A 144,179-nucleotide genomic window follows, 5' to 3' on the forward strand; every position below is an offset into this window, starting at 1 on the left:
ATTAGCAGATCTACAGGCAACAGATATCAGGATTTTTCCAGGTCCATCAGGATGGAGACAAATCCATGCGCCTATCACCCATTCAGTTATTCTGACCATAAGATACATTAGATGTCACCCCTATTTTTGATAACCAGCCAAGGTAAAGCAGACAGCTGATCGCTTATATTATCAGGCTGGGAAGTTTCCTGGTTTCCAGATTTGGTATATCACATTAGATGCGCCAATTCTGGCGCTTTGCCTGGTTTTTCCCGATTGCCCTGGTGCGGTGGCAATCGGGGTAATGGTTTATTGGGTTAATGGTTAAAGGGGAAAAGTAAAAGGGGAATGAAGTTTTTATATATATTGTTCGTGACACCACCCTTGGTATGCGACTATATGGAGCCAACGCTGCGGTGCAGATCCTCTGGAGCTGATGGTGACGCAGCAGAGTTGGTTCAGCTCTCCACAGGCAGAGCTTAGCTCCAGGGCAGGATGTAGTGATACTATAGGGTAGATGTGGTTGGTGCAGTGTAATGCAGGGCTGGTGATGGCGCAGCAATAATTCTAGGCCACAGTGGGGTGCAGTCTTCAAGATTTACTCACAGTTGTTCAGACTCCAGGTTACCAGCGCCAGGGTAACCTCCCACGTTGTCCTGCGTTCACCAAGGAAGGGGTTCAGCAATCTCTCAGGTTTTTCAGTAATACTTAACGGGACCTCGCTCTATGTGCCTTCCTCGGTCGTCTTCCTGCGCTGGCTCTCACCCTCCTGCCCTTCGTCTCACAATCAGTGTCCCAAGCCAGTAGCAGTAGACGTGCAGTCCCCTGAATCCTAAGCGGCCACCTTTTCGGTGATATAATTGTGGTAGTGGGCAGCTGCACCCTGAAAGTACAGTAGCCTCCAGTTCCTAGCTGAGCCTGGTTGTTCTCCACTAGTTAGGGGCCGGTCCCCTTTGCGGCCTGATCCCTCCATGTCCGTGTAGATTCGGGTGCACGGGTGGTTCTGCACTCGCCATGTCCCTGGGATCCCCTCTGTTCCTGGAGCCTTCCCTCTGCTCCCGTCCTCTCTCAGCCTGTCCTCCTGGGCCTCTCAGTCTAGGCCCGCTCCTCTCTCTTCCTGAGCAGAGCTCCTACAGAGCTCCTGCTCCCACTCTTTTTCCTCTCAGACTGAACTGTCTCCTTCAAGATCGTTCCCTTTTTATACTCCTACTGAAGGTGCTCCCTTGTCTGCTTCCTCCACCCACACCCAGTACATGGTTCCCCGCCTCTCGGTTCCCCCGCTTCCAACCAGGGACAGGACTCAGCATTAAGCCAGTGCATCTTGCCCCGCCTGCTGGTCTGGAATGGTGTAGTGTTGGATGCAGGTGGGTGGGTCCCAGGTAGTACCCCATCCTTACCTGAGAGTGGGATACCACACCTCTGCATGAGATGCAGTACCTCTGTGACGACTGAACCCGCAGGGGCGCCACAGCAGCGTGACTCTTCGACTGATGAGCGGTGTAGTTACTGATGTCATCTCTGTTCAGAGCCACCGGGTCTCACTGGTTATCAAAAATAGGGGGGACCTCATGTAATTTTTTTCATTTACTTATTTAATAGCTTAAATAAGGCTAAAAAACACAATCTAGTGCCACATGAAAGGCTCTAAAGGGTGCAAGTTTATTGCATTTTATTATATGTAGGGGGCTAGTGGCATTAAATATATACAGGACATTTATCCTATCTATTCTACATACAGTACAAACCAAAAGTTTGGACACACCTTCTCATTTAAAGATTTTTCTGTATTTTTTTGACTATGGAAATTGTACATTCACACTAAAGGCATCAAAACTATGAATTAACACATGTGGAATTATATGCTTAACAAAAAAGTGTGAAACAACTGAAAATATGTCTTATATTCTAGGTTCTTCAAAGTAGCCACCTTTTGCTTTGATGACTGCTTTGCACACTCTTGGCATTCTCTTGATGAGCTTCAAGAGGTAGTCACCGGAAATGGTTTTCACCTCACAGGTGTGCCCGGTCAGGTTTAATAAGTGGGATGTCTTGCCTTATAAATGGGGCTGGGACCATCAGTTGTGTTGTGCAGTAGTCAGCTGATAGTCCTACTGAATAGACTGTTAGAATTTGTATTATGGCAAGAAAAAAGCAGCTAAGTAAAGAAAAACGAGTGGCCATCATTACTTTAAGAAATGAAGGTCAGTCAGTGCGAAAAATTGGGAAAACTTTGAAAGTGTCCCCAAGTGCAGTTGCAAAAACCATCAAGCGCTACAAAGAAACTGGCTCACATGAGGACCGCCCCAGTAAAGGAAGACCAAGAGTCACCTTTGCTTCTGAGGATAAGTTTATCCGAGTCACCAACCTCAGAAATCGCAGGTTAACAGCAGCTCAGATCAGAGACCAGGTCAATGCCACACAAAGTTCTAGCAGCAGACACATCTCTACAACAACTGTTAAGAGGAGACTTGTGCAGCAGGCCTTCATGGTAAAATAGCTGCTAGGAAACCACTGCTAAGGACAGGCAACAAGCAGAAGAGACTTGTTTGGGCTAAAGAACACAAGGAATGGACATTAGACCAGTGGAAATCTGTGCTTTGGTCTGATGAGTCCAAATTTGAGATCTTTGGTTCCAACCACCGTGTCTTTGTGCGACGCAGAAAAGGTGAACGGATGGACTCTACATGCCTGGTTCCCACCGTGAAGCATGCAGGAGGAGGTGTGATGGTGTGGGGGTGCTTTGCTGGTGACACTGTTGGGGATTTATTCAAAATTGAAGGCATACTGAACCAGCATGGCTACCACAGCATATTGTAGTGGCATGCTATTCCATCCGGTTTGCGTTTAGTTGGACCATCATTTATTTTTCAACAGGACAATGACCCCAAACACACCTCCAGGCTGTGTAAGGGCTATTTGACCAAGAAGGAGAGTGATGGGGTGCTGCGTCAGATGACCTGGCCTTCACAGTCACCAGACCTGAACCCAATCGAGATGGTTTGGGGTGAGCTGGACCGCAGAGTGAAGGCAAAAGGGCCAACAAGTGCTAAGCATCTCTGGAAACTCCTTCAAGATTGTTGGAAGACCATTTCCGGAGACTACCTCTTGAAGCTCATCAAGAGAATGCCAAGACTGTGCAAAGCAGTCATCAAAGCAAAAGGTGGCTACTTTGAAGAACCTATAATACAAGACATATTTTCAGTTGTTTCACACTTTTTTGTTAAGTATATAATTCCAATGTGTTAACTCATAGTTTTGATGCCTTCAGTGTGAATGTACAATTTCTATAGTCAAGAAAATACAGAAAAATCTTTAAATGAGGTGTGTCCAAACTTTTGGTCTGTACTGTATCTATTCTACATATATATACATTCTATCTATTGTATTCTGACAGTTCGGGATGTGAATTGACTGTACTTGGGTGATGAAATGTCGTGCTTCCTTAGAGATGTGTGCATAAAATTCAGGCAGCATCCATTGATTTGCATGGGCAAGTGAGATCCAATTTTCTCATCCAATCGCAGCATGCTGCGATTTTTTTCCTCAGTCCGATTCCAGCTGAGAAAAAGATTGCAGATGAGCAAGGACTCATTTACTAACATTAGTCAGACTGCAATACGATGTTTTCTCGCATTGCACTCGTCCGATTTATGCACTTGTTTGAGCTAGCCTAACAGTTGTCATAGACTTTTTACTAGGTCATGGAGTCAGATCAAAACATGGACCTAGAACAGGTTCTGGGTCAACAACTACAGGTGCTTCTCACTAAATTAGAATATCATCAAAAAGTTAATTTATTTCAGTTCTTCAATACAAAAAGTGAAACTCATATATTATATAGAGTCATTAAAAACAGAGTTATCTATTACAAGTGTTTATTTCTGTGTTGATGATTATGGCTTACAGCCAATGAAAACACAAAAGTCTTTATCTCAGTAAATTAGAATAATTAACAAAAAACATCTGCAAAGGCTTCCTAAGCGTTTAAAAAGGTCCCTTAGTCTGTTTCAGTAGGCTCCACAATCATGGGGAAGACTGCTGACTTGACAGATGCTAAGAAGGCAGTCACTGAAACACTCCTCAAGGAGGGTAAGCCACAAAAGGTCATTGCTAAAGAATCTGGCTGTTCACAGAGTGCTCTATCCAAGCATACTAATGGAAAGTTGAGTGGAAGGAAAAAGTGTAGTAGAAAAAGGTGCACAAGCAACCGGGATAACCGCAGCCTTGAAAGAATTGTTAAGAAAAGGCCATTCAAAAATTTGGGGGAGATTCACAAGGAGTGGACTGCTGCTGGAGTCATTGCTTCAAGAGCACCACACACAGACGTATCCAGGACATGGGCTACAAGTGTCGCATTCCTTGTGCCAAGCCACTCATGACCAATAGACAACGCCAAATGTGTCTTACCTGGGCCAAGGAGAAAAAGACCTGGACTGTTGCTCAGTGGTCCAAGGTGTTGTTTTCAGATGAAAGTACATTTTTTATTTCATTTGGAAATCAAGGTCCCAGGGTCTGGAGGAAGAGTGGAGAGGCACACAATCCAAGCTGCTTGAGGTCTAGTGTGAAGTTTCCACAATCAGTGATGGTTTGGGGAGCCATGTCATCTGCTGGTGTAAGTCCACTGTGTTTTATCAAGACCAAAGTAAGCGCAGCTGTCAACCAGGAAATTTTAGAGCACTTCATGGTTCCCTCTGCCGACAAGCTTTTTGGAGATGGAAATTTCATTCTCCAGCCGGACTTGGCACCTGTCCACACTGCCAAAAGTACCAATACCTAGTCTAAAAACAACAGTATCACTGTGCTTGATTGGCCAGCAAACTCACCTGACCTTAACCCCATAGGGTATTGTCAAGAGGAAGATGAGAGACACCAGACCCAACAATGCAGACGAGCTGAAGGCTGCTATCAAAGCAACCTGGGCTTCCATAACACCTCAGCAGTGCCACTGGCTGATCGCCTCCATGCCACGCCACATTGATGCAGTAATTAATGCAAAAGGAACCCCGACCAAGTATTGAGTGCATTTACTGAACATACATTTTAGTAGGCCAACCTTTTAGGATTTTAAAAACATTTTTCAAGCTGGTGTTACCCGCGGCTGTTAACCAGTTAAATGCCGCTGTCAATCTCTGACAGCGGCATTTAACAGCGCCGGAAGCGCGTCACTTACCCCGTCCATCGGTGACCCCGTCACATGTTCGCGGGTGATCGCGGGATGGGTGGGCATGGCAACCCGGGGTCTGCAGCAGACCCCAATGGTTGTCATGTAAAGATTACTATGAGCGCCACCTAGTGGTCGGCACTCATAGTACATGAGCATTTCTGCTACATAGAGGTGCTTTGCTCATCGCATCTATGTAGCAGAGGCGATCAGACAGTTGCTGCTTCTAGTCTCCTAAGGAGACAATAGAAGCAAGCAAAAAGTGTAAAAAAAATGTTTTTAAAAATATTAAACGGGCGATCAAAACATCGGATCTACTCCAAAATGGTATCAATAAAAACGTTAGCCTGGCGGGCAAAAAATAAGCCCTCATCCGGCCCCAGATCCCGAAAAATGGAGACGCTACGGGTCTCGGAAAATGGCACCATTTTTTTTTTTTAGTAAACTTTGGATTTTTTTTTCACCACTTAAATAAAAAAGAACCTGTACATGTTTGGTATCTACGAACTCGTAATGACCTGGAGAATAATAATGGCAGGTCAGTTTTAGCATCCAGTGAACGTGGAAAGAAAAAAAAAAAAAAAACAACTGTGGAATTGCATTTTTGTTTGCAATTTCACCACACTTGGAATTTGTTTCCCGTTTTCCCGTACACGATATGGTAAAACTAGTAATGGCGTTGAAAAGTACAACTCGTCCTGCAAAAAATAAGCCCTCACATGGCCATATTGACCAAAAAATAAAAACGCTATGGCTCTGGGAACAAGGGGAGCAAAAAACGAAAATGCAAAAACGGATAATCCCAAGGTCGTTAAGGGGTTAAAAAAACACTAATGAAGATTCGGGTCCTAAATTTTCAACTTATCCTTATAGTGACATGTCTGATAAGTTATGGTCTTCAGTTTACCCAAACCACATTATATCACAGAACATGCAGGGGAAAACACGTGACATAGGGTCTGTTTCATCAAAGCTTTTACGGCAGAAAAGTTGAAAAGCTTTGAAAAGTCAGATTACTGATTTACGCAAACATGAAAGTAAGTGTGCGCTGAAAACCAAGTCAAATACCCTATATCAAAAAATGCCACACTTGAGTAGAGGATTAAAAAATTGTATAATTTATTAAATAAGTTAAAATACACATCATTTATTTAATCATAGTATATGTACACAGAATCCAAGGAAATAGTGAGCACAATAAGCGGGTATTGATGAGATGGGGGTATATATTGATAATATTAGGTTACTATGGCAAACAAGTATTCAATATAAAAGATTACTAAATACAAAATTGAGTACGAAAATTATAGGCCATGTGTATAATTGATAAATGACCATGATCAATATGCGATATATATAAAGATAAAAGTGCAAGTGCAAAACATTTTATTGTATAAGTGAGGAGTAAGAATAAAAGATATACATGTCAAATCCATTGTAACATCAATAAGGTAGGTAAATAGGAAGTAGTGCGCGTTTCGCACTAATGAGAAAGAAGTCAACGCGAGTCGGGGCGTGGGTCCTGGTGATCTGTTTGGGGTAACTATTTATTTAATTATACTTAGCTATAATTTTTGTACTCAATTTTGTATTTACTTCATATACGTACTGTATATATTGTATTTTTCGGATTATGAGACGTACTTTTTTCCTTACAAATTTGGGGGGAAAATGGGGGTGCATTTTATAATCCGAATTGAGCGGTGGAGCTTACCGGCTGCGGTGGAGCGTGGTCCCAGGGTCGCTGCTGCCGGAAGCTTCTGGTGCATGAAGATGTCGGGAGATGGCTGCGGGCCTCATGCTGGTAGGATGACATGTTCGGTGGTGCGGGGGCTCTGCCGACATTTTGTGAAAGCCGGAGCTCCACACCTTCTGTTATGGTAAATATTTATACTTTGCTCTATTATTTAAGACAATTCATATATCTTTGATAATTTTGTATTTTAATATTGGCTTATGTTGAATCTTATGTAGAGATGTCTTTCTGTTACCCTTTCCTCTGCTTTTTTTAAAGTTCAGTTACCGTATTTGTCGGACCATAAGACGCACCTAGGCTTTAGAGGAGGAAAATAGAAAAACAAATTTAAGCAATTTTAAAATGTGGTCATAATGCCCTGTTAAGGGGGAGGGGGCCTGCTGCTGGCACTGTTATAGAGATAATGTCCCCCAATTATTTTACTATCCCCTATCCTGGTATATATTGCCCCCTCATCCTGTTATATGTGGTCCTCATCCCAATCCTGATATGCATGGGACCCCTCATCCCCATCCTGGTATACATGGCACCCCAATCCCCCATCCTAGTATGCATGGCACCCCTGATCTCCATCCTGGTATGCATGGCACCCATCATCTCCATCCTGGTATGCATGACACCCCAACCCCCCATCCTGCTATGCATTGCACCCCAATCCCCCATCCTGGTATGCATAGCACCCCATGATCCCCATCCTGGTATGCAAGGCACCCCTCATTCTGGTGTGCATGACACCCCTCATCCTGGTATGCATGGCACCATTCATCCTAGTATGCATGGCACCCCTCGTCCCTCATCCAAGTATGTATGGCACCCCTCATCCTGGTATGAATGGCCCCCCTCATCCCTCTTCCTGGTATGTATGGTACCCTTCATCCCTCATGCTGGAAAGTATGGCATTCCTCATCCCTCTTCCTGGTCTGTATGGCACCCTCATCCCTCATCCTGGTATGCATGGCACCCCTCATCCTGGTATGCATGGCCCCCCTCATCCCTCCTCCTGGTGTGTATGGCACCCTTCATCCCTCATCCTGGTATGTATGTCATTCTTCATCCCTCTTCCTGGTATGCCTGGTACCCCTCCATCCTGGTATGCTTGGCACCCCCTCATCCCCATCACACTGCACACACAAAAAAAAAACAATTATATTCACCTCCTCTCTGCTCCAGCGCTGCACCCCGCTCTGCTGCCGACATTGCTCTCACTGTGTGTTGCTGTGATGCTGTGCTGGAATAGTCACTGCTCCCCGCACCGGGACTGTATGCATGGGGAGTGGTGACCATTCACTCTCCTTAATAACGCACACACTATACCCTGCTGCGGGTACACTATGCCCGTTACTAAAGAAAATAAATATTCACTGCTCCCCATGCCCATGGGCGTCCACTAGCACAAATATGCAGCCAACGCCCCACAGGCCTCACATTTTGCGAATGCTTGCGCTCGAAATTTTGCCTTTTAGGCTCGTGGAGATGAAAGCTTTCCGCAACCTGATGGCGGCGGCCGTCCCTTGGTACTCAGTCCCCAGCCGCCATTATTTCTCCCGGTGGGCCGTCCCCACATTACACGAGCACGCGTCCCACAATATTAGCCGTGCCCTCAACAACACAGTTACTGGGAAAGTCCGCCTAACCACAGACACGTGGACAAGTACTTGTGGGCAGTGACGGTACATCTCGCTGATGGCACACTGGGTTAATATAGTGGAAGCCGGGACCCAGTTGGACCTTGAGACGGAACACATCCTCCTGATGCCAAGGATTGCAGGCCCTGGGTCAATCAGGGTTGCCCCCACATTCTACAGATCCTGCACCACCTCCCCCTCTTAAGCTTCCTTCTCCAAAATGACCACATCAGTTGCAAGCTGGAAGCACTGCAGCACTGCCTCGGCCAAGCGCAACAGGCTGTGCTGAAGCTAATATGCTTAGGTGACAAACAGCACAATGCTGAAGAGTTGTGGACAGCTCTGAAAGAGCAAGCAGATCTGTGGCTGAAACCGCTTACCCTACAGCCAGGCATGGTCGTGTGTGACAATGGCCGGAACCTGGTGGCGGCTCTGAGGCGAGGCAAGCTCACACACGTACCATGCTTGGCCCATGTGCTTAACCTTGTGGCTCAGCGGTTTCTCAAAACCTATTCGGATCTGCCGGATCTGCTTGTCAAAGTACGCCACCTGTGTGCCCATTTTAGAAAGTCACCTACAGCTTCCGCCACCCTTGCCGTGCTTCAGCAGCATTTTCAGCTTCCAGCTCACTGGTGTGCGATGTCCCCACGCGTTGGAACTCTACATTGCAGATGTTGGGAAGGATTTGTGAGCAGAAGAGGGCAGTTGTTGACTACCAGCATCAACAAGGCCATCGGTATTCAGGTCAGACTCCACACATAAAACCTCAGGAGTGGACATGGATGTCAGACATCTGTACCATCCTCCAAAACTTTGAGGGCTCCACCAAGATGGTGAGCAGCGATGACGCCATAATTAGCATCACCATCCCGCTTCTCTGTCTTCTGAAGCGCTCTCTGCTCACAATTAAAGAGGATGCATTGCAGGCGGAGCAAGGAACCATACAGGGTGATTCCACACAGCCCAGCCTCATCTCATTCCAATGTGGATTGGGTGACAAAGAGGAAGAGGAGGAGGAAGAACAGGAGCTAGTTTCTGCGCTATAGACGGTACTACCTGCACAACAGTCATAGCGTCTGTTCAGCGTGGATGGCCTGAGGACAGGGAGGAAGAGGATGAGGAGGAGAGCATGGTCAGACGTCCTCTTGGTGAAGACACGAAAGTCTTGCCTGTTAGCAGTCTTGCACACATGGCTGAGTTTATGGCAGCCGTTGCATTCACTTCATAGGCAAACAGTATGGGAGACCCACTTCCTAATAATGGGAACATTATTTTTAGGAGGCCCTCCGACCTCTACGTCTCTTGCAAGGGACATTGGAGTTCCTCCAAATTTTGGGCAGCCATTGCATTCACTCCATAGGCAAACAGTATGGGAGACACACTCCTTTTTGTCGTACTCATTACTGTAGCTCAGTGCTATGTGTCTTTAAATTGTTAGTAGGGTTTTTCCTAAATTTTGTCAGCCTTTGGACTCACTCCATACCCTATAACTCTATAGCAGACCCTCTCCTTTCTAATGGGAAAATGTTGTTACTGTGGCCCAGCTCTATGTGTGTTTAAATTGTTAGTGGGGGTTTTCCTAAATTTTGGCAGCCGTTGGACTCACAGCATACCCTATAACTGTATAGCAGACCCTCTCCGTTCTAATGGGAATATGTCGTACTCGTTACTGTGGCCCAGCTTTATGTGTCTTTAAATTGTTAGTGGGATTTTTCCCAAATTTTGGTAGCCCTTGCAGTCACAGCATGGGCATTACCACTATAGGAGACCCACTTCTTTATAATGGGAACATTTTTTTGTACTAAGACCCTCCTCTATGTCTCTTCAAAGGGGTATTGGGGTGCGTCCAAATTTTTGGCAGCCCTTGCAGTCACTGCATACGCAATAACAGTATAGGAGACCCACTCTTTAATAATGGGAACAACAAAGCATAGCCAACTGCTGGACCTTTCAGAATAGTAAGGCTGTAAAAATAGTGTTTGTGACTTTCACAATCCCTCCTTCATAAATGAAACAGGATGTGTGTGATGATGTTTCACACACCACATGGCCAGATAAGGTTGTAAAATGTTAAAATGACATTTCCCAGTGAATGCATTTGTCACAGTTGAAAGCAATACAAAAGTGCAAAAACGCATCAAAAACGCTACGTGTGATCATAGCCCAAGGTGTGGAGGAGAATTTTTGTTTTTGGTTATTTATTTTGCCTTATATACAAGTCATTACTCTGGAAAGGATGTCCTTTAACATATTGCCCAGGAAAATCCATTTTGGTCTCATTTTTGTATGTTTTATTGTGAGTCCGTAAAAGTGGCGTAATACCTCTGACAACATTGTTGACAGCAGTGACCTGGGAGTCAGAAATGCTTCCAGGGGTCTTCCCCATGCTGTTCCCATTTCATTTGAGCACTGTTCCCATCAATTTGGACAATATTTAGGCCCTTTGCAGATCGCCGGGGGAAGCTGCCGGAAAAATACTCAAGTTTCCCATAGACTTACATTGGGCTCATTACTCGGACCGAGCACTCGAGCATTCCAATTTGCTCGACCCGAGCAACGAGTACCCGAGGATTTTAGTGCTCGCTCATCACTAATTATAACCAAGGGGAAAAACATCTGCATCTCCTTCTGTGCTTTGTGTATGAGTCAAACTGTCAGTAAAGAGGATTATGTTTTTACGGACTGGTGTGGTTTCCCATAATGGCAACGTGTCCACTGACACACGCTGAGTTCGGATCCCCCCCCCCTCATTTTTCTGTAGCGAGCCAAGGCGTGGCAAATAAGTCCATCACCCATGGCCACTGCCCTGGGCCCCGTTACACCATTACAGCAAGAAGAGTAGAACTAACCCTTTTCCTTGTTAATAAACATTGGCTTTCAGTGACACCAGTTGGCTTTCATCCAGTGCTTAAGAAAGAAGAGAACAAAAATATTTTTTCAACCTCTAGATCCCATTCAGAATAACCTCACAAACAGCATTGGATGTTGGATTTTTTTTGGAATGAAAAATGCAGGTACAGATAACACAACCTTTAAGGCACACTCTGTGAGAGGAGCTGCTTCCTCCAAAGGTTCCCACTTGCAACTATCAGAGCATCAAGATGGTCTTCAATGTAGATCTTTGTTAATTTATTTTGGCATCCCTTCAAAACAGCTCGCCTTTATGACAGATGTCACCGGGTGTGTGCTACTCTACTGATCAACTGGTGCTTGGTGGCAGTCTCCCCAAAGAACTGTGTAAGGAAAGAAGGATAGTATATGAATTAAATTAAGATATAATGTCACAGGGATACCACGACAGAGAGGGGCCAGAAGATCACGGTCTGGTTACATGAACTCCGGCACTGATTAGAACGTCTTCACCATCCTATTAAGCAGTGCATGTGTTTACTTACTCTGTCATTGCAAGGGTTAATCAGTTCTGTTGATCTCCTGGAGCTCTCCATCCTGAATTGTCTCAGCTGTTCTGTGTTGGCCACCCCCCTCTGGTATATATGCTTGCCACTGGCACTTGAGAATTGTCAGTGATAGCTCACAATTCCTGGTTTGGTGTTGAAGGAGAAGTTCAGTGTTTGGAGTGGGCGGTTGCAGAGTTGTTCAGTAGATTTCTGTGTGGTGTTTGTTTGCAAGTTTATCCTCATCCTCTCCCATTTGGTTTCTCCTTCCTATTTCTCCTGTTTCTCACTCTGTTGTTTTGTGAGTGTCTACCCCTGTCAGTCTGGTTAGTGTATTCCTATACACTCCCTGGGTGGGGAAGGCAACAGATAAAATAGGAGCATAACATGGTACGTGATCACCGCATCTCCACCTTTAAGGTTAATCCGGGGAACAAGGATAGCCTTGGGCACCCCCTAGTTCGAGGGATCAGGTAGGTGCCCACAGTCCCTACATGACATATAAAACCTTTATTAATTAGATTAAAATGAACTAGCATAAAAGACTACAGTACCATGTATCTTTCACAATTTGAATACGAATATACAGTTATGAATTGAAAAATTAATAAATAATCCCACAGCAGTGATCTAATGGAGTCCCAATGTGTAGTGGCAGGAAATTATTAGTTTATACCTGCCTAAATAGGGTTACAGCCAAACTCCCTTAAATATTATTGGCCACTAATTAGTTATTTCAGGGGTTAGCAAGCCAACTGGTTGAAACAATTGAAGAGTATAAATTATAATTCATTTATAGATTGACAAATGTTACTTGACTGTGGTTAAGTGCATATAGAATTAAATTCTATATGCACTTAACCAGGCTCATGGCTGTACTAGCACAAAAGAGTGCTTCTACTCAATACTGAGCAAAGGGTCTGAATACTTATGACCATGTGATATTTCAGTTTTTCTTTTTTAATAAATTTGCAAAAATTTCTACATTTCAGCTTTTTTCAGTCAAGATGGGGTGCAGAGTGTACATTAATGAGAAAAAAATGAATTTTTTAGAATTTACCAAATGGCTGCAATAAAACAAAGAGTGAAAAATTTAAAGGGGTCTGAGTACTTTCCATACCCACTGTATGTCCGCTTTTTCTAAGGGTCCCCAAAGAAAATGGTTCAATTTGCAGGAGTCTATAACCTGTAAATGGTGTTTGTTCTTGGGAAAATAACAGCCGCCTAGCAACAGCAACTTTCTCAACCTGTGTCTTCACTTCTCTGTGAAGAAGATGCTTTGGAATGGTATAGATACTTAAATAGAGCTAAGAAGAATTAGGTGCTACATCATTTATCTAATATGCAAAGAAATTGCAGGAGGATTCGTTATATCTCAACCATCTTGTGTTTTGTGTCACTAACATCAATTTTGTCAATGGGGAGAAGGATTAGTCATCACGTCTTCCTTGGAAAAATTCTGAGGATGCCATGAGAACTCTTGCAAGACTTTTTTTGCAGCGATCACGTGAACATTTATTGCTTTTCAGCGATAGGGAGTCTGATGCCATCAGCTGTTGCTAGGTGGATGTTCTTTCTCTTGGAACACATACCATTTGCAAGTCATAGAATCATGTAAACTAAACTTTATAGTAATGTGATTGCTTTACTGACATACTTAGAATCTGATGCTATATGTGTTTATCTGATGTATGTGACCAGTGTATGTCCTGAGCTTGTGACGCGCCCCCTGGGACATATTCCTTTTTGAGGGGAATACCCGGCACCGGATCAGATGGGGGGTTGTAGTCTCCGAGCGGCTGTGACCCGGTCCCGTGCCCAGGGCGTCAAGCTAAGTGTTATGTGGCAGTCCTTACTGATGTTATAAGAGTTCTTTTGTGTCGACTACGCCACCCGTTGTAATGCGGTCACTGTGGCCGCCGCTGCAGCAGGGTCCGCTGAGGCTGATGGTGGATGTGCAGCTTGGTGGGATAACCCCCAACGGGAGGGGTATAGCCTCAGAGGGGACAGGCGCAGAGGATGGGGGTTGTGGTGGTGCGGTGCAGCCGGCAATGAAGACAGACTCGGGTTGTGCAGTTAAGGGAGTTTACTTACTGCGGATGTTTCGGTCACTCCAGCTGTTAGTGACCACCCGAGCCGTGCTGCGTCCACCAGGTCCTGGATCCGGCCAACCCCCAAACAAGTCCGGAGCGTGGCCCTGAGCTCTCCCTCTGTCCTTTCTTCAGCCGTCCCCACCAGTGATCCACCTAGGTCCAGCTCCCTCGGGCCTTCTGTTGGGCAACCCTTGGCCTTAGGTTCCCTGACCCTCCATGTGGTATGCCTTCAGGGTGGATGTAGTGGGTGGCCGTGGCAGATGCTGCCCACAGCCTCCGGTCTCTGGCTAGGGATGTTTTTGCCCCCACCAGCTTGGGTTCCGGTACCCTTGTGCTGACTCCTCACCCGGTGCTCTAATTTGGGTTCTTGGGTCCCTTCAGTCTTCCCCCTCTGGGTCTTTCTCTTTCTTTCTCCTCTCTCTCTCTCCAGGGCTGCTGTTTTCTTCTCTCTCCTCTCCAACTGACTTGTTCTCAGCGTCTGACCCTGATCTAAGTTGGTGCCCTCCTTATATATCCCTCTATGTGTGAGCTCAGGTGACCAGCACCCAATGAGCTCCTATCACTACCCAGACTGCTCCCCCTATCTGCCCCTACACTACATGGGATGTACCACCCCCCTCCCACTCCAGCCAGGAACAGGCTCGGTTGTACCTGCACATTTCTAAGTGGGAGTACCGTCGGCCTGCTCCTCTGGAATGGGATGTATGTAGTGCATGCAGTCTATCTGAGCTCAGTTCCACACTCCTTCCTTACCCGGGAGTGGAATATCACACCTCTGGGTTGAGGTGCAATACCCCTGTAGCAGCCGAATCCTCAGGGTGCTACATTCCCCCCTGGTAAATCACAGCACGTCCTCGGGCTGCAAGACATAAAACACCAAAAACATACATATTTTTATAAACATAAACATATAAAACATCATATATATATAAAACTTTTTCATATAAACATTCTCGTCGTCTCTGGCCTCAGGTTCCTCCTCCGGACACTGTGCAACGTGTGTCCGGGAAAAGTGCGACAGTCTTTCTAGAAAAATGGTTTCTCCTATAAAACCGGTAGGGGGCGCTTTAGAAAGCGCAACTATGTACAGGGAAATTTGGCCGTTCTCAGTCCCCGGCCAAGTAAAGGGAAAGGGATGGCTGCTCACAGTCCTCAGCCTGGTTTGGGTAGGGGACACACGGGTTAAACTGTTCACTGGTCCCAACGGGGACTAAACTTTAAAGCAGCCACGGTTACTTGGGTACCCCGACAGGTAACTATATACAGTCCTTTGTACTATCTCAGTCATAGTACCTTCTAGCCTTGAACCCGTTCGGGTCTTCTGGCTCCTCCTCCCTACACCGCAACTCCTCCTCTGTCAGGCGATGCACGTGGAGGGCGTAAGGTCCCTTGGCACACTTGTGCCGGGTGAACGTTACCTCGTCACCGACGTAGAGGTCACGGCCTTTGTGACCCTCTGGCAGGTGGGACTCGACGTCCCGTCGGGTAACGAAGACGTCACCCATGGTGTTCCGGTCCTTTATGAAGCCCCACCCATGCTGCGCATTAAACTTTATTACCGTCCCGATGGTACGGGGACGATTTGCTGCACAGGGGTCCCTTCTGGTCCGACTCTTTTGCTCCGCGCTGCGGGTCTGGGCCCATTGCTCTCTGACCCGCCTCTCCTCCCGTTCTCTCTTAAACTCTGCCAGCTGTTGATGGCAACACTCTGTGCGTTCAGCTGCAGCTGCCCGAGTCTCTCCGGTGAACCCCATCAAATCTTCTCCCGTGGGGTCCCACACGAATTGGGCTTCTTCTAGTGGAGGCGAGACCCGAGTCACGGGCTTTGGAGCCGGAATCAGGGGCTCACACAGGGGACCTAACTTCTTTTGTCGCTCCAGTTCCAAGAATTCTTCGGGCCAGATGAAAGGCCGCCCGTCCGGCCACGCTAGCTGGCTGAAGGGGTCCTCTCCCAGATATGGCACCCTAGGTATTGCGGGCGCGGGCGCGGTGGTGGTGGCGCCCGGGTTGCCCAGGCCTTGCGGCCAGGCCTGGGGCACCTGGAAGGTGAAGGGCACCGTTAGGACGGCGGCGCCCTGGGCTACCTGGCCTTGCGGCCAGGCCGGAGGCTCCGCGGAGGTAGGGGGCGCTGTTGGTGGTGCGGCGCCCGGAGGTACTAGGCCTTGCGACCAGGCTGGTGGTACTTCCTGCTTTGTCACGCTCCGGGTCGGGGCGCGTGACGTCACAGGGATCGCTGCGGCGGCTTCCGGTCGGGGCCTAGTCCATGGCGGTGACCTGGCGGCTACGGGCACAGCAGGGGGACTTTCGGGCTCTGCGACGGGGAGCTGGGGCAGGTGAGCGGTGTCACGGCTTGGGGTATAGGCGTCCCCTTTACCTGCCTCCATGCGTTCGGCTCCCTCCTCGGCGCCGTCTCCGGCCTTGGGTCCTCCTGCGCCATCCTCAGAGGCGGTCTGCTTCCTCTTCCAGGGTAGCGTGCTCCGCTGACTGGTCTCTGCGTGCTGAGCCATCTCCCGGCTCCACTCCGCCAGTATCTCCCGCTGTACCCGGGCCATCCTCCGTGCGAGGCCCTCCAGGGCAGTTTGTGCACACTCCCGGTCTCGGGGGAGCTGCGCTAGGATCTCCGCTAGACCTAGCGGGGTTGTGGACTCTAGCAGGCTCCTGACCATCGGGTCGGTGCTGCTCTGCTCGGCTTCCGGCAGGCTCCTGGCCAGCGGGCCGGTGCTGCTCTGCCCTCCTTCCTCGGTCTCTAGCAGACTCCTGGCCAGCGGGCCGGTGCTGTTCTGCTCTCTTTCCATCTCCGGGTGAGCTTTTCTGCTGCTCCTTTCCAGGCTTCCTGCCTCCGGGTGCTCTCGCTCTGGACACCTTGCCTCCGGGTGCGCTCGCTCTAGACTGCTCCAAGCGACACCCATCTTTTCTCTTCTCTTTCGTCTCCTCCCACTTCGAGGGCGGTCCCGGGGCAACTCGGTGACTGTCAGCTCCAGGGGTAGTTCTTTCACGCTGACAGACACCTCCAGCATCACAGTCTCTGTTGGTGGGGGCGGTTTCCACTTTTGGCGCCATTTTCTGTCCTGGCCCACGATGGGAGGTGGCCTCTTGCCCTCCTTTGGCACGCCCATAATGGCGTCCGCTGCTCTTCCAAGGCGGGAAATCTGCGGTTTTGGCGGGAAGCGTCGCCCAGTGGCGGGAAACTCTGCAGATGGCGGGAACAAGTTGGAAATGGCGGACAATCGGCGGGAAACGACTGGTGATGGAGTCCGATGGCGTGGACCCTCCGGAACCGGCGGGAGACTTCTTTCTGAGGTAAACTTGCACTTTTCTTCAGGCACGCAGTACCCGGGTGTTGCGGGCACGTAATCCTGCCGACTACGCCAAAGTTGACGCGCCCCCTGGGACATATTCCTTTTTGAGGGGAATACCCGGCACCGGATCAGATGGGGGGTTGTAGTCTCCGAGCGGCTGTGACCCGGTCCCGTGCCCAGGGCGTCAAGCTAAGTGTTATGTGGCAGTCCTTACTGATGTTATAAGAGTTCTTTTGTGTCGACTACGCCACCCGTTGTAATGCGGTCACTGTGGCCGCCGCTGCAGCAGGGTCCGCTGAGGCTGATGGTGGATGTGCAGCTTGGTGGGATAACCCCCAACGGGAGGGGTATAGCCTCAGAGGGGACAGGCGCAGAGGATGGGGGTTGTGGTGGTGCGGTGCAGCCGGCAATGAAGACAGACTCGGGTTGTGCAGTTAAGGGAGTTTACTTACTGCGGATGTTTCGGTCACTCCAGCTGTTAGTGACCACCCGAGCCGTGCTGCGTCCACCAGGTCCTGGATCCGGCCAACCCCCAAACAAGTCCGGAGCGTGGCCCTGAGCTCTCCCTCTGTCCTTTCTTCAGCCGTCCCCACCAGTGATCCACCTAGGTCCAGCTCCCTCGGGCCTTCTGTTGGGCAACCCTTGGCCTTAGGTTCCCTGACCCTCCATGTGGTATGCCTTCAGGGTGGATGTAGTGGGTGGCCGTGGCAGATGCTGCCCACAGCCTCCGGTCTCTGGCTAGGGATGTTTTTGCCCCCACCAGCTTGGGTTCCGGTACCCTTGTGCTGACTCCTCACCCGGTGCTCTAATTTGGGTTCTTGGGTCCCTTCAGTCTTCCCCCTCTGGGTCTTTCTCTTTCTTTCTCCTCTCTCTCTCTCCAGGGCTGCTGTTTTCTTCTCTCTCCTCTCCAACTGACTTGTTCTCAGCGTCTGACCCTGATCTAAGTTGGTGCCCTCCTTATATATCCCTCTATGTGTGAGCTCAGGTGACCAGCACCCAATGAGCTCCTATCACTACCCAGACTGCTCCCCCTATCTGCCCCTACACTACATGGGATGTACCACCCCCCTCCCACTCCAGCCAGGAACAGGCTCGGTTGTACCTGCACATTTCTAAGTGGGAGTACCGTCGGCCTGCTCCTCTGGAATGGGATGTATGTAGTGCATGCAGTCTATCTGAGCTCAGTTCCACACTCCTTCCTTACCCGGGAGTGGAATATCACACCTCTGGGTTGAGGTGCAATACCCCTGTAGCAGCCGAATCCTCAGGGTGCTACACTTGCATGATTTGTGCAGTGTGCTTGTGTAATGTGCTTGACGTCAATGCACTGCTTGTCTGATCTGTGCTTTATTCTTTTATGACGTGTCTTAGATGTGTGCTTTGATTGTGTGTCGTATGCGCTCTTTATGTCATGTGTCATGACATGAGCGATCGACTTTGGTAACATGAGCGATGTTCTTGTGTGATGTGAGAGCTGTGCTTGTGTAAGGGGGAAGACCGGGGTGTAAGTGCTTTCAGAGCAAGGGATCCGGAACTGCCGGGGCCGTACCTCCTGTTGCAGGGGGGAGACAGACTGCTAGCACAGGAGTCATGTGACTGGGAAGTTGGGGGTATGTCCAGAGCCAGAGCTGGGAAGTCAGGTGACCGAGGGACTCCTGGTGTGACTGGAGACAGGAAGAGACGAGGACGTTTTGCGTGGGAAAGCGGAGCTGAGTCCTGCGCAGGAGAACAGTGTGAGAAGGTCCAGGCTCCTGGCTCGAGTACTGAGAGCAGGAGTCGGGTGCAGTGGACCGGAGGAGTCAAGCCCGACTATAGAGACAAGGGACGCAGGGTCCGTGGAGCCGAGGCACGTGAGGTGCCGTGTTATGGACTAGGGGCTCAGCGGGTAAAACCGGAGACTGCCCGCTGCCGCCAGAAGACGGAGCATTGTTTGGGCGGGGAAGCCTGAAGAAATCATCACCTGCATCCGCTGGCGATTGCCTTGTGAGGAGCCAGAGTCAGCTAAGTGTACAAACTAACGTTTACAACCGGTTCGGCTCTGCTACATCTTGTCAGACTGTGTACTGTTAATTATAGACTTTCACCTGCTATTTTCCTTGTTTTCACCCATATTTTCCTTGTTGCTCCCTGCGTGGAGATTGACCTTGTTCTTATAAACCCCCCTGTTTATTAACCCCGTATTGGCTGCTCTGTGTTTCTGTGTCGCTGCATCTAAAGTACCCGGTTACACTTGTGTGACGCGTGCACTGTGTTTATGTTTTGTGTGCTTTGTGTGATGCATATTATGTGCTTTTGTGACATGAGAGCTGTCCTTGTGTGACATTTGTACTTGTGTGACATGTACGATGTGCTTGTGTGACGTCTGCCCTGTTCCTGTGTGACGTATGCGCTAGTGTGCGACCTGTGCTCTGTTTGTGTCATAAGAGCCCTTTGGTCTCAGTGTCTGCCCCTAAGACCATGTATCTTTCATGTTATGCTTGCATATTTTTTTCACTTGATTAGAGTTCAGTAATAATAATAATGACATTATATACTGAGGGGTATAGCCTGCAAAAAAATGGTTATAACAGATGTAAAACCCATATCAAATATAAAGCTATGGCATCTATATTTACCCCTGCTTGTAGTGCAGTTGTATGATTAAGCCTGTGTTCTCCGATAAATGGAAATAAGTGGAGATGTATGTGTTATAGTTATTTGTTGTATACAGTATTTCCGTAGGTTCCCTTATGGATTGTTGTAGGTAGAAAATAATAAACAGCCTACTGTAGGATTCTCTGTCATGTATAGTCTATATCAGTTTATCACTATGATAACTATGTATAATCTTTATATAAGTTATCTTTTTCACCAAAAGCCTGTCTACTTAAAGAAGTTATCATGGACTTTTGTTTTATTTTTCTCCTATGGGGCAAAGAGCTTACCAGCAGGTACAGTGGGGAAAATAAGTATTTGATACTCTGACAATTTTTTTAAGTTTTCCCACCTACAAATGGAGAGGTCTGTAATTTTTATCGTAGGTACACTTCAACTGTGAGAGGCAGAATCTAAAAAGAAAAACAGAAAATCTCATCATATGATTTTTAAATAATTAAATTGCATTTTATTGCATGAAATAAGTATTTGATCACCTACCAACCAGCAAGAATTCTGGCTCTCACATTCCTGTTAGTTTTTCTTTAAGAAGCCCTCCTACTATGCACTCATTACCTGTATTAATTGCACCTGTTTGAATTTGTTACCTGTATAAAAGACACCTGTCCACACAATCAATCACACTCCAACCTCTCCTCCATGGCCAAGACCAAAGGTCTAAGGACAAAATTGTAGACCTGCACAAGGCTAGGATGGGATACAGGACAATAGGCAAGCAACTTGGTGAGAAGGCAACAAATGTTGGCGCAATTATTAAAAATGGAGGAAACACAAGATGACTGTAAATCTTCCTCGGTCTGGGGCTCCATGCAGGATCTCGACTTGTGGGGTAAGGATGATTCTGATGATTAAAATCCTGCAAGGCACGCAAGGTTCCCCTGCTCAAGCCAGCACATGTCCAGGCCCGTTTGAAGTTCGCCAAAAACCATCTGGATGATCCAGAGGAGACATGGGAGAAGGTCATGTGGTCCGATGAGACAAAAATAGAACTTTTTGGTATCTACTCTATTCGCTGTGTTTGGAGGAAGAAGTAGGATGAGTACAACCCTAAGATCCCCGTCCCAACCGTGAAGAATGGTGGGTGAAACATCATACTTTGGAAGGGTGGATGGGGTCATGTATCGCGAGATGTTGGCTAACAACCTCATTCCTTAAGTAAGAGCATTGAAGATGGGCCATAGCTAGGGCTTTCAGCATGACAATGACCAGAAACACACAGCAAGGGCAACTAAGGAATGGCTCCATAAAAAGAATTTCAAGCCAGTCTCCAAACCTGAACCCAATAGAAAATCTTTGGACGGAGCTGAAACTCAATGTTGCCCAGCGACATCACTGAAACCTGAAAGATCTGGAGAAGATGTATATGGAGAAGTGGGCCAAAATCCCTGCTGCAGTGTGTGCAAACTTGTTCAAGAACTACAGGAAACGTCTGACCTCTGTAATTGCAAACAAAGGTTTCTGTACCAAATATTAAAGTTCTGTTTTTCTATTGTATCAAATACTTATTTCATGCAATAAAATGCAAATTAATTATGTAAAAATTATGCAATGTGATTTTCTGGATTTTATTTTTAGATTCTGTCTCTCACAGTTGAGGTGTACCTACGATAAAAATTACAGACCTCTCTATTCTTTGCAGGTGGGAAAACTTGCAAAATCGGTAGTGTATCAAATAGTTATCTTCCCCACTGTACATTAGAAAAAATAAACCAATATATTTTGAAAGGTTTTCCAGACGTTAATGACTCGCCCCCAGAGCCGTGGGGTACTCGGCAGCCGGTGGGGGATATCACGGTGGCTAGCCCGGTCCATGGCCCAGGGCGGTCACCAAAAAGGGGAATATTTATAGGGGATTTGGAAAGTGTTCGTGACGCCACCTGTGGAGTGCGGCTAAAGGGAGCCGCCGCTGCGGAGCAGTCCTCTGGAGCTGGTGTTACGGCAGCAGGGGTGGCATGGCTCTCTACAGGTAGAGCTAGCTCCAGGGCAGTGTAGATAGAGTGAGTTGCTCTGGGCGTTGTAGTGCAGGGAGGGAAAGATGGCGCAGATGAAAGAATGGACGGAGGCAGTACCGTGCAGTCATCCGAGTTTTTACTCACAGTTCTTATGACAGTTCCACTGGTGCACTGTACAGGTGTCAGCCTCCCAGGTCGAACTGCGTTCACCAGACAGGGGTTCAGCAATTTCTCAGGCAGATTAGGAGCACCTGACAGAACCCCACTTGCTTGTGTTCCTAGCTAGACCCTCTTCACCCTGGGTCTTTCTCCCTCCTGCCCTGCACTGCCCACTCTCAATCCCGCTCGGGTGCTCTGAAGTCCCTCCTGTCTCACTGGAGTTCACGGACCTGCTTGACCCTCACAGAGATCAGAATGAGGCTTCGGCAACTGACTATATAAGCCAGAAGCCTCCGGTTTTCCCAGCCGAGACTTGGAGTAACACGGCTGGACCAGGGGCCGGTCCCCTTCTTGCGGCCTATGATCCCTCTGTCTTCTGACAGCTTCGGTGGCGTACGGGTGCTGTCCTGCACTCTCCGTACCCCCTAGGATCCCTTCTTTAGATCGGAGCCTACTCCTCTGCTCCCCACCTGGGCCTCTAGGACTGGGCCCTGCTTGTGGAGCAGAGCTCCTAAAGAGACTCTGATCCCAGACTGTTCTCCACTGACTAGCCTTCTGTTCTACTGAACTGCCAGCCTAAGATGGCTTCCCTTTTTATACCTCACTCTATAGTGCTCCCCTAAACTGCTTCCTCCACCCACATCCACTACTGGTTCCCCCTACCTCTGGGTTCCCCCCACTCCAGCCAGGGACAGGGCTCAGCAGGAAAACACATTGCATCTTGCCCTTCCAGCTGGCCTGGAGCAGTGTAGTGTTGAATGTGGGTGTTGGGGTTCCGGGCAGCACTCCCTCCTTACCTGAGAGAAGGAGACACCACACCTCTGGGTGAGGTGCAGTACCTCTGTGGCGACTGAACCCTCAGGGGCGCCACATTAACATTACCGTATATATGATATATTAAAATGCCAATTTAGCATTCAAATTTCTCAACATAATTATATTATAATTGCTGACTCACTAGGCTCAGCGCAGTCAGACGGCCGTATAAATCGGACTGAGACCGGACCGCAATGCAAGGACTGGCCGGCGGCTCTCCCGACTGGAGTGTGACAGCTTCATGTATTTCTATGCAGCTGTCACGCTCGTGTCAGGAGAGCCACCAGCCAGTCCAAACATTGTGGTCCAATCTCTGTCTGATTTCTATGGCGGTCTGACTGCACTGGGGGATGGGCATTTTAAATGGCTGGGATATTTAGATTCAGGAAGAGGGTAGTACACTGAACTCTGTGACCTGAGGAAACTGAAATCTAGTTACAGTTCTGGATACATCTACCCTACTGTCTATTAGAATAGACTGTAGTGAGCATGCCCAATCAGTAAAGAAAGACAGAAACAAAAAAAGTAAGGCTTGCAAAATATTTTATTAGAAATGATAAGAAATGTTAAAGAAGAAACCTATGAGCTGTCTGCACAGCCTGTAAAATGTCCTAGTCCCAAATGAAGAGAAGCACATACGCCATTCAATTCATATAGTACAGACTATGTCTACCCCATCAGGTCAAATGCTGCAAGAGCAGAAACTCTACATCAAATCAATGGAGGAAAAAAAGACAAACTATATATAGATGGAATACCAAAAATCAGGATATATACAAAAATCATCTTCATAACATAGCAGTAGTGATATAAAGCACAAAATACTATTGCTTAGGACAGTGAAACACTGTGTTTAGTGCGTGGTGATTCATTGGGAGAAGGCATGCACTGAGCAGTGTATATATACTGTATGTGTGTGTATATATAAATATATATATATATACATATACATACATAGTGTGTATATACTGTATATATACACACAGGCATATATACAGTATGTATATATATATATAATATCTATAAATAACCTTGAAGGAGGTATCAACTTTCTCATTTTTCTCACCTCCCGGGGCCTATTAATAATGGGTTATTCAATAGTAGACAACCCCTTTAATCAAATCAAGCATATAAAAAGTTCACAAAAGGTTGTACAAAATTAGAATGGTTTAGCTTTACCAGAAGCAACGCCCCCTTTGTCGAAGGATTGTGTCTTCTATTGCAGCCCGACCCCATTAAAATGAATGTAGCAGGTGCTGTCCTACTACACACAGTTAATATACAAGAGTAACGCTGTTCATAAATAAAAGACAAAATGCTTTTTCTAATCTTTTACAACCCCTTGAATAAAAAGGGGTTTTGCATTTTCAGGAAATGTATGTCCCCAGGCGCAGTTTGTATTAAAAATACAAACTGTACTTTACTCCCCGTTCTGGGGTTCAGAGCTGCCTCTCTGCTGCTGCTTCCAGTGTTTGTTTTTGTCTGGAGTGTTAATATCACATTGACAGCACTGCAGCCAATCAATGAGGTCAGCAGTTTGTGCTGTCTACATGGACAGAGCCACTGAAGTCAGTGATTGGCTGCAGTGCTGTTGACATTTTCACCATCACAGACAATAACAGACACCATAAGCTGCAGTTGAGACTCAGTGTGGGACCTGGGTAGAATGAATAAAGCACGGTTAGTTTGTCGTTACAAATAACTATGCCTGGGGCCACAACTTTCCTGAGTTATCCCCTTTAATACAGTAATTTGGGTCCCCCAAAAATGTAAAAGTCGTTAACTATAGGAACCACACTTCTTATATATAGTGGATCCACGAATGAGGTAGGCATGGGCTGAATCTGCCCCTTATTTGCCATATATAAAATTTGCTCTTGGGTACCAAATTTCTACGAAAGCTATAAGATGAACTGTGAAAGAAAATGAGAAACCCCTTTAACATTTGCTTTGGATTACTTATTGATCAGCCTTACCCGTCTCCCAATGAAACTTCTAAGGAGTGTGGCGACATTAATATCATGACATGTATTACTTTATAACAAGGAAGAGGAGCATGTTCCAGGAGACCTGGAGATATTGCACTAGGCATCCAATGTACCAAGGCTCCGTCTGCTGACAGCACTGGGTTGTGGGGAGTATCACTGCATCCAGTAACTGTCCCGCTCTAGTTTACCACCATGATATCCCTAAAACTTCACAACACTCTCTATTATACCAGGCTGGGACATGTTATGTATTTCATATTGCTTCAATCAACAGAGGGCGCTACATATTGTACAGTTTCAGCTGCTCCTTCATTTCTCCTTCTGACATCGTTCCAAAGGTTTCTTCGTTGCTTTCCATCATCTTAAAGATGGCACCCAGTTGTTCCCTCTGTATCCTGGCAATGAAAACACATGATGTATCTCAAGTTAGGCAGACTACCCATGGGACAAGGTTCTCACCTGCTGAACCTGCAGAGCTTGCAATCTAACTTTGGCTGAGTGGAATTTTATCACACCTTGTTATAAAAAGGGAAGGCCAATACGGAGTCATGTGAACTGCGGAGTTAATATACTGTATAGTATGTAGAACTTTTGAGAACCCTTTACACTGTAAAGGGGTTGACAACGATTTTTGGCTTTTCAAATTTTGCTACTGATGAAAACACATTAGTCTCAGGCTGTTGAGATAAGTTCTTCGCAATGTGAATTACCTGCTGTTTTACCAACTATAAAAATGGTAATTTCCCCATACAAGTTCTAGTCTCATGCAAGCAATTGGGGACATGGCAAGACTTGTAATAGGGACTTAAAGAGGACCTTTTATTGAATTTTTGAGTGTCTCGTTTATTTTTTGCTACTGATCCTGGAATAGTTTTTATTTTTTTTCTGTGTCCATCCAGTCCAAAGTTAAGACCTTGGTAATAAAAATGTAAATTTTCCCTTCAACCAACTGGGCGTGTAACACAAAGCTTCTCAGTGAGCGTTTGCTTTATCTCCTCTGATGGAGGCCAATCAATACACGTCCACGCCCATGCCCACAGATAAGTGCTGTAGTATACGCCCTGTTGGTTGAAGGGAAATTTTGCACCACTATTATCAATTTGCATAACCTTGGACCGGAGGGCCACAGAAGAAAGATCAGAGCTGTCTTAGAATCAGTGGAGCAGCACAACTTAGAAGAGGCTTAATTGAAAAAATGTGAAAGGTCCTCTTTAAATGGGTGACTGGAGTAAAGGTGGAATTATGGAATTACAACCAAGCTCATACAAGTTGTAAACACCTCATTACTCCATTCAGTAATAACGGTGGGTTACAACAGCCAGAAGACAGTAGACAATGTAATACATGTGTGGCTATCAAAAATCCTTTGACAGATGTTTTTAAAACTTGATTTTCCAATATGATTTTATGGCATTTGACACATATATGTCAACTCATCCCTCTTCCCAGACACCCAAGATGAATATTTTGGATTCACTTCATGTCAGAATCATTGGCGTAAAGCTCCAGCCAAGGTGTCTCTTGAACATCAATGACCTATTGTTCATGGGCAGTTTTAAATCAAGAAAGCGTGAAGGTCCCATAAGCAACATTCAGTGCAGTCATGCAGCATTGTAGACGTATAGAGCAGTGTAAATGATTGGCGGTACAGGGGGTGCCGAGGACATGTGGAAACACAAGGCCTTGTCGTAGATTGTTATGTTCTTTAGAGGGTACTAAACTTTACAAAGCCCAGCTAGCCCATCCAATTGTATGTGGGCATCAACGACGGGGGCTGGCACTGCAATCTGTTCACTAGTATGCCTTTTAGACATTACGCTAAATATATATGTCAACATAAGGCATTGCTTGCATAGTTTTAAGACAGATATTGCACTTAAAGTTACTTTTAAAGCAGGGATACAATCTAATCCCCTTAAAATGAGTTATGGATGCCAGGTAGTCTTGCAAATTCCCTTAAGCCTTTGTAAATCTTTTCTATATAGCGCTAGGAAATATTGCTAGAAGAAAATAAAATGTCACTATTCACAATAAACATGTCCCTGTAGAAGACCATGCATCGTGTTTAGGGATCCCATCTTTCTCTAAACTACATAGGATCAGTTATAAAGGTATTTATTTTCCATTTTCCCCCATATTGGTTGCTGTTTTTGGATTGCTGACATAATAGTGTTGGATTGGACAGATCTGATCTTTTCGGTAAATCTCTTTAGCTGGACTGTAAGGGTAACTTCTTATCATCTTCGGCTCTGTAGGAAAACAAAAACAAAATGGAATGACTAGATATATGTGACAATCTTTTTAAAAGCAGGGCAGTCTTCCAAATGATTAAACATAAGGCCTCATGCACATGACAGAGCCATGTACACGGAGGTTGCATAGAGGCACATAGAGTCCCTGTAGCTCTATACTTAGTAGTAGTTGGCAGTCACTGTGCTGCCATATGGTGCCACAGTACTGTGACATGCTATGGCGATATTCTCATCTATAAGATATTTTTTCCTCTGAAGGAAGATAGCTTTGCATGCCATTAAAAGCTAAATGCCACCACATGAACAGAGGTACTGCTCTGTAGGGTCCTATAAACTAACATGGGTGCCATGATGTATTTATTATCTTGTCTTCCTATACTATAATCATGCAGAGACCTGTACTACAATACCAGGGAAATCATTCCCGTTGGAACAGGAAAATTCATCCTTAAAGGGGTTTTCCCACAAACAAAAGTTAATTTTAATCAATAGATCTGGGAATGATAAGAAGTTCCACAGCTGTATGAGTTTAAAACAAATGTTCCTGTGCTGAGATAATCTTATATATGTGCCCCTCCTGTGTACTGTGTAATGGCTGTGTCTGACAGTACAGGGACATGATCTGATCATACCACAGCTCCTGGGTTAGTGGGGTTCAAAAGAGTATGAAGAAAAAAGAAGCCAGCTCACCTATACTTCTCGGCATTTCTGGAGCACGGAATCTCAAGGGACCGCTTGCAAACAAGGATTAGAAAAATATTCCAGCTTCCATTGTGGATAAAAAAAGTTTTTATCTAAGTAATGGCAATTCCATATAAAAATATTTAGCCATAGCAACGCGTTTCGAGACTTCCCCCTCATTAGCTAATTTAGTTATGTCTTATTGGGCACAAAAAATTTTAGACTCTGTTGACAATCCGTTTTCAAATAGTATTGAATGGTATGCCAGATTCATAGACGATCAACTTTTCATATGGAAAGGAAATAAATCTGATATTCCATTATTTGTAGAATATTTAAACAGTGATGCATTGAATCTGTCGTTCACCTTTTCTTTTCATTCAAGGTGTATTTCTTTTTTGGATTTACAATTGGATGGGACTGAACATGGAATTTCAACATCCACATATTTCATCCCCATGTCAGGTAACACATTTCTCCACGCTAGAAGTGGACATCCGTTACACACTATTATGGCCATACCGGTAGGAGAAATGGTCAGAATAAAACTGTAGTAATTCTAATAATTTAAATAAAGAATTATCCCATTGTAAAAACAGAGGGGCTATCCGGATATTAACCAGAGCAAGTAAAATTGCAGAGAACAAAAGCAGATCTGATCGATTACAAGATTGGTATATTCAGGATAACAACCAGGGTAACCAACAAGTAACACTATCCCTCCAGTATAGACCTCAATTTAACAGCATAAAAAATATAGTACTAAAATTTTTACCTATGTTATATGAGGATTCTACATAAGCGCAAGTTCTCTCCCCAGGTATTAGGGTAGTGGCTAAAAGAGCACAGAATTTGGGAAATATTCTTTCCCCTTCCTCAACACACGCTCTCCAAGAAAGACATATGTGGTTGCAGTGCCAAGTGTGGCCAAAACAGGTGCAATCTTTGTCAATATGTAAAAGTTACAAAAAAAATTTTCAATGTGGATAAATCCCAGACATTTCATATAAATCAATTTATTAACTGCAACTGTGATCATGTGGTATATAAAATCTATTGCACCTTATGTGACAAAATGTATGTGGGATGCACAATCAGAAAACTGAAAAAAAGAATTTCTGAACATGTTTCTGATATAACCAATGTCTCTATGAATAATCATAATATGTCTCATGCTTCCAGGCACTTTATACAACATCACAATAGAAATGTATCCTCATTCCAAGTTATGGGCATTGAGAAGGTCACTCCAAATCCTAGAGGAGGAGACTTAAGGAAATGTCTGCTAAACCGGGAGGCATACTGGATAGTGAATCTTGACACTTGTAATCCCAATGGCCTCAATTTGCGGCGTGAACTGATGTATCATTACTGATATTTAAATTGCTTTTTGTATGGGTTCTCATATATGTGTATGTTTCCATATAATTGTTTTTAGAATTCACAGCAGAAATCCTTTTGTACGTTCTATATTAGAGGTCTTCTTCAGCACTCCGATTGGTAGCTAATCATGTGACTTTTATCTCTTGTTGGATTGGTGTATTTTTTGTATTTAATCATGTCTGTTCATTAGTCATATAGCTTTGACAAAGGACGCACCCTGCGTTCGAAACGCGTTGCTATGGCTAAATATTTTTTTATGGAATTGCCATTACTTAAATAAAAACTTTTTTTATCCACAATGGAAGCTGGAATATTTTTCTAATCCTTGCACAAAAGAGTATACAGACATTACAGCAAGGGATCACAAATGATTCTTTCTTTGAAGTAAAACATTGTTAAAAAAACAGGCAGAGAAATGTTTTACCTGACAGAAAGAATCAGCTGTGATCCCGTGCTGTAATGTCTGTATACTCTTTTGCTTCCTCCCCTGCCCAGGAGCTGTGGTATGATCAGACCATGTTCTGTACGGTCAGACACAGCCATTACACAGTACACAGCAGGGGAACATTTATAAGATTATCTCAGCACAGGGACATTTTATTTAAACACATCCAATTGTGGAAGTTATTATTATTCCAAGATCTATTGATTAATACGAACTTTCGTTCCTGGGAAAACCCTTTAAATAGTACAGATTTCTGATAGAGATTATTTTAATTTTCATTGGTTGTTGGTCGACATTTATAACCAGCTTTAGTTGTGTATTTGATTATAGGATCTTCATACATGTGAAGCTACATGTGAAGCTCCCTTAAACTTCAATTGATTGTTGCCGCTTTAATATCCTATGATCGCTGCTTGCAGGCAAATCTCTAATGTGTCATAATAGCCTACATCTATGTCCATTGCTTATAGTTTGAGGACTTTATAAAATGTGGGTATAATATCAACTAAGGTTGTAGTAATATCAGACATGGAGGACAAAGAGCAAATTGGCACTTTGGAAGTGATAAATGTATGGTGCTTCAATATGATGGTGGGCACTGTGAGAACTACTTATTACTAGAACTTAGGAGACTATAAGGAGGCTGTCATCATAGAGATTAGGCTACATTCGCACATCAGTATGTCCATTTTCTCAAACAGCACCTAGATTCACCCCGTATTTCCAGTCTGCGAGACTCAGACAATGTTCTATTCTCATCAGATTTTGCGGACCAGACTCAGCCATTAAAGTCTACAGGGGTCTGAGAGACAGAGATGATCGTAGGTAGACAAACTTTGTACTTCAAGGTTCCTTTCCAGTTTCATCCACTTTTGGCTGCGTTCACACATTCAGTATTTGGTGAGTTTTTTACCTCCGTATCTGTAAGCCGAAACCAGGAGGGGGTGATAAATCCAGAAGTGGTGACGTGTTTCTATTATACTTTTCCTCTGATTGTTCCACTCCTGATTTTGGCTGACAAATACTGAATTAAAATACTGACCAAATACTGAACTTGTGAACATGGCTTTTAACTGATCCAATGTTAAGATTCAATGAATAAAAAAGTTCAGGCAGTCTACCTGCTTCATTAAAAAAAAACGGATGGAAAGTTGATGGAATTAGGATGCAACTAGGGTGACACCTGAGAAAAAAAATGGTCCATTTCTCTTGTATGGTGACACATAGATTTGTGAATCTCACCTTTAGGCCACATTCACACATTCAGTATTTGACTTATTATTAAGAATTCTCTCTGTTCTCAAAAATAAAGATGGTCGGTCTTATAGGGTGCATTGCTTACAAGCTCTTTCATATAAAGCTTGTAAGTACTGCTCTGAAGCTGATCTGATCACTGGATCTGGCCAGATTTAGTGGCTCTGAGCTCCTGCGATGCTGCAGATGCAAAGATGTCTCTGCTAGCAGCATTTGAGAGCACACAACGTATGACAATGCCACTTGTCCAAACTATCAGTCATGTTGAAGTGCATCACCTCCTGCAGGTAGCCGGTAGGCAGGAGAGCGGTGCAGTCTTGCTGAAGAGAATTATGTGACTGATCTTACAAAGGTAAGGCATATCACTAGGATAAACAGTTGTAATCAAACTTATTCAACCCACATTGCAAATTAGATTTATTAGCAAAATGTACAAACTTTCTGTTGAAATAAACTAATCAAACAAGAACAATCAAAATGAATAAACACAACTAATATAACAAGTGGTTTCAGTAAATTCAACACAAAATGCCACTGTTACAGTCTCAGATTTATTCAACCCCTTCATAACCGGAGTCTTTAGTGCTCAGTGGAGAACCTTTGTCAGTTATCAGTTATCTGCTGCAAACATGATGCATAGTCTGGCTGTAATCCTGAGCCATCCGAAACCATTCCTCACGGGCAATGGCCTCCAATTCACTCATGTTCTTGGGTTTTGCATGCTCCAACCACTTATTTTGAATCCCAACCAACCATCCCAAAGATTTTTTATGGGATTCAAGTAACGCATTTGTGATGGCTCCTCCAAAATCTTCATTGTCCTGTTGGAAGGTCTAATGATCGGCAAGTTTCAGCTTCCTCGCAGAAGGTATCACACTTTCTCCTAGAATTTTTTGATACTTGAGTGGATCCATTTTACTCTACACACTACAAGTTTCCAGAGGAAGCAGAGCAGCCCCAGAGAATCACCAAATCACCACCATGATTCCCTGTACGTAGAGTGTTCTTTTCAATGAACACTTCATTGTTCTTTCTCCATATATACCACTGAACCATTGGCCCAAAAAGTTCCAGTTTTGTTTAATTTCTCTACAGACAGAATCCCCAAACTTCAGTGACTTATTAATATGGTTTTGATTATATTGGAGCTGACTTTTTTGTGTTTTTGGGTCAGTAGAGGTTACGTCTTGGAGTTAAGGCATGTAGACCTATAGTGTTTAGTCTGAGCTTTACTATGCAAACTGAAACCTCACTGTTTGATGCCACCAAATCTTGCTGCAGTGCTTTGCAGTCACTTGAGGGTTTTTGACTATCTGCCTCCTCAGGAATCTTATGGCAGTCGGTTATACCTTCCTCTATTTTCTATGTTCTGGTAGTGTAGATGGTGTGCCTTTAAATTTTATCTCTAGAAATATTCATTGCCTTAGATATCTTATTGTATACTTTTTTTGTTTTTGCAAGAAACTGATCACTAATATTCTTAAGTTGTTAAGAGAACTGAAGGCCAATTAACATGAGAATGGGGTTAAAGCTTCCATAACCAACAATCGAATGTGTTTGGAGGCCTCCTGACTGTCCCCAATAGATGATGTTGAGGGACAGAAAGATCCAGCACCAATTTCGAATTGCCAATCTTTTTGTTTTCTATAAAATAAACAGCTGCCAGAGATGTCTGACATTGCCTTTCGAGAACACAGCAGCGGTCAGCTCGGTTATCACTCATGTATGGGCGAATCGGGTGAGATAGCTGCCTAAAGTGTATGGGTGAGATAGCTGCCTAAAGTGTATGGGTGGCTTAAGAATCCTCAGGATCACTGCCAGAAGCTGGTATCTAGCTATGCATCACATTTGCAACAGGTCATAACAGCCAAAGGTGCTCTACTAAGTACTAAAGACTCTTGTCATCAAGGAGGTGAATGTCACAGCGGTAACTCAAATTCCTCCTCAGCGTCGCCCTACTCACCACTGTCACCACGTGGCTTCTCCTCATGTCAGGCCGGCTCACTGAGTTTTGCCTCTTGTAGCATTACTGCATCCGAGTCTGCTTCCATTTGGCTTTAAGGGGGCATGGCCGGTCCCTGCACGAATTTAACCCTGCTGTGTACTGCTGAGATTTGGTTCCCCAGCCTATCCCGTGCAAGTAGGCTCTATAGTAGGCAGTTCCTCCCGCCACTCTTGGTCCGAACATTGGTTCCTAGTCAGTTTGGTCTGTTAGTTTCCTGCTCATGCATACGTGTATTTTGTTTCTCCTGTTATTAATCCTGTTCGTATAACAGTCCTGTCTGACCTCTCTGCTCCTGGCCTTGGCTACGTATCCTGAACTTGTGCTGCCTGCCCTGACCTTGGACTATCTGACCTCGTCTTTGTCTTCGCCCTCCTCTACCTCGTACTGGTGCCTCTGACCCACCGGTCAGCTGTTGCAGTCCAGGGACAACCCTGGAGTGGTACCTGGTGTCTACCAGCAGCCCAGCCTGTTATCACTACCAAAGGATCTAGTGAAGACCTGGTAGACACCTAGTCACGCTCCTCCATGGTAAGCCCGGCCAATGGCGCAGTGGGTCCACATCCACCAGCGTTACACAGTCACTGTCTACCACCATTACAGTGAATAATTCTAAGCCTGCTGTAGTAATTAAAAGTGGCATTTTGTTTTGAATTTGGAGAAACCACTTGTTAAGTTAGTTGTATTGAGCTATTAACATTGGGTTTTTTAAGGTTTATTGCAAACAGCAGAAAGTTTGTAAAATTTGCTAATAAACCTAATTTGCAATGACTGTCAAATAATTTTGATTGCAACTGTACTAACATTTAATGATTGCTTAAGTCTGACTTCTGGCGCCATAACTGATACTGAGAATAAAGGATCTCAGCCTCAGTGTTGCTTCCCCTTCACACTATTTTGAAGCTCAGCAGCACTCCCAGCCAGATTGTAGTAGGTGGCTGAAAGTGTTCCCACGCAATAAAAAATGTTTAAGGGGATGCCACTATGAAGCAGCATGATGGGCACTTCATTCTCAAGATTGGTGAAAGTTCCAGACCTCCAGTTATTATGAAATAGTGACATATCCTAGTGATATCACCTACCTCTTTAGGGTTCGACCAATAATGGTTTATATGATGTCATAAGTACCTAATGTGAGAGTTTGCACTAGTTAAAAAATCTGTACAACTCAATAAATCCCTATTAAAGGGAATCTGTCGGTAGGAAGGACCCTCCTAAGCTGTCTATATGGGCATGTAGGTCATAGGAAGCTGAATAAAATGATACCTTGATAATTGCGATGTGATATCTTATTCCAGAGAAATCTACGTTTTTCTTAATATGTAAATGAGCTGTTAAGAACTATGGACTGGACACTGATCTCCTGGAAAATCTGCCTCTTGAGCTTATTATAACTGAAAGGAGGCGTTACCAGTGTGAGACATGTATAGCAGGAGAGCAGACTGTCAGTCTTTACATGACTCACACTGTTTATGCCCACTCTGCAATAAGACATGGGATCACAGATATGAAAGTATCATTTTATTCAAGTGCCCATATAGATGGCTTAGGAGGGTTGATCCTATAGACAGATGCCCTTAAAGTGTAATTGTTTCTATTACTGCTCAGACTTTCAATGCTAGAGCTGTTGTGTGAGATCTAGATCTTTAGGTTAAGCTGGATTTGCTTATAAAGTTACTTATTTTCATATATACTGTTGATTTATGAAATGAAAAAATGTAAATGATGGTTACTTGCTATTTAGCCATCATCTGCCTCTAATAGCCACGGATGGAACAGAGCTCTGCCCAATGCGGTTAACCTGTTAAATGCCACTGTCAACTTCTGACACTGGCATTTACAGCACGTGGCACGGGTACACACCGTTCCATGCTCCCTTTGAGGTCCCACCTCCGCGACACTTAATCGTAGGATGCCGCTAAAGTGATATTGCAGTATATAGTGTAGGTGATTAGACGAACAAAGGTTCAACACCCTAAGGGAACTAAAAAAAAAAGTTTTGAATAATATAAAAAAAATAAAAATATGAATCACACCAGCTTTTTCCCCATTAAAAATAAAGATAATAAAAAAATAAAAATATTTAGTATCGCCGCAAGTCTGATCTATCAAAATATGAAATGAATTAACCTTATGGTAAAAACCGTAAATAAAAAAAATTGAAAAAACAGAATATCTGCAAAAAAAATGCAACAATATGCGATCAAAACATTATACCTACTCATAAGTGGTATCTATAAAAACACAAGCTCAAGGCACAAAAAATAATCCCAACATAGCTCCATTGAGAAAAATAAAAACATCTTGGATAATAGCAAAACAACCAACATTTTTGTTTCGCCATTTTAATAAAAAAAATAAATGCAAATTACATCACTGTAATTGTACCGACTTGGAGAATCATATTACCAGATGACTTTTACTGAACAATGGATGCCTTAAAAACAAAACCTAAAAACAATTGTTGAATTGCCTTTTTGTTTTTTTATTTCACCACACTTAGACATTTTTTTTCAGTTATCCTGTACATCGCATGGTAAAATGTTCTTCAAAAGTACAACTTGTTCCACAAAAAAACAAGCGTTCATATGGCTATGTAGCTGTAAAAATAAAAAAGTAATGGCTCATAAAGACAAAAAAAAAAAAAAATGAAAGCGCAAAAATAAAAAATTGCCCAGTCCTCAAGGAGATGATAAGCATATGGTGGTCCCACAACATTGGGCACCTGCTCTTTATTAACCTCCTATTTGATATTTGTATCCATAAAATGCAGCTCCATACTGGGAGCAAAGAGAGTAATGCTTCATGTTCTGTATTTGATTCTTGCTGGATTGTTTTTTAAGGACAAATCATGGGAAGGTCTATCTTTAGGCTCCAGAGATGTAAGAAGCGTTTAGATGCATCTTTTGTGCCCCTCGCAAAAGTCTTGAGACAGAAGTGAATAGGATAAGCAGCTGTTATACAACTTTTCCCAGTCTTTCTTAATGGACAGGCACTCAAACAGGGAAAATAGTGCCAAAGTTACATCATCCAATTTGATTCCAGCAACTGGTGTTGAGTGCCTGAAGTCCTCGTAAAGCTCAATACTTGCAACAATTGCACTAGAAAAACTTTTCTTATTCACTGCTATTAGCAACAAAATGCAAATGTATCATGCAATTCCAAGTTGTGCGACCAGCCTCCCTGAATTAACTCTTAAGCGCCTAGAAGACCCATACATTACACAGCTAGCCCAAATTTTTTCAATGGCAACTGTTTAAAGAGGTTGTCCCCTACCTGGTCACCCCCTTTTTAAATAAAGTAAGTCGTGGACAACCCCTTAAATGCTTTATTTTCTCAGTGGTGGCGCTGCAGGAGAAGTGAACCAGAGAGGAAGAAGATATTATATGTGTCCGTTATTTTATACATTATATGAATACTTTATGGTTATTGAAAGACTATTTAAATATGACCCATGAGTATAATGGAGACCACTTGTAGCAATAAAGCTCTTCAGACTATGGGTAGCACTAGAGAGACAGTGTTCTTAATCGTGGAGGAATAACACAGGTCTGTGACTAAAAAGCTGTTTGATTAGTTACATATAATTTCCATGTATTTTGGTATTTTGATAACGAAAAAAATCCTAAACGTCAGGACTTGCCACAAACCTGTAGGTTCTTCTGCAAACTCTGGTGTGAATCATCGACAGGCAGCTTATTTTATTTCCCCATTAACATCAATAGGAACTGTATGATTGGTGGCAGTCAGGTGGTTAGTGACATAATGAAAGGTCCTTATGCTTTCAAGAAACTTGCATTGGAATTTCATTAATCAGCCGTGTTTCCCCAAATTAGCATTATGGCTTTCCTGAAGTGTAGTAATTCACCTGACCTTTTCTGTTTCATTTGTGGTGAATATACAGTGTTGAATCAACAGCTGAATATTACAGACTTTGTGAAAAAAGTATACTTTGCATACTTCATACTAAAACTTAGAGATGAAGATAAAGTTTGTGCTCCTCATAAAGTGTGCAAACGGTGTGTTGAGGACCTCTGAAATTGGTTCAAAGGTAAGAAAAAAAAGCTTTCCATTATGGGATTCCTATGGTATGGCGAGGGCAAAAAACCATAGTGACGACTGTTACTTTTGTTCATCCAATGTGAAAGGGTATAATTCCAAATGGAAGCATTCCATTTCATACTTCAATCTTCACTCAGCAATTCGTCCCATCCCCCATGGCACAGATATACCAGTACCCAAGGCCTCTGCTACCTTGGAAGAGATACCTAGCTCTGAGGGTGGAATCATACTTGAACCAGATGACGAATCAAGTTGTGACTTTGAAGATGATACAAAACCACATTTTTTTTCATAGGAGGAGATAAAGGATTTAGTAAGAGACTTGAATCTTTCCAAAGATGCCGCTGAGTTACTCGGATAAAGGCTCAAAAGCAGGAATTTATTGTTACCAGGAGTGTCTTTTTCATGGTTCAGACATTGTGAAAAGGAGTTCGTTCCTTACTTTGCCCAGAAAGACAAGTTGGTTGATTGCATCGATATCGAAGGTGTGATGGGTCAATTCAAAATCCAATATGATTCAGCGCAATTGCATCTTTTTATAGATTCTTCAAAAAGAAGTCTCAAAGCAATTTTACTCTACAACGGCGGTTTTTATGCTTCCATCCCTGTAGGTCATTCCGTACACTTGAAGGAAACCTACGTGAACTTGGAATTTTGGTTCTTCGTAAACTTAAATATGAAGAACACGGTTGGCAAGTGTGTGGGGATTTGAAGGTCTTGTGCATTCTGCTCGGGCAACAAGCTGGGTATACCAAATACCCTTGTTTTCTGTGTCTGTGGGACAGTCGAGACCGACAAAATCAGTGGACCAAGATGAGTTGGCAGCAGAGGGTGCTCACAGTTGGTGAAAAAAATGTCCTCCGAGAAACTTTGGTTCCTCCCTATCAAGTTCTTCTACCAGCTCTCCACATAAAATTGGGCTTGATGAAGCAATTCGGAAAATTACTTCCAAGAGATGGGGAATGCTTCAAATACTTGGTCACCAAGTTTCCAAACCTTTCCGAGGCAAAATTGAAGTAAGGTGTGTTCGTCGGACCAGACATTAGAAGGCTTATAGCTGATAATGAGTTTGTCAATACCATGACGGATCCTCAAAAAGAAGGGTGGATTGCATTTAAAGAGGTCGTAGAGAAATTTTTAGGCAATAAAAAAGATCCTGACTACAAAAAGATCATCGGACGAATGCTGAAAGCCTTTCAAGCTTTAGGTTGCCTGATGACTTTGAAAGTGCATTTCCTCCATTCCCACCTTGACTACTTTCCTGCAAATTTGGGAGCTGTGAGTGAAGAGCAAGGTGAGCGATTCCACCAGGACATTAAAGAGATGTAAAGAAGATACCAGGGAAAATGGAGCATTACAATGATGGCAGACCAGGGCCGGCTCCAGGTTTTTGTGGGCCCTGGGCGAAAGAGTCACAGTCATGATGCACAGATACCGCAGAGAAATATATATATATATATATATATATATATATATATATATATATATAGTACAATGCCGAAGATTACACTTCTTACATTACATGACCGATATCTATTGTAAATTCCACAATAGATCAGAAAATGGCGAATCGCTCCATACAGAATACTGGCCCCCATAAAATGCTCCATACAGGATACTGGCCCCCATATAACGCTCCATACAGGATACTGGCCCCCATATAATGCTCCATACAGGATACTGGCCCCCATATAACGCTCCATACAGAATATTGACCCACATATAACGCTCCATGCAGGTTGTGCCCCCACATAATACCTCATGCAGGCTGTTCCCTCCACATAATGCCCCATGCAGGCTGTTCCCCCCCATATAATGCCCCATGCAGGATTTAACCCCCCCTTATAATGCCCCATGCATTATGTCACCCCCCTTACAATGCCCCATGCAGGATGTCACCCCCCCTTATAATGCCCCATGCAGGATGTCACCTCCCTTATAATGCCCCATGCATTATGCCACCCCCCCTTTATAATGCCCCATGCAGGATGTCACCCCCTTATAATGCCCCATGCATTATGCCAACCCCCCTTATAATGTCCCATGCAGGATGTCACCCCCCCTCTTATAATGCCCCATGCAGGATGTCACTCCCCCCCATATAATGCCCCATGCAGGATGTCACTTCCCCCCTTTTAATGCCCCATGCAGGATGTCAACCCCCCTTTTAATGCCACATGCAGGATGTCAACTCCCCCCCCCTTTTAATGCCCTATGCAGGCTGTCACACACCCACATTAATGCCCCATGCAGGATATCACACACCCCCCCTTATAATGCCCCATGCAGGATGTCACTTGTTCCCCCCCCATATAATGCCCCATGCCTCCATACATTAAAAAAAAATCATCAAATACTCACCTCACTTCTCACCTGCTGCCGCTGCTCTGGACTCCTCAGCCGCGTCGGCGTCTTCCCGCTCTGCACTGCCTGTGACTGCTCAGGAGAGAATGCGGTGTAAAGACATCACCGCGTCCTCTCACCTGAGAAGTCACAGTGCAGGAGCCGCGGAAGAGACCGGAGCTGTTGCGGAGGCACGGGGAGAAGTAAGTATTGTTTCGTCGGCTGCTGGGGCCCTGAGCAAGCGGGGAGGAGCGGACGCTGACACCACTCTCCTGCACTCACGGGTCTCATAGCACGGCGGAGTGCCCGACGGTAAGTGGGCCCCCCTACTGTTAGAACCTTGCTCTTAGGTTTTTTCTATTGCTGGTCACATGACCTTGTTGGCCTATTTAGTCCTGCTCCGCCCTTCTGGCTTTGCTGGACTTCATTGTATTACTACTCTTTAGCTAGCCTGTGCTCAGTATCTAACTCTGTTAGTTTGCTTGGTCTTCGGACCTCTGTGTTCTATATATTTTGTTTGTTCGTCTGTCTGCTACTATTTCTGTTAGGAGGTGTCCATTTTGCTCCCAGTCCCTAGTACTTGTAGGGATTCCTTCCCCACATCTATAGGTCTCCGTACAGACTAGCTGAGGACTTTAGCAGGTCTGATCGCAGGATCAGGTTCCCTGTTACATCGTAGGGATCTAGCTGAGTTCTATCGTAGGGACAGATCTCCTCTCTTTCCTTAGCTCTGGTAGCAGAACATAACACCTACCTGCTCAGGGCCCTGGCACTTGCGCCGGGTGCTGACGCCGGCCCTGGGTAGATACAATGTTTTGATCACCTCTTATTGCATTTATTGCAATGTTGCCGTGGCCAACAAAATGTAATTCTGGCGTTACAATTTTTTCTCATTACGCAGTCCTCCGATTAATTTATTTAATATTTCGATAGATCAGACTTTTATGAACTTAGCAATACCAGATATGTGTATGTTTTTAAATAGTTTTATTTTAAATGGGGCAAAAGGAGGGTGATTTGAACTTATGTTTTTTTTATTTTTTTCATATTTTTAATTTTTTTCACTTTTTATTGTATTTGTTAGCCTCTTACGGGATTTGAAACTGCGATAATCCGATCGCTAGTGCTATACATAACAATACATCAGCACTGCTATATATAGTGAAAATCACAGTGTCCAATGAACACCAGCTAAACGCTGGCTTTCACAGGAGTATTGTAATGACAGGTACAGGGCTCTTCAGCAGACCCCCAGCTGTCATGACAACCAATCAGTGCCCCACGATCACATCACGGACACGCTGATGAGTGTGTGGAATGACATGCTCCCCTTCCGGCGAGTGTTAAATGCCGCTGTCAGATTAACAGCAGCATTTAACAGGTTTTAAATAAATCCTCTGCCAGAAAAGATGCAGGCTTGGCGTGCAAACCTGCATGAAAGTAAGGGAGCCGGCATATGACGTACCAGTACGTCATAAATCGGAAAGGGGCTAAATATTCCACTGTTTATTGTATATTCTGGACAAACCCTTGAGCACAATGGACAAGTTCGACAGTCAATATTGGATGCCCATGGTCCACGTGGTTTCACTTGGCACTTCATTAAAAAGAGTCAGGATTCAGTAGTGCAAATCTCTACAAGGACTCAGTAATACTTCCTGCAGTCCATCAGACAAGAATTAGACATTCCTCTCCCAAAACTCGAGTAATTGGTCTCCTCACTTCCCAGATGGTTACAGACTATTGTAAAAAGAGGAGTGGATGCTACACAACAGTAGACATGGTCTGTCCCAACTTTTTTGAGATCTTTTGCTACCTTCAATTTCTAAGTTAATTTCTTAGTTAATTTTTCAAATGAAATGTCTAACTTTCACCTTCTGATCTGTATTCTGTGTTCTGTTGTGAATAAGATATGGCTAGAAGAGATTTCCAAATCATTGTACTCTTGTTTTCTCTACATTTTACACAACGTCCCAACTTTTTTGGAATTGGGGTTGTATAATGAACATGTATGTTTGGCTTAGGCTATTTAGTAACAGCGGTTATAAGCACAAGCTGATAATGCCTTCATGATTTCTGTTCTGTAACATCAAGTGATCATCGGATCTCGGCAAAGAATCAGGCTACTGAACAAAGATTTACACATAAGGATACACATAAGAGCAAAGCTAGCCAAAACTACTGGTTTCAGTGGGGTTGGCCAACTATCTTAAGTGTATTGAGGTGTGCAGAATTTCTACTGTTGGAAGATATTGGGGGGGGAGGGAAGGATCAGACATGTTGGATTTGATCAAGCCTAATCCTTCATCTTCAAGGGAATAAGAAGAATTAAAGATATCTAAGCTTGATCAGTCAAACCAGGTAGGAAGGAAGGAATGACAATCGGTCAAAGATGTTGAAGATGTATGGCCATCTTAAAGGGACATTCCGGTGTAAGTTATCACCTGTCCATTATCATTTATAGGTAAAAACTGTGACATCACCATTGGTCCAACTATTAGGACTCCCAATGATTGACACAATGTGGGACTTAAGCAAAGCCACCAAAAGGAGTAGTTGAACGCTCCATTTAAGCCTGTTGTGTTGAAGATGTAAACAGCAGAATGCTGCACTTTGCTAGACATATCTCTCATAAAAATCTAAATTTAGGATCAATTATGTCCTCACATATAGGCATAACTGGAAGCACTTACACCCTTATGTAAAATCTGCATCAAGGCCTGACCCCCCAAACTACCATGTCCACTTCTTACATACATCTTCATATTGGCAGATGGGCCGATGGCTCATGGTTTATTTGCCTCTGCAGGTCCCGTACCTACACCACTCGTCTGGGACAAGACTTTCCCAAAAGCCAACTATGTCACCTTTGTGTATTGAATAGGATCACACCACCAAGCAATAGTGTGATAGGTGATGTGTCAGGATTGCTGTCTTCTCCATGCAATGCATTAGTTTACACTGTGCATATTGTGATCAATGGCCTGATGGTGATTTATCCTCTGCTATAATAGTGTACATAACAATCAGTATAAAAGCAAAATTAATTATAACAATTAAAAATAGGTAAATCACTATTATACCTCGTTCATTAAGATGGGTTGTATGGGTATTGAGTAGGGCACTGAAGTGGTAAAGGTTCTCTTTAATTTCCTCACAAATGTTTGTGTAGTGATACATAGTAAACACTTGGGGGCGATAAAGCATCACTTATTAATCCTGCTGTTGGCGTTTAGCAGTGTAATAAGACGTATTGGCGCTAAATACTACAGTATGTTGTATGGTGGCCAAAACTGGTCGGCAGCACCTGGGGTTGGTAGACTTTACAACATACATGGCTATTTGTCCATGTAACATTCACTATTCACTAAAAAAGGAATATATTCTGCAGATGGTATCTACGTGGAAATTAACATAATTCAAAGTGACTGATTCCCATAATAAGATTATAAAGGGAATTGCCAGAAGCGTACAATGCCAAGGGTAGATTAAGAAAACTTCATTGCAAGTGTTTAGCTGTAGAAAATGAGAACCTTTAGCATTTCCAATACTAGAGGTATAGTAGTGATGGGCATAAATGGAGGGTGGGGGATACAGGGTTATGTAACAGACACGTTAATGAGTTTTATTGGAGGCTAATTACTAACACATGGGTTGTAACGTCTTACCACATGTAACAGTGCGTGGGCACTGTACGTGTTACAGGGATGTGAGATCAGAGGTCAACTCAATCCTGAAAGGCAAATGCATGATGCTTACCACAACGCTGCGCATCTCATCGGGTGCACATATCACACAAATATTAATGGACATGACAATTATAGAATATCATTGTTACAGCCATAGTATATATTGTGGAGGGGAGCCCAATAGCAAAAGTCACAGTGGGAACCCCTTTTGTTGCCAACCCATATTCTAGGAAAGAAGAGCTTAGTGCATAACGACTTCACCCTTTGGTCCGTTTATCATCTTATATGTTATGTTATCTAGCCATTAGATGACTGTGTACATTCACATATCCTACTGAATAGGAGATGGGACCAACTTAATTTAGGGTCTATCCCTCCACGCGCCCTGCAGCAGCTATATAAAACCCCATTTAGGTTGTAGTCAACCTGAAGAGAAAATTGTAAATTGGTAGCCCAAATACTTTTCCAGTCACATAATATATGCATTTACGTACTACCGTCAGGCACACTGTATCATAGGGATCATGCACATCGCATTGCCGTTATCATGAGTCTGCAATAATCTGTAATATGGTATGAATACCATATAGGTTTTCTGTAATATGGCACATAAAGGAGCATATTATGACCCATGTGTGGCTTTGTAAAGAGGTACAGTATAGACCCGTATCATTCAATGGCTATCATTTTACAGTTCCACACACAATGGACTAGTATTACAGCCAGGTGAATGGGCCATATTTTGGTAAGCCTGGGGGTATGTTCACACTGGGTTTTTGGAATTCTTGAGCATAAACTCTCCAAAACCTCCTCAAAAACTCAGAACTCTTCAAAAACTTGGAGTTTCCACTTAGTTTATTCTCCAAAAACTCAGCAAAAAGACTCAGTGTGCAAATAACCTTTAGGCTGTGTGCCCACGATGCGTTTTTTAAGCGTTTCCGCAGCGGCAAAAACGCTGCAGAAACGCTTAAAAAACGCTTGGTAGAAGGCCTGCCATGTTCCCCAATGATAATCCGCATGTGCTGTGCACATGCTGCGGAAATTTCCGCTGCGGATTACCATTGCGGAAAAAAAAGCAGCACTACCAATTATTTTGCGGAAGTGCTGCATTTTCGCCGCCATTGACTTGCATTGAAATGCATGGATTACGCATAACTGCATCTGTAGATGAGCATTCCATGCATTCTAATGTGCGGATGGTACCCGGGTATGGAGGACAGGAGACTCTCCTCTGGACCCGGGTACCATAGTACCTGTGAAAAAAAGAATAAAATAAAAAATAAATGTTATATTTACCTTCTGACGGCCCCCGCTGCGCTCGTCCTCCCTTGCCGGCAGATCGCGGTGGACTGAAGGACCTGCGCTGACGTCATAGTCATGTGACGGCAGGTCCTTCAGTGCAGTGTACCACGATCTGCCGGCAGCCAGGACGGAGTGAAGCAAGACTCCGGGGGCCATCGGAAGGTAAGTGTAGATTTTTTTTTTTTTTTTAACCATTCTTTACGGTCACACTATATAAATCCATGCCGTTTGCATGGATTTACAGTACAGACCAAAAGTTTTTTCTGCATTTTCATGACTATGAAAGTTGAACATTCACACTGAAGGCTTCAAAACTATGAATTAACACATGTGGAATTATATAGTTAACAAAAAAAGTGAAACAACTGGAAATATGTCTTATATTCTAGGTTCTTCAAAGTAGCCACCTTTTGCTTTGATGACTGCTTTGCACATTCTTGGCATTCTCTTGATGAGCTTCAAGAGATAGTCACCGGAAATGGTTTTCACTTCACAGGTGTGCCCTGTCAGGTTTCATAAGTGGGATTTCTTGTCTTATAAAAGGGGTTGGGACCATCAGTTGTGTTGTGCAGAAGTCAGGTGGATACACAGCTGATAGTCCTACTGAATAGACTGTTAGAATTTATATTATGGCAAGAAAAAAGCAGCTGAGTAAAGAAAAACGAGTGGCCATCATTACTTTAAGAAATGAAGGTCAGCCAGGAAAGGAAGACCAAGAGTCACCTCTGCTTCTGAGGATAAGTTTATACGAGTCACCAGCCTCAGAAATCGCAGGTTAACAGCAGCTCAGATTAGAGACCAGGTCAATGCCACACAGAGTTCAAGCAGCAGACACATCTCTTCAACAACTGTTAAGAGGAGACTTTGTGCAGCAGGCCTTCATGGTAAAATAGCTGCTAGGAAACCACTGCTAAGGACAGACAACAAGCAGAAGAGACTTGTTTGGGCTAAACAACACAAGGAATGGACATTAGAGCAGTGGAAATCTGTGCTTTGGTCTGATGAGTCCAAATTTGAGATCTTTGGTTCCAACCACCGTGTCTTTGTGCGACACAGAAAAGGTGAACGGATGGACTCTACATGCCTGGTTCCCACCGTGAAGCATGGAGGGGGAGGTGTGATGGTGTGGGGGTGCTTTGCTGGTGACACTGTTGGGGATTTATTCAAAATTGAAGGCATACTGAACCAGCATGGCTACCACAGCATCTTGCAGTGGCATGCTATTCCATCCGGTTTGCGTTTAGTTGGACCATCATTTATTTTTCAACAGGACAATGACCCCAAACACACCTCCAGGCTATGTAAGGGCTATTTGACCAAGAAGGAGAGTGATGGGGTGCTACGCCAGATGACCTGGGCTCCACAGTCACCAGACCTGAACCCAATCGAGATGGTTTGGGGTGAGCTGGACCGCAGAGTGAAGGCAAAAGGGCCAACAAGTGCTAAGAATCTCTGGGAACTCCTTCAAGATTGTTGGAAGACCATTTCTGGTGACTACCTCTTGAAGCTCATCAAGAGAATGCCAAGAGTGTGCAAAGCAGTCATCAAAGCAAAAAGGTAACTACTTTGAAGAACCTAGAATATAAGACATGTTTTCAGTTGTTTCACACTTTTTTGTTAAGTATATAATTGCACATATGTTAATCCATAGTTTTGATGCCTTCAGTGTGAATGTACAATTTTCATAGTCACGAAAATACAGAAAAATCTTTAAATGAGAAGGTGTGTCCAAACTTTTGGTCTGTACTGTATATAGTGTGACCAAGTTGACAAGCACTTTCCAAGTGATGCTAAAATCGCTTGGAAAGTGCTTGTCAACCCGCATGTGGAAATGTATGTGAAGAACGCTTCACATCCGCATGTCCCTGGCAGGAAAAAGGATATACAATCCGCATGCGTTTTTTTCTGCCAGGGAGATGCAGAAACGCTCAGGAAAAATCCGGAGAATTTCTGCATCGTGGGCACATAGCCTTAAAAGGGTTCTCCAAGAATTAGATAAAATGGCATCACTGGTATACTGCAAACTGCAGACGTAGAGCTCCCAAGACCTGTGTTGCAACTGATGAGCTGTATCACACATATCTTAGTTGATGGCCAGCCTGGGAGCATGGCTGCAATATGTGAAGAAATGTATCTCTTCCTCGCTAAGCACACAGGGGGTTATCTCCAGATTCATCCTCCTCAATGTCTATTTTTTTTCCAACTGGATGCAGTCAGTCTCCGTGCACTGCTATAGAGCTATCAGACTGACGGAGAAGGAGGATGAAGCTGGAGATCTCCTTGGTGGGTTAAAACATGTTTCTTCACTACTGTGATACTACAGCTCTTGTCAATTGAGACGCACATCTCGAGAGCTGTATGTCTTTAGTCTGAAGCCCTTACTGACATGTGACTAGGACGGTCTGCGGTTGGAATTATGTCACGAACTCCATTTTATCTCATTCTTGGAGAACCCCTTTAATGTACTACTTGTACCACTCAACATAGACATGTACTGTATTATTTACTGACGTGTATTATTCAATTCAGGGATATATATGTAAATGAATAGCTGCAAATCCATCAGTGTTCAAGTTGATTGCAAGCTCTTGTGCAGGGTTGCCAGTATAACAGAATACTTTCCTTGTCCTCAGCTAGGCCATATATCAAAGAGAAGGGTCTACAAAAACCAACAAAATGCTGTATGTCTCTGACTCAACCATGAATCTGAGCCAAGTTTAGTGCATGACATGCAAGGGGTTCTGGGAATGAATGGACTTACCTCTGCTCCTCCTCTAACTCCTCCTTTGTTAGCATGCTCTCATAATCACTACCTCGCAGTTTTCCTGGGTGATATTTAAAGGAGAATGCCTCGTCATCTGAAAATAGAAAGACAAAAAAGGGAGTGACATGGAACTTCCCAAAAATATTCCAGTCATTTCATATCAGATGACAGGAACAAAGAACAAGTGGTTGCCCAAAGTGGTATTATAATACTGTAACACACTAAATAAAACCTTATGTCAAGAAGATCATTTGCTACAATTGGAATCTAGGGGTAATATTTCTCCTTGTGGAGAGTGACTTGTTAAGTACGTCAGGTGAGAAGACTTTTAATGCCGCAATGCCCCTCTGGGAAAAATGCAAATTGTCTCTTCAGAGAGGAAGAGGACTAGAACTCTAAGTCATGTGACAAGGCTCCTTAAAGGGTCACTATTGACTTTTATGATTGCTACTTCCTGTAGGTGGCACTAGAGTTCTAGTCCTCTTCCTTTCTGAAGAGACAATCTACAATTGGACAAAACTCATGTGCCAAACTGGGCCAAGCTAGGTCTGAATCACTGATGGTCAAGTCAACACATACCAGAACATCAGGTGAAAGGATGGAAGTATCATTGAAAACGTAGGTCCTACAGAGTATTACGTTATCCTATATAGAAAAATACTGGGCTATAGACCACTGGGGGATGGGCACTGGTAAAGCATTTGTACTGGGGTCAACGACTTCTTTATGGGTCACTCAAAACCAATATTCCATGTTTTATATCACTCATATTCCTTCACAATCCTTTTCTTTTTTGAAGTCTAAGTTAATGCTCAGTGGTTTTACATTAGTCTTTGATTTCACATCTCTGGGGATATAACACATGATATTCCACCCAGTTCTGCCCTGTGATTACTGAAATACCATTACAAACCTCCAAATCTATCAACTGTCTAATAATACCCAATTTAGAATCACTAGAAGGAGATCAGTGCCATATGGCATCCAAGCTCATGGGTTCTCCAATAGCTGAAATATGCACACTACTCAGAAAGAAGGGGCTAACTAGTGCTGCAGTTTTTTTGGAAAGTCACTTCATGGATAACGGTATTGGGACACCTACACATTACACCTACAGGGACTTTTATGACATGCCATTATAAACCCATTGGCAATAATAAGGAGTTGGATTTCTCTTTGCAGCTAAAATAGCTTCCACTCTTCTGTGAAAAATTTCCACAAGATTTTGGAGGGCATCTGTGGGAATTTTTACCCATTCGTACAGAACAACATTTGCGAAATCGAAAACTGATGTTGAAGGAGAGAGCCTGGGTCACAATCTCCTTTCTAGTTCATCCAAAGGTGTTCGATGGGGTTGAGGTCAGGACTTTTGTCATGTTCTTCCATAGCAACCTAGTAACAGTTTGTGAAAGGATCTTTTCTATTCCAGCATGCCTGTACCCAAGTGTACAAAGCTAAAAGCATACAATTGCCCAAAATGTCCTAGTATGCTTAAGCTTTAAGATTTCACAGCAGTGGTACTAAATTGCTTAGACCAAACCGTGAAAAACAACTCCATAACATCATTATCCCTTCTCCACCAAACTTTACAGTTGGCACATTGCAGTCAGGCAAATAACGTCCTCCTGGCATTCGCCAAATCCAGATTCTTCCACTAGATATGCATGCTTTACGCATCTCCATCCAATGCTTGGCATTGTGATTGATGATGTAAAACTATTATGCTGCTGTTCATCTATGTAAACCCATGCCTTAATGCTCCTGCCATTAGTTTTGTGCTAATATTAATGCCACAGGAGGTTTGGACTCAATTATTGAGTCAGCAGAGCTTGGTCACTTTTATGTATTATGCACCTCAGCACTCGGTTATCTGCTTTGTAACTTTATCTGGTCTGTTACTTCGTGACTAAGATGGTGTAGATTGTAAACTCTTCCACTTTTCAACGATACCGCTCATAGTTGATCGTGGAATATTAAGGCTGCGTGCACACGATGTGTTTTTCATGCGTTTATGCTGCGGAATTAGTAGGGTAGAACTGTCATAATCTGACTTGTTACGAAGGTGACGTCCTACAGGGCCACGCTCATATTAACCGAGCTCTTCATAATGAGCTGGGCTTTTTATGAATGTGACAATGGGACTGAATGAAAACCCTGAGTTCAAAGATTAAGAAGTGTATCCCAATACTTTTGTTAATTTAGTGTACATCTTTTAGGTCATTTTTAAGGCTCATTTAAATGAACACATTGTAATTCTGTGTTCGCTTCCATATTTGTTTTCCAAAAACTAGACTGGCTTCCATCAAAGGAAAGAGTATAACCTTTTTCAAAGATTTGGTTTTCTTACTTTTACTTGCAGATATCTGTTTTACCTACCAAAATGGATCCCATATATTGTATATGACAATTAGTAGGGGGTCACTATTCAAAAAAATGGAACACCAAAAGGTATGGGACAATATTATTATCATTGGCTTCCACACTTGAGAAGGGAACAGCAGATTAAAGGGAACCTGTCGTGTAGAATAACACTATTAACTTGCAGATATGGGGTTAATCTACAGGTAAAAAGCATTCTAAAGCCATGCGGCGCACGCAGTGAGAGCCCCCAGCTCCCCGGGAGTAAATTAACTTTATTCCCCCCAGGCAGCTTTGCTCTTTCAGTTACAGGGATGGTGCCGGCCCGGGCTCAGTCAGCGCTCTGGGTGCAGAGAGCAGCGGCTGTAACCGTCCTCCTGGTACTGACTGATAGCAGGCTCAGCATTAGACCCGGCTGTCAGTCAGTGCTGGAGGTGCGGCTATAGCCACCACCCTCTATACACAGAGCAGTGACTGAAACTGTGCCGGTGCCACCCCTATGGCTGGAAGCCAAATGCTGCCGTGGGAATAAAGTTAATTTCCTCCTGGCAGCAGGGCTCTCAGTGTGGGTGCCAGGCAGCATCAGAATGCTATTAATCTGCAGCTTGACCCCAAATCTGCAGGTTAATAGCATTATTTTACACGAAGGGTTCTTTTAAACATTATATAGCCTTCACATTTATAGTCATATAGGACTGAGCTGAGCTGAAGTACTGACCGGATCATTTGTATTGCTTCATCTATGTGGCCATATAATACAACCTGGAATATTTGGGTGACAAACATTGTGGGCTGTTTATCACCAGCTAAATACAATTTTTAGAACCGAGACAGCAGAGGACAAATGATTTGATAGATGAAGATTTTACCTGTTAATGTAAATATGCTTAGTGAGATGATGTTTCTGGAAATGTGCAGGATGTAAATCATATCCAGTAACGTCACCTGCGTGCACAGTCCAAAGGGATTCACACAAATAATTAGTGTTAGCCGAGCAGGGGCTTCACTGATGGCCATACACAATGAAGGATAGTGGTTCATGAACAGTCACACCCAGCCTCCTCAGGGAACTGCCTCCATCATCAACAGTAATTCAGCTGATTTCCAACTTTCTATCAGATCCCACTAGAGTATAACTCTAATCAGCGGCGTTACTACGGGGAGGAGGGGGGCACCCGAACCCATGCCCATCGCAGGGTCCGCCTGGAGCGACTGCCACTTATAACTGTATGGTGTATACAGCACGCACATACAGTTAAACCTTGATGTAGAGGGATGGGCTGTGGGAGGCTGTATATGTATTTTTTTTATTTTCCGGTGCATTATTACTTTTTTGTGGAAGAACTCAGGGGTCTTTTTTGCTGTATGTTGGTGGGGACTCAGAGGACATTATTAGTGTATGTGGGAGGGAATTATTAAATCGACACTTAAGAGGCATTATTACATTATAGGGGCACTCAGAGTATTGTATCAAAGGGGCACACGGGAGGCTTAATTACTCTAGGGCACTCACAGAGGTATTCATATTTTCTAGGGAGAAATGTTACCATCTAGACAGTACAATGGGGGCATTTTACTTGGTGATGAGCATGGTGGTGGGCATTACTATGTGGTGCAGTAAGAGGAGCGCTGTTTTTGTGCCACACAGCAGGTGCAGTAATAGGAACACATACAGCAGCAGCGGCTCAGCATTGGGGTGATAGTAGGATGAGGTGTTTGTGCAGGTTGGGGATAGATAAGGACGGTGCTGGAAATGTGATAAGTCAAATATGTCTGTTTCATAAACTCTGCAGACGAGGGTTTTTATTTTCAGTGACAGCAGAGACTTCTGCTCAGGTTTCCCCATACTCTTGATTAGGCCACCATATTGGCAAATATGGTTATCTGGTTAGGGGCCCACTCAGATGTGTGTGTGTCCACCCGAGTTAAACCTCTAGCTTTGCCTCTGCTACAAATGTAACGTTCGTTATTCCAGATAATTACATGTGCTAGAAAAAATATATCATATTTTTAATTCACTTATCTTTTCCCAGTTTTAGGGTTCGATCACACTGGCATATAGTCTCTCTTGCGAAAGAATCGGGACAATTATGCTAATGACATTCGGATCAAACATGAGAGAATCGCACCAATGGTGTGGAGAAGATGGAGAACTTAATTTCTCCATCCTCTCCATTTAGTCTGTGTGAGTGCATCAGACTGCACTCGGATGACATCCGAGTGCAGTATGTTGTTTCACACGCACCCATAGACTTGAATGGTTTAGTGTGATCTGATTATTTGCGTTTATTTTCTCATCGGTATGTGAAAACGGAGATCGGCACTGCTTCATAGTATAACATTGGGCCGAATGATTTTCGATAAAACATCGGATAGCACTCGGCCGTGTTATATGGCAGTGTGAATGAGCCCTCATAGTGCAGCATTTTTTTCTGGGATGAGCCTATAGCTAAGCTCTGCTCACCATATAGAAAATTTACAGCTTCTTGTGAACTTTTTACCATCTGACAGGGGCTCGGATGAACAGCATATCTGCAAAAAACTGCCCCTTGTAGTAAAGTGAAAGGTGCACACATCATACCTCAGTTGGACAGCACAATGTGACCCTATGTAATAACCTGTATCAGTGGGCTAATTAAAGTCTATTACTGTCATATTTTGGGAAGGTATTGATTAATCTTTAATGAGCTAAACCAGGGGTCTCAAACACGCGGCCCGCGGGCCGCATGCGGCCCCTGAGGCTGCTTTATGCGGCCCGCAGGCACAGACCCCTTGACGATCCCGACCTGGTCCAGGAGGAGCCGCCGACAGCAGCGCTGCATTGCCGCACAGAGACCGTCTCCCAGCACTGCATTTCCAATGCCAGCCGCCGGCCAATCAGAGGCCAGCAGCTGATATCTGCGTGTCGGCGCAGCGAGTATGACGTCATTGCCATATGCAGATGTCAGCTGCAGGCCTCTGATTGGCCGGCGGCTGACATTGAAAATGCTGTGCTGGGAGACAGTCTCTGTGCGGCAATGCAGCGCTGCTGTCGGCGGCTCCTCCTGGACCAGGTCGGGATCGTCAAGGGGTCGGACTCTGTGGTGTCTGGGGCCACATCTGCAGGAAGGCCGCCGAGGAAACGGAGGACAGGTGAGAATCATCTTTTTTTTTTTTATGTGTGTGAAGAACAGCACAGGGAGCACATAGCCACAAGAGGGGACCTGGATGGGGCACAGAGCCAAAAGATGGGGACCTGGATGGGGCACATAGCCACAGGATGGGGACCTGGATGGGGCACATAGCCACAAGAGGGGACCTGGATGGGGCACATAGCCACAGGATGGGGACCTGGATGGGGCACATAGCCACAAGAGGGGACCTGGATGGGGCACAGAGCCACAAGAGGGGACCTGGATGGGGCACATAGCCACAGGATGGGGACCTGGATGGGGCACATAGCCACAAGAGGGGACCTGGATGGGGCACAGAGCCACAAGATGGGGACCTGGATGGGGCACATAGCCACAGGATGGGGACCTGGATGGGGCACATAGCCACAGGATGGGGACCTGGATGGGGCACATAGCCACAAGAGGGGACCTGGATGGGGCACATAGCCACAGGATGGGGACCTGGATGGGGCACATAGCCACAAGAGGGGACCTGGAAGGGGCACATAGCCACAGGATGGGGACCTGGATGGGGCACATAGCCACAAGAGGGGACCTGGATGGGGCACATAGCCACAGGATGGGGACCTGGATGGGGCACATAGCCACAGGATGGGGACCTGGATGGGGCACATAGCCACAAGATGGGGACCTGGATGGGGCACATAGCCACAAGATGTGGACCTGGATGGGGCACATAGCCACAAGATGGGGATCTGGATGGGGCACATAGCCACAAGATGGAGACCTGGATGGGGCACATAGCCACAAGATGGGGACCTGGATGGGGCACATAGCCACAGGATGGGGACCTGGATGGGGCACATTAGTACAAGATGGGGACTTGGATGGGGAACATTACTACAAGATGTTTGCCATTATTACTATATGATGCTAATTGTAAGACAATATTACTGAATGTGGCCAATTGGGGGAAACAAAATTGTAAAAATCCAAAAAATAAAAATAAAGCATGAAAAAATATTGGGCACTAAAAATGCTGTTTTATATGTAAACTAAAGTAAACACAAAAAAGTGCACGTTTATTATCGCCACATCCATAACGACCCAAGCCATAAAAAAATAAACACGGAAAAAATGTTCAAAAGGTGTATACAAAAAAAAATGGTATCACTAAAAATGTCACATTGAACAAAGAATGCGGCCCCCCAAATTCAAATTTTTTCCATGTGCGGCCCATATACCCAGCCGAGTTTGAGACCCCTGAGCTAAACGTTCAAAAAGTCCATATAAAAAGAATTGATGTATTGGAAAGATCTGATCATCAACATGTCAACATGCCAGGCATATGATAGGCTAAGTCGATAGTCTTAATAAAGCCCCACTATCAGTATTCGGTCAGTATTTTTTCTCGGGAGTGGGAGACAAAACCAGGAGAGGGTGATAAATGCAGAATTGGTGACTTGTTTCTATTATACCTTTTCTCTGATTGTTCCAGTGAAATAGTGAATAGTGAAAATTCAGGCAATTTCACTTCCACTGGATTAGAGATTTCAAGAATTGTTCATGAAAAAGAAATAAAGATAATGAGCATAGCAGGTCAACTTATAGCAGCTCGTTGACACGTTGACAACTTCCAGTTTTGAAAATATAATTTGATGAACAGTGTTATGTCCATTGGCCAAAATCTTAATTGACAAATATTCCCGTGACTGTCCTTGGAAAAAAAAACTGATATTTAAGTCACTTGCTGTCCATTTCCTTGTGATCCTTCTTGAGATGGTTCTACTCCTTCATTGGAGTCCAGCTGTGTTTAATTAAACTGATAGGACTTGATTTGGAAAGGCACACACCTGTCTATATAAGACTTCACAGCTTACAGTGCATGTCAGACCAAATGAGAATCATGAGCTCAAGGGAACTGCCCAAGGAGCTCAGAGACAGAATTGTAGCAAGGCACAGATCTGGCCAAGGTTACAAAAGAATTTCTACAGCACTCAAGGTTCCTAAGAGCACAGTGGCCTCTGTGGCGCCCCATTGGCCGGTTGCCACAGTAGTGTTGCCTCCTTCACCGGAGGTGATATTACACTTGGAAGCAGGAGGAGCTCCCCACGTCAGGTAAACCCCACATGCACACACAGGTTCTGATCCCTGACCTGAAGGGGGAGCTCTACACCCTATTTTGGGGAGCTGCCTTTTCCGGCTGGGGGAAGGAGTTAGTCAGTGAGTGTGAGAGAGAAGGGAGAGGGGGCTAAAGCAGCAGAGAGAGAAGGAGAACGTTCTGGGGAGGAGAGCACGTGAAGAGCTCACCCCAGGCTGCGGAGTAGAGGACACCAGAGTCCTGGGTTGTACAGGGATTGCACGTCCCGGCAACCGAATCTGGGAGACAGGAGATTGCAAGTTTTCTGGCCACAAGCAGAAGCCCGGCAGCACAGCGGCATAACTAGAGCCTGGAACTGCACCCAAGACAGCAGTACCCATTATAGGTTCGCACCGCCTGCTAGTACGGCGCTTAGGACAGGAGTGAAGAAAAGGGACCGCATGATAGCTCACAGGCAGCGGGGCCCGCAACGGAGAAGCACAGCAGGCAGGCCTCCAAACACACCTGACGGGGTGGACTCCGATTGCTTTCAGGCTGACCGGACCTTCCTGGACCTAGTGACCAGTGCCCCGGACTAAACAGCTTTTTCTGCAGTAAAGGTAACCGGACTGCATTCCTCGTGTCTGTCTTCTTCTGCGCCTCCCTGCAGCTGTGCTATCACCATAACTATCATCACTGCTGCTGCCCTGCTCTCTTCACCCTGTTTCCCCTGCCGCCGTCCTTCATATCAGCTTTCCCTGGGGTCCACTTCGCCTGTGGGAAGTGTTTCATCCCAGCTGCCATACCATCTATCCCCTACAGTCCACACAGCAGCGCTGGTCATCCCTGACCAGGCACCACAGGTGGAGACACATAAAGACTATGAATCCCCTGTAAATACTCCCTTCATCTGCTCGACCAGGGCCACGGAGCTGGGCCCCTGCCACCGTGACATCCCTGGAAGACTGCTGGACCCGGTTACCAAGTACCTTACGGCCGCTGCACCTCCGTAATCCTTAAACGGAAGAAGTTTGGGACCACCAGAAGTCTTCCTAGACCTGGTCGTCCAGCCAAACTGAGCAATCTTGGGAGAAGAGCCTTGGTGAGAGAGGTAAAGAAGAACCCCAAGATCACTGTGGCTGAGCTCCAGATATGCAGTAGGGAGATGGGAGAAAGTTCCACAAAGTCAACTATCACTGCAGCCCTGCACCAGTGGGGCCTTTATGGCAGAGTGGCCCGACGGAAGCCTCTCCTCAGTGCAAGACATATGAAAGCCCGCATAGAGTTTGCTCAAAAACACATGAAGGACTCCCAGACTATGAGAAATAAGATTCTCTGGTCTGATGAGACGAAGATAGAACTTTTTGGTGATAATTCTAAGCGGTATGTGTGGAGAAAACCAGGCACTGCTCATCACCTGCCAATACAATACCAACAGTGAAATATGGAAGTGGCAGCATCATGCTATGGGGGTGTTTTTCAGCTGCAGGGACAGGACGACTGGTTGCAATTGAAGGAAACATGAATGCGGCCATGTACAGAGATATCCCAGATGAAAACCTCTTCCAGGGTGCTCTGGACCTCAGACTTGGCCGAAGATTCACCTTCCAACAAGACAATGACCCTAAGCACACAGCTAAAATAACAAAGGAGTGGCTTCAGAACAACTCTGTGACCATTCTTGACTGGCCCGGCCAGACCCCTGACCTAAACCCAATTGAGCATCTCTGGAGAGACCTGAAAATGGCTGTCCACTAACGATCACCATCCAACCTGACGGAACTGGAGAGGATCTGCAAGGAAGAATGGCAGAGGATCCCCAAATCCAGGTGTGAAAAACTTGTTGCATCATTCCCAAGAAGACTCATGGCTGTATTAGCTCAAAAGGGTGCTTCTACTCAATACTGAGCAAAGGGTCTGAATAGTTATGACCATGTGATATTTCAGTTTTTCTTTTTAATAAATTTGAAAAAAAATCTTCATTTCTGTTTTTTTTCAGTCAAGATGGGGTGAAGAGTGTACATTATTGAGAGAAAAAATGAACTTTTTAGAATTTACCAAACTGCTGCAATGAAACTAAGAGTAAAAAATTTAAAGGGGTCTGAATACTTTCCGTACCCACTGTATGCATCACTTTTAAACTCCACTTCTCTCGTACCTTTTTGAGAGTGAGAAAACCAAAAATGGCAACATCATATTAAATATTATTATTGCCTAATCTACCTAAATATACAGAACACCTTCAATATAACAAATCAATTGGGGCGATTAATATACAACCAATACAAAGTGTAACACAAAAGATTCAATATGATAAAATATTAGAAATAATCAACTAAAGTTTTAATTAGAAATAAACTGCAGCAATCAGCAAGTCACTAAACAGCGAGCTGTGGTGGTCCGCCCCATACATTGCTAACATCTAGCAAGTGCTATAGCAGATATCAGCTGATCAGTCAGATACCTGGAGTCGAACCTATAGATCCATTTACATTGCATGATTATCGTGAATGAGTGGGATAGGATAGGTTAGGATACTTGTTTCATGATAATCATGCAGTGTAAACATGATGAGAAAAACCCTTGTTCGTTGGGTGAAATGATCTTTTCGTGCTGTACAAGAGATCATCGTTCTAAACAGGACTCGTATTGCCAAAAATAATTAGCGGCCTATGAGCAATGAACTATCTATTACTGATCGCAAGGTGCAAATCTGAAGAGAGGTCTGCCTGGGTAAACCGGCTATTAAATGACCACTGATCAGTAAATATTTATTGATCGGCTGTCGTTCCAGCCACAAAATTGGTTGGTGCAACTGCACCTTAAGTCATCGATATGTAAGTCTCGGACAACCCTTTTAATACATCAACAAAGGTGCCATTGGCAGCATGGAATTTTTTTTCTGTCAATATACAGTTGGCAGAAAAATGCTGAGCTAGGTGGAGAAAAGGTCTTATCTGTAATCAAATTCTGCATAGTAATATATTATAGAGCTGCAGGACTGACAAAGGCCTCATTGTTGGAATAAGAAGAGAGCTCTAATTATGGGGTCACTGGTTCTATACAGACACCTACGGTGAAAGCCATTTTATACACAAAAGCTTCAATTGAGCTTTCTCATTAGTGTCTGTTTGTTAGCAAACACACTGGAAATGCCAAAGAACCTGGAGCCATTTCCTTCTGTATCTGGCAGTGTCATAGACAATGAATGGAGGGGAAGTGCACGTACTCGAACTCCACTCCATTCAGATAAGGCTCAGGGGCACCTGCTTTTTGGAGTCACTGGGGATCCAAGCGTATAACCCCCAGTGTAGTTGGCTGATGTGTGGCACAATTACTTGAACATCATACTGAATAGCACATATAATTAGACACTGTATGATTTATATTGCTTGCAAAGTGTCAAAATATTCCACAGAAACACACACTTTAGGGGCAATGTCATAGGACGGCATTTAATTAGAGGAAATAAAAATTCATAAAGAAGACATTTTTCTTAATTTTTTTTTTTTTTTGTGTAATATTCTAACTATATCTCTGAATCTGTAGTGCACACTTTATTATTTGCAGGACTGAAACTATAACAAGAGGCAAACATATCATTAGTGCAACCAGGGCAGCCGTACAGGGGCCCAAGAGGAAAGGGGTCCACAGCCACCTCTAAAGCAGGTGGAATTGTGCATTATGATGAGCGATTTGATTGCATAAGGCCCATACAGTATATAATTCTTGCACACGGGCCTCTTCTGTCTGAGCGTGAAGTTACAGAACGTCTTGGAGAATCTGGCAATTTTAGGTCATTTCCTGTACAAATGTATTGATTATTAGACAAAGCCATCCATTATTCATCCAATGAACTGAATAAATAATACACTGTCATTATACAGAACACAGTCCCATTCGGATAATATGCTGATACCATGGCAGTCACCATGACACCCAAGAATGGATATATAACGGAAGGTAGGATATACGCCATGATTGCAACATCCAGGAAGACTCACTCACCTGCATCATCTGCTTCGCTGATCTTCAAAACCTTATCGCTTTCTGTTTCAAAGTCATCTTCCTGTAAGAAAAAGACATGGACGTTACTGAAGTAGTTCAAGATCCATATTACAAAATCATCAATTCAGAAGAAAGCCCTATCCCACAGTATAGTATCCCAGTGCTGACGGAGGCCCATCTAGTGCCGCCTGCATTCTGCCCTCTACAGTAACCCTTTTATGATCCTCCAATTTATATGTTAAAACTCCTACACTATCAACATCTTAAACGCATGTATAGGGTTTCTTTTAAGGTCATTAGTCTTCAAATACCCCTAGATCCCAAACTTTATCTACTCAATATCCCACCATTTCAGTTTAGATCTTGACTTTTGAGTTGTTATTCTGTAATTTTATTTTGAAAATTCAATGTATAGGTTTCTACGAGTTGCGTGTAAGAGTTTTTCATCCATGCTTGGTCTATTCTTGCTTCCTAGAGAAATACATCATAAGTAATTTCTACTGGTCTGAACTGGCAACCTGATCCATAATCTTGTAATGCTGAAAAGCGTCACATACATTCTGCTATCTGAGGTTTGCAACCATCATAAAATTAATTGTATAGCAGGTTTTTTTTGCTATTGTATATTTCTGTGTAGAACTGTATGTTGGTATTATTGGAGCACTATATGGGATCTAAGGGGTAATGTTTCAATGTTTCTCCTTGTGAATAGTTACATGCCTGGCGTGCCAATGTGAGGAGGCTTATAAGACTTGCAATGCTGCTCTGGGAAATTAAATATGTAAATTGCCTCTTCAGAGAGGAAGAGGACTTGAACTCTAGTGCCACCTGTTGGAAGTAGCAATCCTAAAAGTCACTATCGACCCTTTAACGAGCCTTATTGTATGACTTTTGATAAAAGTCAAACCAGAATCTCAATTTGCAGACACTGTGTTTTGGGATATTGCCCCTCGTCAGAGTATAGTATGAGATCTGATTTGGCTGTATGAGAGACTTCTTAGTGGGACCTAAGGGCTAATGTATCTCCTTGTAGAGAGTGACAGCCCAGCCTGGCATGCCAATGTGAGGAGGCTTATAAGCCCTGCAATGAGCACTATATAGTAGTATTGTTTGTAACTGCACAATATAATACTTTTGCAGCATATGGTTGCATTGTTATACAGTGGGTATGGAAAATATTCAGACCCCTTTAAATTTTTCACTCTTTATTTTATTGCAGCCATTTGGTAAATTCTAAAAAGTTCATTTTTTTTTCTCATTAAAGTACACTCTGCACCCTTCTTGACTGAAAAAGAAAAACAGAAATGTAGAAATTTTTGCCAATTTATTAAAAAAGAAAAACTGAAATATGACATGGTCGTAAGTATTCAGACCTGTAGCGTCGGCGTCCCTGCCTCCTGCTAGGCAGGGACGCAGTTCCCCTCACCTCTCCGCTCCGTGCCCGGCGTCCTCCTCCCGCTCTGCTGGCAGCGCGCGCTGCTTCCCGGCCACTGTGCTTAGGGCGCGCGCGCGCGCCCTCCCCCTCTCTTAAAGGGGCCGCGCGCGCCGTCCTAAGGAGTCCCCGGCCAATGGCCGGAGGACCTCACCATACATAAGGCACCTCCTCCAAAATGGAGGTGCCCGAGCAATGTTGTTGCAAAGCCTTCACTCTGCTTCAGCCCTCAGGTCCCGTTACCAGTTACCTGCCAGTCACCTGCCAGATTCCTGCTTGATACCTGCCTGATATCCGCTTACCTGCTTGCAAGCCTGCGGTCCGACGGTCTGCCTTCCGACACCTGTCAGTCTGTCTATGAACCAGCCTGCCCGCTCACCTGGGAGCGCTCACCTGCTACCTGCCTGCTAGCCTACCTGGAGGCTCCGCCGTCACTTGCCGTGACCACCTGCCAGTCCAGAGACTCTTGCCCGCTCACCTGGGAGCGCTCACCTGCTACCTGCCTGCTAGCCTACCTGGAGGCTCTGCCGTCACTTGCCGTGACCACCTGCCAGTCCAGAGACTCTTGCCCGCTCACCTGGGAGCGCTCACCTGCTACCTGCCTGCTAGCCTACCTGGCGGCTCTGCCGTCACTTGCCGTGACCACCTGCCTGTCCAGAGACTCTTGCCCGCTCACCTGGGAGCGCTCACCTGCTACCTGCCTGCTAGCCTACCTGGAGGCTCTGCCGTCACTTGCTGTGACCACCTGCCCGTCCAGAGACTCTTGCCCGCTCACCTGGGAGCGTCCACCTGCTACCTGTCTGCTAGTCTACCCAGAGACTGTCCCTGTCACTTGCTGTGACTACCTGCCCTTCTACCCTGAGACTGTCCCTGTCACTTGCCATGACTACCTGCCCCTCTACCCAGAGACTGTCCCTGTCACTTGCCGTGACTACCTGCCCGTCTTCCCTGGGAGCCACCCGCTTCCTTACAAGGACCGCCCCCTTGTATAGTTGCTCAGAGGTTCCGCCTCCCAGACCCGTTACAGTTTGCTCGGGCCATGGAACCCAGTGGCACCCAAGCTCCCTCGCTCTCGGACCTATGTCATGAACTGTCCTGTCAGAGGTCCCAACAGGAGTCCATCCTGAGTCATCTGCGAAATGTCAACTCTCGCCTGGACACTCTGACTGCTCCACCAGCAACCACCGCTAGTGTCATGACTCGCAGCCCGGCAGCGCCGCTGCCCACCAATACCATGGCATCCTGCCCCGGACCCCGGCTTTCTGCACCTCCACGCTTCGGAGGCGACCCCGCTCAAGCTCGGGGCTTCATAAACCAGTGCACCCTGCACTTTGAACTCCTGTCCCACCAGTTTATCTCCGACCGGGCCAAAGTAGCCTTCATCATGTCCCATCTCACGGGGGAGGCACTGGCTTGGCTAAATCCTCTATGGGAGAGAGGAGACCCCCTGGTGTCCAACCTGCCAGCCTTTCTCACAGCTTTCCGGAAAGTCTTCGACGAACCCGGACGGAAGACCTCATCCGCATCATCTCTGCTACGCCTCCATCAAGGAAATCTCACCGTGGGCCAATATGCCATACGGTTCCGTACCCTTGCTTCGGAGCTAGCCTGGGATAACGACGCCCTGGTGTCTGTCTTTTGGGAGGGTCTGTCCGGCCGTATTAAAGATGAACTCGCCGGTCGGGACATACCTACCACTCTCGACGACTTAATAACTCTTGCCACCCGGATTGACATCCGGTTCCAGGAACGCGCCAAAGAGGTCACCCGTGAGAGGAGGTTTCCACATCTAGCCTCTAACTTTCAGAAACCTGTCACTTCTCCCGATACTCCCCAGGCGCACTCACCCGAGCCTATGCAGGTCGACCAGACCAAGATGGTCAAAACCCGTCAAGAGTTACGCCGTGCCGAGGGGAGCTGCTTCTACTGTGGCAGTAAGGAGCACTGGATCCGTTCCTGCCCGGAGAGGTCGGGAAACGCCTGTGTCTAGGATCGCTCAGAGAGGTCGTCCTAGACAAGAGTAAACCCTCTCCATCTCTGTTGCTGTCGGTCTCTATCATCTGCGGGGAGAACCGTTATTTTGAACTAGCCCAACTTGACTCTGGAGCTGCCGGAAATCTCATTTCTCAGTCTCTGGTAGAGAAATACCGCATTCCCACCAAACCTCTAGCTGTACCCTTATCTGTCGCTGCCGTGGATGGGGGCCTCTTACCACATCCCATCCAACTCATCACCGAATCCATAACCCTGCAGGTGGGAATGCTGCACTCTGAGAGCATCTTCTTTCATGTTCTGCCTGGATTCTCTCACGCCCTCTTACTAGGCCTACCTTGGCTTCAGAGACATGCACCCGTGCTTGATTGGCAGACCGGAGAAGTCCTTCGCTGGGGACAGGACTGCCATAAGACTTGTTTAGTTCCCGTCCATCCTGTCCGTCCTTCTCCTACTCCAGCCAATCTACCTGGTCTTCCGGCTCCTTATTGGTCGTATGCGGACGTCTTTAATAAAAAGGAGGCAGAGACATTACCCCCTCATAGACCATACGACTGCCCAATCGACCTGATGCCCGGCGCTACTCCTCCCCGTGGGCGCATTTACCCTTTGTCCGCTGCTGAGACCCGATCCATGTCAGAATATATTGAGGAGAATCTGGCCCGGGGATTCATCCGGAAATCTACTTCCCCGGCGGGAGCAGGTTTCTTCTTCGTCAAAAAGAAAGACGGCTCACTCCGTCCCTGTATAGACTATAGAGGCCTTAACCAGATCACGGTGAAGAATAAATACCCCCTTCCGCTCATTCCGGAATTATTTGATCGTCTGAGGGGGGCTAGAATCTTCACCAAGCTGGACCTCCGTGGGGCGTATAACCTGGTCCGTATCCGTCAGGGGGATGAATGGAAGACGGCATTCAACACCCGGGACGGCCACTATGAATACCTGGTAATGCCCTTCCGTCTCTGTAACGCTCCCGCCGTCTTTCAAGAGTTGGTCAATGACATCTTCCGGGACCTTCTCTACTCCTGCGTAGTGGTGTACCTGGACGACATCTTGGTCTTCTCTCCGGATCTCCCCACACACCGGAGGGATGTTCGTCAGGTTCTGCTCAGGCTCAGGCAGAACCACCTCTACGCTAAATATGAGAAGTGCCTCTTTGAGCAGACCTCGCTTCCGTTTTTGGGCTACATAATTTCTCAGAGCGGTCTACGAATGGATCCTGAAAAACTGTCTGCCATCGAGAAGTGGCCTCGACCAGAGGGGTTGAAGGCTATTCAGCGGTTCCTGGGCTTCGCCAACTACTACCGCCTCTTCATACCGCACTTCTCTTCCCGGACTGCCCCAATCTCTGCGCTCACCCGTAAGGGCACTAATCCCAGAGAATGGCCGCCCGAAGCTGAGGAAGCCTTTCTTTCCTTAAAACAGGCTTTCTCTTCCGCCCCGGTGCTGCATCGCCCGGACGGCAACAAACAATTCTTCCTGGAAGTTGACGCCTCCTCCTCTGGAGCCGGAGCGGTACTTACCCAAAAATCGTCTTCCGGGAGAATGGTAACTTGCGGCTTCTTCTCCAAACTCTTCTCCCCTTCTGAGCGCAATTATTCTATAGGAGGCCGAGAGTTATTGGCCATTAAGCTGGCATTGGAGGAGTGGCGTTACCTGCTCGAGGGGGCTCTTCACCCGGTAATAATTTACACGGACCACAAGAACTTGGCTTACCTCCAGAGTGCCCAGAGACTTAACCCGCGCCAAGCCCGGTGGTCCTTGTTTTTTGCTCGCTTTGATTTTGTTCTTCATTTTCGCCCGGCTGACAAAAACATCAAAGCTGATGCCTTGTCCCGATCCTTCCTGGTGTCTGATCTTGAGGAGGAACCTAAACACATCATCGATCCCGCCAGAGTAATGCAGGTGGCCCCCGTGAGTCTAAATCGTCTCCCTCCCGGAAAGACGTTCGTAACGGTACCTGATCGGGAGAAGATCCTACACTGGGGTCACTCGTCTAAGCTTGCTGGCCATGCCGGTCAGAAAAAGACACTCCAGCTTATCACCCGGCACTACTGGTGGCCTACCCTGCACAGAGACGTAATAGACTTTGTTTCTGCCTGTGTGTCCTGCGCCCGCAACAAGGTTCCGAGACACCTGCCAGCCGGTCGCCTCCTTCCTCTTCCAGTACCTGCTGCCCCCTAGCAGCATATAGCTATGGACTTCATAACAGATCTCCCTGTCTCTGCCGGTTGTACGGTCATTTGGGTGGTCGCTGACCGCTTTTCCAAAATGGCTCATTTCATTCCCCTGCCAGGCCTCCCGTCTGCACCCGAGCTGGCTAAAGACTTTATCCGCCACATCTTCCGTCTCCATGGGCTGCCCCTCCACATCGCGTCGGATCGTGGGGTTCAGTTCACCTCACGCTTCTGGAGAGCCACATGTAAGCTGCTTGACGTCACCCTGGACTTCTCCTCCGCATACCACCCAGAGTCCAATGGTCAAGTGGAGCGGATCAATCAGATCCTGACCAGTTACCTCTGGCACTTCGTTAATGCCCACCATTCAGACTGGGTGGATCTCCTGCCATGGGCCTAATTCTCTTACAATAATCACGAGAGCGAATCTTCCTCCGAATCCCCGTTTTTTGTAGTCTTCGGTCAGCATCCTCGGATCCCTTTTCCCGTCTCCACCTCAGTGGACAATCCGGCTGCGGAATCTCTCGTTAGCAAATTTTCCTCCATTTGGGAGAGTACCCGATCCGCACTCCTTCAGTCGTCCGAGCAGACGTCCTGGAGATAAAGTCTGGCTCTCGTCCAAGTATGTCCGGCTCAAGATTCCTTCCTACAAGTTAGGGCCTCGGTTCATCGGCCCACTAGAAGTTATCAAACAAATCAACCCAGTGGCCTATAAATTGAAACTGCCGGCCAACTTGCGGATCCCTAACTCCTTCCATGTATCTCTCCTCAAACCCGTGGTACTTAACTCTTTTTCCAAGTCTACAGGTACGCCTCCTGCTCCGGTTTCCGCTGAAAACGAGTTTGAGGTAGAGAACATTCTGGCCACCAAAAGGGTAAGAGGAAAAACCCTTTTTCTGGTAGATTGGAAGGGGTTTGGTCCTGAGGAGAGAACGTGGGAGCCCCGGGAGAACATCCATGCCCCTCTCATCCTTGATAAATTTCTGTCTGGCCTAAAAAAGGGGGGGCCTAAAGGGGGGGGTACTGTAGCGTCGGCAGGGACGCTGTTCCCCTCACCTCTCCGCTCCGTGCCCGACGTCCTCCTCCCGCTCTGCTGGCAGCGCTCGCTGCTTCCCGGCCACTGTGCTTAGGGCGCGCGCTCCCCCTCTCCTAAAGGGGCCGCGCGCGCCGTCCTAAGGAGTCCCCGGCCAATGGCCGAAGGACCTCGCCATATATAAGGCACCTCCTCCAAAATGGAGGTGCCCGAGCAATGTTGTTGCAAAGCCTTCACTCTGCTTCAGCCCTCAGGTCCCGTTACCAGTTACCTGCCAGTCACCTGCCAGATTCCTGCTTGATACCTGCCTGATATCCGCTTACCTGCTTGCAAGCCTGCGGTCCGACGGTCTGCCTTCCGACACCTGTCAGTCTGTCTATGGACCAGCCTGCCCGCTCACCTGGGAGCGCTCACCTGCTACCTGCCTGCTAGCCTACCTGGAGGCTCTGCCATCACTTGCCGTGACCACCTGCCCGTCCAGAGACTCTTGCCCGCTCACGTGGGAGTGCTCACCTGCTACCTGCCTGCTAGCCTACCTGGAGGCTCTGCCGTCACTTGCCGTGACCACCTGCCAGTCCAGAGACTCTTGCCCGCTCACCTGGGAGCGCTCACCTGCTACCTGCCTGCTAGCCTACCTGGAGGCTCTGCCATCACTTGCCGTGACCACCTGCCAGTCCAGAGACTTTTGCCCGCTCACCTGGGAGCGCTCACCTGCTACCTGCCTGCTAGCCTACCTGGAGGCTCTGCCGTCACTTTCCGTGACCACCTGACTGTCCAGAGACTCTTGCCCGCTCACCTGGGAGCGCTCACCTGCTACCTGCCTGCTAGCCTACCTGGAGGCTCTGCCGTCACTTGCTGTGACCACCTGCCGGTCCAGAGACTCTTGCCCGCTCACCTGGGAGCTTCCACCTGCTACCTGTCTGCTAGTCTACCCAGAGACTGTCCCTGTCACTTGCTGTGACTACCTGCCCTTCTACCCTGAGACTGTCCCTGTCACTTGCCGTGACTACCTGCCCCTCTACCCAGAGACTGTCCCTGTCACTTGCCGTGACTACCTGCCCATCTTCCCTGGGAGCCACCCGCTTCCTTACAAGGACCGCCCCCTTGTATCGTTGCTCAGAGGTTCCGCCTCCCAGACCCGTTACAAGACCCTTTGCTCAGTATTGAGTAGAAGCACCCTTTTGAGCTAGCACAGCCATGAGTCTTCTTGGGAATGATGCAACAAGTTTTTCACACCTGGATTTGGGGATCCTCTGCCATTCTTCCTTGCAGATCCTCTCTAGTTCCATCAGGTTGGATGGTGAATGTTGATGGACAGCCATTTTCTGGTCTCTCCAGAGACGCTCAATTGGGTTTACGTCAGGGCTCTGGCCAGACCAGTCAAGAATGGTCACAGAGTTGTTCTGAAGCCACTCCTTTGTTATTTTAGCTGTGTGCTTTGGGTCATTGTCTTGTTGGAAGGTGAACCTTTGGCCAAGTCCGAGGTCCAGAGCACTCTGGAAAAGGTTTTCATCCAGGATATCTCTGTACTTGGCCACATTCGTGTTTCCTTCAATTGCAACAAGTCGTCCTGTCCCTGCAGCTGAAAAACACCCCCATAGCATGATGCTGCCCCCACGCTTCACTGTTGGTATTGTATTGGGCAGGTAATGAGCAGTGCCTGGTTTTCTCCACACATACAACTTACTGCATCAGTGGAACTCAGCCACAGTGATCTTGGGGTTCTTCTTTACCTCTCTCACCAAGGCTCTTCTCCCACGATTGCTCAGTTTGGCTGGACGGACAGGTCTAGGAAGACTTCTGGTGGTCCCAAACTTCTTCCATTTAAGGATTATAGAGGACACTGTGCTCTTAGGAAACTTGAGTAATGCAGAATTTTTTTTGTAACCTTCGCCAGATCTGTGCATTGCCACAATTCTGTCTCTGAGCTTCTTGGGCAGTTCCTTTGAGCTCATGATTCTCATTTGGTCTGGCATGCACTGTGAGCTGTGAGGTCTTATATAGACAGGTGTGTGCCTTTCCAAATCAAGTCCTATCAGTTTAATTGAACACAGCTGGACTCCAATGAATGAGTGGAACCATCTCTAGGAGGATCACAAGGAAATGGACAGCATGTGACTTAAATATGAGTGTCTGAGCAAAGGGCCTGAATACTTATGACCATGTGATATTTCAGTTTTTATTTTCTAATAAATTGGAAAAATTTCTACATTTCTGTTTTTTTTCAGTCAAGATGGGGTGCAGAGTGTACTTTAATGAGAAAAAATGAACTTTTTAGAATTTACCAAATGGCTGCAATGAAACAAAGAGTGAAAAATTTAAAGGGGTCTGAATACTTTCCGTACCCACTGTACATCGTTGACCATATGGATATATTGTTTGTCACAATTTTTTGGCCACTATACTGGGTAGTACTTATAACTAGTCACTGAATAATATTACTATTTGTACGCAGTATGACGGTATGCCATAATGGGAATGTCCACTGAAGATTATTAACAGGGCATCATCAATCATATTGCTGGCCTAAATCATTGATATAACATGATTACCAAAATAAAAGAAAAGTTCATACAATTTTGGGGTAAGTGCTATGGCTATTATAAATCCAGTGTTGGACTAGCCCGCCAGCTAAAACAATTCTGAGGTCATACCTGTACAGAACATTGGCATGCCCAGTTTAAATTATATCCTAAATTATATTGATATTATGCTGCATATCATGGAGTTGTCTTCTGCTGGATCTTTAGGACTCAATCTAGGACTTGAGGCCACTGGTGAATTCTCTTGTCAAGGATGAGCCAGATGAATCTTAGATAAGTTATTAGCGATAATTCACTGACTGTGGTGGGCTATCTATATTAAAATATAACTTTTATTTGAATATTAATTTTTTTTTATATATATCCACCATACTAAGTTGTGCAGTCTATCCTCTCTGACCTTTATTGGGTCAGAGTCAGATACCCAAATAACCCAACACCAAGTGCAATAATTGATAACAATTTCCTAAAACTAGATATGTAGCTACACTACACTCCTCATCTTCCCTTTATATACCTTTAGAAGATGCTGTATATCTTGGATGTGCCATACTTAAAATGTGACCTAGTTGTTATCAAGTTAATGGATTCTACTGCCACTAACAAAAGCTCTATCAATTGCACTTTGCCCTTTAATTCAAATGAACCACAATTAACAAGTAGGGTTATTAATAATATCCAATTTGTATGTATTCTGATATTCTCTCAATATGCATTAATAGGATATTTCTTTTAGACCTTGGAGATAATTGACATATTCTTCCACCCGTGGTTTATTCCCAATTCCCTAGGTATTATCCTATAAATACGGCATATTCGCTCATTAGATAAAGAACTTTATTCATTCCTTATATGGCCAGCCTATAATATATATGGTTCCTAAAATCACTAAACCTAAATCTCGTATTGCTGAGGTACTCTTGGAATACTAATAGGGTAGTGCGTGATATTCCTGTCAGATGGCAGTAGTCCAGTACCCCTCACTCTCCACACTTGATATGTATCTATCAGCTGGCCAATGAAGGGTTCACTTTATTTTATTTGAGCTCCTTACGCTAATAAATTCACAATCTACCTTTCTTTAATATTGAAATAAAAGTTATATTTTAATATAGCTAACCCACCACAGTCAGTGAATTATTATGTATTAAGTGGACTTTAGCATCTTGGAGTAATAGGTTCTCCTTCAGTGAATCATAAGTTATTAGAGCACACAAAACTGAAAATGTTCTACAAAAATAAAAAATCAAATGGTTTAATATCGCGACTCTGCCATGAGAAGGTAGATAACGCCCAGTCATCACACTTTGTTGTCTGTCATTCTTGATCTTTACTGCTCATGGTATCTTGTGATATCAGAAGACTGACACTTCATATATGCATAAATCTTAGTTTAGTCAACCAATACAGCTTATTTACAGCAGAAGATGTCTACATTTTTAAATAAATTGCCCTTCGCACGCCTATGTGGTATCTGGCTATAAATACTTTGTGCTGTTCATTAACCTAAGACTTACAGGATTATCATTTTCTCACAAATTACATTTATTCCTCCTATCTTTCCGAAATTGTTCTCTGTAAGTGCTCACTTCTACATTTCCATTGAGTTCTGTATAATTAATTTCCTAATGAGATCAAAGAATAATGACCCTGGTAGAGTCACAATGCAGTTCACCCTGTTCGTCTGCTATTGTACTTGGGCGTTCAGCTGTTCCTTGTCTCAATAAATCCTTGTGTATATAAGAATGTTAATATCTGAGCTAATGTCTCCTGGAACTTTTTGGATGCCTGTAAATTATCATAGAAAACAATGACTACAAACAGGGGTGTAACTATATGAGGTGTGGAGGTTATATTCACTTTCATATACTGGGACTTGGAGTGGCCCAATTGTCCTTCTGTCCCAAGTAAGGACACCAATAGGGTAAATAATAGTTGGTTGGCCCTGTTACAGATTTTACATTGCAGTCTGAAGTCTGACTACAGGAGAAACAGTGCCTCAGCTATCTACCATACTAAGCGTTCAAGCACACGACCATAAAAATCGGACGAGTGCTATCCGTCATTTTCACGGCTAGCACTTGTCACCATATTATGCAATGAGGCTGAGCACATGTCTGATTTTTTCCTCGGACCACTCGGAAGCATGCACGATATGCCTCCAATTCTCAGATCACTCTAAGCCATTCAAGTCCATGGATCAATGGAAAACATCAGACCTCACTCGGATGACATCCTAGTGCGGTCCGATTTTTACGGACAGACTGAATGGAGAAGGTGGAGAAACTTTTTTTTTTCTCCACTTTCGAGAAAATCGGATCACACTCTTATTACCCTCTGATCAGAGTGTGATTAGCATAATCGGACCAATTTTCTCTGATTCTCGGTCGCGTGACCCTATCCTAACATCAATCTATTAATAAAAGGATAATAATCAATAAAAAAGTGACTGCAGAAATATTTTGGACTGATGTTGGTGGAAGACATTATGTCCTTGGCAAATGTAATAAAGTAAAGGGTTTAAATACAATAGCCTGTAACCTAAAAAATATAAGGCTGGGGCTATAGGGCAACTTTGAGAATGACACTTTTCACACAGCCAAAGTTCGCTAGGTTCGCTGCTACATTGCAGTGCTATACAAGTAAATGAGGTTGAACAAGCAAGTCGCAAGAAGTCCAACCATGGGGGGGTTCCAATGTGACTCCATTCAGTTGTGATGTAGCAGTAACACTTGGCAAACTTTGGTTGTTTAACGGGGTTGTGGCCAAAGTCACCGTGTAGCCCCAGTCTAAGTGAATGTGCCCAAAACTGCAAGGCTGGTAATTACAAGGCCATGCAGCAAACATCTACCAGCATCTCCATGATTCTATGTATTCCACTGGAGGATGGTGAGCTGGTGCAAACTGGTAACCTGTAGGGCAGTCAACACTTTCCAGTCCGTGTTCTACGGCTGCTAGGCATGGAGGGATTTGGAGTGTGGAATGTACCACAAAAATTTTGAAATGTTCAATATATGTTATCAAAAATCTGCTCAGTCAACAAGTGGCAGCAGCTGTGACAACTGCCTCTACATGACCCAGAGATGGGTCCTAACAGAAGACTTATCACAAGCACACGACAGCCAAAATAACCAAAGAATGTCCTAATGAGAGCTGAATGCATCTGGCATCAGAGCAAAAGGGGAAAAAAGCAGGAACCAAAACAATGCACAAATAGTTTCCAGAACCCAAACAGCCATCATCTTGTAGGATATGCCAATCTTCTTTAAAGAGAAGCTATCAACAGAACATGACCTATTGTTAAATCAGGAGTTCGTGTGACATGCATTTTTTTTAATTGGCAGTGGGGTTTTTTCATATCTTTATTTAAAAAAATTAATACAATTAGTAGTCTTGTAATTTTCACACTGACTACTTATACCTTTTAAACTCATACTTCCTGTCATTTCAAGAGTTTACAGCAGTTTCCTTATCATCAGAGGCAGGATTACAATGGTAGGTAACACCTGTATACACAGCTGATAACACAGGATTCACCAATTACAATAGGTGATGTCACATCTGACCCTTCTCCCTTTCTCTTCAAAATGACCTTTGTACAGGCTTATTAGATACTAGATTAGATAGGGTCTGATAATTTCTTCATTTATTTTACTCGCTTATATTATTCTATTAATTCCACAACGCTTTACACACAATATCATTGTGGCTATGGACGTATTATTTCCTGAAACAAAACAAAAAGACCCTAATGACCAGTGTGAAATTTGTAAATTTCGATTTTAATACATATTCTACTATGTAAAGAAAATAAAACAACTCAAAAATCTGATTTAATCAAAATGTCATTTTCTGATGATAGCTTCCCTCCAACAGCTTTCTCTTGGCCAATGTCTTCTGCAACACTGAGGTCGCTGTTCACACTGAATCCCAAAGACCCAAAAGCTAGACCACCATTTGCTTTGTTAATATAGACCCTAAGGCTGTGCTCAGTCAAGAGTTTTTTTATTTTTTGCACTTGTAAAACTGCTTTAAAAATCACTTAAAAATGCCAGAAAGACTATTCCTATTAATTTCAATGTTAACCCACTTTGCTATTCATATGCTCAACTTAAAATCAAACTCAATCGCTTAAGAAAAAAATTAAAAAAATGTTTCAGAATAATTTAAATTTCTCAAAAAGCTCCCAGAAAAAGCAACACTTCCTGAAGTGGTTTTCCCTTAAAAAATAAAAGTCGGCTTCATTACCTGTTATTAAAATTTACCTTCAATATCCCATCAGGCCAGATTATCCAAAAGCTATAGTGATAGTTTTTCCTGCAGCAGCAACTAGAAGACATGGCTATTGTGGCGCCTCTGCGACCCCACTCTCAGGTAAGGAGGAAGCACTACCCAGGACCCAAACACTCACATCCAACACACACCATTCCATAGGGAGGGTCCAGATTGCTCCTAAGGGAGAGCACAGACCCGGTCCCTGTTTGGAAGGTGAAACTAAGTAGAGGAGGTGGGTGGAGGAAGTAGTTTAGGGGAGTGACGCGCCCCCTGGGACATATTCCTTTTTGAGGGGAATACCCGGCACCGGATCAGATGGGGGGGGGGTTGTAGTCTCCGAGCGGCTGTGACCCGGTCCCGTGCCCAGGGCGTCAAGCTAAGTGTTATGTGGCAGTCCTACAGATGTTATTAAAGTTCTTTTATGTCGACTACGCCACCCGTTGTGATGCGGTCACTGTGGCCGCCGCTGCAGCAGGGTCCGCTGAGGCTGATGGTGGATGTGCAGCTTGGTGGGATAACCCCCAACGGGAGGGGTATAGCCTCAGAGGGGACAGGCGCAGAGGATGGGGGTTGTGGTGGTGCGGTGCAGCCGGCAATGAAGACAGACTCGGGTTGTGCAGTTAAGGGTGTTTACTTACTGCTGATGTTGTACTGGTCACTCCAGCTGCTAGTGACCACCCGAGCCGTGCTGCGTCCACCAGGTCCTGGATCCAGCCAACCCCCAAACAAGTCCAGAGCGTGGCCCTGAGCTCTCCCTCTGTCCTTTCTTCAGCCGTCCCCACCAGTGATTCACCTAGGTCCAGCTCCCTCGGGCCTTCTTTTGGGACACCCTTGGCCCTGGGTTCCCTGACCCTTCACGTGGTGTGCCTTCGGGGTGAATGTGGTAGGTGACCGTGACAGACACTGCCCACGGTCTCCGGTCTCTGGCTGGGGATTGTTTTTGCCCCCACCAGCTTGGGTTCCGGTACCCTCTTGCTGACTCCTCACCCGGTGCTCTAATTTGGGTTCTTGGGTCCCTTCTGTCTTCCCCCTCTGGGTCTTTCTCTTTCTTTCTCCTCTCTCTCTCTCCAGGGCTGCTGTTTCCTTCTCTCTCTCCAACTGACTTGTTCTCAGCGTCTGACCCTGATCTAAGTTGGTGCCCTCCTTATATATCCCTCTATGTGTGAGCTCAGGTGACCAGCACCCAATGAGCTCCTATCACTACCCAGACTGCTCCCCCTATCTGCCCCTACACTACATGGGATGTACCACCCCCCTCCCACTCCAGCCAGGAACAGGCTCGGTTGTACCTGCACATTTCTAAGTGGGAGTACCGTCGGCCTGCTCCTCTGGAATGGGATGTATGTAGTGCATGCAGTCTATCTGAGCTCAGTTCCACACTCCTTCCTTACCCGGGAGTGGAATATCACACCTCTGGGTTGAGGTGCAATACCCCTGTAGCAGCCGAATCCTCAGGGTGCTACATTCCCCCCTGGTAAATCACAGCACGTCCTCGGGCTGTAAAGACAAAAACACCAAAACATACAAAATTTTTATATAAACATATAAAACATATAAGACATTATATATATAACATATCTTATCAGATAAAACTTTCTCGTAGACTTCTCTTGTCTCTGGTTCCTCCTCCGGACACTGTGCAACGTGTGTCCGGGAAAAGTGCGACAGTCTCTTAGAAAATCTGGTTTTCTTATAAAACCGGTAGGGGGCGCTTTAGGACGCGCAACTATATACAGGGAAAGTTGGAAGTTGGCCGCTCTCAGTCCTCGGCCAGGTAGAGGGAAGGGAATGGCTGCTCACAGTCCTCAGCCTGCAGGATGAAGGGGTTAACGGGTAAACAGTTCACTGGTCCCAACGGGGACTATTTTAGCAGCAACAACAGTTCCAGTTCCTTTATACCCTGATTGGGTAACTATTTACAACACCTGCTCTGCCGCACTCAACGGCGTCTTCCTCCTGCTCTTTCTTGATATGATGTTCCTTCAGACCCGTCCGGGTCCTCTGGCTATGGGCGCGGTGGTGTTAGCGCCCGGGTTGCCCGGGCCTTGCGGCCAGGCCTGGGGTATCTGGAAGGTGAAGGGCACCGTAAATACGGCGGCGCCCTGTGCTACCTGGCCTTGCGACCAGGCCGGAGGCTCCGCAGAGGTAGGGGGCGCTGTTGGTGATGCGACACCCGGGAATTCTAGGCCCTGCGACCAGGCTGGTGGTACTTCCTGCTTGGTCACGCTCGGGGTCGAGGCGTGTGACGTCACAGGGGTCGCGGCGGCGGCTTCCGGTTGGGGCCTAGTCATTAGCGGTGACATGGCGGTTTCGGGCACAGCAGGGGGACTTTCGGGCTCTGCGACGGGGAGCTGGGGCAGGTGGGCGGTTTCTCGGCTTGGGGTATAGGCGTCCCCTTTACCTGCCTCCATACGTTCGGCTCCCTCTTCGGCGCCGTCTCCGGCCTTGGGTCCTCCCGCGCCATCCTCAGAGGCGGTCTGCTTCCTCTTCCAGGGTAGCGTGCTCCGTTGACTGGTCTCTGCTTGCTGGGCCATCTCCTGGCTCCACTCCGCCAGTATCTCGCGCTGTACCCGGGCCATCCTCCTTGCGAGGCCCTCCAGGGCAGTTTGTGCACACTCCCGGTCTCGGGGGAGCTGCGCTAGGATCTCCGCTAGACCTAGCGGGGTGGTAGACTCTAGCAGGCTCCTGACCATCGGGTCGGTGCTGCTCTGCTCGGCTTCCGGCAGGCTCCTGGCCAGCGGGCCGGTGCTGCTCTGCCCTCTTTCCTCGGTCTCTAGCGGACTCCTGGCCAGCGGGCCGGTGCTGTTCTGCTCTCTTTCCATCTCCAGGTGAGCTTTTCTGTTGCTCCTTTCCAGGCTTCCTGCCTCCGGGTGCGCTCGCTCCAGACTGCTCCAAGCGACACCCATCTTTGTTCTTCTCTTTCGTCTCCTCCCACCTCGAGGGCGGTCCCGGGGCAACTCGGTGACTGTCAGCTCCAGGGGGAGTTCTTTCACGCTGACAGACACCTCCAGCATCACAGTCTCTGTTGGTGGGGGCGGTTTCCACTTTTGGCGCCATTTTCTGTCCTGGCCCACGATGGGAGGTGGCCTCTTGTCCTCCTTTGGCACGCCCATAATGGCGTCCGCTGCTCTTCCAAGGCGGGAAATCTGCGGTTTTGGCGGGAATCGCTTCCCAGTGGCGGGAAACTCTGCAGATGGCGGGAACAAGCTGGAAATGGCGGACAATCGGCGGGAAACGACTGGTGATGGAGTCCGATGGCGGGGACCCTCCGGAACCGGCGGGAGACTTCTTTCTGAGGTAAACTTGCACTTTTCTTCAGGCACGCAGTACCCGGGTGTTGCGGGCACGTAATCCTGCCGACTACGCCAAAGTTGACGCGCCCCCTGGGACATATTCCTTTTTGAGGGGAATACCCGGCACCGGATCAGATGGGGGGGGGGTTGTAGTCTCCGAGCGGCTGTGACCCGGTCCCGTGCCCAGGGCGTCAAGCTAAGTGTTATGTGGCAGTCCTACAGATGTTATTAAAGTTCTTTTATGTCGACTACGCCACCCGTTGTGATGCGGTCACTGTGGCCGCCGCTGCAGCAGGGTCCGCTGAGGCTGATGGTGGATGTGCAGCTTGGTGGGATAACCCCCAACGGGAGGGGTATAGCCTCAGAGGGGACAGGCGCAGAGGATGGGGGTTGTGGTGGTGCGGTGCAGCCGGCAATGAAGACAGACTCGGGTTGTGCAGTTAAGGGTGTTTACTTACTGCTGATGTTGTACTGGTCACTCCAGCTGCTAGTGACCACCCGAGCCGTGCTGCGTCCACCAGGTCCTGGATCCAGCCAACCCCCAAACAAGTCCAGAGCGTGGCCCTGAGCTCTCCCTCTGTCCTTTCTTCAGCCGTCCCCACCAGTGATTCACCTAGGTCCAGCTCCCTCGGGCCTTCTTTTGGGACACCCTTGGCCCTGGGTTCCCTGACCCTTCACGTGGTGTGCCTTCGGGGTGAATGTGGTAGGTGACCGTGACAGACACTGCCCACGGTCTCCGGTCTCTGGCTGGGGATTGTTTTTGCCCCCACCAGCTTGGGTTCCGGTACCCTCTTGCTGACTCCTCACCCGGTGCTCTAATTTGGGTTCTTGGGTCCCTTCTGTCTTCCCCCTCTGGGTCTTTCTCTTTCTTTCTCCTCTCTCTCTCTCCAGGGCTGCTGTTTCCTTCTCTCTCTCCAACTGACTTGTTCTCAGCGTCTGACCCTGATCTAAGTTGGTGCCCTCCTTATATATCCCTCTATGTGTGAGCTCAGGTGACCAGCACCCAATGAGCTCCTATCACTACCCAGACTGCTCCCCCTATCTGCCCCTACACTACATGGGATGTACCACCCCCCTCCCACTCCAGCCAGGAACAGGCTCGGTTGTACCTGCACATTTCTAAGTGGGAGTACCGTCGGCCTGCTCCTCTGGAATGGGATGTATGTAGTGCATGCAGTCTATCTGAGCTCAGTTCCACACTCCTTCCTTACCCGGGAGTGGAATATCACACCTCTGGGTTGAGGTGCAATACCCCTGTAGCAGCCGAATCCTCAGGGTGCTACAGGAGCACTAAAGGAAGGACTGAAGGTAGAGGGGACCACATAGAGTGACATGGGTCACATGAGAGAGAGTATAAAAGGAAGGGTAGAAAGATCTAGAGGGCTCAGTTCCAGTCCTGGGTCCAGACCCAGTGAGAGAGGACCGTGGAGGAGTCAGAGAGTTAGTCAGAACAATTGGTGACAGGAGTCTGTCACAGAGGAAGAAGGAGAAAGTTCTGGGGAGCAGAGCAAGTGAAGAGCTCACCCCAGGCAGCGGAGCAGAAGACACCAGAGTCCTGGGTTGTACGGGCATTGCACATCCCAGCAACCGAATCTGGGGGACAGGAGACTGCAAGTTTTCTGGCCACAAGCAGAGGCCCGGCAGCACAGTGGCATAACTAGAACCCGGAGCTGCATCCAAGACGGCAGTACCCGTACTCCTGCTAGTACGGAGCTTGGGGCAGGAGTGAAGAAAAGGGACCGCATGATAGTTCACAGGCAGCGGGGCCCACAAAGGAGAAGCGCAGCAGGCAGGCCTCTAAACCCACCTGACTGGGTGGACTCCGATTGCTTCCAGGCTGACCGGACCCTCCTGGACCTAGTGACCAGTGCCCGGACTCCACAGCTTTCTCTGCAGTAAAGGTAACCGAACTGCATTCCTCGTGTCTGTCTTCTTCTTCTGCGCCTCCCCGCAGCTGTGCTACCACCGCGACTATCATCACTGCTACCGCCCTGCTTTCTGCCCCCTGTTTCCCCTGCCGCTATCCTTAATATAAGCTTTCTCAATCCGTGGGGGCCCACTTCATCCGTGGGAAGTGTTTCATCTCAGCTGCTATACCATCTATCCCCCAGGGTCCACACAGCAGCGCTGGTCATCCCTGACCAGGCACCACAGGTGGCGTCACATAAAGACTACGAGTCCTCTGTAAATACTCCCTTCATCTGGTCGGCCAGGGCCACGGAGCTGGGCCACTGCCACTGTGACCTCCCTGGAAGACTGCCGGCCCGGCTACCGAGTTCCCTAGGCCCTTACGGCCGCTGCACTATGAGATGCTGAACTTGCCACGTCCATCATCCATGGCATAAATGGCATCGTCAGTTGTATAGCAACAGTTCGGGCTCACCACTTGAGACCGACGAGCCCATCATAGTTTTATTCTGGACCTTTGATTGTAAATAGATGATATTCTATTGCAAAAAGGTAACATTTAATTTACTAAATGTGGTTGCTTACTGATGCTGTCGAAATGAATTCTGTCTCCTTGATGGAGGATAGATGAGTAGATACCAGTTAACTAAGCATCCATTTACTCAGCAAGATTATCATGCATGAGCGAACATAGTAATGTATGTTTCATGATAATTTTGCAGTCTAAACAGGCTGCCGATCACCCAATGAATGAGCCAAAAGCTTGTTGGTCGAGTGAAATGATCTTTTACACTGCACAAAAGATCATGTTTTCGGCAGCTCATTATCCTGTGTAAACAGGACTCATGTTGCCGAGAACAATGGTAGACTATGAACACTGAATGACCTACAGTTAGGTCCATATATATTTGGACAGAGACAACATTTTTCTAATTTTGGTTCTAGACATTACCACAATGAATTTTAAACAAAACAATTCAGATGCAGTTGAAGTTCAGACTTTCAGCTTTCATTTGAAGGTATCCACATTAAAATTGGATAAAGGGTTTAGGAGTTTCAGCTCCTTAACATGTGCCACCCTGTTTTTAAAGGGACCAAAAGTAATTGGACCATTGACTTCAAGGCTATTTCATGGACAGGTGTGGGCAATCCCTTCGTTATGTCATTCTCAGTTAAGCAGATAAAAGGCCTGGAGTTGATTTGAGGTGTGGTGCTTGCATTTGGAAGGTTTTGCTGTGAAGTAAACATGCGGTCAAAGGAGCTCTCCATGCAAGTGAAACAAGCCATCCTTAAGCTGCAAAAACAGAAAAAACCCATCCGAGAAATTGCTACAATATTAGGAGTGGCAAAATCTACAGTTTGGTACATCCTGAGAAAGAAAGAAAGCACTGGTGAACTCATCAATGCAAAAAGACCTGGCCGCCCACGGAAGACAACAGTGGTGGATGATCGCAGAATAATCTCCATGGTGAAGAGAAACCCCTTCACAACAGCCAACCAAGTGAACAACACTCTCCAGGAGGTAGGCGTATCAATATCCAAATCTACCATAAAGAGAAAACTGCATGAAAGTAAATACAGAGGGTTCACTGCACGGTGCAAGCCACTCATAAGCATCAAGAATAAAAAGGCTAGACTGGACTTTGCTAAAAAAACATCTAAAAAAGCCAGCACAGTTCTGGAAGAACATTCTTTGGACAGATGAAACCAAGATCAACCTCTACCAGAATGATGGAAAGAGAAAAGTATGGCGAAGGCGTGGTACAGCTCATGATCCAAAGCATGCCACATCATCTGTAAAACACAGCGGAGGCAGTGTGATGGCTTGGGCATGCATGGCTGCCAGTGGCACTGGGTCACTAGTGTTTATTGATGATGTGACACAGGACAGAAGCAGCCGAATGAATTCTAATGTATTCAGAGCCATACTGTGTGCTCAGATCCAGCCAAATGCTGCCAAACTGATTGGTCGTCGTTTCATACTACAGATGGACAATGACCCAAAACATAAAGCCAAAGCAACCCAGGAGTTTATTAAAGCAAAGAAGTGGAATATTCTTGAATGGCCAAGTCAGTCACCTGATCTCAACCCAATTGAGCATGCATTTCACTTGTTAAAGACTAAACTTCAGACAGAAAGGCCCACAAACAAACAGCAACTGAAAACCACCGCAGTGAAGGCCTGGCAGAGCATCAAAAAGGAGGAAACACAGCGTCTGGTGATGTCCATGAGTTCAAGACTTCAGGCAGTCATTGCCAACAAAGGGTTTTCAACCAAGTAGTAGAAATGAACATTTTATTAACACTTATTTAATCTGTCCAATTACTTTTGGTCCCTTTAAAAACATGGTGGCACATGTTAAGGAGCTGAAACTCCTAAACCCTTCATCCAATTTTGATGTGGATACCCTCAAATGAAAGCTGAAAGTCTGAACTTCAACTGCATCTGAATTGTTTTGTTTAAAATTCATTGTGGTAATGTCTAGAACCATAATTAGAAAAATGTTGTCTCTGTCCAAATATATATGGACCTAACTGTATTTCAGATTGTTCAGTGAGCATAGTTAAGTGCGGTCTGCCTGTGTAAACAGGCTATTAAACCACTGCTAATTGGTAGATATTTACCGATCGGTGGTTGTTTACTTCCAAGAATCGAGTGGTGTACACTCACCTTAACTCTACATTACTGTTCCCCAACTCCAGTCCTTACGGCTCCCAATAGATCATTTTTTCATGGTTTTCTTAGAATTGCACAGGTGATGGAATACGGAATAAGGAATGGAGTTGGGGAAACCTGCTCTACGTTCTACAGTAGTATGTATTTTCAAAGAAACAGGGCTGACTCAATATGCATAAATGAGTCCCTAGTGACACACTCACAGATACTGGAATAAATGGCTTGTCCGCAGCACACTCAAAGCAAAAAGAGCAACACATTCAATGTATACTCAAGGAATCCAATCGATATAGACAAATAAATGTGACATGAAGACAGCGCTCTCCAGGAAGTTCCAGAAGAATAAAACAATTCTTTATTTCTCCATACACGTAAAAACAGCAACGTTTCAACCTATATTAGCTTGAAGAAGACCATATTGGTCACAACAATGTTTTTTTTTATGTGAATGGAGAAATAAAGAATTGTTTTTTTACTTTTGAAACTTGCTGGAGAGCGCTGTGTTGACTTGTCACATATTCACTGGTACTATCCTGACCTCAACTTTACAAACATAGTCCATGTATACCCAGATTGTTATGGGTGATCACCAGTAGACCATGGCATCTGCCCAGGTTTGCCTGGCACTGCAGATGAGTAATGTATCATGCTCCTTATAAATGACACTGAGGCTATGTACCCACGTTGCATTTATGAAGCAGAAAATTTCTGCTGCATAAATGCAAGTCGTCTCCCGGAAAAACGCATGTGGAATTCCGCACGCGTTTATCGCGCATTTTTCGCGCGTTTATCACGCGTTTTCCACATGTGGAATTGCCTTGCGTTTTTTATGCATTGGACAAAGGCATTTCCGCTTGCGGAAACGCAAAATTAAATGACATGCTGCGGATTTTTGAACGCGGCATAAACGCTGCGGAAAAATCCGCAGCATGTGCATAGAACTTGCGGAATCCCATTGGGGACCATGGGGTGCGGATATACATGCGTTTTTCAAGCGTTTACGCTGCGGAAATTCCGCAGCATATACGCTTGAAAAATGCTACGTGGGCACACAGCCTGACTCCCTTTAGGAACCCCCGCCATGGAAAGTAGACATAATACTACAATCTGAATATATTATACATGATGCAGGACTTACTCATTGTCCTACAATCTACTCTTACATCTTTTTGCTTATTGTGTTCCATTTTTAGACTAACCTGGAACAATGGTAGATAACATCGATGCCAGGGCGATCTTTTGTATATTATATCAGGCTGGAAAGGGAGATAACCTGTACCACAATGACATATATACACTGAGGCAGGGCTGATCAGCTGTAGATATATTTTGGGTGTATTACAAATACAGCTTGAACCAAATAGCTGAAGTCAGACAAATAGGCATTGTGTATGTAATGACAGACAGAAGAATTGGGTGAGGCGGCATTTCTTGGCAGCCAAGACTGGAAATCAGTATTGCCTTCTGAGTTTGTGCACAGAAAGCAATACTAATCTGCGTGAAAGCAGATCAATTCTGAAAACCTGATCAATTCCATCCAAATATATACAAGTATCCTAGCTTTCCTAGCTCTACTTCTTAAGGCAGAAGGATTGCCATGAGTCAAACCCAAAACTATAGGGTGGAGTTTATTATTTACATTATTTTTTAAGTCAGTTTTGCTGGAGGCAGCATTGCCATTATTTAATCAAGTTTATAAAAATTTTGCACAAGCGTTAAAATATGCATTGTATCTTCAATATGTCTAGAAACGATTCTTCAATTTTTATGTGTCTCACTTACTGGAGTGACATTGCATAAAAATGTTTGACTTTTTAAAAAGTTGCATCCATAAATTTGCCTAAATCCTAGTGCTCAGCACAGCAGACTCTGCTCCCCACATCGGCTGCTAATGTGGTGCCCCTGAGGGTTCGAATGCCACAGGGATGCTGCACTTCTTTAATGGAGTGTGGTGTTCCTCCTCTGAGGTAAGAACAGTGTGATAGTCGTGACCCAACCTTTGCATCCAGCACCACACTTGTCCACCAGAGGGGGCTAGTATGCACTAGGTGCTGCTCCCCTGGTTACAGGGAGACTGGGGAACCAAGAGTTAGGGGAACCAGTTAGTGGGTGAGGGTGGAGGACCTACAAGTTAGTTACACTTTAAATTTCATATTTAATAAAGAACCATTTTGATTCTTGGTTCTTTGACTGCCTTCAATCGCTCTTTGACTGTCTCTATGCTGTCAATTGCTGAGTGTACTGCGATCTCGCACCCTAACGCGGATCCTGTGTGGGCCCGCATCGGGTGGAGACGCAGCCCTTGTTCCCCGGCCTTGGGACGAGGGGCAGGTTGTAGACAAGGAATGTCTCGACCCGGTCAAGGACCAGGACCAAGAAGGCCCAGAGCTTAAGAGTGTGGCTCCATAGCAAATGGATCCCGGGGAGGATGCAGACGGAGCGGTGTACGCCACCTGTCCTCACCACCTGATATATTCAGAGGGAGTCCGGCTGCAAACGGGGTACCGGCCCCCGACACCCGACCTTGTTACTCCATGTCCTGGTCGGGAAAGCCCGGTAGGCCCAGAGGATCCCACCGGGTATCGGACGGAGCGGAGCTGCCACCCATACCCTTGTTCTGAGAGGAGCTCAGAGGGAGACCCGGCCTATTCGCACACACACGGACAGGAAAGGATTCGGTCTGTAGTTCAGGAACACTCTGGCGTAGGGTCCCGACTGAATGCTGGACTTACTCGGAGGTTTTCGGACCCCCGTCCTTGGTGACCGCAGGACTCCGCGGGGAGCAGGGAGTCGCCTTCCTTCTGCCATCTCTAAAGTGAGTAAAGCCTTGGAAGTTCACCCCTATGGCCTCCGGACTGCTTATTCTGTGCTACACCGCACGACGCGGCGCCCGTCTTCCTCTACTATTACCCCCTCCATCCTGTCCCTCTGCCCTGAGGCCTTGCTCCGCCTGTGGGGAGTAGTAATAACTCTGGCCGCCATAACACCATGCCTCAGCGGACTGCAGCGGCGCTGGTGGCCTTCACCAGGTGCCACAGGTGGCGTAGTCGTAAATCAGCCACTCAACCCGGATAAGCCCACACCATCTCTTTTAATGTGACGGCCCTGAGCACGGGTCGGGTCCGGGCCACGGCTGCACCCCATCTCTCCATCACAGGACCCGACTCCGAGTCCCCCATCTCCCAGGGTAAAGAAAAGGGCTTTTCGAGTAGAGGAGTCACACTTAGCTCCGGAGCAATCATCAATATGCAGGTAATACGCACCTGTCCTTTAGGCTGCAACATTCAGGGTCCTCTATGGCCGTGCCTGTAGTCTGTCAGTATTACTGACATTTCTCTTGCAGTCAGCAAAGGACTCTTCTATAGCCATAGGCACATGCCCAATTGACACTTGACTCCTTATATCAGCTCCCCTACTCCGACAAGAATGTCATAGTGAGGTGTCCCTTTCATTCTTCCTCCTGGTCGCAGGGGTCCCACATATTCCACCCTATAACATCACCTGCACACAGACATAGCACTCCGGGTCAACACTGAGTCCTTATTGCCTTTCCAGAACAAAGTTCCCAATACAGATGATATTGGGGGGAGAAGGATTCAGCAAGTCTGTTTAACAGATGATCCTTTAGTTCTTCGAGAGATAAGCTGCTGCCAGAGAAGTCTGGTAGTGGCTCTATCACAGAGAATACAACAGTGCTTGACAAGCCGATTGTTCCTGGTATGTGTGAACCAACAGCTATCTATTGTGTATGGGGTGATTAAAGGGAATCTGTCAGAAGATTTTTGCTATGTAATCTGACGACAGCATGATATCTAGGTTAAAACACTGAATTCATTGATGTGTCACTTATTAGGCTGTGTGCTGTTTACTTACAAAAAATGTTTTATCACCATGACATTATCACTGCCAGAATTGGTGCTCACGCACCTACGAGGCTGCCAACGCCCCCTCCTCTGATAAACACAATGTCAATAGACAATGTACATTGAGAGCCTGGTGTGGGCAGGGCTAGATTTCTCAGATCTGCTACATGCTACATATAAAAACTCTGACTGTGTCACAACTGCTGCAACCAATAAATTAAGTGATACATAATTGGAATCAGGGTCTCTTTTCCTACATTATGCCGCTCTCAGATTCCATAACAAAAACTTGGTGACAGATTACCTTTCAGGCCTCATTTACACTAGTTGACTTGCGACATAAATGACTGTCAGATGCAAGTACAATTGAAGCTGCCAAGGCGACGTCAGCAGCGAGATTAGGTCATGTGATCATGCTGCTGACATCACTTGCCGGTGCCACAGAGGAGCAATCAACATTGGTGGTAAGTGCTCTAGTGGAGCTCAAGACATCAAAGATTTATTAAAGAAAATATACCACAGAAACGCCCGCATTATAATGTCAATCATGAAGTGCTAATATGCAGACATAAGGATATAAATATATAGGTAGAAGGGGCATCGCAAAGAAACATGAAAAAATAAGAGAAAAAAAGGAAGCGACAACAAAGCCCCAGATAAGCAAAGAAAAAATATAATTTTATTAGATGCACATATCAAGAATATACAAAAATAGTTCATTAAAGAGCTTAAAGGCACAAAGTGCCACATATGTAATTAAAAAACAAAGGACACCAAAGAGCCCCCACAGTAACCCAATGTAGATAACAATTCAAGGGTGTATAGTAATAACACCACAAATACATACATCAGTAACAACACCAAAAGGGACAATTCCCAAATATCTGATAGTATACAAGAAAAGGGTAAGTAGAGACTATAGGGAATGAAAAACAAAATATATAAGTAAATAGCCAATAGTTACCCAAATTGCAGGTACCGATGGTAAGTAAAAAAGGGGAAAGAGGGGGGGCTTTATAGTGTCACCCCTACGCGCGTTTCGGCAGGCCTTCCGAAACGCGCGTAGGGGCTCTTTAATGAACTATTTTTGTATATTCTTGATATGTGTGACGCGCCCCTGGGCCTGTGTCGCGCTGCGTTGCGCACGCGGGAGCTTACCCGGAGCCGGATCTCTTGAGGGTTGTAGTCTCGTGGCGGTGACCCGGTCCGTGCCCAGGGAGTCAAACTGAGCGGCGATGTAACAGCGGTAGATGTAGGACGACTACGCCACCCGTTGAATGCAGCTATGGAGCTGCCGCTGCAGGACAGTCCGCTGAGGCCGGTGGATGGATGGTGCAGCGTAGATGGTATAACCCCCAACGGGAGGGGTATGGCCTCAGGGCAGCAGGTGTGGATGATGGGGGTAGCAGGAACCACTCAGAGACGGTGCAGTGTAATTCAGGGTCTTTACTGGTAACAACGATAGACCCTCACGGAGTACTTGCTAGTGAACGGGGCCTGGTCAGTCCTTGAGCAGATGAGATCTCCCCTGGCCAGGCGGAGTTGTAGGCCTCCCAAACTGACTGTACTCTTCTGGCTACCTTGCTAGAAGCGGATATAAGTAGCCCACGTCCCTGAGTGTACCGTGTGGTGCTCACCCGTATGGCCGGTGACTCGGGGCCTTCTAATGGCTTCCGCTCCACGATGGCGGTGCTGGTCCCACGCGTGTGACCGTGCCTTCGGGTTTCTGGGCCTGAGGACCTGAAATCCCCTGCCGGTCGGCTTCTGCTGCTGGGTAAGAGTTAGTCCCCACAGCCTCGGACGCCGGGTCCGGTAAGAAAGCTTCTCAGTCAGGGCGAGCTCTGCAGCTGCCAGCCCCTGACTCGTAGTAGTATTGCTTCTGCTGTTTCTTGTCTCTACTCTCCTTGACTGCTCACCCTGCTTCAGCCCCGGGTTTTTATATAGGGGAAGTTCTTCCCCTCCCAAGACTGGACAGGAGGTGTGGCATGCACAGAATCCCTGACCAAAGGACCTCCCACCTGCTCTCAGACATAATATCTCTATCACTGTGGCAACCAGACCCCTGGGGTGTCACATTCCCCCCTAGTGAAATTTAGTACTCCGGGACTAAACATATTTTAGAAAAACATAACAAAATATAACAATAACAATACAATAAAGAAACACATAAAGGTGGTCACGGCATGTCCGTAACCGGGTGCAGTCTTTGAAGAAAGCAAGGTGTCCATTTCACCAAAACAGGGAGACGTAACCAGGTAGGGGTCTGTCCTACCCCGAGTCCTTAACAGTCTCTAGTCCATCCTGGGTTACGCTCCAACTATGTACAAGGATTCCCGGTAAATCCACCAAGGATTCCTAAAAATAACTGGAAACACAAAATTATACACAAGCAACAATACACAGATAAACATAAATAAAACAATTTATACACTTCAAATCCTCCAGCGTGCGGGTAACTGGCCCCTAGTGGCCCTAGTGGACCTACGGAGCTGACTGTCTGGCCCTGAACTACAGGGTGTAGGAGCTGTCAAGGGTAAACTGGGCAGCTGTCTACCGGCTCTTTGTCTCACTAGGGGTACGGCAGGCTCACTATAAGCAGAGGGTTGATCCTCCTGTTCTGCTTGTGTGGAGTCTTCTGCCTCCTGGACCGGCTGTTTTTCCAGCTCTACCTGTTGCTCCGTAGGTGCTTGGGATGCTGGTTGGAGGAAGGTGAGTACGGGTACCACAACTGCACCATTGACTTGAGTCCAAGACCGAGGGAAGTCCCCGAGCACAGTACTAACCATATCTTCCCTTTCCTCTACGGGTCGATGGTCTTCTTGTTCCTCTTCAGGGTTCCTCAGTTGTTCGGGACACTTCTTCAGGTGGTCCCGGGATACAATGGCTGTAGTTTCCCCTCCGTCTTTACTGATGGTACAAACCTTCGGGTTCTCGTGGCTTGAGGGCAGTACGGTGTACGGGTCCTTCTCCCACTGGTCGTCCAACTTGTGGAGCCGTCTCTTCCTCTTCAAGACCTGCTCTCCGGGTACCAGGGGAACAGCGGGAGCATACTGGTTGTAAGTTTTCTCTTGTCTTTCCCTAGCCTGACAGAGACTTCGCTCCACGCTCTCCTGTACTCTCCGGTACTGCTGCTGCCTCTCTGTGTCCCAGTCTGCTTCTGGTGAAGTGTCCTCGGGTGTCAGGACTCCCATTTCCAGGTCAACAGGTAACTTACCAGGTCTTGACCTCATTAGGTAAGCCGGGGTACAGTTGGTGGAACCTACCGGGATGTGGTTGTATAGGTCCACCAGATCGGGCAGCTTCTCAGGCCACAGACTGCGTTCTTCCAGGGGCAACGTTTTCAGAAGATCCATTACCACCTGGTTCATTTTCTCACAAAGTCCATTAGTTTGCGGATGATAGGGTGTCGTCCTTATCTTCCGGCAGCCATACAGAGTGCAGAATTCTTGGAAGACCTCCGCTTCAAAGGCAGGTCCCTGGTCTGTCAACACTTGGTCCGGGTACCCGTGTGGACAGCAGAAATGCTGCTGGAAGGCTCTCGCTGCTGTTCGAGCTGTTAAGTCCTTGACGGGGACGACAACCAAGAACCGGGAGTAGTGATCCACGATGGTTAGTGCGTAGACGTAGCCACTTCTGCTTGGGGTCAGTTTTACATGATCCAAGGCTACCAGTTCCAACGGCTGCCGGGTGACGATGGACTGCAGGGGAGTCTTCTGGCTGGCACGATCCTTCCTTCTTAGGTTGCACGGGCCACAGTCTCTGCACCACTTCTTAATGGTTCCCCTCATGCCTACCCAGTGGAATCGCTCGCACAGCAGGAACTCCAGCTTCTTCCACCCGAAGTGTCCAGCTCCGTCGTGGTATGCCTCCATCACCATGGCTGCGTCTCTTCGTGGCACCACTACTTGCCAGAGTAGTTCATGCGTCCGGGAGTTAACCATTCTGCGGCACAACTTCCCCTTGTAAAGGAACAGTCGACTCCTCTCCGCCCATAGTTGTTTGGCTTCCTCCGGAGCGTCTGGTTCAAGGCAAGCCTCCGGGCGAGTCAGCATCTCCTTCACCAGTCGGACGGCAGGGTCGCTGTCTTGCGTTTCCGCCCAGTTGTAGTGAGGTAAGGGGTTCAACGTAGCAGCCTGCTTACTCCTTACCCGGTGGGAGTACTGGATAGTCCCATGACGGTGGAACGCAGGGAGTTCAACTTCTTCCAGTCCCTCCGGATCTTCTCCTTCGTCCGGCAGGTTGGGCATCCTGGACAGGGCGTCCGCGTTGGTATTGGAGCGTCCGGCCCGGTATTTGATTGTGAACTCGTAGTTGGACAGACGGGCCATCCACCTCTGCTCCAGGGCACCGAGTCTTGCCGTGTCCAGGTGTGTCAACGGGTTGTTATCCGTGTACACGGTGAACCGGGAAGAAGCGAGGTAATGCTTAAAGCGCTCGGTGACTGCCCATACTACGGCCAGGAACTCTAGCTTAAATGAGCTGTAATTCTCGGGATTCCTTTCGGTGGGTCGCAGCTTTCGGCTGGCGTAGGCGATTACTCGTTCCTTCCCCTGCTGGATCTGGGACAGTACGGCTCCTAGCCCGATGTTACTGGCGTCGGTGTAGAGGATAAAGGGCTGGCTATAATCCGGGTACGCCAGGATTTCGTCCCCCGTGAGGGCCATCTTCAGCTGGCGGAAGGACTCTTCTTCCAGCTCCTCCCATTTGAAGGGCGGCTTCTGGTTCTTGGCCTTCCGGGACTGGCCTATCAGGAGGTCCTGCATAGGTGCTGCCTTTTTGGTGAAACCGGGAATAAACCTTCGGTAGTAGCCTACCAACCCGAGGAACTGCCGCACTTCTTTTACGCTGGAGGGGCTTGGCCATTCCTTAATTGCGGTGATCTTATCAGGGTCGGGAGCCACTCCGTCAGCGCTCACCACGTGTCCCAGGTACTGCACCTTTGGCTTCAGGAGGTGACACTTGGAGGGTTTCACCTTTAGGCCGTAACTCGCCAGAGCTTCGAACACTTCCGCCAGGTGTTTCAGGTGGTCCTCATACGTCTTGGAATATACGATGACATCGTCCAGGTACAACAGGACCGTCTCGAAGTTTCTGTGGCCCAGACAACACTCCATTAGTCGTTGGAAGGTTCCTGGTGCGTTGCAGAGTCCGAACGGCATGCAGGTGAACTCGCTAAGTCCCATCGGGGTGGTGAATGCGGTCTTCTCCCGGTCCGCCTCTGCTACAGAAACCTGCCAGTACCCGCTAGTGAGATCCAAGGTAGAGAAGAAGTTAGCAGATCTTAAAGCAGCCAATGACTCCTCTATCCTTGGTAAGGGGTACGCATCCTTGTGTGTGATACGGTTGATTTTCCGGTAATCTACACACATCCTCATGGTGTTGTCTTTTTTTCTGACTAAGACTAGTGGAGCTGCCCAGGGGCTACAGCTATCCCTGATCACCCCAGCCTCCTTCATGTCTCTAAGCATCCCCTTGGCATGTTGGTAGTGTGCAGGGGGTACGGGTCGATACCTCTCTTTTATGGGAGGATGGTCTCCCGTGGGGATGTGGTGTTCTACCCCCTTGACTCGCCCGAAGTCTAACGGGTGTTTACTAAACACTCTCTCGTACTCTTGAACCACCCGATAGACTCCCTGTTTCTGATGTGAGGGAGTGGAGTCAGTACCCAAATGTAGTTGCTGACACCAGTCCTCCTTTGTTTTCTTAGAGCCATTACCTTCCTCCGGGTGAGATGGAGGCAAGGGTTCCACAGATTGTATAGCATTTTGGTTAATGGTATATAATTTGGCTAGCGTGGCATACCGGGGCAGGTACACTTCCCTCTTCCCGATATTGATTATGCGAACGGGCACCCTCCCATGGCGTACATTAACCACCCCCCGTGCTGTCAAGATGGTGGGCCTACTGTCTGAGTAAACTGGTTCTACCATTGCCTGGTAATCTCTACCTCTCAGACAAATAGCTGCCCGGCACCAAATCATCATTTCACTTTTTGGGGGCATGGCAATAGGAAAAGGGTCACACATTCTTACGCTACCAATCTCACCGCCGGAGAGTTCCACCTGTTGCCGTCGCATCAGTGCCCGGATCTCTTTCTGGAGCACCCGCTGCTCGCCGGAGCTGGCGTTCTTGGCAACCTGCTGTAAAAGGAAAATCACCTCTGCAAGACAATTTTCAATTACATTAGTTCCTAGAGTTATTTTTGGGTGACTCTCATGTTTGTCAATATCTACAATGATCAGTCCCTGTGCTGCCAGTTCGACTCTACCGATTTTGATGGTCACCTCTTTAAATCCGATCTGTGGCACGGGCTGGCCATTGCTGGCGATGATACTCAAGTCGTCGTCAGGGTAGCGGGTAATATCCGAGTCATTCCAGTACTGCTTAAAGAGCACGTACGGGATGGTGGTGACCTGTGACCCGGTGTCCAGTAGGGCACTCATGGGAATGCCATCCAGTACCACAGGCAAGACTGGACGTCCTCCCACATATCTGTCGCGCCAGTTCGATGGGCCTGGTGATCTTTTTCCTGGGGGTTGGCCCTCTACCCCAGGTTGTGCCCGTTTAAAGAACAGTACCTTGCCATATGTCCGGGTTGATTGCAGCGGCGGCAGATGGGTCGTCCGTCTTCGCTGTATCGGTCACTGGGTCTTCCTCTGGCCGGTGGGGTCCTCCTTGGTCGACGCCACGGGATGTCCTCCGGTCCGGATGCCAGCTGGATCTTCCCTGGGGTGGAAACCTGTAAAGACTGCACAGTTCGGGTTAGCGCAGCAACGCTCTTAGCTAGCTCTTGGACCTGATGGTGTAGGTCTGGAGCCGGGTCATTGTCCAAAGCCTGCGCATCAGCTCCCACAGGCCCTGCCGGCAAGGGCGCCACCTCCTGGTGGTAAGTGATAGCTGGGCGCCTGTGGGTCACAACGCCACCCAGTGCCGGTTCTCGGAGCACCCGGATGGCTCTGTCCTTGAACTGTGCAAAGCCCAGATGGGGATCCTGTAAGGCCATCGCCCGCAACTGGGTTCGGTGGGCATTACAATATAGTCCCTCTATAAATTGTTCGGTCAAGAGCCTGTCCTCGTTTCCCACTCCATCAGGGTCGGTCTGCTTAATGGCCCTCAGGGCCTCTTGTAGGTTTAGTGCATAGTCCCTTATACTCTCATGCGCTCGCTGCTTGCACCCGTAGAATCTAAGCTTAATCTCGGCTGAGGTGCAGGTATCAAAGGTGTCCTTCAGCCGGGTTAGTATCCCTGCGACAGTCTTCCTCCCAGGTGGCCAGGATTTTACTTCCCTTTTGGCTGCCCCGGTTAGTTGGGCCACCAGGATGCTCACTTTTTGCTCTTCTGTGAGGGGGTACACCTGGAAGAGGCTATCCAGCTTTTCTCTAAAGTCATGCAGGGTATGTGACTCCCCTGAGTACTGGGGTAGCCAAGCTGCTCCCGGGATATAGGGCATGGTGAAGGGCATAACTGCAGCAGCGGTAGCGCTGGCGGGGGTTGAGGCAGTGAAGCTCTCCTCCGTATCCGACATCTTCCTCCCCCCTAGTGGACCGTGGCCTACCTTGCGATGATCCTGTTCCGTAGGCCGCGGCTCCGCAGTGGATCGTCAGGGTTGAGGACCTTCCGTCGCGCTCCTGTGACGTCGGCGTCTGCTGGGCTCCTTCCAGGACCTTACGCAACGTCCGGACGTGAGGCGGGGCTTCAGTTCTCGCGCGCTTTCAGAGTCCACGCCCCTCTTCTTCCCGCGCGGCGTCCTCAAGATGGCGTCCAACGGCGGGAAAACTCCACGGATGGCGGGAAGAAGGCTGAAGATGGCGCCGGATGGCGGGAATCTTCACAGATGGCGGGAAAACTTCACGGATGGTAAGTTTTAAAAGTCTCTTTTTCAGGCACGCAGTACCCGGTGGTTGCGGGCACGAAATCCTGCCGACTACGCCAAAGTTGACGCGCCCCTGGGCCTGTGTCGCGCTGCGTTGCGCACGCGGGAGCTTACCCGGAGCCGGATCTCTTGAGGGTTGTAGTCTCGTGGCGGTGACCCGGTCCGTGCCCAGGGAGTCAAACTGAGCGGCGATGTAACAGCGGTAGATGTAGGACGACTACGCCACCCGTTGAATGCAGCTATGGAGCTGCCGCTGCAGGACAGTCCGCTGAGGCCGGTGGATGGATGGTGCAGCGTAGATGGTATAACCCCCAACGGGAGGGGTATGGCCTCAGGGCAGCAGGTGTGGATGATGGGGGTAGCAGGAACCACTCAGAGACGGTGCAGTGTAATTCAGGGTCTTTACTGGTAACAACGATAGACCCTCCCGGAGTACTTGCTAGTGAACGGGGCCTGGTCAGTCCTTGAGCAGATGGGATCTCCCCTGGCCAGGCGGAGTTGTAGGCCTCCCAAACTGACTGTACTCTTCTGGCTACCTTGCTAGAAGCGGATATAAGTAGCCCACGTCCCTGAGTGTACCGTGTGGTGCTCACCCGTATGGCCGGTGACTCGGGGCCTTCTAATGGCTTCCGCTCCACGATGGCGGTGCTGGTCCCACGCGTGTGACCGTGCCTTCGGGTTTCTGGGCCTGAGGACCTGAAATCCCCTGCCGGTCGGCTTCTGCTGCTGGGTAAGAGTTAGTCCCCACAGCCTCGGACGCCGGGTCCGGTAAGAAAGCTTCTCAGTCAGGGCGAGCTCTGCAGCTGCCAGCCCCTGACTCGTAGTAGTATTGCTTCTGCTGTTTCTTGTCTCTACTCTCCTTGACTGCTCACCCTGCTTCAGCCCCGGGTTTTTATATAGGGGAAGTTCTTCCCCTCCCAAGACTGGGCAGGAGGTGTGGCATGCACAGAATCCCTGACCAAAGGACCTCCCACCTGCTCTCAGACATAATATCTCTATCACTGTGGCAACCAGACCCCTGGGGTGTCACATGTGCATCTAATAAAATTATATTTTTTCTATGCTTATCTGGGGCTTTGTTGTCGCTTCCTTTTTTTCTCTTATTTTATCAAAGATTTATTGCAATGGGGGGAAGGGAGATATGAAGACACAGTTTGGTAAGCGAGGAAGGGATGTGTGCGGACTGCGGACACAATATGGGGAACAGGAGAAATTTGAGGACAGAGTACAAGGAGCAAGGGATAAGATGGGGGCATGTACAACAAAATAGTATGAGGGGGGAATGGGTGCAGACACAGTATGGTGAGTGGGGGGAGGGTACGGACACAGTATGGAGAGCAAAGGGGAGAATGTATGCAGACACAGAAAGGGGAGGGATAGAGGATATGATGCAGACATAGTATGGTGAGTGGGGGTATGGGTGTGGACACAAAATGGGGAGGATATGGACACAGTATGGGGACCAAAGGGGGGACATATGCCGACACAGTATGGGGAGCGAGGATGATGGGACGGGTGCAGACACAGTATATGGAGATGGGGAGATGTATGAGGAGGCAGTATGGAGAGCAAAGGGGTAAATATGTGAGGAGACAGTATGGGGGGAGACAAGTGAGTGTGGACACAAAGTAGAGACTGAGTAGTGTATGGGGGTAGCATGGGGGGACAGGGTAAGAGCACAGCCAAGAGGGGACAGTATGCCAAGTAGGGGGAGTATGATGAGGGGGTACAGTATAGAGATTGGACCCCAGAGGCGGATATATCAATGTTGCAACCTGTGCAGCCGCACAGGGGCCCAAGAGGTAAGGGGGCCCATTTCCAAGTCCAAAGTAGGTGATATTGTGCAGAATGATGGGCTATTGAAATGCAAAGGGCCCATATAGTGTTACTGCACAGTGGCCCTCTGCTGTCTGTGCCCACAAGTGCTGAGCCCTATAGGAGGGGACACAGTGTGAGTGGACAGTGTGAAGAGGGGGCCCAGTATGGAAAGGAGAGGGCAGTTTGGAGGGCATGTATCATAAGAGGAACAGTTTATGGGTCATATTTTGTGCAGAGAATATAGTGAGGGTCAATTATTTATTCAGGGGCTCAGCGTAGGTCAGATATTTTTATTTAGGAGCATTATAATGACACTGCTATTTTTAAGGGCATTGTGTTGGGATGTGCAGCAGAAGACTGGAGAAGAGGGACGTCTGCAGGGACCATCTGTGGCTGTGAAAAGTCATCATGGCATCTGGACAAGATGAAGAAAAGAAAGAAAGAAAGAGAATGTCTCCAATCAGAGGAGATGTCATCTACAGTGGGGAAAATAAGTATTTGATACTCTGCCGATTTTGCAACTTTTCCCACCTACAAAGAATGGAGAGGTCTGTAATTTTTATCGTGGGTACACTTCAACTGTGAGAGACAGAATCTTAAACAAAATCCAGAAAATCACATTGAATGATTTTTACATAATTAATTTGCATTTTTTATTGCATGAAATAAGTGTTTGATACAATAGAAAAACAGAACTTAATATTTGGTACAGAAACCTTTCTTTGCAATTACAGAGGTCAGACATTTCCTGTAGTTCTTGACCAAGTTTTCACACATTGCAGCAGGGATTTGGCCCACTCCTCCATACGCATCTTCTCCAGATCTTTCAGGTTTTGGGGCTGTTGCTGGGCAACATTGAGTTTTAGCTCCCTCCAAATATTTTCTATTGGGTTCAGGTCTGGAGACTGGCTAGGCCACTCCAGGACCTTAGTTGCCCTGGCTGTGTTTTTCAGGTTATTGTCATGCTGGAAGACCCAGCCACGACATATCTTCAAAGCTCTTACTTAGGGAAGGAGGTTGTTGTCCAAAATCTTGCGATACATGACCCCATCCATCCTCTCTTGAATATGGTGCAGTAGTTCACTTCCCTTTGCAGGAAAGCACCGCCAAAGTATGATGTTTCCCCCACCATGCTTCACGGTTGGGACGTGTTAGGAATCGTGGTTCTGTGCTCCCATCTGAGAATAGAGCAGATCCGATGCTGCGTTACTCTGGTCGCAGGCGCCGCCATTGTCCTAATCCTGGAGGCGGAGCTTCTACGTGTGCATGGAGACTGTCCCAGTTTTTCAAGGGTCGCGTTTTGGTGTTGTGGGATGTGTGAGGACGCGGGATGCCATGTCTGTCACTGATTTCCCCAGTTGCCGGCAACGAAAGACGCTGCTTTGTTTGATACTAAGCAATGGTGGAATTGTGTTCATTCTGCTGTGCAGGCTAGCAGGGAGTGGCTGTCTGGGAATGATTGGGAGGTATTCAACACCTGATCATTAGGCGAACTATATAATCCTACTCCTTGCTCAGTGCCTTGCTGTTTATTGCAATTCCATGTTCTGTAGTTGTGAGTGGTGCTAGCATTAGGTTTGCTATCTTTTCAGGGGTTTTCTCATTTTCTCTTCAGGTTTCATTTCCTGTGGTTCTTGCAGAGATATTCACCTGGTTCTTGACTAGGCACCAGCCGCCTCACCAGACGCCAGCTGTCTGGTGACAGTGGGCCTGGGAAGGGCTCTGCCAAAGTCCCCCTTCCATTTACTGGGAGCTGGGTGAAGAGTATTCCCGGCCCTCAAGGACTCGCCTAGCTGGGCAGCTTGCTCCAAGTGCGTCTGTGACTGCGCCTTTGCTGGTTTGGCGCCAGTCTTGCAGGTTCCCTTTGCAAAGCACATAACAGGATGGTGTTTTTGGGATTGTACTCACCCTTCTTCTTCCTCCAAACACGGCGAGTGGAGTTGATACCAAAAAGTTCTATTTTGGTCTCATCTGACAACATGACCTTTTCCCATGCCTCCTCTGGATCATCCAGATGGTCATTGGTGAACTTCAAACGGGCCTGGACATGCGCTGGCGTGAGTAGGGGGACCTTGCGTGCTCTGCAGGATTTTAATCCATGATGGCGCAGTGTGTTACTAATGGTAATGTTTGAAACTGTGGTCCCAGCTCTCTTCAGACCATTGACCAGGTGTTCCTGTGTAGTTCTGTGCTGATTCCTGACCTTTCTCAGAATCATCCTTACCCCACAAGCCAAGATCTTGCGTGGAGCCCCAGACTGAGGAAGATTGACTTGTATTTCTTCCATTTTCTAATAATTGTGCGAGAGGTTGGAGTGTGATTGATTGAGTGTGTGGACAGGTGTCTTTTATACAGATAACGAGTTCAAACAGGTGCAATTAATACAGGTAATGAATGCAGAGTAGGAGGGCTTCTTAAAGAAAAACTAACAGGTCTGTGAGAGTCAGAATCCCTGCTGGTTGGCAGGTGATCAAATACTTATTTCATGCAATAAAATGACATTTAATTATTTTAAAATCATACAATGTGATTTTCTTTTTTTTTCTTTTTAGATTCTATATCTGACAGGTGAATGTTCCTATGATAAAAATTACAGACCTCTCCATTCTTTGTAGGTGGGAAAACGTGCAAAATCGGCAGAGTATCAAATACTTATTTTCCCCACTATATAAGGTACCTGGATGTAAATGTTTTTTTTTGTGATACTGACTAATTCACATCAGTACTGTAGTTCCTGTATGGTCCACAGTCTGATGATGACTGATAACAAGTCCCAGTACCTCCTTACCATTGTTAAGGACATGATGATGAATTTCTGTACTGCTGGTAGTTCTCATAATGTATTCTTGTACTGATGAGGATTGTGATGCTGTGCTTCTGTGCTGATGGGGGTTCTGTGATGTATTTATGTACTGTTGGTGGTTCTGGTGATGGATTATTGTGCTGTTATTGGTTCTGATCCTGTACCCATGTAACAATCCATAACTTGTAAGATTTTGTGATACATGCTATATTAATAAAGTGTTGTGCCATTTGACAAGTTAAGGGTTACTATTTTTTTTATTTATATTAGGAGCATTAGAGGGGTTGCACAAGTTTGTGATGAACAAAGTGAAAATCCAGCATCACGTCCATGGATAAAATAATGTGCTTTCTTTAGTGGTATTATGATTAAGAACCATTTGGTTCAAAAAGCGTAAGGTCACCCCTCTGTCCATACCTTGCCTTCCTTGAAAAGGATTTTAACATGATCTAATAAAGAAAGCACACTTTTTATCCTTTGTCGTGATGCTGGATTTTCACTTTGTTTCTCCTGCTTGCTGCCAACACAGCACTCCGTGCACTGCCCAACATTACCTACACAAGCTGAATTGAACATAGGTGAGCTGGACTTTTCTCTTTACAAGTTTGTGATGAGTCTGCAGTCATTCTATGTGGCTGCAGACTTCTGAATTCTCACAGTGTGCACTGCATGCTGTCAGGATTTTTTTTGTGCCGGCAGTGAAAGTGGGACTTTCCGACGCGCCGACTAGACATGCGTGGCCTCACTCAATGAAAATGAATTGAGCGAGGCTAGACACGTCTAGTCAGAATGTGGCCAGAAGTGTACAAATCTAATACTTGTGCTCGCATGACCGTCCACTCTTTCCACTGGCAAGGGAGAATCCTAAAAGTGTGCAGTGCATGTGCTGTGAGAATTGCAGACTTTCATCTCAAACCTGGACAAGCCCTTTAAGTTAAAAGGAAGGACTGTAGCATGTCAATCCTAACAGTGTGTAAAATTCTCACTGTCAAGATTCAGCTCTGCTTGCTGATTCCAGCAGTCATCACATGGCCACTTCAATCATATATGATTTTCATTCTTACCGTCATGTGACAACTAGCTTTTCTTCCCGCTTCTCTGTTAACATTGAGAGAATTAGGAAGAGCAGCTAGTCGGCATGAGACTGTCAGTCTGTAAATCGCATATAAACTGGTCACATGCCAATGATTACTCAAACCGCCTGGGGGGGGGGGGGCGCGCAAAACTGAATTCTTGCCCCGGGTGCCGGAAAATGTAAATGCATCTCTGCATATACAACATTAGATATGAATTAGCAGCAATATGAAAGGCTCTCGCTAAAAAAAAAAAGATTTACACATCAGATATAACAATGAAGTAAACAGAACAAATGCCCCGAGGCTAACAGTTTCACTATCTTTCAAGTACAGTATAGGAAGTGTGTGGTTGGCCACCATATCATGCCACAGACCTCAAAACCAAAGCCTGGCATAGCATACCATACACCAGACATTTTTTGGTTAGCATCACATAGTAGGACGCATATCTGTTTTCAGACATTCTGTTTCGGGCACTACAATTTTTAACAATTTAGGGTTCATTGTCATCACTGGTCTAGATCTGCTAAGGACTGAAAAATCTGATGTAACACCAGCTTTCCTATGTCCATGACATAGGCTCATAATTAGCAGCTATTAATTATTGGAGCTCTCAAAAGGCCAAGCTTTCTGACACTGGGCAGCACATTTCTCTCTAGAATCCCTTGATAGTCTTGAGATTTCATTGTACCCTGCACAGATTCAAGGCACCCGGTGCCAGATGCAGCAAAGTAGCCACAGAACATAACAGAGCCTCCTCCATGTTTCACAGTAGGGACAGTGTTCTTTTCTTGATATGCTTCATTTTTCCGTCTGTGAACATAGAGCTGATGTGCCTTGCCAAAAACTTACATTTTTGTCTCATCTATCCATAGGACATTCTCCCAGAAGCTTTGTGGCTTGTCAACATGGTGTTCTCCTTGGTCTCCTCCCATGAAGTTCACTTTGGATCAAACAACGACGGATGGTGCGATCTGACACTGATGTTCCTTGAGCTTGAAGTTCACCTTTAATCTCTTTAGAAGTTTTCCTGAGCTCTTTTGTTACTGTAAGGACCTGGCCACTTACTAAATACTTTTCCAGCACTGAGCACCCATTTTTGTCAATCTTAATTTTGTGTTTTGTTAGAAATTTGCTTGCTGTGTTTTGTTAGCGATTTGTTTGCTCATCAGTTCAACCTCAGATCTCTACAAGTGGTGGCAAGCGGTGGGATCACCTATCTCTGGACAGTATACCAGGGAAAGTTACGAGCGGTGACTTGACAGAAGAGATGGCAGACTCCATCTACAAGAGGCTCAAGAAGGAGGAGCTGAGAACTCTTTGCTCTGGGAGAGAGCTAGAGTGGTTGCGAGAGGATAACCGTGCGACTCTAATACAACGCTTGGACGAATGGGACCATGAACAGCCACAGGAGGAGGTCAGTTCAGACGTGGAGGAGGGCATCTCCGTGGAGGGACCACAGCCCAGGGCTGTCATCCAGATGGCAGACGATCAACCAACTGAGTTGAGGCGGCTGCTGGATGCGCTAGGAGAGCGGTGTTAAGCAAATATCTGGGTGTGCAGGTAGCGATACCCCCACCCGCCCCAGTGCAGAGGACAATGGATAACAGGAGAGAGGGGCCCACATCTTTAAGGTACCGAGATATACCACAGTTTAATGAGGACACCTCAAATATTGATGAACATCTCCGGTTATTTGAGAACCTCTGTATGCTGCATGAGGTGTCAATCGGTGACTGGCCCAGATTTTTGAGCATTAGCCTGACCGGAAAAGCAAGAGAAGCTTTTAATAACTTGTCTTTGGTGGATCAGAGATGTTACTCTACCATTCGCAGTGTATTACTAGAGAGGTATGCCGTCACGCCGCAAACCAACCAGAGGAAGTTTCGGGAGACTGAAAAGCCCACTGCACACACACATCGGGAGTTTGCCAACACGCTACGTACGGTATGCACTCGGTGGATTGAAGGACTGCTGGCTCGGGAAGCAGAACATGTAATGGACATAATCATGCTGGGGCAATTTATGTCAAAGCTCCCAGGTAATTTAAAAGAATGGGTGGTAGATAGAAAGCCACTCAGCCTGGATGAGGCTGCCAGATTGGCTGATGATTGGTCTGCCAATCGACCCGGGCAACGCTGATGGCCTATCGAGACAAACTGAGGAAGCCCCGAACCCCGGTAATTGCTGCCAAAGGAAGGTGGATAGTCAATCCCAGGAAATGGAGACCAGCGCTGGCCGTGCTGTAAAAGTGGGGGAGGAGTGTGAGGACCCGGCCATTTACTAAATACTTTTCCAGCGCTGAACACCCATTTTCGTAAATCTTAGGCTATGTGCCCACGATGCAGAAATTAAGCAGAAAATTTCTGCAGCATTTCTGCATCTCCCTGGCAGAAAAAACGCATGCAGATTGTGCATGCGTTTTTCCTGCAGAATACATGCGGATTCACATGCGTTTCCGCATGCAGATTGACAAGCGCTTTCCAGGCGATAGCATCACTTGGAAAGTGCTTGACAACTAGGTCACACTGTATAAATCCATGCAAACAGCATGGATTTATATAGTGTGAACCGTAAAAATAAAAACAAATAAAGCTATACTCACCCCCGAGGCCCCGGCGTGTGCTGCAGCGCTCGTTCCTGTCTGGTTCCCGGCTGCCGGCATATCGCGAGACAGAGCGGTGAAGGGCCTGCGGTCACATGACTGTGACGTCACCGCAGGTCCTCAAGCGATGCCGGCATTCAGAGAGAAGCCGCCGGACACGTGAATATAAACTTTATTTATTATTTTATTCTTTTTTACAGGTACAATGGTACCCAGGTCTGGATGAGAGTCTCCTCTCCTCCAGAACTGGGTACCATCCGCACATAGAGACGCATAGAAGCCGCTTGTACAAATGTACAGTCGCGGTTTCTATGCGTTTCAATGCAAGTCAATGGCGGGAGTTCCGCTGCACTTCCGCAAAATTAAATGACATGCTGCGGATTTTTGTACGCAGCATAAACGCTGCGGAAAAATCCGCAGCATGTGCATAGAACATGCGGAATCCCCATGGGGTGCGGATTACCTAGCGTTTCACAAGCGTTTCCGCTGCGGAAATTCCGCAGCATAAACGCTAGAAAAACGCTACGTGGGCACCCAGCCTTAATTTTGTGTTTTGTTAGAAATTTGCTTGCTGTGTTTTGTTATTAATTTGTTTGCTCATCAGTTCAATCTCAGATCTCTCTACAGTTACCATTTGTATTATCCGTCTCTTTGATTTGTCAGCAATTTTCCTCCTGCAGCCATGTCCAGGGAGGTTGGCTACAGTCTCATGGATCTCAAATTTCTGAATAATATGTCACAGGAACATCAAGCTGCTTGGAGATGGTCTTATAACCTTTACCTTTAACATGCTTGTCTATAATTTCCTTTTTAATCTCCTGAGACAACTCTTTCCTTTGCTTCCTCTGGTCCATGTTGAGTGTGGTACACACCATGTCACCAAACAGCACAGTGAGTATCTGTAGCCCTATACACAGGCCCACTGACTGATTACAAGATTGTAGACACCTGTGATGCTAATTAGTGGACACAACTTAATTTAACATGTCTCTTTTGTCACATTATTTTCAGGGGTAACATCATTTCTGTCCAGGCCGATTTCATGAGTTTAATTTTTTTTTAAATTCTGTGGAAGCAGGGTTGAAAAGCAATGACTGACTTTCATCTGTTCATTTTCATAGATTTTTTATTTATTATTACTTTTGTCAGATTCAACTTATTTCTGTGACCATTATGGGTTTTTCTTTCATTAAACGAGGGGTACCAACAATTTTGACCACGTGTGCATATTGGGTATTCAGGTCCTCTATATTTACATTGGGTCATGTCCATCTTTACAGAAATATGGCATCTGGCAGCCGCTGTTTGCCCCCTAGCTAGGGCCGTCTACAGGAGGCAGCAATGATACTGCCACGTGACATATCCGATTTGTCTGGAAGCTTTGTACTTACCATTTCCGTCTTGTCCTGTAAGTGACATTTTTCCAAGGACTACGCTTTTTGACAATGGTGGCACTAGACACTGTATACACTGCGCCATTCTTTGACCTCACATAAAGTAACCTGCTGTCATTAGAATTAGCCCGCAGTGAAGATTTAAATGGTTTAATCTTTTCCAGTCTGTAATCTGCTTAATTCCTCTGCCAGGTTCCAGCCATACTTCAAATTGTGTAGGTGCAAATAAGACGGAAACATTGCTAAGACGGACAATGTGACATCAAACACTGGAAATGTCGAGGATTTTCCTGGCAGTGGGATTGTACCACAACCAGGAAAGGCCCATATACACAAAATGCAAAGGCCCCATACAGCACGACAAGTCACAAGGAGACACAACGAAAGAAAAAAAACAGAATATGGGTTGGATCAGGACAGGGCTCAAAATTTATATATCATATGTGGAAAAAGAGAACTAATAATATTCTGGGTGATCATGAGTCAAGACCTAGTGAGGAGCTTTGCCTTGTAAGGCTGGATTGCAGCTGTGGTGACTCACATGGGAATGACAGGCATTAACCATTCATAGGCAGCACAAGAGAGAAGTTATTTTAACCATTTCCAATTTCTACATAGGATGTAAACTACGAGAGTGGTGATTTAGAGATGAGTGTTACAGCAATAAACGAACAACTTCATATCGTAAATTTGCAACACAAAAATTTTCAATGATACGTTCATCTTCAAAATCGATATTTCTTTTCATTATTCCAGTTGGAAAATGATGCAAGTAGTTTTAATTATAAATGTCCCATAAAATGTAAAGAGCTCTTATGTTCCCATAGTTACAGACTACAAACAAACCTGCGTAGTCGGATTCCTACCAAATGTACGTTGGTAAGCAATAGGAAGTAGACAGAATGGAGTATAACTACTGCAGGGAGTGTGATTACTGAAGGGAGTATGACTGCATGAATAAGCATGGGGACACAAAGGTTTACATTAGAGATATAGATATAAAACAGCATTGGCAAAGTTGCTTCATTTTTAATATTAGATGAATTGGATGAGGGCAGCACATTGGATCAGTGGTTAGCACTGTTGCTTTGCAGCACTGGGGTCCTCGGTTCAAATCCCACCAAGGACAACATCTGCAAAAAATTTGTATATTCTCCCCGTGTTTGTGTGGGTTTCCTCCCACACTCCAAAGACCTACTCATAGGGAATTTAGATTGTGAGCCACAATGGGGACAGTGATGATAAAGTCTGTAAAGCACTGCGGAATATGTTAGTGTTATATAAATATTATTATTATGAATAAAAAATTAATAATGAAGGTAGACATGTAGGTTTTTTAAAGCATGAATCACAATTTGCATGAAAACAGTATTTTTTAGGCTGTGTGCCCACGATCCGGAGCCGCTGCTGGTTTGAAGCTGCGTGCTTATGCAGCGTCCAACCCGCAGGGTCCAGAAGTTACAGCAGAGTGGATGGGATTTCTAGAAATCCCATGTCTACTATGCGTTTGCGGCTCACCTGCAGAAACTGACATGCGGCGCATCTTTCCAGACCGCAGCATGTCAGTTTCTTCGGCGGGTCCACATGCGGGCTTTCCCCATAGACCTAACCTCTATGAGGAAAGTCCACATGTGAAAAAAAATAAAAAATGGCGCCTCTCATTTGCATAGATGAGCGGAAGACGCCGACGGCTATTCCGCAGCATCGGGGGCCGCATCGTGGGCACATACTCTTAAAGAATGACCCCACCATCTGCTTTGGAAATGGGGGTGGATGTAGGTACATCAGTAGCAGTCTTTGTATATACCAATAAGAAGAGCACCAACTATAAGACAAGGTTTGCCACTTCAAACTAAGTGGCAAACTTCCTTGACAAGAGAAGCCATTTAACTTTTAGCCTTAGGTAATGGAAAGGATATTTGGGGATCCATGTGATGAACATATATATGGAAACCAGAAGTGACCCATCCGTATCCCTGCAGCATAACTACCCTATTTCTGTCTCTTAAGTGTTTGTTCAGAAGATGACAACAGTGAGCATATGATAATCCCCCAATCCAGTGGGTACAGGCATGATCCCACTTCTGCCATTACACTGTAGCAGGTACCCCAAGCTAACTGATAAGAGATGTTTAGGGACTTGCCCAGTGTATGTCTGGTTGATAATAATGGCGAGAAATCAACTGCTAAGTGACATGATCATTATGTGGCTGACAGCTGAAAGTTAACCTCAACTTTTTTTAGGCCTTCATGAGTTTACACATAAAATAGCTACAATGAACTATATATAGTGCAAATGGCAATGACATATGGCTAAAAAAAAGCTGAATTACAGAGCTTCAGACTAGCTGTTCTCTCCAAACATGCCCAGAATAAAATCCAAGCTCTCTGATAACGTAGGCAGATTGGACTGAAGTCATCACCAGTGCTGCAGTTCATTGCTAGTCAAGTGATACCTTCGTTTTGTATGGTAGACTAGCTGGGCTAAAGTCCATCTTTAGGCCTCATGCACATGGCTATTGTTGAGATCCCAAACACAAGAACACAAGAACCAGGCCATTTCTAAAGTCCCATACTGTGTGTATGAAGCCAGGTGGCACATAGTTTCCCATGAAAAAAAAAATCATAGCATGCTTCATAAAGTGCCATGTTGTGATGCTGCATAGAGGCTAGATAGAGCACTGGTTGATAAGGCAAGCCTGAAGTTCAGTGTACTGCCATAGGGGTTAAATGCACACAATGGATTATTATGTGAAATTCAGGGGTACTGCATTTCTATTCTGAGTGCTCTGTGGACAGGAGTTATTCACTTTAAACAAATTATCTTACGATACCTAGAACTTAGTTAGGGTTCAGATTGCCATTGTAAGAATCAGGCCAGTCAAATCTGTGGATAGGAGATTCATTTACTATCCTGGTCTATAAAATGGACCATTATTGTGCACACTGTGATCTTTTCCACCATCGCTCGCGTGCACCTACACATAGGTTGAAACTTTTGTAAGCAAGCTTGGAAGTAATCCTATATCCGTGGGATAAGGGATAACTTTCTGAATGCTCGGAGTCCAACATCTGGGGCCCCACCAATCGACAGAATCAGTAGGACTGCCGGAGACAGGCAAGCGCTGTACTTGGCTATCTCCGGCAATCACATTGAGAATGAATGGAGTGGGAGTACAGAAAACACAACCAACTAAGCGAGGCCTAACTAATATATTTGTATTAAAAAAAAGGTACCCGAACTCCAGAGATCAATGAGGGCTGACAGCTATACTTCTGATTTGTGCTTGACACAGGTGGACAAGTGCGAAGGGGTCTGGTTGACTTCACTATTTCAATACCTATAGAAGAAAACTCTTGTTGCTGATCCATGGATTTTGATTTGTATTCGTTTTATTTATGTTATCCATACTTATTCATTAAGTGATTTTTCAGTCCAGGTATAGGACTTTCTTCAGACACACGGATTTCAGAGAGAATAATAGGAAGAAAATATGTAAGCTGAGCTGAAACACTATGGTGATGGCGACCACCATTGCTGGTGAATAGCATTAGCATCACAATATTTCACCTCAACTTACATATTTTTTTTCCAATTACCTTCTCCACAATCCATGTGTCCTAAGAAGATCTGATATCAGGACTGAAAAACCACTTAATGACTGAAATAAGTCAGTCAGCCAGTAGGCAAAGCTCTGATGACGTGCCAACAGTGGAAACTCTTCTGCGTCGAACAGAAGCCAAAAGTGATGCTACCAGGACCTGAGACCGACGGCGATATGTGAAGATTGTGGCACTTTAGCAAATACAAATATATTAGGAAAATGTATGAATTTATACTATAAAAATGATTAAAGATATTTTTTAAGTAGAAGTGAATAGCTCCTTTGATGAGGACCTGTCATGAGGTCAAAAGTGGCCAGTATTTGTTCTTATTTTATTGCTCCTGCTCCCCTGAATATTCTGTTTCTTTTTTTTTTTTAAATCAATCCAACATAAAGTTCCAGAGATCGGAGCCTTTTTTTAATGCCAATCTTTATGGTCTTTACCAAAGGGGTGTGGCTCACGGGATTCCTAGGGGGCGTATCATTTAGCTGCTCTGCATTATTAACCTGTGAGTAATATCTCCTTGTAAAGACCATAAAAATTAGTACTAAATAAAAAGGCTCATATCTCTGAAATCGTATGGCGGATTTATATAACAAAACTGCAGAACACACAGGGGAGCAGCGGGAATAAAATAAGAGCAAAAACCGGCCATTGGTCCTTTTTAAGTGTTGTCACCACTGACAGCAGAGTTTTTAAAGTTATGGTATAATAAGACTGGTATTACATGGCATACTATATTATATAATTAGGTTTATTAATAGGTTTGTGAGAAGCCCATACAAGTAGAGTGACTGGAAGTTATGTGCAAGCTACCAGCTATGACTTAATGTTTAACACCCAACCCAAATAAGGTATCTCTAACTCTGACATGGTTATGTAATCATCTGCGTCCTGCCAAACATCTGTATGATGTATGCCGCCTCTGTGAGCACATGTGTGCTGCGCGTGGACCTGGGTCAAACACAGCTTTCTACATCCTAATCCGAGTCGCCTCCACCCACTGCTTGGCGTGTCTGTATGAGCAATATATTCTATACAGTAAAACAAGTCCAGCCTATTATACAGAGCTTGCAGAATTAAAGAACTCTTTGTAACATGCCGCTTTTTCTGGGATCGCAGATCTAATAGCCATTATAGCACCCACAGGAGCTGTAACGCAGGCTGCTATAAGGGACGTTATATGGGGAAAGTCCGAAATCCTGAATAGCGACACAGTTTTGTCATTTGGGAATTCAGGAAAGTTTGTGACATTCCCTGGTGGAGCTGTAATGGCCACCATTAGGAACAGCTAAATAAAGAATATATAAAAGACTTCATAAAAGGAGGAAAACTCAGCAATATGATGACAGATGGCTGCAGACATCCTACGTAGCATGCCGTCAGCTCCTATAGCGTGTTCTTGGTGACAAAACCTATAGGTAGATTACTATATAAGAGGTAGAGGGCCTCCTGGAGCCCCCTGACTGCAATGGGTTACAGGGCAGGAATGTGGACAGGAAATGAGCCTGCTCCTGGGTATGAGACCAAAATTCCTAACCCAGAGGACAGAATTCAAGGCAAACAAGGCCAGGCAGACAGACTGCGCTAGGAGCAGGCAGACCTACATGTTACTTTATACCCACTGTGCCACATTCCAGGCTGATAGCTATACACTGGCGCACAAATATAAACACTAGCACGCCCGGTGCAGTATACACATACAGATCTGGCACAGCTCAGCGTTCTATTATCTGAGCTTTTACATAAAATCTACCGCATTATTATGACTTATTAACTTACATGACAAATTCAGCTCTGCTACTTCTGCACAAAGACACGTGTACACGTAAAAAGTGTATATATACCATTTGTACGGGAAATGGTCTCTGCTATACTGGCGTACCTTCATGGCTACCACTACCACTCCGACCCATAGTAATGCATTTGTAGGAGCCATAACTAGTAAAGAAGTAGACTAATACTATTGTGCCACTGGGCATCAACAATACACACTGAAAATGAATATGCATTTGCAGGCAGCCAGGGCGGGTGCAGACAGCTGGATGCCAGTTACACGCTGGCACTGAAAGTTCATCTGCAGCCATTTTTAAGTTAACGTGTCCATGTTACCCACCTTGGGTAAAATGCACTTTATAAAACACTTTAAAGTTTGGTTAAGAAAATAAAAACCGAATGATGGCAAGACGTTAATGTCCAGAGATGATGCCATCACTTTGACAACTCCTTGCACTTTCAGACTGGCATTGGTCTGACGTACGTAGTGGAAAAAGCTACGATAAGCTACGTAACTTCTGGAGATGTGAAGTTTTACTTTACTGCTTGTGTTTAGCTAATTGCTGGGTCTGTAATCCACATTCTATTGTGGGGTACGGTGTCTCCAGTCTTACCTTACTGTCCTCCTCTTCTTGACTTGAGTGGCTGGATGGGGTCCTCTCTTTGGCAACGCATTCTTCTACTTCGCTCTCGTCCTTGGCTTCTGGTGACTCCTCAACAGTGCCAACTTCTTCCACTGGGATTGCCTCATCACTAGCTGTCCTTTCACCCACTTCATCCTCTGCTATGGGATCCTCTTTGTCTTTCTCTTCTGTCTCTGAGGGTTCTTCTGCCACTGTCTCTTTCTTCTCTTCTTGAGCAGTCTCAGCTGGCTGCTTCTCCCTGGCAGCACGGAGTTTGACTATAAGGGTGGCAAGGATGACGGCTAAAGCTGTGAATATCAGGGGAATTGTCATTGAGAAGTCCCCTGCTTGCTCCATGCTGTCTGGGATGAGTAGGCTTTTGTTCTGTCTCCTGGCAGAAGCTGTACTGACTGATCCTCTCTCCTCCCAGCTACCCTGCCACAAAACAGCTGTCATTGTCCTGGCCCTGCCTCTTCCACTAGAATCCATCTCCCTCCATCTCTCCGCCTACCCATACAGTACACAGCAGGCATGCAGGCACCAGAGACCCTCCAGATCTACCAAGTCTCAGTATTAGATCTAGTGCATCTCCCGACGACTTAGTTATACCAACACAGAACCAAAACAATAATCAGAACCAACCTATTACTGTGTGTATCTATCACTATGCTCAGCCCTTCTATGTGCCAGTTGTTTCATCTCAGCAAGTGCTATTCATTAAGAGGAGCACTAAACCTTAACAGCTGTTAATCTCATTCACACGTATGTAGGTCAATGTTTCTGGAGGGTCTCAGAATCAGAGCAGAGCAACAATCATGGGGAGGGGTGATACATTTTTCTGGACCGCTTGTTTGTAATCCCATTAAAAAACACTGCAGTTGGCATCTCCCCAGCCTGAAATGGCAGATAATAAGGAACAATAGTCTGCATTTCATTGCACTGTAAATACAGAGGAGATGACACTTTAGGACAAGTGTCCCTTTAAAGGCAGCCTGTCAGCACATTTTTACATATGGAAGTAGTGGTATATCTGTAAAGGTGCCTGTCCCCCAATAAAAGTGACACCTTTGTTGTAGATATCCAATGAGTCAGTCATGAGAAATCTAATGTGGAAGTCATAGGCAAATTAGGCTGGAAGTGCTCTGGGGGAGTGTCAAAGCACTTGCATTGCTTCTTTTAAGTGCATTGACATGCCTCTCTATTCTTCCAGCCTGATGTGCATATGGCTTCTACAGTAGATCTCTAGATCACCAGATCGGATCTCTGAAAAAAAAAGTATAATTTTCATTGGGGGACAGGCGTCAATGGTAATAGGAAGTTTCGCCCCCAGCAGTTCGCCCCCATCAGTTCGCCCCCATGTACATTTCGCCCCCGCACATTTCGCCCCCGCACATTTCGCCCCCGGGCCGGGGCGAACTGGGGGCGATATGTGCGGGGGCAAAACATCCTGGGGGCCAAATGCTGGGGACGAAATGTGCGGGGGCGAAATGTACCCGGGGGCGAATTGCTGGGGGCGAACTGCTGGGGGCGAAACATCCAATTCCCGGCGTCGATATATCCATACCACTACTGCCATATATAAAAATTTGTTGAATGGTTCCCTTTAATTGCCATTACATATGACCTTATTGTTTAAAAGGCTTTTATACAAGATGGGAAGAAATCTCCTTAGACATAAAAGAACACAAATAATAAAAATGCACCCATGCTGCAATCAACCAACATATACCCAACTGTTCACACCGGTGTGTCTCCTCCTGACCTAATTAAAAAAAAAACAAATAATGACCTCTCACATACTCAACAGACTATAACCATACTCTCCACTCCAGCCCAGTGAACCAAATTGTGGCACATGTATCATATGTCCAAACATGTTTCTAATCAGCTTGTACATAGGAACAGACTTTAACTACTAATGTATCCAATGTGCTAAATAGGGTGCGGGGCCTCCAGACTTTCAGGACCTAATGATCAGGTTTATAAGACTAGAATGTAAAATAAGATTTTAACACAGAAGTAGTATACAACTTTGTAAATAATAGCAAACCATACCTCTCAACTTTGAAAGAGAGGAAAGAGGAACACATACTATGGAGCGCACATCACGCTGATGCAATCTCAGCCATTTTCCTAACCTTGCCTAGTCCTTTTTATGTGACAACACAGAAATATTGCTCTTAGTGAGGATCCTTAGTGTTCCCACAAAGTATAGTACTGCTATCATGGACCCCCACATTGCCACCCACAAATAGTATGTTGCCCCCACAGGTCTATCCCACACACCTTATAATGCCCCCACAGTACATTCCTCCTGCACACAATATGATGCTCCCCAGCTTTGTATTACCCCACAAACACTATGATACCTCTACAATATATTCTCCCGCACACACTATGATGCTCTACAGCAGTACATTCCCCTATACAAAGTATAATGCTCCCCACAGTACATTCTCCACACATGCCCCAACACACGACATAGCCCATATAGTTCATTCCCCCACACACAGTTTGATGCTACCATAGTCCCTCCACACACACAATATAATGCCCCCACAGTCCTCCCATAGAATATGATACTGACGCGCCCCCAGGGCCGTGGGGTACTCGGCAGCCTGGCCTCCGGTTGCCGGGGGATATCACGGTGGCTGGCCCGGTCCGTGGCCCAGGGCGGTCACTCAAAAGGGGAATATGTACATATGGGGAATTTGGGAAAGTTCATGACGCCACCTGTGGTGTCTGGTGAGGATCACCAGCGCTGCTACAGTCCTCTGAGGCAGATGTTAGGGCAGCTTGCGTTGGGACGGCTCCCCACAGGTGGAGCAGGCCTCAGGGCAGTGTAGGAGAAGAGAGTGGGTCGCGCTGGGCGTCATAGTGCAGGGGGAAACGATAGCGCCGATGAAGAATGGACAGAGGCAGTGCAGTGCAGTGGAGTCATCCAAGATTTTACTCACAGTTCTTTAGACACTTCACAGGTGCACTATACAGGTAAAGTCCTCCCGTGTCACGCTGCGCTCACCGGGCAGAGGTTCAATCCTTCCTCAGGCAACTTGGGAATACCTGGCAGAACCCCACGTTCTCATGTTCCTATTTTGACCGTCTTTACTCTGGTCCTTCTCCCTCCTGCTCTGCGCTGCCCACTCTCAATCCCGCTCGGGTGCTCTGGAGTCCTTCCTGTACGTCGGATCCAAGACCTACTTGACCCTCCTGGGGATTAGAATGCCGCAGCGATCCCTCTGTCTTCTGACAGATGCGGGGCGTACGGGTGCCTTCCTGCACTCGCCGTACCCCCTGGGATCCCTTCTCAAAACGGAGCCTACTCCCTGCTCCCCTCCGGGGCCTCCTGACTTGGCCCTAACTGCGGAGCAGATCTCCTAATGAGACTCTGCCCCCGGACTGTTCCTCTGAACAGTCCCGAGCTGTTCTTCCGAACAGCTCCCTAGAACACACAACTACTGACCTGCCGCCCTAAGATGGCTTCCCTATTTATACCTCACTATGATGGTGCTTCCTCTAACTACTTCCTCCACTCACACCCACTATTGGTTCCCGCTACCTTTGGGTTCCCCCCACTCCAGCCAGGGTCAGGGCTCAGCAGCTGCGCTCTGCATGTTTCCCCTCCAGCCGGCCTGGAGCAGTGTAGTGTTGGATGCAGGTGTTTTGGGGTTCCGTGCAGCACTCCCACCTTACCTGAGAGAAGGGAGACACCACACCTCTGGGTGAGGTGCAGTACCTCTGTGGCGACTGAACCCTCAGGGGCGCCACAATACCCTCAATTCCCCACACAGTAGGATGCCCCCCACAGTCTCCTGTATCTATGATACCCCAAAAGTTACCCCCTTATGTATGATGCCCCCACCACAGTCCCCACAATACTATGTTTGCACAGCTCCTCACACACGATATGATGCACCCACATTTACCCCCATACAGTATGATGCCTTCACAGTCCCCCTAAATATTATGATGCCCCCACAGATTTTGATGAGTCCACTGTCCCTCAAATACACACAATATTATAAACGGGATGATGTCCCAACACTCCCCCACAAAATATGATGTCCCCACAACTCACACACAATGTGATGCCTCCACAGCCCCCCATGTGCAGTATGATGCACCCAAAGTTTGTATCAGCCTTTGTGAAAAGGGCCTTTAAACTAGCACTAGTTGATTTTTATGTAGTCTATTGTCGCTCATTTATGGAAAGAAATTTTCCCATTTAAATGCATCTTTAGAGTAAGCCCTCATTCAAATGTCTGTTTTTTCGTATGAGAAAAAAATACTATTTTTTAAGTGGGCTTGATCAGGTTTTTTTTCATATGTTTTCATATGTTCTTTTTTACCATCCATGTATTATCTCTTTTTTCTATTTGCAAAAGAAAAAAAAAGGTTTTCCATGTTTCTCCTGACCCCTTAACGCTACATGACGTATATATCTGCCATGAGCATACGTCACTTAGTTTACCGGTGTGAGCAGATTTGGCCGCTCAACTATTATACACAGCCAGACTCCTGCTGTATTAGAATTGCCGCTCTCGACGAACCTAGCAGCTTAACCACTTATATGCCGCTGTCAATAGTTCCAGTGGGACATGAGGAGTTTGACAGAGGGAGAGTGCTCCCTCTGTCAGCCCTTCAACACCCACATAGCACCTTACAAAGGCCTTCTGGTTATGCCATACTCTACAGCCTATCACATCCGTTGGAGACCAGGCATGATAAGCTAACAATAAGTCAAGCACTAACAAGACAGTGTAATATACAGAAGAAGGTCAGCACTCGGGTTTTTCAGTGAGGTGCTTGTAAGAGAGTTTGATAATGAATTTTGAAAATACAGCACTCTCATAGGATTGATGCTTTTTACACTCTTTATTTTCAGATGTGCATTTCAAAAAATAATTCATCCAAGTTAAACAAGAATTTTACAGGAATAACTGTGACTCTTTCAACATAATGTTTCGGCTCATCCAGAGCCTTGTTCACATATAGTCACTATAAATTAAAACAAATTTAAAGGGAATCTGTCAACCCCTGGGGCTTATCTGACCTCTAATATGGGCATGCAGGTGATAGCAATGTAAATCTATTTATACCTGTATGCCTCATATTACAGGTCTTGTTGCTGTGAAATTTGTTTTTATTCAATCAAGTTTCTGATGGCTTGCGGACCCGGGGTCCGGAATAAATCCCTGCCTACTGAGTTAATTACAATTAGTGCGCAACACTAAGGTTCGTTCCCCACTTCCTTTTCGGCATCGTTGTTGTTACGAACCATATGTATACACGTGTATATTTAAATATCTATAACATAACCAGGGATGTGTCCTGTCCCAAGCCTCTATAGACTGAGCATGCTCAGAAAGGCGCCATGATGACAATATGTGCAGGGAAAGAGAGAGAGAGAGACAAAGTTGTGAGTGATTCCCCCCACCCCCCCTGTTTTATCAGTACATTATATATACAGCAGTCAGCAAAAGTGAGTACACCCCCTGTATTCTCAGTACATTATACATACAGCGCTCAGCATAAGTGAGTACACCCCCTGTATTCTCAGTACATTATATATACAGCGCTCAGCAAAAGTGAGTACACCCCCTGTATTCTCAGTACATTATATATACAGCGCTCAGCAAAAGTGAGTACACCCCCTGTATTCTCAGTACATTATATATACAGCAGTCAGCATAAATGAGTACACCCCCCTGTATTCTCAGTACATTATATATACAGCGCTCAGCGTAAGTGAGTACACCCCCCTGTATTCTCAGTACATTATACATACAGCGCTCAGCATAAGTGAGTACACCCCCCTGTATTCTCAGTACATTATATATACAGCGCTCAGCGTAAGTGAGTACACCCCCCTGTATTCTCAGTACATTATATATACAGCGCTCAGCATAAGTGAGTACACCCCCTGTATTCTCAGTACATTATATATACAGCGCTCAGCATAAGTGAGTACACCCCCTGTATTCTCAGTACATTATATATACAGCGCTCAGCAAAAGTGAGTACACCCCCTGTATTCTCAGTACATTATATATACAGCAGTCAGCATAAATGAGTACACCCCCCTGTATTCTCAGTACATTATATATACAGCGCTCAGCAAAAGTGAGTACACCCCCTGTATTCTCAGTACATTATATATACAGCGCTCAGCATAAGTGAGTACACCCCCTGTATTCTCAGTACATTATACATACAGCGCTCAGCATAAGTGAGTACACCCCCTGTATTCTCAGTACATTATATATACAGGGCTCAGCATAAGTGAGTACACCCCCTGTATTCTCAGTACATTATATATACAGCGCTCAGCATAAGTGAGTACACCCCTGTATTCTCAGTACATTATATATACAGCGCTCAGCATAAGTGAGTACACCCCCCTGTATTCTCAGTACATTATATATACAGCGCTCAGTATAAGTGAGTACACCCCTGTATTCTCAGTACATTATACATACAGCGCTAAGCATAAGTGAGTACACCCCCTGTATTCTCAGTACATTATACATACAGTGCTCAGCATAAGTGAGTACACCCCCTGTATTCTCAGTACATTATATATACAGCGCTCAGCAAAAGTGAGTACACCCCCTGTATTCTCAGTACATTATATATACAGCGCTCAGCATAAGTGAGTACACCCCCTGTATTCTTAGTACATTATATATACAGCAGTCAGCAAAAGTGAGTACACCCCCTGTATTCTCAGTACATTATATATACAGCGCTCAGCATAAGTGAGTACACCCTCTGTATTCTCAGTACATTATATATACAGTGCTCAGCATAAGTGAGTACACCCTCTGTATTCTCAGTACATTATATATACAGCGCTCAGCATAAGTGAGTACACCCCCTGTATTCTCAGTACATTATACATACAGCGCTCAGCATAAGTGAGTACACCCCCTGTATTATCAGTACATTATATATACAGCGCTCAGCAAAAGTGAGTACACCCCCTGTATTCTCAGTACATTATATATACAGCGCTCAGCAAAAGTGAGTACACCCCCTGTATTCTCAGTACATTATACATACAGCGCTCAGCAAAAGTGAGTACACCCCTGTATTCTCAGTACATTATATATACAGCGCTCAGCATAAGTGTATACACCCCCCTGTATTCTCAGTACATTATATATACAGCGCTCAGCATAAGTGAGTACACCCCCTGTATTCTTAGTACATTATATATACAGCAGTCAGCAAAAGTGAGTACACCCCCTGTATTCTCAGTACATTATATATACAGTGCTCAGCATAAGTGAGTACACCCTCTGTATTCTCAGTACATTATATATACAGCGCTCAGCAAAAGTGAGTACACCCCCTGTATTCTCAGTACATTATATATACAGCGCTCAGCATAAGTGAGTACACCCCCTGTATTCTTAGTACATTATATATACAGCAGTCAGCAAAAGTGAGTACACCCCCCTGTATTCTCAGTACATTATATATACAGTGCTCAGCATAAGTGAGTACACCCTCTGTATTCTCAGTACATTATATATACAGTGCTCAGCATAAGTGAGTACACCCTCTGTATTCTCAGTACATTATATATACAGCGCTCAGCATAAGTGAGTACACCCCCTGTATTCTTAGTACATTATATATACAGCAGTCAGCAAAAGTGAGCACACCCCCTGTATTCTCAGTACATTATATATACAGCGCTCAGCAAAAGTGAGTACACCCCCTGTATTCTCAGTACGTTATACATACAGCGCTCAGCATAAGTGAGTACACCCCTGTATTATCAGTACATTATATATACAGCGCTCAGCAAAAGTGAGTACACCCCCTGTATTCTTAGTACATTATATATACAGCGCTCAGCAAAAGTGAGTACACCCCCTGTATTCTTAGTACATTATATATACAGCAGTCAGCAAAAGTGAGTACACCCCCTGTATTCTCAGTACATTATACATACAGCGCTCAGCATAAGTGAGTACACCCCCTGTATTCTCAGTACATTATATATACAGCGCTCAGCAAAAGTGAGTACACCCCCTGTATTCTCAGTACATTATATATACAGCGCTCAGCAAAAGTGAGTACACCCCCTGTATTCTCAGTACATTATATATACAGCAGTCAGCATAAATGAGTACACCCCCCTGTATTCTCAGTACATTATATATACAGCGCTCAGCGTAAGTGAGTACACCCCCCTGTATTCTCAGTACATTATACATACAGCGCTCAGCATAAGTGAGTACACCCCCTGTATTCTCAGTACATTATATATACAGCGCTCAGCAAAAGTGAGTACACCCCCTGTATTCTCAGTACATTATATATACAGCAGTCAGCATAAATGAGTACACCCCCCTGTATTCTCAGTACATTATATATACAGCGCTCAGCGTAAGTGAGTACACCCCCCTGTATTCTCAGTACATTATACATACAGCGCTCAGCATAAGTGAGTACACCCCCTGTATTCTCAGTACATTATATATACAGCGCTCAGCATAAGTGAGTACACCCCCTGTATTCTCAGTACATTATACATACAGCGCTCAGCATAAGTGAGTACACCCCCTGTATTCTCAGTACATTATATATACAGGGCTCAGCATAAGTGAGTACACCCCCCTGTATTCTCAGTACATTATATATACAGCGCTCAGCATAAGTGAGTACACCCCCCTGTATTCTCAGTACATTATACATACAGCGCTCAGCATAAGTGAGTACACCCCCTGTATTCTCAGTACATTATACATACAGTGCTCAGCATAAGTGAGTACACCCCCTGTATTCTCAGTACATTATATATACAGCGCTCAGCAAAAGTGAGTACACCCCCTGTATTCTCAGTACATTATATATACAGCGCTCAGCATAAGTGAGTACACCCCCTGTATTCTTAGTACATTATATATACAGCAGTCAGCAAAAGTGAGTACACCCCCTGTATTCTCAGTACATTATATATACAGCGCTCAGCATAAGTGAGTACACCCTCTGTATTCTCAGTACATTATATATACAGTGCTCAGCATAAGTGAGTACACCCTCTGTATTCTCAGTACATTATATATACAGCGCTCAGCATAAGTGAGTACACCCCCTGTATTCTCAGTACATTATACATACAGCGCTCAGCATAAGTGAGTACACCCCCTGTATTATCAGTACATTATATATACAGCGCTCAGCAAAAGTGAGTACACCCCCTGTATTCTCAGTACATTATATATACAGCGCTCAGCAAAAGTGAGTACACCCCCTGTATTCTCAGTACATTATATATACAGCGCTCAGCAAAAGTGAGTACACCCCTGTATTCTCAGTACATTATATATACAGCGCTCAGCATAAGTGTGTACACCCCCCTGTATTCTCAGTACATTATATATACAGCGCTCAGCATAAGTGAGTACACCCCCTGTATTCTTAGTACATTATATATACAGCAGTCAGCAAAAGTGAGTACACCCCCTGTATTCTCAGTACATTATATATACAGTGCTCAGCATAAGTGAGTACACCCTCTGTATTCTCAGTACATTATATATACAGCGCTCAGCAAAAGTGAGTACACCCCCTGTATTCTCAGTACATTATATATACAGCGCTCAGCATAAGTGAGTACACCCCCTGTATTCTTAGTACATTATATATACAGCAGTCAGCAAAAGTGAGTACACCCCCCTGTATTCTCAGTACATTATATATACAGTGCTCAGCATAAGTGAGTACACCCTCTGTATTCTCAGTACATTATATATACAGTGCTCAGCATAAGTGAGTACACCCTCTGTATTCTCAGTACATTATATATACAGCGCTCAGCATAAGTGAGTACACCCCCTGTATTCTTAGTACATTATATACACAGCAGTCAGCAAAAGTGAGTACACCCCCTGTATTCTCAGTACATTATATATACAGCGCTCAGCAAAAGTGAGTACACCCCCTGTATTCTCAGTACGTTATACATACAGCGCTCAGCATAAGTGAGTACACCCCTGTATTATCAGTACATTATATATACAGCGCTCAGCAAAAGTGAGTACACCCCCTGTATTCTTAGTACATTATATATACAGCGCTCAGCAAAAGTGAGTACACCCCTGTATTCTCAGTACATTATATATACAGCAGTCAGCAAAAGTGAGTACACCCCCTGTATTCTCAGTACATTATATATACAGCGCTCAGCAAAAGTGAGTACACCCCCTGTATTCTTAGTACATTATATATACAGCGCTCAGCATAAGTGAGTACACCCCCTGTATTCTTAGTACATTATATATACAGCAGTCAGCAAAAGTGAGTACACCCCCTGTATTCTCAGTACATTATATATACAGTGCTCAGCATAAGTGAGTACACCCTCTGTATTCTCAGTACATTATATATACAGCGCTCAGCAAAAGTGAGTACACCCCCTGTATTCTCAGTACATTATATATACAGCGCTCAGCATAAGTGAGTACACCCCCTGTATTCTTAGTACATTATATATACAGCAGTCAGCAAAAGTGAGTACACCCCCTGTATTCTCAGTACATTATATATACAGTGCTCAGCATAAGTGAGTACACCCTCTGTATTCTCAGTACATTATATATACAGTGCTCAGCATAAGTGAGTACACCCTCTGTATTCTCAGTACATTATATATACAGCGCTCAGCATAAGTGAGTACACCCCCTGTATTCTTAGTACATTATATATACAGCAGTCAGCAAAAGTGAGTACACCCCCTGTATTCTTAGTACATTATATATACAGCAGTCAGCAAAAGTGAGTACACCCCCTGTATTCTCAGTACATTATATATACAGCGCTCAGCAAAAGTGAGTACACCCCCTGTATTCTCAGTACGTTATACATACAGCGCTCAGCATAAGTGAGTACACCCCTGTATTATCAGTACATTATATATACAGCGCTCAGCAAAAGTGAGTACACCCCCTGTATTCTTAGTACATTATATATACAGCGCTCAGCAAAAGTGAGTACACCCCCTGTATTCTTAGTACATTATATATACAGCAGTCAGCAAAAGTGAGTACACCCCCTGTATTCTCAGTACATTATATATACAGCGCTCAGCATAAGTGAGTACACCCCCCTGTTTTATCAGTACATTATATATACAGCAGTCAGCAAAAGTGAGTACACCCCCTGTATTCTCAGTACATTATATATACAGCGCTCAGCAAAAGTGAGTACACCCCCTGTATTCTCAGTACATTATATATACAGCGCTCAGCATAAGTGAGTACACCCCCCTGTTTTATCAGTACATTATATATACAGCAGTCAGCAAAAGTGAGTACACCCCCTGTATTCTCAGTACATTATATATATAGCACTCAGCGTAAGTGAGTACACCCCCTGTATTCTCAGTACATTATACATACAGTGCTCAGCATAAGTGAGTACACCCCCTGTATTCTTAGTACATTATATATACAGCAGTCAGCAAAAGTGAGTACACCCCCTGTATTCTCAGTACATTATATATACAGTGCTCAGCATAAGTGAGTACACCCCCCTGTATTCTCAGTACATTATATATACAGCAGTCAGCAAAAGTGAGTACACCCCCTGTATCCTCAGTACATTATATATACAGTGCTCAGCATAAGTGAGTACACCCCCCTGTATTCTCAGTACATTATATATACAGCAGTCAGCAAAAGTGAGTACACCCCCTGTATCCTCAGTACATTATATATACAGTGCTCAGCATAAGTGAGTACACCCCCCTGTATTCTCAGTACATTATATATACAGCGCTCAGCATAAGTGAGTACACCCCACTGTATTCTCAGTACATTATATATACAGCGCTCAGCATAAGTGAGTACACCCGTGTATTCTCAGTACATTATATATACAGCGCTCAGCGTAAGAGAGTACACCCCCCTGTATTCTCAGTACATTATATATACAGCGCTCAGCGTAAGAGAGTACACCCCACTGTATTCTCAGTACATTATATATACAGCGCTCAGCGTAAGAGAGTACACCCCCTGTATTCTCAGTACATTATATATACAGCGCTCAGCATAAGTGAGTACACCCCCTGTATTCTCAGTACACTATATATATAGTATATAGCGCTCAGCATAAGTGAGTACACCCCCTGTATTCTCAGTACATTATATATACAGCGCTCAGCATAAGTGAGTACACCCCACTGTATTCTCAGTACATTATACATACAGTGCTCTGCGTAAGTTAGTACACCCCCTGTATTCTCAGTACGTTATACATACAACGCTCAGCATAAGTGAGTACACCCCTGTATTCTCAGTACATTATACATACAGCGTTCAGCATAAGTGAGTACACCCCCCTGTATTCTCAGTACATTATATATACAGCACTCAGCGTAAGTGAGTACACCCCCCTGTATTCTCAGTACATTATATATACAGCGCTCAGCGTAAGTGAGTACACCCCCCTGTATTCTCAGTACATTATATATACAGCGTTCAGCGTAAGTGAGTACACCCCCTGTATTCTCAGTACATTATATATACAGCGCTCAGCATAAGTGAGTACACCCCCCGTATTCTCAGTACATTATACATACAGCGTTCAGCATAAGTGAGTACACCCCCCTGTATTCTCAGTACATTATATATACAACACTCAGCGTAAGTGAGTACACCCCCTGTATTCTCAGTACATTATACATACAGCGTTCAGCATAAGTGAGTACACCCCCCTGTATTCTCAGTACATTATATATACAGCACTCAGCGTAAGTGAGTACACCCCCTGTATTCTCAGTACATTATACATACAGCGCTCAGCATAAGTGAGTACACCCCCTGTATTCTCAGTACATTATACATACAGCGCTCAGCATAAGTGAGTACACCCCCCCTGTATTCTCAGTACATTATATATACAGCACTCAGCGTAAGAGAGTACACCCCCCTGTATTCTCAGTACATTATACATACAGCGCTCAGCATAAGTGAGTACACCCCCCCTGTATTCTCAGTACATTATATATACAGCGCTCAGCAAAAGTGAGTACACCCCCTGTATTCTCAGTACATTATATATACAGCGCTCAGCATAAGTGAGTACACCCCCTGTATTCTCAGTACATTATATATACAGCGCTCAGCATAAGTGAGTACACCCCCTGTATTCTCAGTACATTATATATACAGCGCTCAGCAAAAGTGAGTACACCCCCTGTATTCTCAGTACATTATATATACAGCAGTCAGCATAAATGAGTACACCCCCCTGTATTCTCAGTACATTATATATACAGCGCTCAGCAAAAGTGAGTACACCCCCTGTATTCTCAGTACATTATATATACAGCAGTCAGCAAAAGTGAGTAAACCCCCTGTATTCTCAGTACATTATATATACAGTGCTCAGCATAAGTGAGTACACCCCCCTGTATTCTCAGTACATTATATATACAGCAGTCAGCAAAAGTGAGTACACCCCCTGTATCCTCAGTACATTATATATACAGTGCTCAGCATAAGTGAGTACACCCCCTGTATTCTCAGTACATTATATATACAGTGCTCAGCATAAGTGAGTACACCCCCCTGTATTCTCAGTACATTATATATACAGCAGTCAGCAAAAGTGAGTACACCCCACTGTATTCTCAATACATTATATATACAGCGCTCAGCGTAAGAGAGTACACCCCCTGTATTCTCAGTACATTATATATACAGCGCTCAGCATAAGTGAGTACACCCCCTGTATTCTCAGTACACTATATATATAGTATATAGCGCTCAGCATAAGTGAGTACACCCCCTGTATTCTCAGTACATTATATATACAGTGCTCAGCATAAGTGAGTACACCCCCTGTATTCTCAGTACATTATATATACAGTGCTCAGCATAAGTGAGTACACCCCCCTGTATTCTCAGTACATTATATATACAGCAGTCAGCAAAAATGAGTACACCCCCTGTATTCTCAGTACATTATATATACAGCGCTCAGCGTAAGAGAGTACACCCCACTGTATTCTCAGTACATTATATATACAGCGCTCAGCGTAAGAGAGTACACCCCCTGTATTCTCAGTACATTATATATACAGCGCTCAGCGTAAGAGAGTACACCCCACTGTATTCTCAGTACATTATATATACAGCGCTCAGCGTAAGAGAGTACACCCCACTGTATTCTCAGTACATTATATATACAGTGCTCAGCATAAGTGAGTACACCCCCCTGTATTCTCAGTACATTATATATACAGCAGTCAGCAAAAATGAGTACACCCCCTGTATTCTCAGTACATTATATATACAGCGCTCAGCGTAAGAGAGTACACCCCACTGTATTCTCAGTACATTATATATACAGCGCTCAGCGTAAGAGAGTACACCCCCTGTATTCTCAGTACATTATATATACAGCGCTCAGCATAAGTGAGTACACCCCCTGTATTCTCAGTACACTATATATATAGTATATAGCGCTCAGCATAAGTGAGTACACCCCCTGTATTCTCAGTACATTATATATACAGTGCTCAGCATAAGTGAGTACACCCCCTGTATTCTCAGTACATTATATATACAGCAGTCAGCAAAAATGAGTACACCCCCTGTATTCTCAGTACATTATATATACAGTGCTCAGCATAAGTGAGTACACCCCCTGTATTCTCAGTACATTATATATACAGCAGTCAGCAAAAGTGAGTACACCCCCCTGTATTCTCAGTACATTATATATACAGCAGTCAGCAAAAGTGAGTACACCCCCTGTATTCTCAGTACATTATATATACAGCGCTCAGCGTAAGAGAGTACACCCCCTGTATTCTCAGTACATTATATATATAGTATATAGCGCTCAGCATAAGTGAGTACACCCCACTGTATTGTCAGTACGTTATACATACAGCGCTCTGCGTAAGTGAGTACACCCCCCTGTATTCTCAGTACATTATATATACAGCGCTCAGCATAAGTGAGTACACCCCACTGTATTCTCAGTACATTATACATACAGCGCTCAGCATAAGTGAGTACACCCCCTGTATTCTCAGTACATTATATATACAGCGCTCTGCGTAAGTGAGTACACCCCACTGTATTCTCAGTACATTATACATACAGCGCTCAGCATAAGTGAGTACACCCCCTGTATTCTCAGTACATTATACATACAGTGCTCTGAGTAAGTTAGTACACCCCTGTATTCTCAGTACGTTATACATACAACGCTCAGCATAAGTGAGTACACCCCTGTATTCTCAGTACATTATACATACAGCGTTCAGCATAAGTGAGTACACCCCCCTGTATTCTCAGTACATTATATATGCAGCACTCAGCGTAAGTGAGTACACCCCCTGTATTCTCAGTACATTATACATACAGCGCTCAGCATAAGTGAGTACACCCCCTGTATTCTCAGTACGTTATATATACAGGGCTCAGCATAAGTGAGTACACCCCCTGTATTCTCAGTACATTATACATACAGCGCTCAGCATAAGTGAGTACACCCCCCTGTATTCTCAGTACATTATATATACAGTGCTCAGCATAAGTGAGTACACCCCCTGTATTCTCAGTAGATTATACATACAGCGCTCAGCATACGTGAGTACACCCCCTGTATTCTCAGTACATTATATATACAGCAGTCAGCAAAAGTGAGTAAACCCCCTGTATTCTCAGTACATTATATATACAGTGCTCAGCATAAGTGAGTACACCCCCCTGTATTCTCAGTACATTATATATACAGCAGTCAGCAAAAGTGAGTACACCCTCTGTATCCTCAGTACATTATATATACAGTGCTCAGCATAAGTGAGTACACCCCCCTGTATTCTCAGTACATTATATATACAGCAGTCAGCAAAAGTGAGTACACCCCACTGTATTCTCAGTACATTATATATACAGCGCTCAGCGTAAGAGAGTACACCCCACTGTATTCTCAGTACATTATATATACAGCGCTCAGCGTAAGAGAGTACACCCCCTGTATTCTCAGTACATTATATATACAGCGCTCAGCATAAGTGAGTACACCCCCTGTATTCTCAGTACACTATATATATAGTATATAGCGCTCAGCATAAGTGAGTACACCCCCTGTATTCTCAGTACATTATATATACAGTGCTCAGCATAAGTGAGTACACCCCCTGTATTCTCAGTACATTATATATACAGTGCTCAGCATAAGTGAGTACACCCCCCTGTATTCTCAGTACATTATATATACAGCAGTCAGCAAAAATGAGTACACCCCCTGTATTCTCAGTACATTATATATACAGCGCTCAGCATAAGTGAGTACACCCCCTGTATTCTCAGTACACTATATATATAGTATATAGCGCTCAGCATAAGTGAGTACACCCCACTGTATTCTCAGTACATTATATATACAGCGCTCAGCGTAAGAGAGTACACCCCACTGTATTCTCAGTACATTATATATACAGTGCTCAGCATAAGTGAGTACACCCCCCTGTATTCTCAGTACATTATATATACAGCAGTCAGCAAAAATGAGTACACCCCCTGTATTCTCAGTACATTATATATACAGCGCTCAGCGTAAGAGAGTACACCCCACTGTATTCTCAGTACATTATATATACAGCGCTCAGCATAAGTGAGTACACCCCCTGTATTCTCAGTACACTATATATATAGTATATAGCGCTCAGCATAAGTGAGTACACCCCCTGTATTCTCAGTACATTATATATACAGTGCTCAGCATAAGTGAGTACACCCCCTGTATTCTCAGTACATTATATATACAGCAGTCAGCAAAAATGAGTACACCCCCTGTATTCTCAGTACATTATATATACAGTGCTCAGCATAAGTGAGTACACCCCCTGTATTCTCAGTACATTATATATACAGCAGTCAGCAAAAGTGAGTACACCCCCCTGTATTCTCAGTACATTATATATACAGCAGTCAGCAAAAGTGAGTACACCCCCTGTATTCTCAGTACATTATATATACAGCGCTCAGCGTAAGAGAGTACACCCCCTGTATTCTCAGTACATTATATATATAGTATATAGCGCTCAGCATAAGTGAGTACACCCCACTGTATTGTCAGTACGTTATACATACAGCGCTCTGCGTAAGTGAGTACACCCCCCTGTATTCTCAGTACATTATATATACAGCGCTCAGCATAAGTGAGTACACCCCACTGTATTCTCAGTACATTATACATACAGCGCTCAGCATAAGTGAGTACACCCCCTGTATTCTCAGTACATTATATATACAGCGCTCTGCGTAAGTGAGTACACCCCACTGTATTCTCAGTACATTATACATACAGCGCTCAGCATAAGTGAGTACACCTCCTGTATTCTCAGTACATTATACATACAGTGCTCTGCGTAAGTTAGTACACCCCTGTATTCTCAGTACGTTATACATACAACGCTCAGCATAAGTGAGTACACCCCTGTATTCTCAGTACATTATACATACAGCGTTCAGCATAAGGGAGTACACCCCCCTGTATTCTCAGTACATTATATATACAGCACTCAGCGTAAGTGAGTACACCCCCTGTATTCTCAGTACATTATACATACAGCGCTCAGCATAAGTGAGTACACCCCCCTGTATTCTTAGTACATTATATATACAGCAGTCAGCAAAAGTGAGTACACCCCCTGTATTCTCAGTACATTATATATACAGTGCTCAGCATAAGTGAGTACACCCTCTGTATTCTCAGTACATTATATATACAGCAGTCAGCAAAAGTGAGTACACCCCCTGTATTCTCAGTACATTATATATACAGCGCTCAGCAAAAGTGAGTACACCCCCTGTATTCTAAGTACATTATATATACAGCGCTCAGCATAAGTGAGTACACCCCCCTGTTTTATCAGTACATTATATATACAGCAGTCAGCAAAAGTGAGTACACCCCCTGTATTCTCAGTACATTATATATATAGCACTCAGCGTAAGTGAGTACACCCCCTGTATTCTCAGTACATTATACATACAGTGCTCAGCATAAGTGAGTACACCCCCTGTATTCTTAGTACATTATATATACAGCAGTCAGCAAAAGTGAGTACACCCCCTGTATTCTCAGTACATTATATATACAGTGCTCAGCATAAGTGAGTACACCCCCCTGTATTCTCAGTACATTATATATACAGCAGTCAGCAAAAGTGAGTACACCCCCTGTATCCTCAGTACATTATATATACAGTGCTCAGCATAAGTGAGTACACCCCCCTGTATTCTCAGTACATTATATATACAGCAGTCAGCAAAAGTGAGTACACCCCCTGTATCCTCAGTACATTATATATACAGTGCTCAGCATAAGTGAGTACACCCCCCTGTATTCTCAGTACATTATATATACAGCGCTCAGCATAAGTGAGTACACCCCACTGTATTCTCAGTACATTATATATACAGCGCTCAGCATAAGTGAGTACACCCGTGTATTCTCAGTACATTATATATACAGCGCTCAGCGTAAGAGAGTACACCCCCCTGTATTCTCAGTACATTATATATACAGCGCTCAGCGTAAGAGAGTACACCCCACTGTATTCTCAGTACATTATATATACAGCGCTCAGCGTAAGAGAGTACACCCCCTGTATTCTCAGTACATTATATATACAGCGCTCAGCATAAGTGAGTACACCCCCTGTATTCTCAGTACACTATATATATAGTATATAGCGCTCAGCATAAGTGAGTACACCCCCTGTATTCTCAGTACATTATATATACAGCGCTCAGCATAAGTGAGTACACCCCCTGTATTCTCAGTACATTATACATACAGTGCTCTGCGTAAGTTAGTACACCCCTGTATTCTCAGTACGTTATACATACAACGCTCAGCATAAGTGAGTACACCCCTGTATTCTCAGTACATTATACATACAGCGTTCAGCATAAGTGAGTACACCCCCCTGTATTCTCAGTACATTATATATACAGCACTCAGCGTAAGTGAGTACACCCCCTGTATCCTCAGTACATTATATATACAGTGCTCAGCATAAGTGAGTACACCCCCCTGTATTCTCAGTACATTATATATACAGCAGTCAGCAAAAGTGAGTACACCCCCTGTATCCTCAGTACATTATATATACAGTGCTCAGCATAAGTGAGTACACCCCCCTGTATTCTCAGTACATTATATATACAGCGCTCAGCATAAGTGAGTACACCCCACTGTATTCTCAGTACATTATATATACAGCGCTCAGCATAAGTGAGTACACCCGTGTATTCTCAGTACATTATATATACAGCGCTCAGCGTAAGAGAGTACACCCCCCTGTATTCTCAGTACATTATATATACAGCGCTCAGCGTAAGAGAGTACACCCCACTGTATTCTCAGTACATTATATATACAGCGCTCAGCGTAAGAGAGTACACCCCCTGTATTCTCAGTACATTATATATACAGCGCTCAGCATAAGTGAGTACACACCCTGTATTCTCAGTACACTATATATATAGTATATAGCGCTCAGCATAAGTGAGTACACCCCCTGTATTCTCAGTACATTATATATACAGCGCTCAGCATAAGTGAGTACACCCCACTGTATTCTCAGTACATTATACATACAGTGCTATGCGTAAGTTAGTACACCCCCTGTATTCTCAGTACGTTATACATACAACGCTCAGCATAAGTGAGTACTCCCCTGTATTCTCAGTACATTATACATACAGCGTTCAGCATAAGTGAGTACACCCCCCTGTATTCTCAGTACATTATATATACAGCACTCAGCGTAAGTGAGTACACCCCCTGTATTATCAGTACATTATATATACAGCGCTCAGCATAAGTGAGTACACCCCCCGTATTCTCAGTACATTATACATACAGCGTTCAGCATAAGTGAGTACACCCCCCTGTATTCTCAGTACATTATATATACAACACTCAGCGTAAGTGAGTACACCCCCTGTATTCTCAGTACATTATACATACAGCGTTCAGCATAAGTGAGTACACCCCCCTGTATTCTCAGTACATTATATATACAGCACTCAGCGTAAGTGAGTACACCCCCTGTATTCTCAGTACATTATACATACAGCGCTCAGCATAAGTGAGTACACCCCCTGTATTCTCAGTACATTATACATACAGCGCTCAGCATAAGTGAGTACACCCCCCCTGTATTCTCAGTACATTATATATACAGCACTCAGCGTAAGAGAGTACACCCACCTGTATTCTCAGTACATTATACATACAGCGCTCAGCATAAGTGAGTACACCCCCCCTGTATTCTCAGTACATTATATATACAGCAGTCAGCAAAAGTGAGTACACCCCCTGTATTCTCAGTACATTATATATACAGCGCTCAGCAAAAGTGAGTACACCCCCTGTATTCTCAGTACATTATATATACAGCGCTCAGCATAAGTGAGTACACCCCCCTGTTTTATCAGTACATTATATATACAGCAGTCAGCAAAAGTGAGTACACCCCCTGTATTCTCAGTACATTATATATACAGTGCTCAGCATAAGTGAGTACACCCCCCTGTATTCTCAGTACATTATATATACAGCAGTCAGCAAAAGTGAGTAAACCCCCTGTATTCTCAGTACATTATATATACAGTGCTCAGCATAAGTGAGTACACCCCCCTGTATTCTCAGTACATTATATATACAGCAGTCAGCAAAAGTGAGTACACCCCCTGTATCCTCAGTACATTATATATACAGTGCTCAGCATAAGTGAGTACACCCCCTGTATTCTCAGTACATTATATATACAGCAGTCAGCAAAAGTGAGTAAACCCCCTGTATTCTCAGTACATTATATATACAGTGCTCAGCATAAGTGAGTACACCCCCCTGTATTCTCAGTACATTATATATACAGCAGTCAGCAAAAGTGAGTACACCCCACTGTATTCTCAGTACATTATATTTACAGCGCTCAGCGTAAGAGAGTACACCCCACTGTATTCTCAGTACATTATATATACAGCGCTCAGCGTAAGAGAGTACACCCCCTGTATTCTCAGTACATTATATATACAGCGCTCAGCATAAGTGAGTACACCCCCTGTATTCTCAGTACACTATATATATAGTATATAGCGCTCAGCATAAGTGAGTACACCCCCTGTATTCTCAGTACATTATATATACAGTGCTCAGCATAAGTGAGTACACCCCCTGTATTCTCAGTACATTATATATACAGTGCTCAGCATAAGTGAGTACACCCCCCTGTATTCTCAGTACATCATATATACAGCAGTCAGCAAAAATGAGTACACCCCCTGTATTCTCAGTACATTATATATACAGCGCTCAGCGTAAGAGAGTACACCCCACTGTATTCTCAGTACATTATATATACAGCGCTCAGCGTAAGAGAGTACACCCCCTGTATTCTCAGTACATTATATATACAGCGCTCAGCGTAAGAGAGTACACCCCACTGTATTCTCAGTACATTATATATACAGCGCTCAGCGTAAGAGAGTACACCCCACTGTATTCTCAGTACATTATATATACAGTGCTCAGCATAACTGAGTACACCCCCCTGTATTCTCGGTACATTATATATACAGCAGTCAGCAAAAATGAGTACACCCCCTGTATTCTCAGTACATTATATATACAGCGCTCAGCGTAAGAGAGTACACCCCACTGTATTCTCAGTACATTATATATACAGCGCTCAGCGTAAGAGAGTACACCCCCTGTATTCTCAGTACATTATATATACAGCGCTCAGCATAAGTGAGTACACCCCCTGTATTCTCAGTACACTATATATATAGTATATAGCGCTCAGCATAAGTGAGTACACCCCCTGTATTCTCAGTACATTATATATACAGTGCTCAGCATAAGTGAGTACACCCCCTGTATTCTCAGTACATTATATATACAGCAGTCAGCAAAAATGAGTACACCCCCTGTATTCTCAGTACATTATATATACAGTGCTCAGCATAAGTGAGTACACCCCCTGTATTCTCAGTACATTATATATACAGCAGTCAGCAAAAGTGAGTACACCCCCCTGTATTCTCAGTACATTATATATACAGCAGTCATCAAAAGTGAGTACACCCCCTGTATTCTCAGTACATTATATATACAGCGCTCAGCGTAAGAGAGTACACCCCCTGTATTCTCAGTACATTATATATATAGTATATAGCGCTCAGCATAAGTGAGTACACCCCACTGTATTGTCAGTACGTTATACATACAGCGCTCTGCGTAAGTGAGTACACCCCCCTGTATTCTCAGTACATTATATATACAGCGCTCAGCATAAGTGAGTACACCCCACTGTATTCTCAGTACATTATACATACAGCGCTCAGCATAAGTGAGTACACCCCCTGTATTCTCAGTACATTATATATACAGCGCTCTGCGTAAGTGAGTACACCCCACTGTATTCTCAGTACATTATACATACAGCGCTCAGCATAAGTGAGTACACCCCCTGTATTATCAGTACATTATATATACAGCGCTCAGCATAAGTGAGTACACCCCCCGTATTCTCAGTACATTATACATACAGCGTTCAGCATAAGTGAGTACACCCCCCTGTATTCTCAGTACATTATATATACAACACTCAGCGTAAGTGAGTACACCCCCTGTATTCTCAGTACATTATACATACAGCGTTCAGCATAAGTGAGTACACCCCCCTGTATTCTCAGTACATTATATATACAGCACTCAGCGTAAGTGAGTACACCCCCTGTATTCTCAGTACATTATACATACAGCGCTCAGCATAAGTGAGTACACCCCCTGTATTCTCAGTACATTATACATACAGCGCTCAGCATAAGTGAGTACACCCCCCCTGTATTCTCAGTACATTATATATACAGCACTCAGCGTAAGAGAGTACACCCACCTGTATTCTCAGTACATTATACATACAGCGCTCAGCATAAGTGAGTACACCCCCCCTGTATTCTCAGTACATTATATATACAGCAGTCAGCAAAAGTGAGTACACCCCCTGTATTCTCAGTACATTATATATACAGCGCTCAGCAAAAGTGAGTACACCCCCTGTATTCTCAGTACATTATATATACAGCGCTCAGCATAAGTGAGTACACCCCCCTGTTTTATCAGTACATTATATATACAGCAGTCAGCAAAAGTGAGTACACCCCCTGTATTCTCAGTACATTATATATACAGTGCTCAGCATAAGTGAGTACACCCCCCTGTATTCTCAGTACATTATATATACAGCAGTCAGCAAAAGTGAGTAAACCCCCTGTATTCTCAGTACATTATATATACAGTGCTCAGCATAAGTGAGTACACCCCCCTGTATTCTCAGTACATTATATATACAGCAGTCAGCAAAAGTGAGTACACCCCCTGTATCCTCAGTACATTATATATACAGTGCTCAGCATAAGTGAGTACACCCCCTGTATTCTCAGTACATTATATATACAGCAGTCAGCAAAAGTGAGTAAACCCCCTGTATTCTCAGTACATTATATATACAGTGCTCAGCATAAGTGAGTACACCCCCCTGTATTCTCAGTACATTATATATACAGCAGTCAGCAAAAGTGAGTACACCCCACTGTATTCTCAGTACATTATATATACAGCGCTCAGCGTAAGAGAGTACACCCCACTGTATTCTCAGTACATTATATATACAGCGCTCAGCGTAAGAGAGTACACCCCCTGTATTCTCAGTACATTATATATACAGCGCTCAGCATAAGTGAGTACACCCCCTGTATTCTCAGTACACTATATATATAGTATATAGCGCTCAGCATAAGTGAGTACACCCCCTGTATTCTCAGTACATTATATATACAGTGCTCAGCATAAGTGAGTACACCCCCTGTATTCTCAGTACATTATATATACAGTGCTCAGCATAAGTGAGTACACCCCCCTGTATTCTCAGTACATCATATATACAGCAGTCAGCAAAAATGAGTACACCCCCTGTATTCTCAGTACATTATATATACAGCGCTCAGCGTAAGAGAGTACACCCCACTGTATTCTCAGTACATTATATATACAGCGCTCAGCGTAAGAGAGTACACCCCCTGTATTCCCAGTACATTATATATACAGCGCTCAGCGTAAGAGAGTACACCCCACTGTATTCTCAGTACATTATATATACAGCGCTCAGCGTAAGAGAGTACACCCCACTGTATTCTCAGTACATTATATATACAGTGCTCAGCATAACTGAGTACACCCCCCTGTATTCTCGGTACATTATATATACAGCAGTCAGCAAAAATGAGTACACCCCCTGTATTCTCAGTACATTATATATACAGCGCTCAGCGTAAGAGAGTACACCCCACTGTATTCTCAGTACATTATATATACAGCGCTCAGCGTAAGAGAGTACACCCCCTGTATTCTCAGTACATTATATATACAGCGCTCAGCATAAGTGAGTACACCCCCTGTATTCTCAGTACACTATATATATAGTATATAGCGCTCAGCATAAGTGAGTACACCCCCTGTATTCTCAGTACATTATATATACAGTGCTCAGCATAAGTGAGTACACCCCCTGTATTCTCAGTACATTATATATACAGCAGTCAGCAAAAATGAGTACACCCCCTGTATTCTCAGTACATTATATATACAGTGCTCAGCATAAGTGAGTACACCCCCTGTATTCTCAGTACATTATATATACAGCAGTCAGCAAAAGTGAGTACACCCCCCTGTATTCTCAGTACATTATATATACAGCAGTCATCAAAAGTGAGTACACCCCCTGTATTCTCAGTACATTATATATACAGCGCTCAGCGTAAGAGAGTACACCCCCTGTATTCTCAGTACATTATATATATAGTATATAGCGCTCAGCATAAGTGAGTACACCCCACTGTATTGTCAGTACGTTATACATACAGCGCTCTGCGTAAGTGAGTACACCCCCCTGTATTCTCAGTACATTATATATACAGCGCTCAGCATAAGTGAGTACACCCCACTGTATTCTCAGTACATTATACATACAGCGCTCAGCATAAGTGAGTACACCCCCTGTATTCTCAGTACATTATATATACAGCGCTCTGCGTAAGTGAGTACACCCCACTGTATTCTCAGTACATTATACATACAGCGCTCAGCATAAGTGAGTACACCCCCTGTATTCTCAGTACATTATACATACAGTGCTCTGCGTAAGTTAGTACACCCCTGTATTCTCAGTACGTTATACATGCAACGCTCAGCATAAGTGAGTACACCCCTGTATTCTCAGTACATTATACATACAGCGTTCAGCATAAGTGAGTACACCCCCCTGTATTCTCAGTACATTATATATACAGCACTCAGCGTAAGTGAGTACACCCCCTGTATTCTCAGTACATTATACATACAGCGCTCAGCATAAGTGAGTACACCCCCTGTATTCTCAGTACGTTATATATACAGGGCTCAGCATAAGTGAGTACACCCCCTGTATTCTCAGTACATTATACATACAGCGCTCAGCATAAGTGAGTACACCCCCCTGTATTCTCAGTACATTATATATACAGTGCTCAGCATAAGTGAGTACACCCCCTGTATTCTCAGTACATTATACATACAGCGCTCAGCATAAGTGAGTACACCCCCTGTATTCTCAGTACATTATATATACAGCAGTCAGCAAAAGTGAGTAAACCCCCTGTATTCTCAGTACATTATATATACAGTGCTCAGCATAAGTGAGTACACCCCCCTGTATTCTCAGTACATTATATAAACAGCAGTCAGCAAAAGTGAGTACACCCCCTGTATCCTCAGTACATTATATATACAGTGCTCAGCATAAGTGAGTACACCCCCCTGTATTCTCAGTACATTATATATACAGCAGTCAGCAAAAGTGAGTACACCCCACTGTATTCTCAGTACATTATATATACAGCGCTCAGCGTAAGAGAGTACACCCCACTGTATTCTCAGTACATTATATATACAGCGCTCAGCGTAAGAGAGTACACCCCCTGTATTCTCAGTACATTATATATACAGCGCTCAGCATAAGTGAGTACACCCCCTGTATTCTCAGTACACTATATATATAGTATATAGCGCTCAGCATAAGTGAGTACACCCCCTGTATTCTCAGTACATTATATATACAGTGCTCAGCATAAGTGAGTGCACCCCCTGTATTCTCAGTACATTATATATACAGTGCTCAGCATAAGTGAGTACACCCCCCTGTATTCTCAGTACATTATATATACAGCAGTCAGCAAAAATGAGTACACCCCCTGTATTCTCAGTACATTATATATACAGCGCTCAGCGTAAGAGAGTACACCCCACTGTATTCTCAGTACATTATATATACAGCGCTCAGCGTAAGAGAGTACACCACCTGTATTCTCAGTACATTATATATACAGCGCTCAGCGTAAGAGAGTACACCCCACTGTATTCTCAGTACATTATATATACAGCGCTCAGCGTAAGAGAGTACACCCCACTGTATTCTCAGTACATTATATATACAGTGCTCAGCAGAAGTGAGTACACCCCCCTGTATTCTCAGTACATTATATATACAGCAGTCAGCAAAAATGAGTACACCCCCTGTATTCTCAGTACATTATATATACAGCGCTCAGCGTAAGAGAGTACACCCCCCTGTATTCTCAGTACATTATACATACAGCGCTCAGCATAAGTGAGTACACCCCCCCTGTATTCTCAGTACATTATATATACAGCACTCAGCGTAAGAGAGTACACCCCCCTGTATTCTCAGTACATTATACATACAGCGCTCAGCATAAGTGAGTACACCCCCCCTGTATTCTCAGTACATTATATATACAGCACTCAGCGTAAGTGAGTACACCCCCTGTATTCTCAGTACATTATGCATACAGCGCTCAGCATAAGTGAGTACACCCCCGCTGTATTCTCAGTACATTATATATACAGCACTCAGCGTAAAAGAGTACACCCCCCTGTATTCTCAGTACATTATATATACAGCCCTCAGCATAAGTGAGTACACCCCCCTGTATTCTCAGTACATTATATATACAGCAGTCAGCAAAAGTGAGTACACCCCCTGTATTCTCAGTACATTATACATACAGTGCTCAGCATAAGTGAGTACACCCCCTGTATTCTCAGTACATTATATATACAGCACTCAGCGTAAGTGAGTACACCCCTGTATTCTCAGTACGTTATACATACAGCGCTCTACGTAAGTGAGTACACCCCTGTATTCTCAGTACGTTATACATACAGCGCTCTGCATAAGTGAGTACACCCCCCTGTATTCTCAGTACATTATATATACAGCACTCAGCGTAAGAGAGTACACCCCCTGTATTCTCAGTACATTATATATACAGCACTCAGCGTAAGAGAGTACACCCCCTGTATTCTCAGTACATTATACATACAGCGCTCAGCATAAGTGAGTACACCCCCCTGTATTCTCAGTACATTATATATACAGCAGTCAGCAAAAGTGAGTACACCCCCTGTATTCTCAGTACGTTATACATACAGTGCTCTGCGTAAGTGAGTACACCCCTGTATTCTCAGTACATTATATATACAGGGCTCAGCATAAATGAGTACACCGCCTGTATTCTCAGTACATTATATATACAGCGCTCAGCGTAAGTGAGTACACCCCCTGTATTCTCAGTACGTTATACATACAGTGCTCTGCGTAAGTGAGTACACCCCCCCTGTTTTATCAGTACATTATATATACAGCAGTCAGCAAAAGTGAGTACACCCCCTGTATTCTCAGTACATTATATATATATAGTATATAGCGCTCAGCATAAGTGAGTACACCCCACTGTATTGTCAGTACGTTATACATACAGCGCTCTGCGTAAGTGAGTACACCCCCCTGTATTCTCAGTACATTATATATACAGCGCTCAGCATAAGTGAGTACACCCCCCTGTATTCTCAGTACATTATAAATACAGCGCTCAGCATAAGTGAGTACACCCCCCTGTATTCTCAGTACATTATACATACAGTGCTCTGCGTAAGTGAGTACACCCCCCTGTATTCTCAGTACATTATATATACAGCACTCAGCGTAAGAGAGTACACCCCCTGTATTCTCAGTACATTATACATACAGCGCTCAGCATAAATGAGTACACCCCCCTGTATTCTCAGTACATTATATATACAGCACTCAGCGTAAGTGAGTACACCCCCTGTATTCTCAGTACATTATACATACAGCGCTCAGCATAAGTGAGTACACCCCCTGTATTCTCAGTACGTTATATATACAGGGCTCAGCATAAGTGAGTACACCCCCTGTATTCTCAGTACATTATACATACAGCGCTCAGCATAAGTGAGTACACCCCCTGTATTCTCAGTACGTTATATATACAGGGCTCAGAATAAGTGAGTACACCCCCTGTATTCTCAGTACATTATACTTACAGCGCTCAGCATAAGTGAGTACACCCCCTGTATTCTCAGTACATTATATATACAGCGCTCTACGTAAGTGAGTACACCCCTGTATTCTCAGTACGTTATACATACAGCGCTCTGCGTAAGTGAGTACACCCCCCTGTATTCTCAGTACATTATATATACAGCACTCAGCGTAAGAAAGTACACCCCCCTGTATTCTCAGTACATTATATATACAGCGCTCAGCATAAGTGAGTACACCCCACTGGATTCTCAGTACATTATACATACAGCGCTTAGCATAAGTGAGTACACCCCCCTGTATTCTCAGTACATTATATATACAGCAGTCAGCGTAAGAGAGTACACCCCACTGGATTCTCAGTACATTATACATACAGCGCTCAGCATAAGTGAGTACACCCCCCCTGTATTCTCAGTACATTATATATACAGCAGTCAGCAAAAGTGAGTACACCCCCTGTATTCTCAGTACGTTATACATACAGTGCTCTGCGTAAGTGAGTACACCCCTGTATTCTCAGTACATTATATATACAGGGCTCAGCATAAGTGAGTACACCCCCTGTATTCTCAGTACATTATATATACAGCGCTCAGCGTAAGTGAGTACACCCCCTGTATTCTCAGTACATTATATATACAGCGCTCAGCGAAAATGAGTACACCCCCCTGTATTCTCAGTACATTATACATACAGCGCTCAGCGTGAGTGAGTACACCCCCCTGTATTCTCAGTACATTATATATACAGCGTTCAGCATAAGTGAGTACACCCCCCTGTATTCTCAGTACATTATGCATACAGTGCTCAGTATAAGTGAGTACACCCCTGTATTCTCAGTACATTACATATACAGCGCTCTGCGTAAGTGAGTACACCCCCCTGTATTCTCAGTACATTATATATACAGCGTTCAGCGTAAGTGAGTACACCCCCTGTATTCTCAGTACATTATATATACAGCGCTCAGCATAAGTGAGTACACCCCCTGTATTATCAGTACATTATATATACAGGGCTCAGCATAAGTGAGTACACCCCTGTATTATCAGTACATTATATATACAGTGCTCAGTATAAGTGAGTACACCCCTGTATTCTCAGTACATTATATATACAGCGCTCAGCGTAAGTGAGTACACCCTCTGTATTCTCAGTACATTATATATACAGCGCTCAGCGTAAGTGAGTACACCCCCTGTATTCTCAGTACATTATATATACAGCGCTCAGCATAAGTGAGTACACCCCCCTGTATTCTCAGTACATTATATATACAGCACTCAGCATAAATGAGTACACCCCCTGTATTCTCAGTACATTATATATACAGCACTCAGCATAAGTGAGTACACCCCCCTGTATTCTCAGTACATTATATATACAGCGTTCAGCGTAAGTGAGTACACCCCACTGTATTCTCAGTACGTTATACATACAGTGCTCAGCATAAGTGAGTACGCCCCCTGTATTCTCAGTACATTATATATACAGCGCTCAGCATAAGTGAGTACACCCCCTGTATTCTCAGTACATTATATATACAGCGCTCAGCGTAAGTGAGTACACCCCCCTGTATTCTCAGTACATTATATATACAGCGCTCAGCGTAAGTGAGTACACCTCACTGTATTCTCAGTACATTATATATACAGCGCTCAGCATATGTGAGTACACCCCTGTATTCTCAGTACATTATATATACAGCGCTCAGCATAAGTGAGTACACCCCCCTGTATTCTCAGTACATTATATATACAGAGCTCAGCGTAAGAGAGTACACCCCCTGTATTCTCAGTGCATTATACATACAGCGCTCAGCATAAGTGAGTACACCCCCTGTATTCTCAGTACATTATATATACAGCGCTCAGCATAAGTGAGTACACCCCCTGTATTCTCAGTACATTATATATACAGCGCTCAGCATAAGTGAGTATACCCCCCTGTATTCTCAGTACATTATATATACAGCGCTCAGCATAAATGAGTACACCCCCCTGTATTCTCAGTACATTATATATACAGCGCTCAGCAAAGTGAGTACACCCCCCTGTATTCTCAGTACATTATATATATAGCGCTCAGCGTAAGAGAGTACACCCCCTGTATTCTCAGTACATTATACATACAGCGCTCAGCATAAGTGAGTACACCCCCTGTATTCTCAGTACATTATATATACAGCGCTCAGCATAAGTGAGTACACCCCCCTGTATTCTCAGTACATTATATATACAGCGCTCAGCGTAAGAGAGTACACCCCCTGTATTCTCAGTACATTATACATACAGCGCTCAGCGTAAGTGAGTACACCCCCTGTATTCTCAGTACATTATATATACAGCGTTCAGCGTAAGTGAGTACACCCCCTGTATTCTCAGTACATTATACATACAGTGCTCAGCATAAGTGAGTACACCCCCCTGTATTCTCAGTACATTATACATACAGTGCTCTGCGTCAGTGAGTACACCCCCTGTATTCTCAGTACATTATATATACAGCGTTCAGCGTAAGTGAGTACACCCCCTGTATTCTCAGTACATTATACATACAGTGCTCAGCATAAGTGAGTACACCCCCCTGTATTCTCAGTACATTGTACATACAGAGCTCAGTATAAGTGAGTACACCCCCCTGTATTCTCAGTGCATTATATAAACAGCGCTCAGCGTAAGTGAGTACACCCCCCTGTATTCTCAGTACAGTAAACATACAGAGCTCAGCATAAGTGAGTACACCCCTGTATTCTCAGTACATTATATATACAGCGCTCAGCGTAAGTGAGTACACCCTCTGTATTCTCAGTACATTATATATACAGCGCTCAGCGTAAGTGAGTACACCCCCTGTATTCTCAGTACATTATATATACAGCGCTCAGCATAAGTGAGTACACCCCCCTGTATTCTCAGTACATTATATATACAGCACTCAGCATAAATGAGTACACCCCCTGTATTCTCAGTACATTATATATACAGCACTCAGCGTAAGTGAGTACACCCCCCTGCATTCTCAGTACATTATATATACAGCGTTCAGCGTAAGTGAGTACACCCCACTGTATTCTCAGTACGTTATACATACAGTGCTCAGCATAAGTGAGTACGCCCCCTGTATTCTCAGTACATTATATATACAGCGCTCAGCGTAAGTGAGTACACCCTCTGTATTCTCAGTACATTATATATACAGCGCTCAGCGTAAGTGAGTACACCCCCTGTATTCTCAGTACATTATATATACAGCGCTCAGCATAAGTGAGTACACCCCCCTGTATTCTCAGTACATTATATATACAGCACTCAGCATAAATGAGTACACCCCCTGTATTCTCAGTACATTATATATACAGCACTCAGCGTAAGTGAGTACACCCCCCTGTATTCTCAGTACATTATATATACAGCGTTCAGCGTAAGTGAGTACACCCCACTGTATTCTCAGTACGTTATACATACAGTGCTCAGCATAAGTGAGTACGCCCCCTGTATTCTCAGTACATTATATATACAGCGCTCAGCATAAGTGAGTACACCCCCTGTATTCTCAGTACATTATATATACAGCGCTCAGCGTAAGTGAGTACACCCCCCTGTATTCTCAGTACATTATATATACAGCGCTCAGCGTAAGTGAGTACACCCCCTGTATTCTCAGTACATTATATATACAGAGCTCAGCGTAAGAGAGTACACCCCCTGTATTCTCAGTGCATTATACATACAGCGCTCAGCATAAGTGAGTACACCCCCTGTATTCTCAGTACATTATATATACAGCGCTCAGCATAAGTGAGTACACCCCCTGTATTCTCAGTACATTATATATACAGCGCTCAGCATAAGTGAGTACACCCCCCTGTATTCTCAGTACATTATATATACAGCGCTCAGCATAAATGAGTACACCCCCCTGTATTCTCAGTACATTATATATACAGCGCTCAGCAAAGTGAGTACACCCCCCTGTATTCTCAGTACATTATATATATAGCGCTCAGCGTAAGAGAGTACACCCCCTGTATTCTCAGTACATTATACATACAGCGCTCAGCATAAGTGAGTACACCCCCTGTATTCTCAGTACATTATATATACAGCGCTCAGCAAAGTGAGTACACCCCCCTGTATTCTCAGTACATTATATATATAGCGCTCAGCGTAAGAGAGTACACCCCCTGTATTCTCAGTACATTATACATACAGCGCTCAGCATAAGTGAGTACACCCCCCTGTATTCTCAGTACATTATATATACAGCGCTCAGCATAAATGAGTACACCCCCCTGTATTCTCAGTACATTATATATACAGCGCTCAGCAAAGTGAGTACACCCCCCTGTATTCTCAGTACATTATATATATAGCGCTCAGCGTAAGAGAGTACACCCCCTGTATTCTCAGTACATTATACATACAGCGCTCAGCATAAGTGAGTACACCCCCTGTATTCTCAGTACATTATATATACAGCGCTCAGCATAAGTGAGTACACCCCCCTGTATTCTCAGTACATTATATATACAGCGCTCAGCGTAAGAGAGTACACCCCCTGTATTCTCAGTACATTATACATACAGCGCTCAGCGTAAGTGAGTACACCCCCTGTATTCTCAGTATATTATATATACAGCGTTCAGCGTAAGTGAGTACACCCCCTGTATTCTCAGTACATTATACATACAGTGCTCAGCATAAGTGAGTACACCCCCCTGTATTCTCAGTACATTATACATACAGTGCTCTGCGTCAGTGAGTACACCCCCTGTATTCTCAGTACATTATATATACAGCGTTCAGCGTAAGTGAGTACACCCCCTGTATTCTCAGTACATTATACATACAGTGCTCAGCATAAGTGAGTACACCCCCCTGTATTCTCAGTACATTGTACATACAGAGCTCAGTATAAGTGAGTACACCCCCCTGTATTCTCAGTGCATTATATAAACAGCGCTCAGCGTAAGTGAGTACACCCCCCTGTATTCTCAGTACATTAAACATACAGAGCTCAGCATAAGTGAGTACACCCCTGTATTCTCAGTACATTATATATACAGCGCTCAGCGTAAGTGAGTACACCCCACTGTATTCTCAGTACATTATATATACAGCGCTCAGCATGAGTGAGTACACCCCCCTGTATTCTCAGTACATTATATATACAGCGCTCAGCGTAAGTGAGTACACCCCCCTGTATTCTCAGTACATTATACATACAGCGCTCAGCATAAGTGAGTACACTCCCTTTATTCTCAGTACATTATATATACAGCGTTCAGCGTAAGTGAGTACACCCCACTGTATTCTCAGTACGTTATACATACAGTGCTCAGCATAAGTGAGTACACCCCCTGTATTCTCAGTACATTATGTAGCACCCTGAGGATTCGGCTGCTACAGGGGTATTGCACCTCAACCCAGAGGTGTGATATTCCACTCCCGGGTAAGGAAGGAGTGTGGAACTGAGCTCAGATAGACTGCATGCACTACATACATCCCATTTCAGAGGAGCAGGCCGACGGTACTCCCACTTAGAAATGTGCAGGTACAACCGAGCCTGTTCCTGGCTGGAGTGGGAGGGGGGTGGTACATCCCATGTAGTGTAGGGGCAGATAGGGGGAGCAGTCTGGGTAGTGATAGGAGCTCATTGGGTGCTGGTCACCTGAGCTCACACATAGAGGGATATATAAGGAGGGCACCAACTTAGATCAGGGTCAGACGCTGAGAACAAGTCAGTTGGAGAGGAGAGAGAAGGAAACAGCAGCCCTGGAGAGAGAGAGAGTGGAGCAGAGAAAGACCCAGAGGGGGAAGACTGAAGGGACCCAAGAACCCAAATTAGAGCACCGGGTGAGGAGTCAGCAAGAGGGTACCGGAACCCAAGCTGGTGGGGGCAAAGACATTCCCCAGCCAGAGACCGGAGACCGTGGGCAGTGTCTGTCACGGTCACCCACCACATTCACCCCGAAGGCACACCACGTGGAGGGTCAGGGAACCCAAGGCCAAGGGTGTCCCAAAAGAAGGCCCGAGGGAGCTGGACCTAGGTGAATCCCTGGTGGGGACGGCTGAAGAAAGGACAGAGGGAGAGCTCAGGGCCACGCTCTGGACTTGTTTGGGGGTTGGCCGGATCCAGGACCTGGTGGACGCAGCACGGCTCGGGTGGTCACTAGCAGCTGGAGTGACCAGTACAACATCAGCAGTAAGTAAACACCCTTAACTGCACAACCCGAGTCTGTCTTCATTGCCGGCTGCATCGCACCACCACAACCCCCATCCTCTGCGCCTGTCCCCTCTGAGGCTATACCCCTCCCGTTGGGGGTTATCTCACCAAGCTGCGCACCCACCATCAGCCTCAGCGGACCCTGCAGCAGCGGCGGCCACAGTGACCGCATCACAACGGGTGGCGTAGTCGACACAAAAGAACTTTAGTAACATCTGTAAAGCTGCCACATAACACTTAGCTTGACGCCCTGGGCACGGGACCGGGTCACAGCCGCTCGGAGACTACAACCCCCCATCTGATCCGGTGCCGGGTATTCCCCTCAAAAAGGAATATGTCCCAGGGGGCGCGTCAACTTTGGCGTAGTCGGCAGGATTACGTGCCCGCAACACCCGGGTACTGCGTGCCTGAAGAAAAGTGCAAGTTTACCTCAGAAAGAAGACTCCTGCCGGTTCCGGAGGGTCCACGCCATCGGACTCCATCACCAGTCGTTTCCCGCCGATTGTCCGCCATTTCCAGCTTGTTCCCGCCATCTGCAGAGTTTCCCGCCACTGGGCGACGCTTCCCGCCAAAACCGCAGATTTCCCGCCTTGGAAGAGCAGCGGACGCCATTATGGGCGTGCCAAAGGAGGGCAAGAGGCCACCTCCCATCGTGGGCCAGGACAGAAAATGGCGCCAAAAGTGGAAACCGCCCCCACCAACAGAGACTGTGATGCTGGAGGTGTCTGTCAGCGTGAAAGAACTCCCCCTGGAGCTGACAGTCACCGAGTTGCCCCGGGACCGCCCTCGAAGTGGGAGGAGACGAAAGAGAAGAGAAAAGATGGGTGTCGCTTGGAGGAGTCTGGAGCGAGCGCACCCGGAGGCAAGAGGTCTAACAAGGAGTAGCGGAGGAGCTCACCCGGAGATGGAGAGAAAGCAGAACAGCACCGGCCCGCTGGCCAGGAGTCTGCTAGAGACCGAGGAAGGAGGGCAGAGCAGCACCGGCCCGCTGGCCAGGAGCCTGCCGGAAGCCGAGCAGAGCAGCACCGACCCGATGGTCAGGAGCCTGCTAGAGCCCACAACCCCGCTAGGTCTAGCGGAGATCCTAGCGCAGCTTCCCCGAGACCGGGAGTGTGCACAAACTGCCCTGGAGGGCCTCGCAAGGAGGATGGCCCGGGTACAGCGCGAGATACTGGCGGAGTGGAGTCGGGAGATGGCCCAGCAACCAGAGACCAGTCAAAGGAGCACGCTACCCTGGAAGAGGAAGCAGACCGCCTCTGAGGATGGCGCGGGAGGACCCAAGGCCGGAGACGGCGCCGAGAAGGGAGCCGAACGCATGGAGGCAGGTAAAGGGGACGCCTATACCCCAAGCCGTGAAACCGCCCACCTGCCCCAGCTCCCCGTCGCAGAGCCCGAAAGTCCCCCTGCTGTGCCCGTAGCCGCCACGTCACCGCAATGGACTAGGCCCCGACCAGAAGCCGCCGCAGCGACCCCTGTGACGTCACGCGCCTCGACCCGGAGCGTGACAAAGCAGGAAATACCACCAGCCTGGTCGCAAGGCCTAGTACCCCCGGGCGCCGTAACACCAACAGCGCCCCCTACCTCTGCGGAGCCTCCGGCCTGGTCGCAAGGCCAGGTAGCCCAGGGCGCCGCCGTTCTTACGGTGCCCTTCACCTTCCAGATACCCCAGGCCTGGCCGCAAGGCCCGGGCAACCCGGGTGCTAACACCACCGCGCCCATCACAAGAGGACCCGGACGGGTCTGAAAAAAACATCATATCAAGAAAGAGCAGGAGGAAGACGCCGTTGAGTGCGGCAGAGCAGGAGCTGTAAATAGTTACCCCATGGGGGTATAAAGAAACTGAAACTGTTGCTGCTAAAATAGTCCCCGTTGGGACCAGTGAACTGTTTTACCCGTTAACCCCTTAATCCCACAGGCTGAGGACTGTGAGCAGCCATTCCCTTCCCTCTACCTGGCCGAGGACTGAGAGCGGCCAACTTCCAACTTCCCTGTATATAGTTGCGCGTCCTAAAGCGCCCCCTACCGGTTTTATAAGAAAACCA

The 144,179-nt window shown here is 45.4% G+C and overlaps 1 protein-coding gene across 3 annotated transcripts; it reads right to left on the bottom strand.

Moving 5' to 3' along the window:
• Positions 1 to 23,416: 23,416 nt before the first annotated feature.
• MXRA7 (matrix remodeling associated 7) lies at positions 23,417 to 107,888 on the bottom strand. Of its 3 annotated transcripts, XM_073683967.1 has the most exons (5): positions 107,376 to 107,888; positions 58,615 to 58,675; positions 47,053 to 47,149; positions 42,969 to 43,033; positions 23,417 to 27,127 (listed from the first exon to the last, which is right to left on the bottom strand). In XM_073683967.1, the coding sequence occupies exons 1-4, from the start codon at positions 107,871 to 107,873 to the stop codon at positions 43,000 to 43,002; spliced, it is 690 nt and encodes a 229-aa protein (XP_073540068.1). In that variant the 5' UTR covers positions 107,874 to 107,888; the 3' UTR covers positions 23,417 to 27,127; positions 42,969 to 42,999. The 3 variants fall into 3 exon arrangements, with proteins under 3 accessions (XP_073540068.1, XP_073540066.1, XP_073540067.1); XM_073683965.1 differs by lacking the exon at positions 42,969 to 43,033 and having other exon boundaries at positions 23,417 to 25,273; XM_073683966.1 differs by lacking the exon at positions 42,969 to 43,033.
• Positions 107,889 to 144,179: the final 36,291 nt, after the last annotated feature.

The sequence above is a fragment of the Phyllobates terribilis genome, unplaced genomic scaffold (assembly GCF_046119375.1).
Source record: "Phyllobates terribilis strain yellow unplaced genomic scaffold, ASM4611937v1 Scaffold_5__5_contigs__length_657084704, whole genome shotgun sequence".
Taxonomy (NCBI): domain Eukaryota; kingdom Metazoa; phylum Chordata; class Amphibia; order Anura; family Dendrobatidae; genus Phyllobates; species Phyllobates terribilis.

Excerpts from the sequence above, each read along its gene's own strand:
- MXRA7 (XM_073683965.1), bottom strand. The coding sequence starts at position 107,873 with ATGGATTCTAGTGGAAGAGGCAGGGCCAGGACAATGACAGCTGTTTTG. Across the intron at positions 47,150-58,614 it reads CAGCGAAGCAGATGATGCAG|ATGACGAGGCATTCTCCTTT; the intron begins GTGAGTGAGTCT and ends TTCTATTTTCAG. Across the intron at positions 25,274-47,052 it reads GAGTTAGAGGAGGAGCAGAG|GATACAGAGGGAACAACTGG; the intron begins GTAAGTCCATTC and ends TTTCATTGCCAG.